Raw genomic sequence first — 144,179 nt, forward strand, 5'->3', positions numbered from 1 at the left:
CCCCTGTGTTGGCAGGTGGATTCTTAACCACTGTGCCACCAGGGAAGCCCTAGTCTAATATTAAAAGGGAACCATTTGGAATTTTTTAAAAAGTAAAGTGAAAAGGAAGAAATAGCCAGTCATAGTACATACTAAAAAAATAAAGAAAATAAAAGAAAAAGAAAAAGCCCACAAGCACACAGCAGAGGAGGCAGGGTGATACAGAAATGCAGCTGCTGTTGCTACAGACAGACAGGCTTCCTTCCTTCTGTCCATGATCAGCCCCATCCATTTGTTTCCAAAGTGTGAGACCAAGCACTAGTCATGGTCTCCTTCTCTGTTTCTGAACGTAATAGAAACAAAGCCTGCAAAACCAGCCCCGGGTGACGGCAGAAGATGCCTGGCTTTCTGAAGCACATTGTAAGTTTAATAGTCCATCATTAGCTAGAGACTCAGCACACATAATACTCTACCCGTTGACTTTTTTTTCCTACTAATTCATTTAAAAGAATAGTGTCAGTAAATCCAAAATCAGGCAAGGCTGCCCAGACAATAGTCATTCATTAGACAGGTGACATGTCTTTAAAATAAACATGGGTGTGTGATGCGGAAGCAGACACACACACACAGATCTATAATAAGACCGTCGCAGGATGAGGGAGATGTTTGGATAAGTGGTGCCAGCAGCGCTATCCACTGAGGGACAGCAAGGGACACACCGCACATGGTGGTGGGCAGGTGCTTGGAGATGGTGGCCGCTTTGGATGGAAAAGATGCCCCTCTCCTGGGGAGCCTGCGGGCACAGGTGAGGGAGAGCCGAAGTTCAGACCCCTCGGGCCCAGGACCACAGCCCCACACAGAGAACACTGCAGCCTCCAATCACTTCCACTCCTCGTCAATATCGAGGCCATTCCCATGGCATCTCCTGGGTGAAAAGCATTTCTTTCATTAACCTCATTTCTACGGTGAAGCCAAGCTCATTGCAAGCTGGCTGGATCTTGTATGGCTTTCTCCAGACCAGATTACTGGAAGTGCCCACTTTTTTTTTTTTCAAATAATTTGCATGGTTTTGGTGTTGCTGCCAAGACAAACCTATAAAAGGGTCATTTTCCAAAAGAAACAGGATGTGAACAATTGTAACAATGACATAGATTTGCTTCCTGGGTCAACGCCCCTGAGAGCAAGCCCCACCTCTTACAGATCAGCCAGAGGGGAGTTCTCCCCTTGAGCCCCACGTGACGGGGCTTCGTCGTGCTGCTCTACACCATCTGAGCGTGTTCTCCTGGGCGCCAGCCAAGGACACACACCACATCCCTGAAAGAATCAGCCCAGCTTCACCCTGAGCCTAGGGCTAGAGAGATTTCCCGCTGCAAACGTGGCACAAAATCATTTGCACGTGGGGAAAAGGACCAAGCAACTTACAAGGACACATGAGGGGCATGCATCATTTTAATGCAAAGCACAGAAGGGCTATAACTAGCTCTTCACCGCCGCCCTTACTTTTTGGTTATTTGAGACTGCATTCAGGTGTCTCACAGGGACACACGCTCTCCGAAGATTCCCAAACATCATCCGAGCTTTTAGTCAACCTCGCTTTCCAGGCTGTGCTGTTTCCAGCTCTGTAGGTGAAGGATGCCCCGGGAGAACATTTATACAAGGAGAGGGACACAAAGGTTAAACAATACAAGTGCATAACGTGTCCGTTTCTGGGTGAGGTGGGCAGACAACGTGGCACCCTCTTTACCCAGTCTTGTTTGCTCGTAAAACCCTAGGGAACTCAGCAGAGCCCACCAGTTCATCCTAGAACCCCAGGGAAAACGGCACACTTGAGGTTTAAAGCAGACACGCGGTAAAGAAGAAAGAGCCAAGCCTGAAGGAGAGAACCTGGGGACCGGTCAGTTCCAGCTCCAGCTCATCCCAAGGGGCTATACCACAGAGCACCCACTGCCGGGCTCCAGGTTTCCAAACTATGAAACAGAGACAAAAATATTGCACTGACATCCCTCCCAAAGGCCCCAACCCTCAGTGTGAGAGCACAGGACAGCACCATCGAGGGTCCGATGCTATTCACGCTGCTTCGGTGTGTCCACAGGAACGCACAAGGGCCATGACATTAGAAGATGGAGAGTTCCGGAAGCCCTCTTATTGGAACGGTTGCCTTAATTAATTCGCGCCCTCTGCGAGCTCCACCTCCCCAGCCCGCTTTAGGAAGCAGCATCGACAGGTACCCGGATCATTTGGCCAATGCAGTGGGTACCTCCTCACCTGGGGGAGGAGCTTTGGTGTGATGAGTAAAAGAGACGAAAGCTTTCTGTCCTTCACGTGCTTTTCTTTCTTTCCTTCTCCACGTTAGAGCAGTGACGTGACGTTTATGGGACGGGGAGGGGCGCTTGCGGGCCGCGAAGATTCTGTGTGGGAGTCTCCCTTGGGATGAGTCAGCAGAGGGCCGGGAGCAAGGTGTTCTGTGCCCGTACTGTGGCCCACGGGGGTCCTGTTCATCCCCTCAGCATTTGTCCTCCTGCGTCCTCTCCGTCTTCGTGAGAGTCGTTCTTATGAATACGGTAGAGCTCGGAGCCCAAGGCAGCCGCACACAGATGACGGCGTCCTCTCAGCTCCACTACGCGTGGCTCCGGCCCGACCCTTGCCCTCCCTCCAGGTACCTGCTCCCCCTTCGCTGACTCCCCCGCTCAGAAAAGGGCCCCATGGGCTTCTCCTCCAGGAAATCTGGGAGCAGCTTCACACGCCCTCATCCGGTCCCCTCCCGTCCAAAGCAGCACGAGATGCTGCCGCTTCTGCCCCCCAGTACATTGGTGTTGGTCTTCCTCACCTCCACCCTGGGTCACAACATCCTCCTCTCCCCGGCCCTTTCAGTCCACTCCTCCCCCAACAGCCATGACGAGCCTTCAGAAATACAGTTCAGATCACGTCATCATCTGCTTTTGAGAGCCATCCGTGTCTCCTGTTTTCACTTAAAATCAGGACCGGAAGTCCTGGCCCGGGCACAGCAATAGGTCCTGCCTTTCTGGCCGCTACACATCCTGACTCTTCCCACATCTGCACCCTTTCGTTTCCCTACTAAGCCATGCTTCCCCCTTTGCAAGCTCTTCCCCCGCCTTCCCTGGTGCCTCCCTGCTCAGCCTTCAGGATTCAGCCTCCACAGCCCTTCAGCTGAGAGTTCCCTGACCCCAAATCCGGATCAGGTCCCGCATTTTAAAAATATCAATTTGGGGGCTTCCCTGGTGGCACAGTGGTTAAGAATCCGCCTGCCAACGCAGGGGACACGGGTTCGAGCCCTGGTCTGGGAAGACCCCACATGCTGCGGAGCAACTAAGCCCTCACGCCACAACTGCTGAGCCCGCACACCACAAATACTGAAGCCCTCGCGCCTAGAGCCTGTGCTCCGCAACAAGAGAAGCCACCGCAATGAGAAGCCCGCACACCGCAATGAAGAGTAGCCCCCAGAGTGGCTGCAACTAGAGAAAGCCCACATGCAGCAACAAAGACCCAATGCGGCCAAAAATAAATAAATAAAATAAATAAATTTAAAATATATCAATTTGTCATTATAAATGTATTTGCATAGGGGTTCATTAAATACCTTTTGAGTGAACAAATAAATAACTCATGAAGAGGTCTTTTCATTTGTACATATGTCCAGGTCATATTTTTCACTTTTCTGCAAGAAGAGCTGGTCAAATCCCTTGCTGCAGTCCAGATATAGGATTTCTCTCTTAATTTGTTCATTTACTAATGTTTTTAAAGCTTTCAAAGGAGGAAATGCGGTTAGACTCAGCGTGATTGTTTCAATCATTTGTATTTATTCAATAGACATTTCCAGAATACAGTGATATGTCAGCCCTGGGCTGGGAGGGGATGATGTGGAGGGACCCGTGACACAGTTCTCAGTGAATTGCTGCCTCTTCCAGGGGCTCTCAGACCATCTCCGTAATGCCATCTTCCAGAAGACTGCTCAAGCAAACCGGTATGGACTGTGTGAATCTACCATCTTATTATTTTTTAAAAAACTAGAGCGACATTTGTCTCTTTCTTGGCACTTCCTCAATTTTCACAGTCCCTCTAAGGTCACCGACAGTGCTCTCATCTGCAACGTCTTTCCACGTCTTCAGATGGAATTGATCCAGCACAGGACATTCAAAGGAATTTCAAATATCTTGGAAACACTTCTTTTTAACCCCACAAATTCTTTTGAACCCCTCTCTTTTCCCTCCCATCTTTCATCAAAGTGCCAGTCACAGTGTAAGGTATTAGACACATAAACATGTCCCTGCCCTTGAGAAATGCTTTACAATGTATCGGCTCATGGTTACATAATCTAGAATTTATCTGAAAATCATAAACAGCTTTATTGATGCCAGACATTTTATATCATAGTCACTTATCTATTTGCCTTGCAAATTATTTTAATGAGAAAGTATTCCAGTGACACTGTAACTTCATCACAGTAATGCCTGCAGTAAGTTCACTCTTTTTCTCCCCTCAAGTCTTACATTGTAACAGATGCTTCCTCGTGGCTTCCTGAAGTGATACTATGATAAAAGAAATGGTCTGAGAATCTCCAATGACCACTTTCTTCCATTGAATAGTTATGTAACTGATTTACATGGCTTCTAAATGTTTTCTATTAATAGTGCAAGTTTAAATTCTAGTTCTCTAAGCAAACATGTCAAAAGAGGCTCCTCGATTTGGTTCATTACAAACCCAGCAGGTGTCCAGCCAAGGGCCAGACTTGTACGTCTTCTGAGGAGCAAAGGCATTTGGGTGGCAGAAGTTCCGCCATGCCTGGCGCCGTGAAAGGTGCGCCCTGCACTCTGAACTCTGTCTCCACACTCCCCAGAAAGCACCCCCTCCCCATCCACAAAGGCGGGCTTCTTCCAAAGAACAGCAGCCTCATCATGATCCGTGTCTGCCTTGATCTCACTCAGGCATGGAATGCTCCCCGTCCCGGCAGCTCTATGTCTGACCCTTAACTGGCTACAGTTCCTCCACCTTCATTCCTCCAGAAGCATCGTCACCTAGCAGTACTTTGTTCTCTTTTTCATTTTTATGTTTTCTTTAAAGAGAACACATATTTTCCCGGTTTTTGCCATGAGCAACTAATTGCATACAAATTTTTATTTTCAATCTTACTCCCTAAATCTTAGGTCTACGTTTCCAGCTATTTTATTTTATTCTGGGACGCTGTTATTTACATATGAGGGTAATGGTGATGGTGAGCATGGTGGTGATCAGAATGGTGATGGTGATGATGACATCATCAGAACCTCACTCTTGCCCTGGACGGAGTCCCTGCCTCTGGAAAAGATGGTCATTCAGCAGATAATTTACAGGGAGAGAAAGAAGAACAACCTAGTCTAATAAATCTGCAGATCCCTGAGAGATCAAGACACTCCAGTGTGTGAGACAAATAAACAACAACAAACATATGTATATACACATACACGACACATAGTGACCAGTACCATGAAGAAAAACAGAGCAGAGAAGTGCATAGAGAATAAGGAGGATGGTTCCATTTAGGTAAGACAGAGCGGGATGGCAGGCTGCTCGGAGAAGGGGTGGGACGAAGTGAGGGAACAAGTCAAGCAAAGATCTAGGGAAAGAGCCTCCAAGAAGCACAAAGGTTTTGTCAAGGACAATATATATCCACCACAACGTGTAGCCCACTCCCTGGGATGCAGATAATGCTGCATATTTGTTCACCAGAATGTGGAAAAGCATAGTGTGTATATTGGGCTTTAGCGATATTTCCAAATGCTGACCAAAAAAATTAGGTATGAGTCTTTCCCCAAACCAGAAGTACTTCCGGCATTAGTGAAACTAACATTATTTATAGGTGGACTCACTGACACGTTCAATCTAGAAAAATGCTTAAATCTGCAAATCTAGAAAGACCTTACAAGTCTACTCACCTACATTTCACTCGCCAAGCACTGTTTTCCAGAATCTTCCCAGTATTTTTAGTAAAGTAGGAAACCCCAGGGTCATTTGGAGTCATTCATGGCAGACGAATGGGCCAGTTCCAAGGAGGGGTCTGTGTCCTGCCTGGGCCCCCAGCTCGTGTCCTGGGATGTGGCCTTGGACCGGGAGCCATGCTTCTCGCTTCATCTTTGCCAAATTCCGGGATTTACGCTCCCCTCGCCAGGTCTGCACACCTGGATCCCGGGGGTCAGCAAGACCCGCCCGTATGGGGCCGGCGGGGGGAGGGGGGAGTTGCTGTGTGACCCACACTGGGCCTGGCCTGGCCTGGCCTCAAAGACCCCCGGGTGCCCGCGCTTCTTCCCCACCCACCTTCTCCACAGTCGGCACCGTCTTCCCACCTTTAAGACAATTCACTCACTCGCGAGCCCCGGAGCCCTGAGACAAGTGCGCCACCGACCCACCAAGGCCACATCGGAGCTCCGCGCAGAGGGCCCAGGTGCCTAACCCCACCCCCAAGCCCTGTGGGCCTTTATTCTCGTCCCCGGGACCCGAAGGCCTGAGGGCAGAGCTCACCGCCTAGACCCGCTTGGTCCAGCCTTTGGCAGAGCGGGTCCTCGGAGGGCTGACCCCAGGCATGATGGGGGCAGCTTTCTCCGTCTCCCCTCGCCTTGTCCCCGGACGCTGTGTCCAAATGGCCATCCCCTTCTCCTCCTGCGTCTCCCCCGCCCGCCCGCCCGCCCTCTCTCCCTGGGCTCCTTTCGGGGAGATGCTCACGGTTACGGACTGCATTGCAGCCCCCAACATCCACTGGTGATGCACACCCCCAGTGTGACTATGTCTGGAGATGGGGCTTTAGGGGCGTGACTGAGGGGGGTCCAACAGGTCTTGTGCCCTTCTAAAAATTAAAGGAGACCCAAGACCTCTCTCTCTCTGCCGTGCGGGGACCCAGCAAGGAGACAGCCGTCCACAAGCCAAGGAGAGAGGCCTCCCGAGAAATCAGTCCTGCAGACGCCCTGCTCTTGGACGTCCAGCCCCCAGACTGTGAGACAATGTATTTCTGTTGTCTAAGCTGCCCAGCCTGTGGTGCTCTGTGACGACAGCCTGAGCGGACAAATGCGTTCAGTATTCCGTTTATATCACAAAAAGGTGGACAATGTTATTCCCCGAATACAAGAGCCTGCGTCCCCTGCAGTCACACCTCCTGCACCCCTTGCCCCGGAAGAACTTGGCAGCCCCAGCCCTCTCCACCCTCCCCGCCCCCGCCAGCCTCGGCCCATCTCCTGTCTCCCCACCCGGCTCCGTCCTGTCCCTCCTTCCGCTCACACGGCCACAGCGCCCGGCCCTTCTCCCCGCGGGGCTGGCGGCCTCTTTCCCCTCATCCCGTGAGAATGTTTGAACCATGGGCCCTTCCCAGTACCCTCCAGGCAGAGCTGCCAGCCTGCTCGCCCTGCCCTCCTCGGCTCTCTCTCTGGAGCGTCCCCCGGGCTCTGGACCGGAGATGCTGTGTAGACGCTGGCTGCCCCCGCTCTACAGCCCAGCGCTCCTCTCCTGCGCCCGGCGCAGACCACGGGGCCAGCTGCCCTGCCCTGTTCCCGAACCTCTAAGGTTGCGAGGTCCCCGCCCCGCCGTTTTGGTAAAGAGCGCCGTGCACATGCCCCGAGACCCAGGCCCCCGTGGAGGCCTCAGGCCCGGCACAGCCCTGGTCGGGGCCCGGGGAAGCAGGACGTCCCGGGAGCCTGGGGATGTGTCCGCCCTACAGCCTGTCTGTCCCTCCTCCACGCTCGGGACCCGGGACCCCGTCCTTGCCCGGTCTGCTCCGAGCCCGAGGACAGGGTCCTTCGTTTCCACGACCCAAACGCTTCCCGCAGGCACGACAATCCACTCCGCCAACAGCAAAGCGAGTGGCCTTCGACAGACAGGAAGGAGGTCACGTCTGCCCACAGCGACCCCGCCCTCTAGGGTCCCGCGGCTCCGCCCCCGGCCGCTCCTCTGGCTCCGCCCCCGCCGGTCTGAGCTCCTGCAGCCCTGCCTCCCCGCAGCTGCGTCGGCCTCGGGGGCCTCCTTGGCTGCGCACACCACGTGGTTTCCCCTCCAGCCCTTTGTCCTTCTCGGCCTCGGCCTGGATGTCACATTTGTCCTTCTGGAGGAGGGTACACGTCCGCAGAGGCCCTGCCGGCCACCGGCAGTCCTCTTCACAACTCCCGGCCTTTCTCTGTTTACCGTGCTCATCTCCTTCCGAAAGCTGTGCATTTGTCCTTTTGACCACTGAGTGTACCCCCAGGAGAACGTAAACGCCCTTGAGAGACGAGCACTTGGCGTCCGCTGCACCCCCCGCATCCCAGGTGCCTGGATCCCAGCGGGAGTCCAGCAGGTGCTCACTGCGGGGACAGCGGAAGGAATGCCATCGCCGCCGACGGCCAAGGCCTGCGCGCCCCCAGCGCCTTCATATGTCTTCATCTTGGCAGTACCCTCACCAGGCAGTAAGCCCACTGTCTGGCATGCAGTAGGTGCTCAATACTTGTTTGCTGACAAAAGTGATGAATAAAATGAGTTTGAAATGGGGGTTCCTTTACATTCTAGTGTGACCGCCATCTGCCATCTAGTGGTGAGAGCGGGCAACTTCAGGACGACAAGCTTGGGAGAAGTAGTGAGGGAGATGAACAGGGATGAAGGCCTATGGGTACCAGGGCGACGTCGGGGTTCCCCTCACCTCCATCCTCCCGTCTGTAGGAAGAGCCCTGAGCATTCCGCTGTGGAGCCAAATCTTGCACGTTACTGCGGAGTAGGGTGGGTAACACGTTGAAACCCCAGCAAAGTAAATGATGCAAAGGAAAAGGAGCCCCAGATAAATGCACATTAAGCTTCCAGTGGTCCCACAGGTAAGACTGTGCGAATATTCGTGGTTGTGTTTGATGCTCCAGCGGGACGATCTGCTTTTCTCCCGACTTTGGGGGGATCAGATCTGTACGGAGTTTTGACTGAAAAGTACAGCAACACTGCGTTCTGAGTTTCCTTGGGGAACCTACAGACAGTGGGGGGACATTCAAGTGAACTGAGAAGAAGGAAGGATGAGAATGAGGGAAACGTGAAGAAAGCACGGATCAGGAATCACAGAGATGCCCGAACGACACACACTCACTACATAAGGTTACAAAAATGCAGTAAGACTGCAAACTCCAGGTACCTGTGGGTGCGAGGGAGTCACGTGACCCCTCTGGACCCCAGCTTCCTTCGTATAAGCAAGAATTTTGGAAGATGTGGTCTCTGGGGGTTTTACAACCTTCAAGTTTCCTAGGCAGATCCCTAACTAAAACCTTAATGTACATTCATGACAGGTGTGAACTTTTCAAATATTTCCTTGAATAGTGGTTTGTTATGTTTCCGTAGGGTTCACCTCAAACTGAAGGGTGCTGATCCCAGATGAAATGTTACAGGATTCATTAATACGTTAGCCTGCGCCTCGGTTATGTGGAATCCTAACAAGGCTTCAAGAAAGCTGAAAAGACATGGGATTGAGGAGACGGGAGTGGGCCTGCCACTCTGTGAGCCGCTGCGTCCCCGGCATGGGGCGAGTCAGGCCACATAGGTGGCCAAACACAGCGTCATAAACAGGCACCGAATCGCTGTCTGTGATGATCCACCAGCAGGCGTTTTAATAAATCCCAGGTATTACTTGACCGCAGGCTACACAGACAACTGTGGGATGGGCGCCGATCTTATTCTTGGGGAAATTAGCCAAGAAGCCCTGGGGGTTCGGAAGTGGCAGCCCCTCCCTTCCCATGCCCACACCCTCCCACACTCTCAGTGCACAGCCTAATCGCTCCCAGGTGTGGTGGTACCTGCGGGGCACCTCAGCCCACCTTCCACGCCGGACGGGCACTCAAACCATCCCAGGGCGTGAGCCAAGGCCCCCCTGCCCCATATCCAGGCCCCGGCCACCGCCCAGCCCCCAAGCAGAGCATGCCCAGAAAACATCCACCACCTCACTCCTGAGAATGAGACTTGGGACCAAGACCCAGACACTGGGTGATGGAAAACCAAGCGAGGAGCGAGGTTTGAGAAGAAATTCCATGGAAGGCTCAAGGAATATAAGGAATGCAACATTCCTGTTATTGTGGTTTTTAAAAATACATCCCTCGGAGATGCACATTGACATATTTACAGTTGAAATGTCATGACATCTGGGAATTACTTAAATGATTGTAAGTCAAAACAACCACGACAACAAAGTAAAAGATACCAACATGGGCTTCCCTGGTGGCGCAGTGGTTGAGAGTCCGCCTGCTGATGCAGGGGACATGGGTTTGTGCCGCGGTCCAGGAAGATCCCACATGCCGCGGAGCGGCTGGGCCCGTGAGCCATGGCCGCCTGAGACTGCGCGTCCGGAGCCTGTGCTCCGCAACAGGAGAGGCCACAACAGTGAGAGGCCCGTGTACCGCAAAAAAAAAAAAAAAAAAAAGATACCAACAAATCTTGGCAAAATGTTGTCATTGTTGGAATCTGGATGATGAATATGAGTGAGAGAGTGTGTGTAATTTTCCATTAAGAAAAAGTTAGAATAAATGTAGAATAGAAGGAAAAATAATCCCAATATACGACTATAAGGGCCTTGATAACTTAGTTTTAGGAAAGCCGATGTCTGGAGCATGAAGGAAAGAACCAAGAGAGGAGGAAAGACCGAGTCTGGGCAAGACTGGCTAATGGTTCACTACAGGACCCACCTGGAAGTCACACTCAGAAATCGCAGTCAGTGTTTTCATCTCTATGTATGTTAGTTCTTAACTTACAGAAGGTCAGCCAAGAGAAACTTTGATAACTCTGAAATATGAACTCAGAAATCCAAAATGTCTTGTTCTGATCCAGTGATGGTCCTCCGCCCATCTCTTGACGGGCCATGGTATGTACACCCCTTACCTGGTGGATGGCTGCAGGGACCCATAGGATGATGGGTGTCAGTGCTTTGGAAAGCGGTAGCACGTCCCGTGAAGATCTTCATCGTTACCAGGCTGCATGCAGGGCATCAAGGCGGAATAGAGCAGGGGGCTCGCAAGCCCAACACAACTGGGCTCTGATGGTGTGGCCGCAAGTTACTGGCTGTGTCACTTTGACTAGGCTGTATCTCCTTCTCTGACCTTCTATTTTTTTCGCTTATAAAATGGAGCTAGCAATGCCTGCTTTGAAGAGTGCTGTGAGGCTTAAATGAGTTAAAATAGATGAAAACTTTCTACCTCAGTCCCCAGCACACAGTCCTTTAAAACATTAGCCCGGTGTCGCTATTGTCCTGAATGTATACCTCAAGACTGAAAGGTGTATCACCTAGACCTAGACTAAGATAATTCACTGTGCAACACGGTCTGACCCATGTCCTTCCTGGCCTTTGTCTTTCTTACCTAAAAGGTCTCACCTTCTCTGTCTCATGTTCAAGCTTCCCCTTGACCCCTGGACTGTCCACTCCTGGCTTGTCTCTAGTCCTTGAACGACGACAGACACACACAGGAACTCAGGATAGATGCACGAAATCTACACAAAGGCAGGCTATTGTGCTGATGCTGGGTTTTGTCACAGCAACTTCCCCACTGATACATGTTGTGGATCTTTGCCTGAAGACTCACTTTGAGTTAATGTCATCAAGGGATAATTGACAATGATCTCCACCCCTTTCCTCTTGTCAGATTTGACAATTCAAAGTATGTTCTAAATGGACCGAGGGGCATTTCGCAGAATACGTTTCCTTAGGCTCTTCCTCGCGGAAACTCATATGTCACTTTTCTCTCTCATATCAAGATCTTCTTACAGATGATCCAAGTCAACTAAGTAAGGTTTGATGCCAGATGCAGATTCTGTTTTAATTCCAAGTCATTACCCCAAGCTTTTTATAAAATTGTTTCCAAAATTTCAGGCGGGTGCCACCCGGTCCTGGGGACGCATGGGCATCTGGTTGATTTTCCAAGCTCCTTGACCTCTCTCCCCAGGTGGACCCCATCCCTCTTCCATCTACGCCCCCAGAGCTTGTAGCCCTCTGGCTCAGAACTCATGTTGACATCTGCCTTCCTCCCCGACTGTGGGAGCGCCAAGAGCATGTGCTATTTTGTTCCTCTTTCTATCCTGGTATCCAGGCCTGCCTGTACTTAGCCACGGCAGGCACCCAGAATGTGTTGAATGAACGTATAATGTCAAAGTTTCTGTACAATTTCAGAGAAGCCTGACGTATTTTGATCAGATGAGACTTGCGTGTTCATCTGGTTCCAACTGCCCTCTCCGCACAGGGGCCCTGATACTGATCCCCTCACGCATGAACATGGAGCTTCTGTTTGACCTCTCCGGGGTCAGGGAGTCTGTTGTCCTACTGCTGAATGGCCTGACCCTCAGGTCATCCTGTCTGTTAAGCCAAAGTCAGCCTGTACCTTCCGCCCACTAGACCCAGGTCTGCAATGCAAAACATCCACAAGTTCTGACTTGCTATTTCTCAGGGCAGACCTCCAATCACCTCGTAACTGCTCACCTGTCTCGTGTGACACCTGTCTTCTCTGAAAGAAACCCCCTCTTCTGATTTCTGTTACTCCGTCCTGGAAATGTTTCTAGTTTGTCTTAACCACTCTCTAGATGTCATGCCCAAAACTGAACAGAACATGACACAAGGAGACTCGTGGAGCACAAAGCCAAGTGGGAATGACCCTTCTTGTGACCTGAATACTGCTCTTCTGTTGACAAATCCCAGGACGATAGAAGACCAGCTTCCTCTTGCCCTTACAAGATTGGAACTGTTGGCAGCAAAGCTAAGGGTTCACTCTGATGCCATACTCTTACCAGATCTGACATCCCGCTAGGAGAGGGGGCTTGGAATGGGTCTCTCCATTATGTCTTCTGTAGTTGAAAAAAGAGAGAGGGAGAATGAAAGAAAGAGGAAGGAAAAAAGGAAGGGAGGAAAGGAGGAAGGGAGGGAGGGAAGAGCGGGGGAAGGAAATAGTCTCAGTGCAATCTTCTTCTTTCACTGCGTCTTTCCTCTTCCCATAAAGGAAACTGACCGGAGAGGGGGGTGTGACCATCACATGCTTCCAGATTCCTGCAGGACTTCCCCGACCTTGAAGCCTGCCAGGGCTGGTGCATCAGTTGGCAGAAAGGAAGTCAGACATTCCAAGAACTGGTCACAGAGGCGAAGACCAGCGCATTTCACATTTTGTTTCAATCATCTTGCTGATCTCTCGAAGAATACCTCGCCTTTTTAAAAGGTAAAACTGAGAACATGAGTAGCACAGATCAGGAATGCACCGCTGTTGTTTTCAAACAGCGAGACAGCGAGGGGGAAAGAGAGGTGCCATCACAAGTGGAGTGATTTGTTTTGTGTGTGCAGCTCGGCCAGATTGCCTCCAGCAGGGCAAGGGGTAGATTACAGCCACAGCGAACGTTCAGGCGCCGTCTGCCACCTGAGTCCCACCGCCAAGGACGACATCTCATGGCCATGTGGCAGGACATCCACACCGCTCTCTGGTGACCAGTGAACGGACAGAGAGAAAGGACAGCCGCTTTCCTGAAGGAGCACGGTCATGGTAGGACACCCCAGAACCGGGGCAAGTGTCTACCTTGGGTTTCACTCCACGAACATCCCACGCCTGTGTTCCCTGGAGGGAATTCCCCACACCTGGTGACACACACACACAGATCTGGGCCTCTTTTGGTCGTGTCGCACACCAAGAGTGCTACCAGGCTGGCACTGCCCCTCCTCATTTACAATCAGCACCCTTCTGCTCAGAACCCGCCGCCCGGGAAGAGAGAGGTTCTAGATAAACTAGGTCATAAACCTCCCCCGCGCCAGGTTGGTTCTGCAGTTTACAAAACTCACAAGGCCTTCCACAAGCTCCTCAAATCGGCATTTTCACCTAAGAATGGAGGGGCATGAAGAGGCCACCAGTGACCCAGGCCTGGATGCTCTATTTTCTGCACCAACACAATGTGAAAGCCACGTTCAGGTCCTCACCCCATCCCTTCCTTTTCCTGCCAATTGGGACACAGATCTTTTAACTTCAAAACACGTGTTATCTTTTTTTTTTTTTTTTTTTTTTTGCGGTACGTGGGCCTCTCTCACTGCTGTGGCCTCTCCTGCTGTGGAGCACAGGCTCCGGACGCGCAGGCTCAGCGGCCATGGCTCACGGGCCCAGCCACTCTGTGGCGTGTGGGATCTTCCCGGACTGGGGCACGAACCCGTGTCCCCTGCATCGGCAGGCAGACTCCCAACCACTGCGCCACCAGGGAAGCCCACGTGTTATCTTTTTACATTAAAATTCTGTTAGTGCATCTGAGGCCCCCAAGTCCTGTTTCTGCCATCTAAGCAGTAAATCTACTGCAAGTCTTAGAACAGTGTGTGTATCTGGCGTCAGGAAATGAGAGGTGCCCGGGGAAAATGAGAGAAATACAGGGTCACCTTTAAAAAAGAAAAAAAGTGTGCGTGTCCTGGAGTCCACAAAAGACTTGAAAAAAATCCTGTGGCCATCTTGGCATCCTTTTAGAGGAACTATCTTGTGAATCATCCAAAATCTCTTCTGCTTATATAAATACAGAACACTAACACTCGGGTTTGTGTTCAGGCAACAAAAATGTTCAAACCACAGATCCAGACGGGCTGTCAGAGGATTGAAGCCACCTCCTGAAATAGGGGAAAAAGGTCTTACAAATCTCAAGAACTCCAAGATGTTTTTATTGATTTCAATTTCCAATAGAATGAATATGTTTTCTCTAAATATTTTTTATCACACAACTGAAACATTGAATTATTTTTTCAGAAATAGAGTTAAATACATCGATCTAGTTACAAATTCTAATATAAAGAGTACAAAATATAATGTTATAAACTGTATTTTAAAAAAGAAATACAAACTCTATGGTCTTTTGCATTTTCCTGCCTCAAAGCATAATTAGCAAAGTTGAAGAATGAACATTTTCCCTCCGTCACTCCACACAGACACACTACGGGGCACCTAAACCATCACTTGAAGTCCTGGCCTGTGATCTTTTTATTCTCTTTCTTTTTGCTCAGTGTATAAAATGTCCTGCGATTAGAATGCACCCAAGTTAAAAGCAGTGAAACAGCATACACTACTTCAGACACGGAGACATTCTGAAAGTGGAAAAGTAAAGTTGTACAAACGCAGTCGTTTTTTTGTGCATCGATCACACCCCCCTGGGGGTGATTTGCCTGTTTTCAAGACGGCACGTTGGTAAAGAGAATCTGGCCGTGAAAACCCAGGAGGTGTGCTGCGTTCCAGGCACAGACTGAGAACTGCCAGTCACCTTCTGTGACCCTGTGGGCTACACTCTATCTCCTGGTGGAAAGAAGGTGCAGCTACCTGAGCCAGGTGCCTGGGAAACAGCAGGGAGGTGTCACCTGCGACCTGCTGGGTCCAATGCCACATCCCAGAGGCGTGCCGAATGATGACCCTGCATGTGCACGTGCCTCCGTGTACTGTTTGCCTGACACTGTACAACCTGTGACAGAGCGGCCAGATCTGAAGATGGTTCTCGACATCCTGGGCAGAACCAATGCTCCGTAAGCTTGCCAAAGTGGCATCTGTCATCCCCGGGGCCATTTCCTGGAGCACCTTCTTTTCAAGAAACTAGTGTCTTTCTTGGTTTACAAAATAAATAAGTAAATATTGGGAGGCCATCTCGTAAAGCACTGAATACTTTTCAAAACCAAAATGGCAAAATCCACTTGGCTTGAAAATCGGTACTGTGCCATAACTGAGGCGAAACGCATCCACCTGAGATGGCCCCAAGGCCTTCCAGGAACCAGGGGAGAAAAGTGACAGAACGGCTGACGAGTGCCCGGAGAAGATGCTCCAACAGCTGACTTTTCAGAGAATTTAAATGTTCATTCTTCAAATTAAGGAATATGAGTGAATAACCTGAAAGAGTCTCTAAGCTCATTATCTGTGTTACAACAAGGAGGAAGGGGGCGAGCAGGGGAGGACGAGGAGTGGCACCAGCAGCAGGAGTGTGCGGGCGGGGGCGGGGAGACACACGGAGAAGCTGCAGTGTAGACAACCAAACCCTTTATTGTCTAAGTTACATTGACGCCAACACTATCAAGTCCTGTTAAGAAACAAGGAAACAGCAGATTGGTAGAGGTAGTAGAAAGTCTGTAACAGTCAGAGGGTGACTTACAAGAGAGACCATGCGGAAATTATCCATCGAAAAAAAGTGAATCAAAACACATTGGCTAAATAAATAAGAAAAACACAAATCTTATTAAATACTAGGGTCAAACGGACATAAACACATGAACAAACCAATACAATACTGATGCTCAGTGGAAGAAAGGAAGCACAGTCGGGCCCCCAGACGGCTTGCCTTGGAGGGTGGTGTTCTTGGACGGCCCCCCGACCCCTGTCTGCTGAATTAAGGGAAAACCTTACTTCTGTGCTCCAGGCGGAAACCAGTATTCCAACTGGCTCAGGCTGCGTGTCCAGCCAACGGGGCTCCAGGACGCGCCCCTCTCCACCCCGCTCCCCGCAAAGGGGTCTCCCGGGTGACACCGGCGGCCCTGAAGGCCGCCTCTGAAACGGGAAGGACGTACACGATCGCGTCACTGTGGGTACGAAGTCCTCTGAGTAACGGAAACAGAGAAGCAGACCGAATCACCAGCCCCTGTGTGTTCCTGGACGGTCACCCGTCACTGTCAGCCAAGAAACTAAAAGCCAGAAAACGCAGAAATCATCACTGTGGGGAGACTATGGGAATGATCAAACACAATCAACAGAAAGGCATGCTGATTTCTAGGGTGAACAGAGGAATGTATCTCTGAAACTTTGCTCAAAATAACTTTAGAGGACAGTCACTGAACCGTATCTGCAAGGACATTCCTAATGACACCAACAGGACAGATCATTCCGGTACACATCCGGTGTAAGAATATCAGGAAAAAATAAGTAAAAGAGTTATATATATAGACACACACATATATGCAGCTATATGTGTGTGTATATACATGTATATATATATTTATAGATATAAGCTAGCCAGTTACATTGCATTGCTTGCAAATGTTGCAAAGTAACCTGAACCGTCAAGTAATTTAAATTCAGTAACAAGTAGAATCCAGAACCAAACATTAACTAAAAACAACAACAACAATAACAATAATAATAATAATAATATAATTCAACAAATCATTAGAACAGGAAAACCACACTTTAGGGTGTGTGTGTGTGTGTGTGTGTGTGGGTGGGTGTGTGTGTGTGTGTCTGTGTGTGTGTGTGTGTCTGTGTGTGTGTGTGTGTGTGTTTAAACAAGTCTTTGTATCAGAAGCCCATTTTCTACAAAAACTGCACTAATCCATTACTGTATTAAGTAAACTGTCGCTCTCACCAGTATTAAAGATTAGGATAATTTCTGTACATGTAAAATTATTGCTTTTTTGAAAAATATATTTAGCATGCTCATTTTAATCCACTTCCTGCCTTTACAAAATTTCACAATTAAAAAAAACCTAGTAAAGCTTTTGCAAAAAATTTCACAGAACATTTTCATTCAAGGCAGCAGTAACTTTTGATAATGCATAAAATCATTATGTGCAAAAATCTGAAACTCTCAGAAACATTACCATCACACATGGTGTCATGGTAATAGGAAAAGAAAATATTTATATCTGTGGAATACAATTTAACTGCGGACACTGCCAAGGTTTAAGACCCTTTGTTACGGCCCTTAACGCCCCACCGCTAAGACTGGCATCTGCGCGACTGAGGAAGAGGTATATAAAGCTGCCCGACCCACGGGCCGGGGGGCCTCCACACTCTGGGAATGAGGGGACTCGTCCCATGGAGGCCCCCCGGCCCAAGAAGAAAAGACGCCTACTTGCTGGGACAGATGGACAGGAAGGCAGGGAGGGAGGGGGGCACAGGAGGCCCCAGAGCACCAGGACCCCGGCGACCTGGGCCCCCCACGGGCTCAGGGATCCTCCCGCTACGACTAAAAGGGTCCAAATCGAGGGGGGTTCAGTGGCTAGATAATTTGTTAAGACAGGCAGTCTTCCGTTGTAAGCAGTTTGCAGAATGTAGCCCTGTTACCAAAAGGTCCTGAGAATAAACAAAGAAGCCTGTTTTTCTTAGTGTTCAACTAGCTCTTTTCCGAAGCACAACAAAAGCCTTCCCGTGGATGTGTTTCCTCTGCCGGATTCACTGAGCACAGACGGGAGAGAGGGACACACCTGGGAAACGCAGGGGGCCCCCAAGGGGATGCGATGGGACCACTGAGGAAGGAGGACCTCGTCACCCACCCGCCCCCCATCGAGCCTGTTTCCACAGCACCTCAACGCCCATCCTTCCTCTTTTACTCACTATTTTAAATACCCACTAAGACAAGGAGAGGCCAGAGCGTCAAAACTCCGTCAACCTGGACCCCTCCGCTGTCCGTTCTGACGCCACCTCCAACAGGCCTCTGAGCATCGGTGGCGGCTTCTGTTACAGTGCCTGGCTGCTTCACTCTGTCCAACACACATGAGCATCTTTCTTCCAGTGTCTCAAACCTGTCTTGAACGATATCGATGCTTTGTGCTCCTACCGTGCCTCCCACCTCCACCGTTTATTATAAGAAAATACGGACTATGGTCGGTGAGCACGTATATGCATACAGAATATCTACATGTAATTCTAAGTCGAGCATCTTCGTTGATGTTTAATGTGTAACAAGGAGAAGCCCTCCCTTCAGCTTCCGCTCCGCCCAGCGGCTGCAGATCTGAGGTGTCCGGTCGGGAGTTCTTCCACGGGGAGGTCAGGGTCACGGTCGGGACATCCACAAGGGAACTGCGGACACCGTCCAGGGGCACCGGGGATGGTGAAAGCGTGTCTCTAGGTTCCCTTTCTGAGAGGCACTGTTTGGACAGTATCTGCATTAGAATGGTCTCTCCCCTGGGGAAAAAAAGAGACAAGAGAAAAGCTCATTTCTGCCTTTGGTTTCCAAGTGCATTTTTCCTATTAATTTTCTTAGCAACGCCCAAAGCACAAATAGCAACCTTCACAGAGCCACTGAGTCAGGTCGGCAGAGACCCCTGGCTTCAGCTTTAACTCACTGCACACGAGCAGGATATGTCTGCACTGTGCCTTCCTGCCTTCCAAGGCAGCTTGAGAAAAATCACCCCCAAGGATCTACAGAGGATCATTAGCCATCTCTGTTCCGCATGCAAGAACAGCAAATCATAGTGCCTGAACCAGCTCCAGAGGAAAGGTTAAAAAGATGGCCAGATGGGACCGGAGGAGGATTCAAAACAACAATGCACCATGAGTAATACAAAGCGGGGTTCACAGGTGAATGACAGTGCCAAAACAGGGTTGAATTTGGGGGTCACACGAACCAAAAGTACAGCACTCCCATAGGTCTCTCAGCACCTGAGAGAGCTTCCACCCATTTCCACAAATAATTACCACGTTGGAAAAATAGAAAGGGTGTTCTAAAGTCAAGGGAACTGCAAGATGAAAATGAGAATGAAGGAGAGGCGAAGCTCTCAGAGAAGGCTCTCACACGACATGTGAAGCATCGCTGTTTGAACAATGGAGTTTACAATCTGAGGACACAACAGGGCGAGATTAATCTTACTTAACTGCATTAACCTTCAGCTGAAGTCTCGAGGAAGTAAAACCAACAGCTTGAAGTTAACATGCACACATAAAATGCAGCACTCGTGTGAAATTCCGACTGGTTTCCAGCTATGCCTGCAGGAACCCTAGAAATAAGTGTGTGTTGGGGGGGGTCTGGTTGACATAATGAATTAAGTGCCTCTCTCTAGTTAATAGTTTCACAAGACTCCTACGTAAAACTAGCTCTGCATTCACCAGTCGACATCTAGCAGAAGTCAGAAAGATACTCAACAAAATTTTATGGGGGGCTGGGGGGAGTGGGAGTGTCCGTACCACTGTACGGACAGTAGTTTATTTGAAATGTAGGAAACAGTAACGGAATGAGAGAGGTGATAAAACTTCCTTAAGTAGATGGTGAATTTCCTGCAGTAAACTGACAAGGATGTTTTGCATTTTTGCACAGCGACATCACGCCATGGGGAGATCCATCATCGACAGGGCTCATTTGGAACTGGTTCCAGATACATTCGAGGACGGAAAATGGCCTTTGTGTTTACGGACAGAAAAACAGGAGTTATTGTTAGCTGTTAGGTGGCTGGCCTTGAACGTTTTGAGGAAGTATGTAGCAAACAGACTTGCTGGGGATTCCATAAATGGGCAAAGAATGTGTATGAACACGTGTGTTGTGTGTGTCTAGATTCTGTATACACAATCCAGGCATCTCCTTGGATTTCCCTTCCTTTGGACCAGAACACACAGACTTGTATTGGAAGAAGGAAAAAGGATGGTTAGAGAAGAAGCATGGAGATGGCCCTCTGTCCGTAAAGGACTTTTACACCGCAGGCTCAGAAAGTTTTAAAGCTACGTTTTTCAGAGGGACTGCAAAATCTGGCTAACCCGAATAACCAGGTTGTTTAATTCAGTCCACAAATCCAGAGGCACAGATGCCAAGTTTGTCTTTATAAATGAGGGGATGTGTTCAAACAGCATCTCACTTTTAAGTGAGCTGTTTTCACTTCGGATTCGTTGGGACCAACACCTTATTCCTCAGTACAGCAGTCCTATATAGGGTTTTCAAGAAATGACTGAAATTCATCTGAGAAATGAGGCCCAGGGGAAAATGCAGCCATGGAAGAAAGGAGTCACAGAAATACTTAAATTAAGTGGACACATGATATCTGAGCACAAACAAGTTGCTTTTATTCTCCCACAAAGAAAGAGTCATCAGAAAATCAGAAGCACGCTTTTAGAAAATTTGGCTTTTCTTTACTGCAGCTGTGTGAATTGTGGACTCTTCAGTAAAACTGAACAATATTTATTCAGAAATAAATATTATCTTTCTTTAAGGCGTTTCAGTGTTCCAGGGATGAATACTGACTTCTGGAACTTGGTGAGGCCTACTTTTTCTTCCCCTTTTGTCTTATAAGGTAAAGGAATGCATGTGTGCTCATGCGTGGGAGTAAGTGACCTACACACACAAAAGCCTATATCCCCTGGGACACACATGAGTCTCTCGGCCTCCGTGGACCAAGGCCTGCATTAGACATGCGTGGTGATACTAAATGCTGAACGGCGTACAGGGAACATCTTACTGACAAGGACCTTTCCCAACAAGCCAACAGTTAGCTGGGACTCGCGTTATCACAGATCATTTTGGATAAATCACTAGTTATATTCACGACTTTTCACGTTATGTTATACTGAGTGAGAAAATGGATGCTGTGTTTCAAGGCATTTGGTTTACATGAGTAAGAAAATTACTGAGACAAACCAGCTGAATTTTGAAATGCGATCTGTGATACTGAGAATCTAAAAGGGATACTGAAAACAGATCATACATAGATTCAAATATACCAGCCTATGGGATTTCTCCATCGTTTGCATTCTAACCTCCGTAGCTAAAAATGAGACAAATTAAGTTGCCATTTTTCTTCTCATTTCCCTTTATTTTGATTAATGGAATTATTTCTCCAGCTTAACTATTTTAAAATAACATTTAGAAAAATAAGTAAACTATTAATCATAGTCTATAAATTTTGGCAAGGAATCCGAACAAATCGTAACACCAGATTTCATATTTCAGCAAAAGACGGTCTGGTCTTTTAAATCCCAAAACCAGGGGAATGGAGAGAGACGGGGTTAATTTTTCTTGGTTTTAGAAAGACCATTATTTAATTTCTAACATTTAATGAACAATACAATTGGAAAAATACAATTTCTCCACAACATTGAAGAAACCCCTTATTTTTTTCTCTAACATCCATAGCGCAGTGATACCAATATTTTAAAAAGCATATTATTTTCAAAAAATGTTCTTTCTAATGATGAATTTTGATGACTACTAGAAATTAAATGTTCAGTTGTGTTAAATCTATAGCAAAGCATCTTGAAAATGATGATATACATGAATTCCTCCTCTTATGTGGAGTTTTGCTTGGAATATTAGCTTCTCTTATGACGAGAATTATCTTCCTAATACAACAAGCACCAGCAGCGGGTGCCTTTATTCCCGAGGGCTGGGAGATTCATCCCCACAGCTAGGGAAGCTCCACTAATGAAGAGGGCTCCTGGCTGCCAGGGCTCAAACCCTTTTACAATAAATGCAAAGGAATGGGATGCCTAGAGAATAGATACTGTGCCCAGGAACAAACTATCCGATACCATACTATTACCTAATCCAGACCTTTAACTTCTAAGGAGTCAGTAATCCTTTCCACCCCACCCATCAGAGGAATGTGCTGATAAAGAAACTGCTCTGGGATCTCCAAGTTCAAGCGTAAGCCTGTAACACAGAAGGGGCTTAGCCAGTGTGCGTGCAGAAAAGAGACCACGACCAAAAACACATCAAAACGAAACTCTTTGGGGGAGGGGTGTGGGAGAGAGATGGGTTGGGAGGTTGGGATTAGCAGATGCCAACTAGCATATATAGGATGGATAAACAACAAGGTCCTAATGTACAGCACAGGGAACTATAGTCAATATCCTGTGATAAACCATAATAGAATAGAAAAAATAAATAAACTACATGTATGACCTTGTAAACACAAAAAGGAAACTTTTATTCCTCAAGTAACTAAATTAACTGAATTTAATCCACTCCAACGTATGTATATTATGACATTAGGATTACCCCACATAGAAAATTCAGATATTAATACAGCAAAGTAAGGGCAGCTGCCGTATGGCTGTGGGTACAGACGTGGCGTCTGCCCACCAGCGTGATGTCATCTGAACACAAGGCAGCAAACTAGGGAACTACATTTATGTTGACAACACTCTTCTCAAGCTAAGAGCTCTCCCATCCTCCCTTTAAGGCACAACTAGCAGCTAGACTATAAAACAAAACAAGACAAAACCAGGGTGTTTACAGGCACACGACCAGGTTCTGACAAAGCAGGGAGATGCGGAGGAGAGTGAGTGGCCGTGACGACTGAGCACAACGGTCCACGATGGGCCCATCCACACAGGCATCAACACGTGCGGCTACATGTTCACACGCATGTGCACCGTACATACACACGGCACCCACGTCTCCCCAGCTGTTCAGGACAACTGTTCACTCCTGGAATAACTGACAACAGCTAACGTGCTGGACGTCTGGTCTCCGCCAGGCTCAGTCCACCGTCCCCGTTCATCTTCTCAGCAAGCACAGGAGTACGTGTTGCCGTTGTCTTCATTTTACAAATGAGGAAACTCAGGTGAAGTTCCCCTGCCTGAGCTGAGGTCTAGGTTAGAGCCTCCTACTCAATAACCCAACATCTTAATGATTCAGGTTATTGGGTCCCTCGGAGTAGAACGGGCTGATCTTGGCTGATCCTCAACGCTGAGAGCTATTAAATATTTACATGTTCTCCACCAGGATCAAACCCACTTCAAACCCACATATTCGCCTGCCAAGAGGCATCACAAACTTGACTTGAAGGTCAGCTGGAACTGGTTTTGTCCAGCTCCTCCTGCCACGTTCCAGGCTCCAGGAGTGGCTCCTGCCAAGAGCTGGAGCCTGAAGCCGGCACCCGGGTCCACTCCACCCCTCCCCCCTCTCCCATCCTGCATCCAACTCCCAAGTTCTCCCCGCCGTCAAACATCCCCACACCCATCTGCTCTCCGCAGCCCCACCCCAGCTCGGGCTGCCTCTGGGTCTCGCTGGGACGACCCCAAGCACCTCCAGAGTGGGGCTCAGCTCACTGTCCGCAACCTCCGCAATCCATCCCCGACCCAGACCAACCTGACTCTCCTACAGACACGACAGTGGTGACGTCACCCCCACTGCCCTCAGGGTGGAATTCCCACAACTCTGCGCTGGTACCCAGCGGCGGTGTGTCTCCCCAGGCTCACGTCCTGAGCGCCTGGCCACCCGCCCAGCTCTCCCCCCATACAATTCCTCCAGCGAGACATCTCTTCCACCTCCGGGGTTGGGGTCGGGGGGTATCGGCGGGGGCATCTGCCGGCTACCCGCACCCTGGCACAGTCTTTTTTTTTTTTCTTTTTTTTTTTGCGGTACGCAGGCCCTCTCACTGCTGTGGCCTCTCCCGTTGCGGAGCACAGGCTCCGGACACGCAGGCCCAGTGGCCATGGCTCACGGGCCCAGCCGCTCCGCGGCATGTGGGATCTTCCCAGACCGGGGCATGAACCCGTGTCCCCTGCACCGGCAGGTAGACTCTCAACCACTGCGCCACCAGGGAAGCCCTAGCACAGGGCTTCTCGACGCCCCAAGCCTGGTTCCAGGACCCTCACCCTATCACAGCGCTGCACCTCTCTGCCCTGTCTTCTTATCTAAACCACCCACTGGACCTCAGGAACCATGAAAGCAGGAAAATTATTTACCTTGTCTCCCAACATCCTCGTTATCTCCACCAATGTGACAGAGCCTGGCACACAGGAGGTGCGCAATAAATACCGTTAATGAGTGAATAAATGATTATTGTAAAACTGAATGCCCAGATTCTGTTTCAGTCAGATAATTTAACATCTATTACGTGTATCTATAAAAGCCTATCAACTGTTAGTGTTACATCAAATAATTTACGCGTGAATACAGTGTTGTGTGATTTTTAAAAACTCCCCTGATCCACAGCTTCTAAAGCCCATTCTTTTCTAAAGGAAAAGAATGATTTAAATATTAATTAGTTAATGTTTGTAAAGCACACTAAGCATGGAAAAGAACATGGCTGGTAAGTATAATGAGTCCCGTTCTCGACATAAATAACCACAGAACTGTCCTATGAATCTATACCATATTCTAAATCTAAGACAGCAGTTGTGATTTCTGTAAACAATGAGAACTCCAGAATAAGAAAGAACAGTAAGATAGAAGCCGATAACTACTACTGCTATGGTTTTCACTTATCCTGGCAGACACATCTCTATGAGAATTCTTAAATTCCAAAGTACGTTAAAGAAAACAGAAGTTGCTTCAAGAACCAAAATGTTCAGTGATTAATCAACAAAAGCTACTTTTAATGTAACAGAGGACCAGAAGTACTTCCAGAGGCCATATCTCGAATATGCCAGCACGAGAGGTGTAGAAATCCAGCTCAGTTTTGGTGTCACGGGCCTGACAACCACAGTTCGGAGACTGAAAAGCAGGCCAGATGACCCACGGAGGCCTTGCAACAGGAGTAAACAGTTCCTAAGACCACAGCATTGAGTCACTGTACACGTGAAACTAAGAGGTTGGCTGGTAGTAAGTACAAAATTGCAGAACTCGGGTTTACAGAGACAAAGACAAAAATATAGATACATCTTTTCTCTTTCATCACCAAGAATGGGTAGCAACTGTGATGAATTCCCAGCATAACTATAAGTAACAAAAAACTAATTTTAAATACAGTCTTAGTGATTTGCTTTCTTGATCTATTTCTCCCTGTACCAGAAGCCTTTTAAAGAGGCTTAGGTAGAATCCATGTGCACCAGATAAACTGATGTGTATTCCTGAAGAATCTCACTATGTTATTCAGAGACCTGCCTGGTGCTTCCCGGCCCCGTCAAACACTCTTCTGGAAAAGCCACATCTTAGGTGGACTGAATGGGTCGCTGTGTCTGCAGGAATGCTCTGGACTGACTTCACTTGTACTGTCAGTATGTAATTCTCCAATTACGGCACGACCTTGCTGCTACTACAACCCACAGACACATCACAGTGTGCCTTGTCGAAAGGGGGTTTTACTTCTGTTTAAAAGGAGAGCGTTGCCTAATTCGAGCTGAGGTCACATGTGTCCAGAAATCTTTTAATTCTGCGTTCAGTGAGATGTTATTTTTTTCATCATCACAGCATCGTGAAATAACAGCCTTCATTCTAAAACTATGGATTTTATTAAGAGAGAAGTCACTTCCTAAAAAAACTGTAACAAAGGGAAAGGCATTCTGTCCATGACATATGAAGAAAAGGCTTTTAACAAAAAACAGGGATTCTGAAAGTTCGATAAAAAACAAAACCAAAGCCTCTGATCAGGCACCGTCCATCCTAAGGCCAGCTCAACCATTAATTAGCAGCAGGCTCAGGGCCGTGTGTTTATCGCTCACTATTCTCTTCTAGAGAAACGGACTGGAATTTCTGGAGGTTCTTCTGACATCTATGTCCCCATCATCATTGTCAAGGACCGTGAATCCCACACGTGTCCAGGCAGGGTGTGCTCACTGGATCTGACCACCTGGACCGGGTCCTGGGTGTTTATTCTGGCAGCAAGGAAACCCCTTTTCATTTACAAGGCGGGGAGGTTGCGGTTACAGAACCTTCTACGGCAACCAACCAGGAAGCAAGAAGGTGACGAGAAAATGCTCGTGGGAGAACGAGGACGGGCGTGACATCCTGTCGCGGGCAGAGAGGAAGCAGAGCTCTGAAACCACGTGCTCTTGGCCCAGGATGACGGGACAGACCACTTAGGATGGCGCGTGTCCCCTCACGTCAGAGCTACAGACTGCATCCCACAGTCACTCGTGCCCAGGAGCTGGCCACCTTTTGTAGACTGAACGCACTAAGGCCACACATCTACGGTGACCCGCATTCTATATACACGCATACGGGTATCTTACGCATTATGGCCGAGCCGGTGGTGTGCATTAGACAGAGAATCAAATCAGGACAAAGATGAAGCCCTGAGACACCAAACTCAGCAGAACGCTTCTTATGGAGTGATTCAAAAATACGGTTCTGAAATAATGCCATGTGCGCGACATGGATGGACCTAGAGAGTGTCATACAGAGTGAAGTAAGTCAGACGGAGAAAGATAAATATTAATCGTATAATATCACTTATATGTGGAATCTAGAAAAATGGTAGAGATGAACTTATTTGCAAAGTGGTAACAGAGTCACAGATGTAGAGAACCAACTTCTGGTTACCAAGGGGAGGGAGGGGGAGGGACAAACTGGGAGACTGGGACTGACATACACACACGACTATACATAAAACAGACAACTAACGAGAACCTACTGCATAGCACAGGGAACTCCACTCAAACCTCTGTGATGGCCTTGATGGGAAAAGAATCTAAACAAAGAGGGGATGTATGTATAACTGATACACTCTGCTGTACACCTGAAACTAACACAACATTGTAAATCAACTCTAATAAAATTTTTTTAAAATACGGTTCAGAAGACAAGAGACAAAGCCTAACTTGTTCTCAAGCTAACCTCCAAGCAAAACATCTTGAGTGGAAAAGTATGACTTTCTGGTGTTTTCCATCACCACCGGTCTCTACCAATTCCATCACCCCCAACAAGACCCAACACAGCTGCATCGACCCCGACCGTGTCGTTCACGGCCTGAGCCACCTCCAGTGATTATCAGGCACCCACAGACTGTCCCGCAGGACTGGGCTCTGGTTCGCAGCAACGAAAAGTAAAACACCACGTGGTACCCTTGCGATGACCATCGTGACACCCGTTTTCCCAGCTATGACGTGAAAACCCACACACCCGTGAGTCGGGAGACCTACTTGTTTGGGGGCATCTGCGGAGGTGGCGTGGGCTTCAGCACCTCGGAGGCCGTTAGACTCAAACAACACTGTGAGGACAAGGACGTGCGTTAGCAGGGGGACACGAGCTTCCCGACACCCCGTGACACGCGTCCCTTACAGATTAAAGCACTTGCGCAAAAAACAACAACAACAAAAAAAAAGACCCAGCGCCCAGCCTGTGGCTGGAAAATACCAGTTTACCATAACACTTACTGTAAGAGACTGAAAACGCTGCCTGGGGCTGGTGCCCTTTTTAATTCAGGCTTCATCGCCAAAGAGACCCGTCAGTGACAACATTAATTAGCCAGGCGCGTGCAGAGGGCCCCTCCTTCTGCGTCACTTACCGTTTGGCCCCTGTCACTTTGCATCAGACCCGACCCGGGTACGGATGCATCCTTCACGCTTGGGATAAAGCACCCCCGGCCCCGCCTCGCCCCGGCTGTGTGGTGTTCGCACCACACACGCACTGCTTCCCCCCGATTCCATCTCAGGCAAGCTCTTGACAAACAGGCCGAGGAATTCTGCCACTCAGCACCCACCGGTCCACAGAGGCCAGCTGGTGCCGAGGAGGAAAGCAGGCAGCCGGGTGTCATGCCGATGGGGGGCTTGGGTTTCAGTGCTTCCTGGTGGCAGCATAACTCATTACCCCATGCACTTCTGAGGAGTCCACTCTAATTAAAGTGGAGCATTTGCAAAACAGGTTTATCTCAGATTAAAGCACACGGCACTTGGATGCAAAGGAAAAATCATTTCAGGTGCAGGTGCCGGATGGGACAGCCTAGAGTGTAATCCCAGGAGAGAAGGCCTGACCCCCTCACCTCACCCGGGCGAAATCTAAACCTGTCACCGACTGTGGAAAACAGAGACTGCCCCCCACCCTGGGCCCCCCGGGCAGGTACCTGTGTGAGCCCGCGTGTGGGCCCGGAGATGGCTAGACTGGTGGAAACACTTCCCACACTCCACGCAGACCAAGTCTCCCTGGTGGGCCGGCGTCCGGAGCGTCCCTGGGCGGCGGTGCAGGGGCGGGGGAGGGAGGAAGGGGGCGAGAGGAAAACATCGTCAGCCCCTCCACTGTGTCCCCACGGCAGGCACCTCCAGGCCCCCGGATGGCCCGCACACACAGGACCGCGAGGGAGCACAGATCCGAGAGGATTAAATTCCACTCCCGTGACGCGCCCTCAGGCGTGTGGGACCCGGGCAGCTGGTGGCCCACATCCGGCCAATGGAGTGATGCGGCCAGACCAAGTGAGGGACCAGGAAGCAAGGCTGGGCCCTGCCCCCAAGGCGATGCTGGACCACACGCCCGGGAGCTGCGCCATCCCCACCTACCCACCCTGCCCCTTACCTGTGTGTCCTGCGCATCCCGGGCAGAGCACAGGCGGGACACCTAGGAAGGAGGCCGGTCTTAGAGCGCCGACCTCCTGTTCCCTCCTGACCCTAAAAGATGTCTGGCTTTTGCTAGAAAAGGGACGCAGAAGAAGCATACTCGTCTGTCTGCCTTTTCTGGATGAGGGCATCTCTCTGAAGAAAAGCCTAATTTTTCATGTAACAGTAGCTCTGAAATGACTTCCCTGAGCTTAATCTTCCCCATCAGGCTCAATGGTAGCTCAACTCAATGGGAAAACAAAAATCAAAAATACTAACTAGGGCCTCCCTGGTGGCGCAAGTGGTTGAGAGTCCGCCTGCCGATGCAGGGGACACGGGTTCGTGCCCCGGTCTGGGAGGATCCCATATGCCGCGGAGCGGCTGGGCCCGTGAGCCATGGCCGCTGGGCCTGCGCGTCCGGAGCCTGTGCTCTGCAACGGGAGGGGCCACAACAGTGAGAGGCCCGCATACCGCAAAAAAAAAAAAAAAAAAAAAAAATACTAACTAGAAAAAGTTATGCCTGTAACTACAAATTTTTTTAAATGATGTTCCCTGAGCTGAGTATTTACACACCTGAAGTCTGACATTTGAATGTAAAAGGTGAGTGAAAGGATGACCAAAGGGTCTTAGCCAAAACAAAAATCATTCTCTTGTCCTAATTCAGAAGCCACAACACATAAAAATAATATAAAATTGTTTCTACATTACAGGTAATGTTTATGGAGATAACAGTCAAAGAAATGCAAGAATTGTAGGGCAGATCTTGGTGGATTTCTCGTTGGACAAGTCATGAATGTGAGTCTCCAAGAAAGAGAAGAATCTGCCCACAAAGTTCTCAGCTTCCTCACCACCTCCTTCAAGGATGCGAGGAGAACGATAAGACACATTTTCACCCCCTCGTGCCCTGTCATTAGTGAAACATCAGGGTGTCGGGTTCCCGGTAAAACACAGAAAGTGTCACCCGGCCACGTGACCCTGGGAGCCGCGGGCTCATGTGCTGAGACCACCCGCCTCCTCTTTCCTGGAGTTCTGACCAGGCCGAGTCGGGGGAAGGAAAAGCTGAGGAGGGCGTCCCTGGATGACTGACCGATGGGCCCAAGAAGGGGACCGGGCCTCCTGCGTGCACCGGACACCCCAGTTCTTCTGATCACAGGCAGCCAGCATGAAGACGGCTTCTATCACCGGCTAACACACTCAGCCGTTCAGGGCGGCCCCTCCCTCCTCTGACTCTGGTCCAGGAACATCTCAACTTTATCCTCGCCTTTTTTGCTCCCCCCTTTTCACTGTGAGCACCATCCAGCTGGGCTCCTAAGGAGACCCTCTCTGCCAGCAGCTGTGGTTGCCTGGATTTTCCCAAGAATAATGGGACTGCATCTAAATGTAGGTCCTAAGGATGCCTCCAGGGCACCCACCGATGATGATGACTCCCCCATGTGGCCTTTGCATCTAATGGTCACAACATGCAAAATGAAGCCATTATCATACTTTTTTTTCTAAGTAATTCCCATCCAAACTAGCAGCAGGAAAAGCACAGCCCTTGTACCCACTCACCCATCCTGATTTCCTCAAATTAAGTATGCATCAGCACACATGCGCGCGCACACACACACACACACACACACACACGCACACGTTTTCCCATGCATTCTATCATACCATTTTCTCCTGACTTTTTAAAGAAAAGACCCTTGCCCTTTACGGTCAATAATATTATGCCCAAGCTACTTCAAAATTCTGAGCTAGTGAGAAAGGTTACAAACTTCATTTGAATTGAAGGCTACCTGGTGAGCAATCAGCTCTGACACTCTGACCTCAGAAGTAAAGTTGTGTATAGCAAGTGGGCTCAGAAAGGAAAGGAAGAGGCCTTGGCGGGTCTTCGGGGGCACCTGCAGACTCTCCTCCAAAGCCCTGCCAACATTCATTCAACTTCATTAGGCTGCAAGAGGTCCTCCCTGCCCCCGCCAGGGGAGGAAGGAAACCGAAGGATCCTGCAAAGGTTCTACCGAGATTCACACAAAGGAAGTACAAAGCTTCTGTCATTATCCTATTAATATGTCTTGGGCATACAAGATTTTTTTTAAGTCCCAACAAAAAACCTTATATGTCATCCTATCCAGAATTATCCTGTTCTTTTATTTTCGATTTTTTTAATTCTAAACTCCGTATCATCCTCTACTACAGGCTGGACACAAATTCTGGAAACACAGATAATTTACTATTTTATGACTATTCTATCAACAAACCACTCACGTTACACTCATACCTGTTCCCAGACTTGGGATCTACACAGCAGAATGATCACAGGAAATGTAGCTTTTTTTTATCCTTAAAGGATTAGGCTTCGAGTCCCTAAGGGAAGTGACGATGATCGTTTCCATGTAACATCTTTTCTCTTTTGGCAGAGTTTCCAGACTATTCATTTCTATACAAACATCATTTGGTCAAAACACAGGTGGGGAAAAGCTCTCTGAGAATTCTCTCTCTTAACCTCGTAAAACCTTGATGTCTCAGAGGCATCGCCCGGGAGCACCGTTCTCCGTCTCAAGACAATACCTCCCTTGAGACTCACAGCATCACACCTCCAGCACCACAAGGATGTCGTGTCCACAACAGGTGAGTGCCTCTCCTTTTGCAAGATTCCCTTCTGCACCTTTCTGCCTTCCTACCGCGATACGTGTCACCCATGGCCCGCGTGGGAAGGCTGCGATCTTCCCTGGCAGATGACACCACTCGGGGAAACACAGCAAGACTGCATCAGAGGACAGCGTGAGCCCCCAAAGTGCTGACAGACTCGTGGAATAGGACAGTCGCAGAGATTATTTGGAATGGAGATGAATTAGCTCAGATTCTAGACTCTAGACTTCTGATGCCAAAGTCAATCACATATGTACTCAAGAAAAAAACGGGTGCTCAGCAAGGGGTAGAAACCAAAACCTTGAGAGTTTAGTTACTGCAAATTCAGTAACATGTCGGGAATGTAATTTTTGGGAGGGGGCTGCACATAGTTCCTAGGCTGCAACAGTAGACGCAGAGTTCCGTAACAGGAAACATCACTTCTCTGTTCACCTCTCAAACAGACCTCACCACACCTGCTGCGTTTCCCTGCAGCTACTACATGTTCAAAGCATCATAAACAAACACTCAAAGGAGAAAGGAACCAGCGAAGGCCCCCCGTAGGCCAAGCAGAGACTGATACCCGTCCACCGCTGGACCAGGAAAGGGATGCAGGAGAGGCAAAGGACAGGGTTTGAAGACGCGATGGGCCGGGGATGAGAAGAGCTCTGGGCTTGCTCTGAACTACCCCCAAGTCCAGACCAGGAGCCAAACCGAGTCCACGAGGGAGAGAAGGGGCCATCGGGGGGGAGCAAGTCCCTCCTGGTGGGGCATTCAAGGTAAACTGAGGCAGGCCAACGAGGATTTACACAGCTGACCTCAGTTCTTCCCTAGACCCAAGAGCTTCGGTTCTCAAACCACACCTACGAACTCACACATCAAGGCCAAAAAAATTTAAGCACTTCCCCTAAGAAACCCAAACCAGGGTGAGGGAAAACACCATAAATCTGCACACTTACACCTGACATGAGAAGAGTAAATCATCCAAGAACAGCACACACGCTTTGAGGACGATTTAGCACTTCTCACGTTTAAAAGATAAATATCTAACCTCTGTTTAAGGGGAGGGGGGAACCTTAGAACCGTTTATTTAAAAAATCTTACGGAAAAGGAAAACATTTTAGGTTACCTGTATTTCAAAGTCTGTCATCTGAAATTCTCTAAACCTTAACTTAAAACTCACTTCTACTTTTTTGGGAAAAAAAGCAACAACAGGGCTTCCCCTGGTGGCGCAGTGGTTGAGAGTCCGCCTGCCGATGCAGGGGACACAGGTTCGTACCCCAGTCCGGGAAGACCCCACATGCCGTGGAGAGGGTGGTCCCATGAGCCATGGCCGCTGGGCCTGCGCATCCAGAGCCTGTGCTCCACAACAGGAGAGGCCACAACAGTGAGAGGCCCGCGTACCTCAAAAAAAAAAAAAAAAAAAAGCAACAAGGCAGGTCCACACGCAGCACAAATAGTCTTTAGGAAGTGGGCATGTGGGCCTCTTACTAGGTGCGAACTGGCAGGTTTAGAGCTGTGATCGGGCAGGCTGTGCGTTGTAACAAATGAAGTTCAAGTCTGCGTGGCTAAGTGGAAGTCATCCAAACACTGGTGCTGACTGCACTCACCCTGCAGCCGGGTATAGACTCCAGGAAGCACTGGACGGAGGGGAGAAGGTGACCAGGAGCACAGCGCCCACGAAACTCACCATCATCTATATCTAAGTCCTCTCTGTTTCAGGGTCCACGATAACCTGTATCTAGAGAACTGAGGTTGGCATGAGATCCCAAAAGGCCAACCAATATATGTTTATTCCATCTCAAATAATCTGCACGACTGGGAAACACTGCTGAGAACATGGAAAGCCCACTAAACTCAACAACATCCAAAAAGGTGGAAACGCTAAGCTACATGGTAGCAGCCTTTCCCCACCTACCAAGGGCCGTGCGCCCAGAGCACCTGAAGCACAGGGGAGGGGATGAGAGTCTTAACCAGGACACGCCCTGTGCTCCTCATCTTAATGAAAGCCTCCACCACCTCCAGGCAGCCAGGCCTCCGCTTCATTCTAGAAATTCTCGAGAAGCTCTGTCTCTGAGCCACAGCCCCAGAACCACCTGGCCTAAGGACCCCACTGGCAAAATCTCTAAGCCTGTGGGACGCCTGAGTTTTCTGCTAGTTGAAAAACACCTTCGTTTTTCTCTACGGGTCAACATGGACCAAAGGCCTCCTCCTCACACCAACGTGGCACCAGTGATGGAGCTGGGCAGGTTCCAAGTCACAGGAGGAAACAGGGAACTGAGAGACGCACATCCGTCTGCCGGGAACGACAGCCACCAGGCATCCCACGCAGCGGATCGGGTGCCTCTGTGCACGTGACTCCCCTGATCTGAACTTTGTCCCCAAAGGTGCTTCTGAGCTCCTGGAATTTGAGGGACTGGATCTCACAATTCATCTGAAATGGTACCCTACTTTAATAAATCACAGATGCTTGATGTACAGTTGTATCCAAAGAAGGGTTAGGACCACCCAGGTAAGGTAACTGACAGCCAGAGCCCCATAGGGGTTTTTGTCTATTTATTTTTTAATGGAAATACTTAGATTTCCCAGTGTTCTGGATGTTAACTGACAGCTACCTTCAATTTACAATCAAGAAGGAGGGCATCGTGTCCCATGCAGGCATTCAGCAGAGCCTGTGGAAATTCGTTGACAATTCCTAATTATTATTCCTATTAAGTATTAATACCGAGGTACTGGGAGGAAAGGAAGATAATGATCTGACGTATAATTTTTTTCCAGAATTTTAAACATGAGTCAATTCCCCAAACCTGGTAAGGGACATTCACAATCTGCAAAGGCTCTGCTAACGAATGCTGTAGTACTGATGTGTGCTTTTAAAATTATATACGTGTAAAGATATAAAACTTAAGTAACCACTTCAAATGCACATCTTGTCTTTGGAGAGGCATGAGACAATGAACACCTACTGATTCTTCCTTAAAATAACAAAATGAAGGGACCTCCCTGGCAGTCCAGTGGTTAGGGCCCGGCGCTTTCACTGCAGAGGGCCTGGGTTTGACCCCTGGTCGGGGAACTAAGATCCCACAAGCTGCGGGTACGGCCACCAAAATACTAAGAATAAAAATAAGATAAAATGACCCAGTGGAGAAGTGCCACGGAGGCAGCCTGCTAGGCGTGGAGGGGGCGGGACTGGGTGTGCCGGGGACGTTACCGGGAGGCTGGGCACAGCAGCCAGGGCGCACTGCGTCGGGGCTCAGACACAGCCAGTGGGCAGCACTGTGCCCTTCTAAGGAGGGGCGCCCCCGTGAGGCCCCAGAGCCCCCAGGGAGGGCGGGAAGAGGGCCCGTAGCCCTTACCTCTGTGCTCGAGCGCAGGGCCGTTGCCGCCCCAGCTCTGGTAGAGAGAAGCCAAGTCCTTTGGAATGTACGTCTTGAAGATATTGAGGATGTCCAGGCGTTTCTCGGGGCCCTCGGACGCAGGTTCCTGCTTGATGATGTGTAGGACGGGCTGGGCCTGCGAGGCCACAGGCCCTCTGGAGCCGACCTTGGCGGGGGGCTCTCGGGGAGGTAGAGGGGGCCCCCCGTCACCTTTCCCGTGCGCTTGACCCTGAGGCTGAGGGCTGAATTTGGCTTTGGGCGGGTCCAGGGCACTGTGCTTATTTGGGGGACCGAGGCCGGCCCCCGCTGGGGGGAGGCCATACTTGTCCCCCTGCCTGCTGTTGGCCGGGGGCTGGGGAGCCGCCCGGGAGATGACGGTGGGCGTCGGTGTGGCACTTCTGCTGAAGCCCCCGCTGCCCGCCGCGGGCCCGGGTCTGGGGCCGGCCTCCTGCTTGGGCTTGGACGGGGGCGGCGGAGCCCCGGGCTGCTCGGGGCCGGGGCCGGGCTTGGTCTGCCGATGCGCATCGGGGCCGGCCGCCCAGAGCGCGCAGGGCCCCCCGGGGTGGCTCTCCTTGCTCCTGGGCAAGCCGGCGGCTTTCGTGGGCACCCCCAGGGGCGAGGGGCTCCCTTTGGGGCCCGGCGCCCCGCCCGGCACCTGAGTGCGGGTGAACCGGGAGATGGGCAGAGGCTGGCACTCTTTGCCCCCAAGGGCAGGCGGGGGGCCCGTGCGTCCGCTCCGGGTGAGGAAAACCAAGTTGTTTCTGATACTTTTGTAACCGTTGGGCTGAATCCACTGGGGGGCCATGGAGTGGCAGCTGACCCTGTGCCAGATGCGCTCGTGCATCCACAGCACCTCGGGGTAGTAGGTCCTATGGTTGCAGTATGGACACGGGTGGACGGCCAGAGCAGCTTGCAGGGAGGAGGCCAGCTCCTTGTGGCTGGGGTCCTCCCGCGTCGACCGCTCACTCAGGTCCAGCGGGATCAGGTCTGGGGCCGGCGCCCGTTTCCCTCCCCCGGAATGCTGCTTATTGTGCAAATTGGACAGCTTCTCTTTCGGGTGGGTGGCTTGGCTCTCAGAGGGGAGCTGCAGATCTGCAGTCTGAGTGGGATGAGAAGGGAAGTCCGCTGCATCCCTGGAGCCAGGGCCTTCTTGCCTGGGGTGAAATGCTGGCATCTTTAAGTCCACAGAAAACCTAGGCTGCTCTGGTCTCTTGGAAGTGTCTCTGCCACTGCTTTCAAGTACGGACACAGAAGCTGTGATCCCCACGCTGGGCTCCCTGGCAGCTCTTCCCGATGGGTTATTTCCAAGTGTGTGACTTTGGTCTCCGTTGGAGAGCGCAGCGGAGGCTACTTCTTCAGGAAAGCAGCAGCGGTGTGGCTTTGTCCCTGGAGGATCAAAATGGAAAACGTGACGTTACCATTTCTCTTCAGAACAGAAGACAGAGAAGCACACCCAAACTGCCACGTGCACGTGTGGAGGGAAGCGTGTGGGTCTCAGGAACAGTGCGATCCAGGACCTGGATCAGCAAGCTCTGTTAAGAGCGGATCAACCTTGAGGGCAAAATGGCGCTATTTGGGGTGGGGCTTCTTTTCCAATTAGATGACTCAGTAGACTACAGGGGAAAATAACATAGCTGCCTATCTAGTGACATATAACTACACTGTGACTAGTTAACAGAAGGGGACTAGTTTTATCAAAAACCAGGAAGAAAGACTTAATTCTTTATAACGGCACAAGGCTTTCCGTGGTTTTCCAAGAACCCCTCAGCCCATGGTCACAGAGGGGCAGGGCTGGAAAACAGTGTGCTCTCCCCCCAGGGATCCTGAAGCTGCCTCAGAACCTACGGGCCGGTTCAGGATGGGCCCCCGTGACTGTCTAGCAAAGCCCGAAACATTCAGCTCCAAAACCTGGACACCAGCAGTTTCCTTCGGAGGCATGAGAGGGAAGAGAGTGAGCCACACTCTTCATCCCCGCGCCTCCCAGGGGGGAACGCCCGGGAGAAACGGTGCTCCCTGGATGGGACGCCCACTGCCGCTCCTGTGGGGTCTGCCTGGAGCCTTCTACAGGAGAGCTGGCCGGGCACGGGTTCCCTGCCACGGGGTGGCCTCGCACCCTCCCGGGTGAGTGCCGGCAACATCACCCCAAGTGCAGCCAGGCTCCCTGAGCTTGGGCACGGAGGCTGCAAAGCTTCTCCCCGACCAGACTGCACTGCAAGTGGATTCGACATGATTTAACAAAAAACCCACTTGAAGTCGCACTGACGACCTTGGGTTTATTTCAATTAGAAGGTGCACAAACGTCTCTGGATGTCTTAAACCTTTCCGAACTACAGAGCGTGGATACTTCCCATCAGTACAAGCTCAGAGGTGTTTTTTCTCATTACAGGTGTCATAGCGGGGATGGACTAAAATCTTAGGTTTTCTTTTATGAGAAAGCCCAATACTGTTCGTTTTTAAATAAGAATTTTTTAGAGACTTTAACAGTCTCATGGAATGTAGGTATCTGTTTACACAGAATGTTCTTTAAAATTTTTCTATACTCAATGTTTTACTATATTTCTAAACTTAGTATTTTACTATACTCAATATTTTGTAATAACCTATAAGGGAAAAGAATCTGAAAATACATATACACACACACACATATAACTGAATTACTGTGCTGTACACCTGAAACTAACACAATATTGTAAATCAACTATACTTCAATAAAAAACAAAAAAATAAAACAAAATTTTTCTAAGTATATTTTTGGAGTTAAAACAGTAATCACATCAGATTGGTAAAAAAAAAAAAAAAAAAAAAAAAGTGTATTCCAAAGGGATCTTCAGGAAAGCAGGAAAGTGTCCTTCACAGAAGGCATTTACCCGAGATCTGAAGGAACACAGTAACAAATATTCATTTTCAATTAGTAGGTAGTTAGATAGCCACTTACAAGCAACTTTAAAGGATTACCTCCACAGAAGAAATGTTACCAGTATGTAGTGATCGGCAGAATTAGTCAGGAAACAAGACAAAAGAGGAATACATTTTCTGATCCTATAGGCTCCGAAAAGCTAACATTTAAATAAAGTTAGATATACCGGCCTGTCATGTGGGTACCTAGCGTTACTTAGAAAGCAAATCGGGCGGCCCTGGAAAGCTCTGATGATAAAAAGGGCATTTAACCTGGAATTAAATGCAGGGGATCGTCTTGGCCTTTGTTTAATTCAGGCTGAGGCTCAGTCTGTCAAATTCACTTTTACATTTTCAAAGAGAGTCAGGACGGCAGCTTGGGGGACCTAGGTTTTCCTGCATTAAAGGCATATGGATTTATGAGAACACACACCGAAGCCTATTAGCTGAAACAACAGGGCCACTGTACCTGACACTACACATCTGCAGGTGTTCAGAGCACATCTGTCAGAGCCCCCAGAGGTTATGGTCCCACAAAGGACTTCAAACGTCATGAGAACCTCCAGTACCTCTGACTAAGACACCAAGTGAAAAATTACAGCAGGCCCTCCATCACAGCACCGGAACTCAGAAAAACGGCTCCGAGGACCCCCACACCCCACAGAGGGCCGGCACACCTGCGTGAGGGTTCTGAAACGCCTTCCCTAGCTTCTCACGTCTGTGCATGGGTCTTAAATTGTATCGAGTAGCAAAGGAAGCAGTTTGTACCTATGTTAACACAGATCAAAACACACTTTTCAACTGACCTGCTGAGAAAGCAGATTAGATCAATTCTGTGAGCCTTGGTATTCCGGTTTATAAAATAGGTACCGTTCCAAAATATTGTATCTCTGGTTTAGGGGGTAAAAAGCAATAGCACCGTAAAAGCCCATGATTCCCTCTTCTGAGAGGCTTACCACACTGGTCACTTAGGGGCCAGAAGGACACATGGACCTGGTGTCCCCTGACGGTCTTGGGCACAAGATGAAAGGCTGTCGCCCTTAAGGGGAAGGAAGTGTCTTGGCTCCCGTCGGTGAGCTGCCGTCCAGCCGGGAGCACCCAGCGCGGGGCTGGGAGGAGGACTCCCTCTTCCCCAGGAGCCAGAAGCCCAGCGGAGCCGTCTACACCCGCTGTCACCTCTCTCAACACACCCAGGAGGTGATGCTGCTCTCTCCCGCATTGCAGGTAAGGAAACTGGGGCAGAGAACAGCTTCCAGAAGGCCTTACTGTGGCTGGTGGAGCCCGATCCCTACCCTAGCCATCCAGCCCTCGTCCACCCGCTGTGTCCAAGGCTGGGGAGGGTCCGCAGGGATGGAGGTGACCCTATCCAGTAACTGCTGGGGGAGAATCAGATGCTATGGGGGAAACCTAACTTGACTTTTCCAAAAACTTACCCAGATTTGGGCTGGGTGCTCGTAAGGTGAAGTACTGAGCCTCACGTGTGCAGCAAGTTTCTAGAACTTTTCATATTGGACCCCAGATGACTTCAGGTCCTGCAATTCTAGAAGACGAACCTTCTCTCCAAAATAGGATGCACAAGCACATGGTAATGCAGGAAAACTCAAAAGGGCGGCCAGATAAAGCAGTTCGCAAAGTACTGATGGACCCTGGTCCCGCTGGAGAGGGCTGCCTGGCCGCCTCCCAGGGCCCAGAGGTTTCAGGGCCACGGCCTCCCCGCCCCTAGCGCCTCATGCCCCACGGCCACAGGACCAGCGTGTGGCCCCAGGAAGTGTGCGAGCTGCAGAGGAAATAGGAAGAGATGCTCTCTCCTGCGGCCCCTCCTCCTGCCCCAGGAGGTGATCCGGGAACAACCTGAGTATGAGACTCCATCAGCAGCCCTATCCCTGAATTAAAACCCAGATGTAACATCTGTAGTGACGACCGGCAGCTGGCGCTCAAGGCTGAGAGCAATCTGCACATTCAGGTCATTGGTTCTCCCAACCCCAGGGGCTGTGACCATGAGACTGTCTTCCCGCCCCTTCCTAGCTGTTCCTCTTCGTTGAAAAGAAAGATCCACCAGACTAATTCCACACACGAGTGTATGAAGGCGGAGTGGGTTAAGGAGATTCTCGAGACAGAAACTAGCCTCAACCCAAGTTACTCTTGTGGTTTGAGCCTTATATGGGACAAACAATCACTCTCTCCCGAAAGACGCAATATCCCAAGTACTGGAAGCCTGAAGAATTCTCACCATTAAGAACTCCCGGATTAAAAGCAATTTTGAGATTTCAGCGGTTATTTTTTAACATTTGTGAGTTCCTAGTAACTTTGATAACAAATATTACCAGTTACCAAAAACTTGTTGTGACAGCAAGAATATCCGTTTTTAAATAATGTTTCTCAGAAGACCCTTCTTTTCTGATTTTTTTTTTACCCTGTCTTAAAAAGGGACAACTGGGGCACTTCCCTGGTGGCGCAGTGGTTAAGAATCCGCCTGCCAATGCAGGGGACACGGGTTCGAGCCCTGGTCCGGGAAGATCGCACATGCTGCGGAGCAACTAAGCCCGTGCACCACAACGACGGAGCCTGCGCTCTAGAGCCCGTGAGCCACAACTACTGAGCCCATGTGCCACAACTACTGAAGCCTGCGCGCCTAGAGCCCGTGCTCCGCAACAAGAGAAGCCACCGCAATGAGAAGCCCGCGCACCACAACAAAGAGTAGCCCCCCGCTCGCCGCAACCAGAGAAAGCCCGCGCGCAGCAACGAAGACTCAATGCAGCCAAAATTAAAAATTTTTTAAATAAAAAAATTAAAGAAAAGGGAAAGCTGCTAACAAAAACAGATACAGGGCAGAATAAAAGGTATGATGTCTTAACAGAAATGAGAGCCATTATGCATCGAGATTTAGCTGAAACCTGAGAGTTAACTGAGACGATTAAAACGCAAGAAATTAACAAAGAGAAAACTGCATAGGTGTCTGGGGGTGGAAAGAGTCCCTGGAAAGATATTTCAGCTAAAAGAATCTCAGAAACACTGAATCTCACTGAAATGTGATGAAGAGGATTATTATTATCATAGGATGTCTTGGATACAACACAGAAATGACTTAAGAAAACGTTTTAGCTGCAATATCCATGGGGCTTTTCAATTAACAAACACGGTTTAATAAGCTTTCTGTGCAAGTGAAGCAAAGGAAACGCTGAAAAACACTGCCCCGGGCTGGTTCAATCTGGAAGTTCTCCTTCTGGAAAAATAAAGGAAAATAACCAAGGGGCAAAGACGCGCTTATTATTGGTCGTATACAGAGGGGCATCCCGAAAAGCACATGACCAAGTGACCTACTTGCGAGGCTGCTTTAAGGAGGGGTTACAGCAAACAAGGAAATCACCAGGGCTTCCAGGCCCAGGAACAACAGCAGCACCAAAGTGAAAGTCCCAGCTCTGGCCCACTTCACCCTTTGTAAAAGGACAGGCTTTGTTTCCACAGAGAATAATACAGAAACTGCTTCTAATGGCCCAGTATCTATCAAGGGCTATTCAGCGCTATGGTCAGAAAAATCTCTTTACAAGAAGTGTTTCAAAGCTCTCTTGCTCATTACACATATAATGTGAACTATAATAATTAATAATAATAACAACAATAGTTTCAGTAAGGAAACCAGACAACTGGAACAATGAGTGACAACTGAATGATCATGTTTTAAATTTTTATAAATGAACCAATATTTTATTCCCTAAATCGTTCCTGCTTGGTTTTCTGTCTGTCTGGATACAGTAGAGGAGTTTTCATTTGAAGTAATTAATCTATTCACATAAATAACTCACAAAACTGTAATTTATTTGCATTAATAGAAAGATATGTAAATATCTTAGCACTTTGGAAGCCGGATTTTGATGGAAGAAAAACAGTTACAGATTAAATACAGGACTTCTGACTAAACAGTGTAACCACCGTTCCACAAGGACACTTAAAGCTTGAAATCTGGGAAATAATGTTTTCAAGAACATTCCTATTCAGAGAGTACAAAACCAACATTTTAAAGGTTAATCAAATACCTCGCGTTTCCATCCAAGCTTCCAGTAACTAGAGGGTAGTCCATCCTGCCATGAAACATAATCCCATTCTAGAAATCTAGAATTTACTAACTGCTTCCTCACTGACGCAACCATAAAAATGTGTCACTCGGGTCATTTGTGTGTGTGTTTTTTTAAAATCGAATCCATGCTGAAGTGAACAGAATTCAAGTCTATTTTCACGGCTACTGTCCATTTTATACACCCTCCTTCACCCCCAAATCCTAACAGAAGTTATAAACTTGTCCCCGTGACAAAATTCAAAAAAATGTAAAAATGAAAAGAAACCATTAAACAAAACTTTACAAACCACGCTCTGAAGAGTAATGAACATTTCCACTTTACTACGGCAAAGAGAAAGTAAATCGAATGTTACAAAGAAGTATGTTGAAGCCGAAGTAATTGTTGAAAGAAGGCATTTATATGGCTTTTAGATTTTAAAATGTCATTAAGAAGGTGCAGCAAGGAACAGCCCAGGGAAGCTTAGCACATGATGCTTCTTTTGCGTCACCCTCCAGCCCTGCTGCTTCCTAACGGGCAGGACAGGTACACCAGCTCCTCAACCGCTACAAAGAACGCACGTCCCTTAAACCACCTTAGTTTTTTCTTCCACAAGCTGCCTTTTAAGAGACCAAGCTCGGAGCAAGACTTCAGCAGAGAAGTCACCCTGTAAATCTCCAACATAAAAACAATTACAACAGACAAAAACTAGCCTTCACGTGGTTGAAAAGTTTGCTGCTTAATTATCCCGAGATACAAAACCCGAGTTCTGTGTATTTACAAACAAATTATAATGACCCTTTTTAAAGAAACTGGGACTCTTTATCAGGACAATCTTTCAGATGTAAAACCAAGCACGTGCTGACCTGCAGAACAAAGGCCACTCTGGGGCACAGTGCTGGCCGGGCTGTCCCCGGAGCCGCGGCTTCCGGCGCCGTGTGCGGACCTCACCACTAGATGGCGCCCGCTCCCAACGCGAGACCCCCGCTGCCGGCGCCCGCGCTCCGCGTGGCGTTCCGGGTTTTAGAAACGGACCCGAGGAGGCATGACTTTTGAACAACAGGTACGTGTCAGCCAAAGAGGTACACCGACAACTTGCTTTAAGTGTGCATCAGTACAGTTGTGCGTATTTCCTCGGAAAGGGCTTCGCAAGTACCGAATGTATGTGAAATGGGTAAGAGTAGTTCATCAAAAGCTCTTGAAGTGTCTTACACACATCTTGATGTGTCTCTGTTCATCAGCATTTTCAGAGGTTAAAATGTGGAGAGCTGTAAACCAGTGATACACTTGGATGATCTGGCTAATTCAGGTGAAATGATCTGTCTATGCCGTTAGACCGTGAGGGTTAGATTACAGGCAGCACCTACAAAGGTCCAAGTTTTGGACAGAAACACACAGAAAACCGGGGTGCTTCAAAGGGGAACCGGCCCAAGACAGGCACGACATGGCCTGATGTCCTTCCACACAGAACTCTGTCTACATGAAACCCAAACTTCTTTTCATTCGTGGGGCACTATCATATGTGCCTTCAGATTGAGGGTGGGCAAAATGTTCTGGAGACACGATTTCTGAGCACTTGGCATCTACATGCCCGCAAAGTTAAACCTTTATTATTTCACGAAGCTGACCGTATACAATAAGCATCCCATCTCGCCTGGTCCAGCATCCCTCCTCCTATGGCACCAGCTGATGCATAACAAGGATGGTCCTGACCTCACACGGAGTTAACTGTGAACTAGGAAGCTGTGAGCCTGGGAAGGAACCACGGTGATTGTTAACTAAGCAGCACCAGCTTGTTTGCCTAGTCATCTCATCCCCACCAGAAGCTGATTCTCTAGCCTTTTATGGTTATAAATGTATAAGTGAGCATAAAATACAGAGATTTTCTGTATCGCTCACATAAAGAGTTCAAACTATTTTATAAATATCAAATCTCAGATGTTTCACTCCCCCAGAGACATTTAGTGGCAAGAATTATTTTATATTTTACTTAATAATTTAAGCAAATATTCCCAAATCACATCACTAAACTGTTTCTGGACTCTTCGGCAGGCTGCCCAGGCCTGCTGTACAAGGGGCTGTAGTTATACTGTTTTCCATTAAAATGCAAAAAAAAAGCATACATACGTTTCTTCTTCATGAACTACTTCACTCTTTGGTTTTCACTTTCTCCCTTTTTTTTTTTTAATAAAGAGGAAATAGCTGTATTCCTTTCTTGCATATCTTTGGTTTTTCTCCTGACTGATAGCTCACCTTCAATTTATCCAGACTTAAAAAAAGTCTAGACAAAGAATTACAACCCCGATGGAGCAATGCTGCACAGAAAAATCGCAGGAAAGCCCCAATTACTAACGTTTATTTTCTCAATCCTTTAGTCATATTTCCATTTTGAGAAGCAGTTGCAATATCGTATTTCTGTGACTGTTTTCCAGGAGCTCGTTGGCTAAGTGGGAGCTGTGAATCTATGAATTAAAAATGTTTAAAGCTAAGTAGAGGGTTTTCTGTCAAATTCTATCAGCTGAACTCAAAAGGGAAGGCCCTCCACCCCGGTCCCTCTGCTTCCACGGGCTTGGCATCCCATCCGAGGCTGTCTAAGGGGAACTGCAGCTGTGGGGTCCCTCCCGCCCAGCCCGAAATAACTCGCCCACCCATGTGGAGAGATCTCTGGGTGGGGGGGAATCAGCAAACACACTGGTCACCACTGTCACTCAGCCCACGACAGGCCCCGCTGCACTCAGGCGCGCTCAGCATCCTCTGTGCACCGGCTGAGTGTGGGCACCTCCTTGACAGTGATGTGTGCACTTGAGTGTGTGCACGTGAGCCTGTGCGTGTGCGCACGCGTGGGAGGGGGCGGTGGCCACCCCAGGGGGTGGGGATGGCTCTCGGAGGACACACTCTGAGGACACAAGTCACGTCTCAGCCCCGTGTCCTCCACTCGCTAAAGGTGCCATCTTGGTCAATACTAACTAACTTGTTCGCTCTTTGTATAAAACCCAGGCATGACTGCGACGCTTCTCGCTGGACTCAGTGGTGAGCTGAGCACGCACGTGGCCCTCACAAGAGCCTCCCCCAGCGACAGGGCTGCTACTAATCAAACCGCCAGCAAACAAGCGGACTCGCGGTGATGAAGGCGGCGGCCCGGCCACGCGCCAGGGTCCAGAAGTTTCCCCCACGTCCTCCGCTCTGCTCGCCCTACCATGCCTGTGACCTGCGTTCTCCCTGTGCACCCACCTCCCAAGGCCCCTTGGGGACAGGGACCCGGATCCTCCCCAGGACACTGAGTTTGGACTGGACAACAGCAAGACGTAAGATGGGAAGCGATCTGAAAAGTCACCACTGGTCTGAATGTCTAGATTCTGTGACCTAAACCCACTTTATAAGAACGGCAGCCACTGATGCTCTCTTTTCTCTCTGACCTAAAAAACACCCTCACCAGGCTGCTGGGGTTCTAGCCCCCTTCATCTATAACCTTCACGTCTCTACAGATGCCGGCAGCTTACAGTTTTATACGGGACTGAAAAGATGTACGGATCCTGGCGGCAGAGCTGAAGCCATAATAAAGCACATTCAAAGATGCAGCGTGTTCATGAGCGTGATTTATCTGCAGAGCTGCTGAGTCATCCCGGGGCTGGGAATCACCAGGCCCAGCCGGCACCCTCCCCTGTCTGTGTCTGTCCGTCCTGAGCCTTCGCTTCTCACAGGCACAAAGGGGACGCACGTGCAGGCAGTCACGTGACCACACACACTCACAGTCACGTGTGCGCAGATGCACGCCCAGCCACAGGCATGTACGCAGTGCACACACAGGCTCACACACACGCGCGGTTTCCCACACGAGAACGGCGTATCTGTGCTGGAGGGCCGCCGGCGGCAGCTACTGTCCAACCAGATAATTGCCCACGTGACCCCGAGTCCTGAGAACTCGCTCCCTTTCCCACAGCCAGACAATTACAAAGTCCAGAATTCAAAACCCAATGAATACACCATTCTTTAAAAGGAGAAAATGTGTGTGTGTGCATTGGGGCTATTTTTAAAAGCTGAGCGCATCAATCCATACCCTGAAAACCGTCAAGTGGCCAACCACCACAAGCCACACAAGCAGGAACCCAGGGTCCCCGCCTCTTTCTTCCACTCAGACTTCGATCAACTTCTCGATTTCTAGAAAACACATTCACCAAACCTAAGACACATAACTGCAAAACACGAAATGGCTATTATCTTTAGAATCTGGGAAAAAATTACACAGCCACTCGCCCTGGTCGCTGTGTCTTCGGAACCACAGCTCCATGGCGACACATCCACACGGGTCACCTCGGGTCTCTGAGCACCAGTCAAGGCTACCGCTCGGCCCGTGTGCCACGAGTTCCCTGGACGCACCCGGGGCACCAGCCCTGGGGCCGAAATCGCCCTGTTTTCGCTCTGCGGGGGGCAGGTGGCCAGGGAGAGGACCTCGACCTTCCACTCCCACCCAGCAGGCACGGACCGACTTCTGGGCCTGAGCTAGACGGCAACACAGCTCAGCAAACGCCGTGAGTGAAGCAGGGACCTCGGAGGCCAACCACTTCTGCCTGCCTGCCCGCTGGGCACGGGGGATGCTCCATGGACGGCCTCAGCGCCGCTCCAGGGGACCCTCGGTCACCGTCCCTACTACCCCCTCAAGCCCCAGTGACCCCGTGATCACCCCCGTGTGCATGTGCACGTGCTTGTGTGTGCCCCTGGGTACATGCATGTGCACTGTGGTCCCCAGGAGACCGCAGAATCTGTTAAGCCACAGGAGACGGTGCATCCACCCTCATGGTCCCCGGCAGCGAACTCTGCGATACACACCTGCCCCTTGCTCCTTGCAAATCTTCCAAAGCCACAGCTCAGGCGGGAACAGGGTCAGCGGATATGAACTTTCCTTGGAAGCGCCTGGTGAAATGGCTTCCCGGTGCCACAGCAATGGCGCAACCCATCAGGGAACAGGGGACACAGTCGCCCCCAAGAGCAGGATCTGCAAAGGCACCACGATCCAAGGCAGCCCCGCGGCCCCTCACGCTGGACCCCTTGGACGCTCACACAACGTCCAACGGATCAGCACCCCAGAGGCTGCAACGCACCCCCAGCACCCAGGACAGCCTGGCCACGAAGTGATGCGCCAGCGTCACACGGGGGGCTGAGGGGCCCCGGCCCCGGCTCAGACTTGACCTCGGCTGCATGTGGAGCCGCTACAGCCCTGTTTGCAGGGCAGGAAACCCAGGAAAGGCTCAGAGGTACGACACGGATGGGTCTGGAGATGAGGAGGGGCGGGACGGCGCCAGAGGGGCAGGAGACGTCCTTGGGGGGTGACGAGGACAGCCTCTCGTCCCCTTTACCTTCCAGACACTCCTGACGGTTAATTTAAAAACCACAATGAAGCGTCCACCCACTACGGACAACCCCAGTCATAAATCCTTCCATATTTTTACATATCGGTCTGTTAGTCTGTGACTCACCCACATGGCACACGAGAAACACGTGTCGCTTTAACTGCAGAGCCTCATTACTGGGTTCACGGAGGAAAAGGCCTGTCGCATCCCTGGGGTCAAAAGACCGTTCCCCGTGGCTTGGAAACCCACCTGCAGTCCCCTGGGGCGGCGGGCACGCATCGAGCCTGGTACCGCACCAGGCCAGGGGTCTGCTGACCGCCAGGGGTCCATCAGGATGACCGGCTTCCACGCCAGCCAGCAGGCATAGGGCCACTCTCTGACATGTCATCCCAATGCCACACCACGCCCTGCCATGAAACGTCCACAGGAGAGGCGTGCTGACATCGGCGGAGCAGGCCACAGAACAGCAGCAACCTCGAGGGCAGCACGGCCTCTGGGACCTCTAAGCCAGCCTCTCCTTCAGGGCCCACATCCCCGGCCGCTACGTCCCGATCTCAGTCATCGTGAGGAAGCATCCCTGCCCATGGACACCGGACTCCTTCACCACTGGGTACGGCCTGCCTGCTTCTGCACCTGAGGCCTTACTGTTAATCTAATTCTTCTTTTTAAAACAAACAGCAGAGCCTGTGAAAGCAGCTTTCACGTCTCACCAAGGCCTTCCCTTTCCAGGCTAACCCTTCACAGCTTTGCTAACCTGTCGGCATGGGTGAGGATTTCTGGGCTTCTGCTGAAACTTCTTTGTCGACCCAAGAGATGTACAAATGCCCAGGTGTCAGGAACACCCTCTTTTTCACCATCAGCGGCGGGTCCCACCCGAATCCACGGGCGATCCTGAAACAGACAGTGTGTCTCTTTCTCAGAGTCAGAGGCGCGGAGCTCTGAGCTCTGAGTGCGCAGGTGAGACCTCAGCCTAGCTGCCTCCCAGCCCCGACCTGGCCCTGCCTGGGCATCCTCGGACACCCAAGCCTGGGAGGGTCCCCCCGGCAGGGAGACCCACCGGTCGGAACCCAGGCTCTCTTGGTTCCGAGCAAGGGTGCGCAGGCGTGAACTCGGAGCTGCGCTCCCCCCTCTATCAAATGGGCTGACACCTCCGTTGTGAGGGGCTGAGCCCCAAATCAGCAGGACACGAGCCCCTGACGGCCGTCCCCTCACAGGGCAGTGGACACCAGCCGAGCCACCTGTCTACCGTGCCATCCCAGGCAACACCTCCAACACTCTTTGAGCCTTTTTATGGTAAAATCAATCAGAGATTCCGAAAATACACAAAACCAGTTCACGGTTCAATAAGTTACTCTAAGGCGATCGCTCTCGTAACCGCACCCAGGTCAAGAAGCAGGCGCTGCCACCCCCCAAAGCCCCGACCGTGCCCCCTGCACACACGCACGGAGCCTCCAGCCCGGGCTCTGCGGCGCTCGCTCCCGCGCCACCACGTGCCTCTGCAGGTCAGGCCCTCTGGCCCCCAGCTGTCCCCACCCCGCCCTCCTCCTACCCCCGTTTCTACCGGGACACCCCTGACCTGCGAGCTCCGTGCGGTCAGCGTGCTCTCCCGTCCTCGGCGTTGGTGCCAAGCTGGCCTGGCCGCCTGTCCCACGAATTCCCGGGGTGATGAGGACGGAGGAGTGTCCCCAGAACTGAGACGAGGCCTCATGTCCCGGAGGGGTGAGGAGCGGTCTGGGTCCCGGGGGACAAAACTGGTAGGAGGGGAAAATGCGCTCCGTTTCACATCACACGTCGTGATGACCTTGCTGTCACCGTCAGGACGTGCGTCCCTAACCACACACTGCTGTCCGAAGCGGACGGCGGCTCCCGGCAGAGCTGTGAGCCGGTGACCGGGAGCCACTCCGACTCCCAGCCGCTTCCCGGGACCCTCAGTCCTGTGCGACCCGCCCCCGGGGAGCTGGGAGGACGCAGGACCGAGGGTGACTCACCTCACCCTGAGATTTAAAGGGGGGCGTCCAAGAACCCGCGAAGTGGAAAACGCCTCACGATGGGAGGTGAGGACGGCTGCCGTCCCCATGAGGAAGCCCACAGGGCACTGGTCACGAGGCTGCGTCAACGTTATCCCCCCAAACCCAGAGGGACCCAGGCAGCCGGGCAGGGGACAAGAGAAGTCCGAGAAGAGGCTTCAAAGCTGACAGCTGTGCGTGTCTCCAGGCTGACTGTCTCTGTTCTCTAATTGCTATGAAACAACCTCTACAGAGCTGTCCTGGGTAGCCCCGTAAGGGGCTACCTCGGCGGACAAATTTTCCTATGAAATATTTAGCATCAGCGTTTAATCATCTATCTCCTTAACACCTGGAAGTAAGGTCACCCTGAACACTGGGACCCAAAGCGTTGAGAGCAGCTCCGCTAAACAAGGCCCAGCCACCCATTCAAACCTTCATGAAATCCCACGAACGAAAATGTTCCAACACAACATTTATGTATGCGAAATTCGTGAACATCTGTTCATTTAAAAGGTTTTGTCAAATGTTTTCTCAAATTTGATACACTATTTAAACACCTTATATAACTACCAAATAGCTTAAGGAATTTTATTTAACTTTTATTTTTAAAAAAATTAAATATTTGAACAAAAAGGCTTTTTGGAGAAACTGATACCACCAAAACCACATTATCCTCTGACCTTATTCTGAACCAATTCACTTTAAAATTGTACTTCTAATAGAATGTGAAAGACTTCCACGTACATATACACACATACATTCCTAAGTACTTAAATAAACTACATCATTTATGACTGCTTGGCTTTTGGCATTACTCATTGCTCACAATCCCGCTGTGGGAAAAAAACCCTATTTCTTCTGAAACGAGGCACTTCCCTTTTTTTTTCATGAATAGCACACTAGCATGTACTTAAGTAAGATTTCATTGAAAAACATAATCTTAGGTAAAGTTGGCATGCCAGCTATGATTTTCTTCATTCAGGGCGTTTTTGAAAAGTCTGCACCCCTCAAGTTTAATGTGAGGTTTTAAGAGTCAGCTGATCAGAGGCAGGTACCCTAACAGGGGATGGCGCAAGGTGGGCACCCAACAGCCTTCCTGGGTCTGGTGACTTTTTTAAAGCTCAGTGTTTGAGCCCCAACCTATATTCCCATCTATTGAGAACTGTCAAAGTTACCTTTTCTTAGGTTTTCTTAGAGTGTCTTCACCAAAAATAAGGTTTACCTACTTCGTTAGCAGCGAAGCTTGTTAAAGCGCTCTGCATCTTGCCAAACTGACTTAGAATCATCTAATTATGTGAAAGGTAAAATAAGTCAGTAAATTCTAGTTTTGTTCCTAAGTAACGGTCTTAATTTTTTTAATGGCGGGTCATGAGAAGGATGATATAAACGTGCATGTGCCATTCCTGTTCCCACTAAACACTGGACACTAAACACACAGTGAGTCCGGCCTTGAATCCTTTTCTCAAAAGAAGCGATACACGTACACACACACAGATGTACATGCACACAAACACTCACACACAGACACAAACCAGTCACACTCACAAATGTACACATTACACACCCCATACACGCACCGCATGAGCGCATCCTGAAGACAGAGCTTGTTTCGGAGCTTCTCACTCCAGTCCCTCAACAAAGCACTGCTGAGAGAGTCAGCATCAGCCTGACTGTAAAAGGTAAGGTCTTCGCAGCCGTTTCGGTTCCAACCAGCAAGGAGCTAGGTTTGCAAAAGAGTCAATGCGCCATTAGCAACCTTCTCCAACACCTGGAAATTCCTTGCTAACTTCCACGAACAGCGTGAGCTGTGCCAGCGATAATCCCTCCATACTAGACATACAGATACTGTGAAGGAAAGACTGACTCCCCGTACCTTGTGCTGAATCACTGCATCTCACCGAGAGGAAGGCCAGGCCCACAGAAAAGACAGACAAAACTTTAAGGATGGAAACCACAGGGCACTAAGACATTTTATGAAAGGGATGAAAGCTTCATAGTTGGAACACACTTCAGTCCCACTGGAGGAGGCCAGCTCCACAGGGAGAGAGGTCCCCTGTGTGTCACACACATCGCAGAAGACACATGGCCTTCTCTCTTTCAAGTGGAGCTGGGAAGCCCCCCGAGCCCAGCTCCATGGGCACCTGGACAGTCAGTCTGGGACGGTGGCACATGCTTCAGACCATGTCAACGGCCCTGAATTTGCCCATTAGTGACCAAAGCCAAGATGTGCAAATTTTCCAAACTTACTGTTTGGGGCTTTTTGATCTTTAGTCAAATATATAATCCTGTTTCAAATCATAAGATGTAACCCAAGCCCAAATATCAGATTGATTAGGAAATTGCGACTTATATTCTCTATAGCCCTTAAGAAACAAAAGGCAACAGTTCCTAGACTACTTACCCTGAGACTTCATCTGAAACATCTTTGAACAGTCCATGTAGAGCCATCTTTGATGGGAAGTAACTACACACGGAACCTCCACAGTAGTGGAGACCAAGGCTTAGAGTCATAGGAAGAAAAACTTGGGGAAAGTCTTCATCTTTGGCAAAAAGTCTTTCTGAAGATACACGCTTCCCTCCGTCTTAAATACTGCCTCCTTCCCAAGTTGAGTCTAGATAAAAAAACATGTCCTCCATTTCTCCACTCTCCCTCCTCCAAATTAATCTCCAGTTCCGGCTGCTGTTAATCAGCAAGCAAAGAGGAAAAGAAGGATGCAGGCAGGGATGTCCACCCAGCCATTCCCATGCTTGGCCAACATAGCCCCAAAGACCTCCATAAGGAACCTGGAGAACACGGGGTCAGGACGGCCTGGGATACCGAGAAATAAACAGATTTTCACAATGCTTCGCAGCTTGCGACCATTTGATGGTTCCTGCAAAGTTTTGAAATGAAACTTGGCAAAGGGTCTCCGCGAGATGCCTTTGAACTCTGAATGCTTCCACTCTGTAACAACTCACCCAGTGGTTCATCTGGTCCCTGATTCCTGACTTCAAAGAACAGGCTCGCACTGTCCCCGGCAAGGGCAGAGATCTGGGAGTGCGGTTTCAGCCTTAAATGTTTTACTTCACGATGCTCTCAGCTCTTTCAGCATTTTATGAACCCATGAAAACGTGGAAACCAAAGCCATGAGGACAACAACTCCAGGAATCCTGAACGTTCAAAATCTGAAAACTTTTCTGCCTTCACCCAATTTGAAAACATTCATGACTTTTTGTCTTTACCGAGGATATCTGCAAGCAGTGCATCAACTTCTCTAACTCACACTTTGTTAAATATTTAAATAAGTGCATAATCCAAGGACAATTTTTTATGGCTTTAACCTATCCCATTAAGTAAACCTCAATAAAAACCTGTTATCTCAGAATTCACATCTGACACCTTTCTGCTATTTAAAGCCAAGAAGTAATAAAACTTGAAGCAGTTTTTAATCCCTTTTTTGATGTAATTAATTATATTAACTTGGTAGCTTTCAATGAGAGAAAATACTGCATAGGAGATTTTATTATTCCTAAAAAAGAAAGAAATGCATAGTTCCTTTTATGGAATTGCTGCTGTCAGTAAGTGTCTGCATACGTTTCAGAAATTCCTAGGTCAATATTTACACCTCTAAAGAGAAATGCTATTTAAACACTCAACGGACAAAACGGTGCTCACCTATTAAATGTGAAATCCTACAATTTTGCTCGTTTTCAAGTTGCAAGTTTCTCCGCTTAGGGGTCAAATACAACTGTGAATTTTTAAAAGTAAATTATAAGCAGTCTGTTGGTATGAATAAAGTAAGTATGTCAGTAAAATACAGTCTTTTAGAATTTCTCTTTCCCAATGCTCTTGGGGTCCCCAATACATGGTTTCACCGCTGAGAAGGACATCCTCCATCAGCAGTAACTCGCTCAGATCCCCACCTGAAATAAACTGGCCTCATATGTGGGGAAAAAAAAAAGGAAAAAGAAGATTGTGTTTCTTGGACTAGCCTTACATGTGAGAGTTAAGGTGAAAACAAAAACGCTTTAGCAAAAATTTCATTCAAAATGTAGTTAATCTCTATTTTCTCTTGAAAACCTGTAATATGGCGCTAAGCAAGAGAAAAAGGAACAATCGCTTTAAAAATATAAAGAATTTAGTTGTGTGTCAAAAGCTGAACAAATGATGACAGACCCAGTTTGCTACTAAGTGAAGATACAAATGTCTTTCTGCTTGAGGCAACTACAGAAATGCCACACAGAAGAAGCAGGGCCTGCGGAGAGGGGATCTGGATGGGACCCAAGGCCTCGTTTCCCAGGTAAGAAAAGACACACAAAAAGTCTGTGGAGAGCCGGTGTCCAGGAGGGGCTGGAACCCCGTTTCGACAGGGCTCCTGTGTATCTCACGCAATCTCACAAATAGAGCCCGTCAGCTGGGAGAAGACCCGTGAAGTCACAGGCTGTCCCCTCTGTCTCTGAAGGCCAGGAATGAGGTACATCTCCAGCTTCCGAGACCCCGTGGGCACCAACTGTCCAGAATTGTACGTTAAACTGTAAACAAAAGCTAATAGTATATCAAGTTTTTTAAAATGGGTAACAGAACCATTATTTGTCAGATGCGTGCAAGTGTATGTCTATACGCACTCACGTAAGATACAAATGTGTTCGTGTATAAAGAGTGTAGCCAGAGGAGATGCACAGGAAGGCACGGCTGGACCAAACACTCAACCACAGTTGCCTCTGAGTAAGGATGCCACTTTGTTTCCTTTTTCCTTATCTGCATTTTCTACAATGATTACACTGTACGTAACCTAACAATCCAGGAATGTTCATCAGAATATGCGTACTAAAAATACGAATCATCTCATAACCATCATCTTTTTACATCTGTTTATGCCCAAATGCCAAGGAACTGGGGCTGTGCAAGGCCCCGTGGACCAAGAGCCCGGTATCCTGGTGCCCAAGCCCGGCAGAGACAACAACCCCGGCCAGGTCGGCAGGATGGCAGCCAGGTACCGCAGTGGCTCTGACATGGCCAACAGCTCCAGGGGCGAGGATGCTTTTTGTTTAATGCTTGTCTAATACCTGCGTTTCTGTAGTTCTTCATTCTTAGGAGTCACTTATTGCTGCTCCCATTTCCTTAAGATCCCTGCTCGGCTTGAGATTTAAGGAAGCTGCGCATCCCATCTCCAACCACAACCGCTCAACTGTCTGAAGCTGTGAAGTCCTTCAAAGCACCTCTTACCCACGTCCCCCCTCCTGTCACCATCCCACCCCCTTATCTCGGTACAGGGCACCTTACCACATACCCAAGTCCCAGAAAAGTAACCTGTCAAACTGCTAGAATCGGTAAAATACTAGATGTGGGAGAAAACCCAACCAGCTGAAGCTATGGTCATGTAGATTTCTCATTTTAAGGGCATATACACTATTTGGGGAACTATTTACATGTGGGGAAGGTGGAGGCAGGGGCAAGGGTTACATTCTTTTATGGAAAACAGCAGATACCTAAAGAAAGTAATTTCTAAATCTGAGAGATGATCAAAAGAACTTGGGCACAAAAGCAATTCTTGTAGCTATAAAAGTTTATGCTTCACATGCCTTTATGCCGTCTTAAAATGCTGGGGGGGTACACCCCCTGAAAGTGTTATATTCTAAAAAACAAAGTACATATAAACCAGTTGTTCAAAAATAAAATCGCATTTTTTTCTCAAAAAGTTTTATGTTGGGCAGTTAAATTCCCAGACTCTCCCCCAAACAAGTACTTGACCCGACAACTGCTGAAGGTTACTCAACTTCCACAGACTACGGCAATCTTTTGAAGACACTAATAACAGACCCAAAAAATGTTGGTGATTCTCTGCACCCCCCCACAAGAAAAAGGAAAAACAGAAGAGAACAAAGAGGCAGAAGACCTCTGAATTCTGAAGGTCAAGTGAAACACTACCAAGGTCACTGAAACACTATTCTCAGGTATATTTCCCACCGTCAAGGGAGACCACTGACTCAGAAATGTTCAAAAGTGGTGCCAGCTTAGGAGTCACCCTGAGTTTAGGCTGGGGCATGTCGGAAAGGGGGACGGAGACGTAGCTTGAGGTGACATTCAGGGTGCCGTAAGCCCTGAGACAAAGGAAGAGCCAAACTCACGAAGAGCACAGCTCTGGCCCGGCTGCTGCTGCTTTCCTGGCCGCCCGGGCAGATGGCCTGGCCCACGTGCCGCTGCACAGGAGTAGAAAGTGGGGTGATGGACACAAACCTGGCAGGTCCCAGGTCAAGGCTTCCTGATTTAAGGGACAGGTCACACGTCTGGGGCACGTCCTGAGCCCTCGGGCTCCACCCTGTCTCAGAGCGGAACAGAATCCAGCCCGAGCCCCTGGTGAGGTCTCTTCTGGCAAAGCTGCCACCTCGTCCCTCCCTCTGCCCTCAAAGAAACCTGCTGGACAGCTCAAGGCAAGGGCTGGCTTGAAGGACACACGGGCCACTGGAGTTCCCTACTCTCCAAACAGCCAGTGTCTCTTCAAAACACCCGAGCAGGACCGGTGGGTGCACATCATCCTAAAGTAAATCCGATGAAACTTTCCCAAGCCCACGATGGAGTTATTATAGAAGAACTGCTCTAAACTACACAGAGGGATGCCTATATTTTGGCAACACTTCACATTTCTTTGGTCTTACTTACAGTAAAACAGTATACACACTGTGCCACAGAGTATGTATTTTCAAGAGAAAAAGGAGTTTTTGAAGACATTTCCATAGATCTTAGTCCCCAGGCAGGTCTGGCACCCAAGCCATCACGGGTCTTTCTGTCTCATGCATGGATCAATCTGTATAACTTTGGCCATTTTAAGGAAGGGTTTTTTTTTTTTTTACTCTTAATTGATTAATGCACCAGAAAAATCAATGATTATTATTGCTTATTGCTATTTTAAGTAAAAGTATGGCTACTTGAGCAATTTAAAGTAAATCCCAACCAGACTGACATATATACGCTGCTATGTATAAAATAGGTAACTAATGAGAACCTGCTGTATAGCACAGGGAACTCCACTCAGTGCCCTGTGGTGACCTAAATAGGAAGGAAATCCAAAAAATAGGGGATTTATGTATACATATCGCTGATTCACTTTGCTGCACAGCAGAAACTAACACAACATTGTAAAGCAACTATACTCCAATAAAAATTAATAAAGAAAACAGAAATGCATGAAGAACATGCTCTTTCAAGAGAAAAAAAAAGCCATCAGCCATAGGGAAGCAAGGATATGCATTTCTTTGGGCATTTGTGACAGGACTGCCAGTATCCTGACCTCCTATGGATTAACCCTATGAAATTGATCATTGAATACCTTTTTTCTTTGTAAGAGAAGAATTCATAAACCACAGAATTTTAAAATTAAAAAAAAATAAAATAAAGTAAATCCCAGCCAAATTCAGCCGAGTTATTATACATGCTACTCATGCCAACCTGGTCTTTGGTGGCGTTGATCAGAACCCAGTGAGTCACTGCTGTTAGCTGCGGGTGTGGAGGATACGGCCTAAGTGAGGCCGAGGCAGACACTTCGTGGAGAGAAGCCAGGGGACAATGCCATCCCGCCCCCCTAGGTGGTGTCTGTCCACCCAAAGGGCTGCGGCTCCAGGTGGCAGGTCTCAGCACCCTCCCCTTCAGGAATCAAGGGTGAAGCACACGCCCTCCCCCTGCTCAGCTCTCAGGGCCCGGCTGTGGACCCAGGCAGACGCTGGGGATCAGACACAGCAGGGCTATCCCTGAGACCGTGAGACTGGGCACTAACTTTCTGGAAACCGAGGAATCAGAAGTGCAGGTCAATGCAACAGTCGAAACAAGTATTGTTTCGAATTGAAAGAACTAAGTACGAGGTAGTTCTAAGCCTATAGAAGAAGTGTCTCCACGTTTATGGCGAGGTGAGGACAGGAGACACCCAGACAGCGACTAAACGGAAAGGAGTCGTGGACCAGACACACCTGCGCACACAGACCACAGCGAGGAGGGTGACCTTAGGAAGAGGAGAGGTGTGTTTCCAATGCTGCCAAGAAAAGAACAAGCTAAAGAGTTTAAATTACAGGCAGTAAAGGCGAGAAGGAAATCTCAGATTATAAAATACGTCAAACTGGAAAAATAAAACCATCTAACATAATTCTCCTCTGCACAGATCTTGAAGATACGCAGAGATAATTCATGTTTGTAATTGGTTAGTTGAGTTTTACCTAATAAAAGAACACAAGCGGTCCTCTCAAAATCGTACGCAGTCCTGCAACCAAATGTTGCATCATCTTGCAGACTGGCGTCGGCATGGAAACCCTGCGCTGAGCGCATCTCAAGGCTTAGACTGGGATACACGCAGAGATGCCAGGAGTCGGCCCAGCAGCAAGCAGCCCTCCCAAAAAGGTCAGCGAACACAGGTCTCCACACCAGGGTTCATGTGCGGTCTTTCCAAGGGAAGAATCCCCAGAAGGCAAACACCCACAAGCCCTTTCATGGGCTGGAAAAGGAGAAGTTACAGGGATCAAACTCTGCAGTTCTGAAGTCCCTCAGGGAGAGAGACGCAGCCCAGGCCTTCCTGCACGTTCCCACAGATGCTCCCCTGATGTGACCTGGAAGGACCTCGCCTCAAACACCAGGTAAGCAACAAGATAGGACGAGACACCTGTTGGCAGATGTCTGAACACTCACCTCTGAACCGCATTCAGGTGGAGTCAGGACCTTCCACTGACTCAGGAAGGCCTCATCTCAAGGTGACATCAGACTCCAGAACCTTCCATTTCAATTACAGACCAACCTTTTAAAATGAACTCGAGAGCTCTCTGTATACTCTGTGACGTCACAGGGTTGGGAGGAGCCCACTGCTTGGGGACATTTCCATGTGCATCGTGGAACCTACAACTGATAAGTCAGTAATTCTTCAACAGTTCAAACCCGGGACAAAGGACTCCCAAGGCAGTGGTGATTTGCCAGATTTTGTTTCACATATTTACGGAATATTTTCTTAACCAAAACTAAATAAGGGTAGATCACACACAGGCAAAATCAATTCAGAATCAGAAGAAATATGTCCAGTAAATAAACCACTTCAGGACTAGAACCGAATTCCTTATGCTGCTCTGGGGGAGGGGTAGTCAGTCGTCGGTCATTATTGACTATTATTTGTGAAAATCACGGGCTACAGATCACGGACCACTGAGATTATAAGACACATCTCTACATCTGGGCAGCCCAGGTCTAGAGCAAGATCTAAAGGAGTCTTGGGTCCCTTTTTATTTTGAATTAAGGAGATAGGCCCGTGGGTGTGAGCTAAGTTTCAGCGGTTAAGGCTAGAGTCTTCTATTTTTATACCTTGACTCTTAGCAGATTCTTTGGGGCATCTGCAAGGGTCCCACAAAGTCAGGGCAAAGCTGTGACCCCAATACTACACCCACCACGGAATAGTGACACCCCACCACGAAACAGCACTGACCCAAGAGACAACAGCAAGCTTCAGCCCAGAAGCTACCAAATTCCAAACAGAATGGAATTTTCCGTTCTGATGCCTGACGTCTGTACCAGAGAAGCAACCCCTGCAGTATTCTTCTTCTCTAGGACGCGTTTCAGTAGCTTTCAGCATCACGGTTCCCTCGTGCTGTGTGGTGCACTCAAATGTGTCACGTCATTCTGGCTCCAGGTGCTTTGTTGAACATTTTCTGTGTTAGAAAACGCTAAGATTTTTTTTCATCACGCAAACAGACTAAAGGCAATTGTTGTTTTCTCTTGAATCTCTTTTTTCACCAGCATTGTTCTGACCCTCAACAGAGCTAATGCACGTGTTTAAAGTATTAACGCATGTAAACAACAGTAAGAGAGGTATCTCTACCAGAAGGCCCTCCCCTTTTCTTCCTCAGCTAATTATCCTCTGAACATTCACAGCCTGAGGTCACAGCATATCCATCTAGTAGTAAACAGAGCCGCTAAACAGGCTTTAGTCGGCCAACCAGCAGGCCAGGAAACAAGACCAGATGTTTCCCGGGTGCCCTGAAATAACCACCTGCCAGAAGATTCACCCAGAGACAGGCACCAGGTAACACACAGGCTAGCCAGGTAATCTGAATTTCACACCGAGGACAAGTAACTTTGAGCATACGTCTCAAACATTACATGGGACGTGCCTATACTAAAAAAAAAAAAAAAAAAAAAAAAGTATTCGATGTTTATCTGAAATTTAATAGGCACCCTGTATTTTTTATTTACTAAACCTCTAACATGTTATCAACTAAACAAATGCATTATTTACATGAATGACTTCAAAGGAAACACTGTGTGAATTAGACGCACGGTCCAAAAACAATGTGTGAACGCTGATGGAAACACCAACGTTATGTATCACAAAGAAAATTACTTCTCATCTAGATGCAGTATCGTTCATTTACTGACAAGAGCTGAATGTATTCATGGAAAACAGAGGCGAAGCCAGTATTACCTTCAAAGGACCCAAACCACAGGGCAGGCACTTAACTAATGACGAGTCTCTCCTGTGATGGGGCCTCTCAGAGCCTCAGTGACTCCAAAGGTCCCTCCCGTGCAAGTGAGGGCCTACCTGCAGCCCCTCATTCCTGCACCTTCTCTGGGCAGGCTGCCAAGACATCCCACCCCCAGTCCCCGGCCCGAGGCCCTGCTGCTGGGCTGGGCTTTGCGGCAGAGCACAGCTGGGAAGGGGAGGATCTGGCCTGTCCAAGAGCCAAGGAAAGAACAGGCACGCCTCCAGCAGGTGCAAGGGAGTCTCCCACCGGCTCCTCCTCGGTCCCTCCTACCTGCCTCTGCCCAGCCAGTGCAAGCAGCGTAACAGAACAAGCTCCTGACGTCTGGAGTCACTTGGCTTCAACGCTTGTAACCGGCACGATCTGGAGAAAGCGTCCTTGATCCTCTACCTGAGATTCCCCACTAGCACCCACTCCCCACTGGGTTAGGATGGTTTACCACGCCTTCAGACGCTGGGTGAAGAGGCTAGCACATGGACATTCGTGTGCAATAAGGATATTTCAAGCCAGTGGAGGGAAGACTGATGATAGAATAAAGTATGTTGGAAAAACTGGAGAACAATATGGAAAAAATGTGAAAACGTCTCACAGAATATGTCACAAGTCCCACGTGATGAGCGCAATGTGTAATAAGGTAAATGTCTTAAGGCAAACTAGCTTTATTCAATGAAAATATTTTAACAGTACGGTAGGGAGTGCCTTGCTAAGTGGTGTGTAAAACTGAAGAACCCTAAAGGAAAAAAACTGCCAATTCTGTCTCTTTAGAACTTCTGCAATAAAAGACTTCATAAAAAAGTCTTTTATTAAACTAGGAGACAGTATTTAAAGCAAACAAAGATTCATATCCACAATATATGAAGCGTTCCTATAACATAATAAGAAAAGGACAAACAACACATTATAAAAACGGGCAAAGTGCATAAACAGGTATATCACACAAGAAATACAAATGACCGACAAACATGAAAACAGGCTTCTTCTCACAGAAACTATGAAAACAGAGATCAAAGCAATAAACGTATAACATTTTTCCTTTGGGGCAGCAAACTGTAGTACCTTTATAACACCCAGAACTGTTGAAGGTCTGGGACAATGGACCCAACTCATCAACTGTTGGTGGATGTGAGGATGTTACAACCTATCTGGCAAAATCTTCTGAAATATGAAATGTGCAAACCCCTCAAACCAGCAATTTCATTAAAGAAATCGATCATGCAATTCTCCTGAGTGTTCTCAGCACAGTTACTGCAGGCTCTACTTGTAATGAAAACTGGGAAAAAACTTCCATGTCCATCCACAGGCAAATAAATTATGACCACGTTCCGTCTGACGCAGGTCAGGAGACACTCCATGGATGTGGCTGATTCCCAAGACATGCTGTTTGCTAGAAAAGCAGATCGCTCAACAAAACAAATAAAATGATCTTATTAAGTATCGAAACGAGAAAAAAATTGGTGCACGTGTATACACTGCGTATGTAAATATTCTTTAAAGAGCTGAGGGTACAAAATAAACATCTCCTGAGTGGCTGAGGTGGGGAAGCACGGCTGCAGAATGTAGATTGTTTGCCACGTATTCACCAAAGACTTGTCCGTTTTGCAAAGAATGAACAGAATTCTAACATCAGTTGCACGTGCCAGCTGGGATCCGGCCCGTGAAATGTTAGCCCTTTTGCTTGTCCACCTCCATCACTGCCCCCGTGACCCACGGGGGCCGGGGACACAGGTTCTGGAGGAAAGAAGCAGAGAAGAGTCAGTCGTCAGCCTGGGCACGGGGCTGGACAAAGGCAGCCTTGGCTGCCCCCCTCCTCACCGGGATGGGGGCAGGAGAGCTGGGGTAGCGGTAGGAGCAGTCCTCAGGCGGGAAGACCAGGTCTGGGGGTACCCTAACCTTGCCCTGGAAGGCCTCCCCCCACCAAGGGCATCCGAGGGAGCTGCGAAGTGACACGCCCCCTGGAGCCAGGGCAGAGGGACAGGGTTGGGGGCAGAGTTGGGGGATGGCAGCAGTGGAGGTTCCCAGAAGGAGGCCTGTGGGAATGACAAGGTCAGGGTCACGGCGATCTGTTCCGGGCACACTGGTCACAGTCTGGGATTCTGTCTCTGGCCTTGGGACACAGCTAAGACAACAAGCACAGGATCCTCTGAGACTGGACAGACTGCCACGTGGGCCCACTGCTGCCCGACATCAAGCCGGGTCGTGCATGCTGAGCACTGGGTGTGAGCTGAGCACTGGGTGTGAGCTGATGTCCCGCTTCCTCCCACCTCCTTACTCCCCTTTGCCCATCTGACTGGAAGAGGAGCGAGGGGTAGGAGCCTGAACAGGATGAAGCTGACCAGTGGCCAGCTGGTGGGCGTGGCTGACGCTGGACCAACAGATGGCGGGAAGGAAAGACCGGCCCCTCACCTGCCCTGTGCGCCTGCTCTGGGAGGCTTCCAGATGCGGCACTGCTCCGAAAACTTCTACGAACTTCTACTACACCCCCCCATACACCAGACCTTTAAACTCAGAGGAAAAGGTCTTCAACACAAGAAGGAAAACCCAAGAAATTCAGACCCAGAACGGAAAAGAAATGTGGACAATTTAAAAGGGATCCAAGAATCACATCTGCCCAGTGCTGTCCGGCTCACCAGGCAGCTCTGTGTAAGCGATTTCATGTCTTCCCACCTAACTTTCAAGCACGAGGCCCTTTTGTAACTGGGGTTTCAAAACAATATCAAGAATTGGTTTCTGACTTGTGAGTAGGCTGTCACCATGGAAACTGCAGAGACTCTTTTCTCTCGTTGGTGTTGACACACAACCTATCCAGAACCTCGTGTTTAGAGTTTCCAAAATTTCCCAAGTCAGGGCTTTGCAATCCCTTTCTTCACACCTGAAATTCAGGAACTCAGTAAGTCACCTCCCAGGCGAGACATTTTAACTGCACTGTGAGGCCAGTAATGACACTCCTCTGTCAGCCAAGGAGCTTTACAAGAAAAACAGCTTTTAAGAGTTTAATGCCTGTTTTCAACCTCATGGCCATGCCCTACCAAATTTCATCATTTCTGAAAAAACAGCCCCAGATCATATTTCTTAAAAATGAAAATGCTCATTCCACCCCATTACTATGCATTTCAAGTCCAATACTGGAATAATCTGGATAAATCATATCTCATGAATTCTGCAGAAATCAATTTTAAAAAACCAAGAACATCACAGACAAGTTTTAAATCAAAGCAATTACAGTACCTAGGAGTCAGACTGGGAAACTGACCATCATTCCAACATCAAAAATGATGCTCTCCAACGGGCCAGTCCACTGATGAACTCTAACTCTTCAATCACTGGGTTATTGTCTGCAGGGACCACCTGACTTCATGATTTTGGAGGAAGCTGCCATCCCCCAGCAGCTTTCAGATATTAGGTTTAGGCCCACACGGCATTTTCTATAGGATGACCAACCCGTCGTCAGAGGGTACCACTGGGTTATCATTTCAAATGATATATTTCAGTAACCAATCAGGTTATTCTTTTACATGAAAAGAGCAGTCAGAGTAAAACTGGAATACAGTTTAGTCACAGCGCTGAAAGGAATTACTCTGGATTTCTCAAAAAGAACATGAGTAATACTCAGATCTGGCACATTGTTAGAGGAACCTATCTGGCAGCCAGCAGTCAGCCCAAATGCCTTACTAATCTGTGAAAAAACTTGTCTCAAATCAGTGGCTGCCTTTGTAAATCAAACAGAAGACAAGGCATCCTCTCAGCGTATACGACTACACTGACCTCACGCACGGATACCAGTAAAACTCCAGTAATGAAGGTGTGACCTTCTGATCTTTAATCCAGAGGAGACTATCCCTAGCTTTCTCAAGTCTAGTAAAATATAGATCTGAAACCACAATCTGTTTTTAATACGCAAAGGCTTAGACAAACTGTGTATGCAAATACTGGATCATATCAGTAGCCTACAAAGGTTTCATGAAAACCCAGCCTCAGATTAGGTCAGGCACACAGGAAATTAAGAACTTAAAAAAAAAAAAAAACTTTAAACTTACAAATGAAAAATTAAGAACTTGTGCCAGAGATATGTACACAACAAAAACACTTACCGAATAAAACCTAAATGCTTGAGAAAAGAGAATCTCAGCTAACTAAATGATTCACTGTACCCACAATGAACATGCAGACCAAGGATGATACAAATCGAACAGCACCCACGGTACAGAACTGGCTGAGCCAGAACATGCCACGGGAAGGACAGTATATCCTGAAAGAAGGGTGAGCTCTGGGTGGGTCTGCTTCCGAGGTCACGGACACTGACTGTGAACTTCAGACTCCCAGTGGGCTGGGCCAAGGCAGGAGCAGGAAAGGGATGCTTTTCTCAGCAGGAAAGACCCCAGGGCCGGGGGCAAGGGCACAGGGTCTCTGCAGCTTCTCAGCATCTGCACACCGAGGACTCCCCTGGAAAGGCACCGAGGATTCCCGCAAGGGCTCCAAGTCCCAGCGCCCCACACAATCCCTAGACAGTCCGCAGTTCCTCACCCTGCCCCAGTCTTGGGCCCTCGAGCGCCAAAGCTGTGTCCGCCACCGACTGCGCACCAGGCCTACCCTCCGGTCACAGCCCCAGCCCAGGTCAGGGATCAGCCCAAGCGCACGTGTGGCACGTGGACCCTGAGCCCCAGGGCGGTCGGGTGGGCAAGGCGTCCAGAGCCCCAGGCCCTGCTCCCGATCCTTCTACGGCCGCCAGGCACGGGGACCCTGGCAGTGAGGTGGGAAACCCTCGGGGACCTGAGTCACCACATCCTGGGAAGCCAGCCATGACCGTGAACGAGGTCGGAGCTGACCGCACGCACACCAGCTGCCGTGCACTCGGCCACCCAGCACTGGAAGCGCTGAGTCCGCTTCTGCTCCTCCGGTGATAAAGGCTCAAAAAGAACCCGGGACGCAGACCCCAGTCACGGCGCCCACAGGAAACACGCAGGATCAGAGGTCGTGAGAAAGGCTCCTTGCAGAATACCAAACTCACCAAAAATCACCCCAAACATAACTAACTCCAGCCCATCCAAAAAGGCCACGATACTATTTCACGTTGAAGCGGCTCTTTCAACTTAAGAACTTTGCAGGATCACAAGAAGTGCACGTTAAACGCTGTTGGTTAATCCATGGCTACTATTACTAGTCGTTGCTACTGTTACGGACACGTGGCGACCAGACACCTGGGTGAGCATCCCCACTGCTCCAGGGCTCCGTCCCTCCCAGGAACACACCGTCCCTCTCCTGGGAGTCCACCGCGGACGGAGGATGGACCGAACCGACCCCTCCCGGCGGGGCTGCCGGCCACTGCGCGGTCAAGATCACCACGGGGCGCCAGGACTTACAACTGGGCCCTGCCCACCGAGAGCGCGGTTCCAGGGAAGGGATGTGCCCACCGTGTGAGGCACGAGGCCGACGCCATGAAACTGCAGAGACGCAGAAATTCCAGGAACACAGTGGGTCAGGGCTGGAAGTGAGAGTCCAGGTGGGAGTCCGGGATCGGCCGAGAGGGCGGGAGGGACTTCCAGCCTCCAACGTGCTGGCCGGGGAAACGGGATGCTCGGGCCCCCAGAGGGTAAGTGGGGAGCTCTGGGCAGGGCATTCGGGGCGCAGAGAAGGCGCAGCGGGGGAGACGGGGAGGCAGGTCAGGGCCACGGCTGTGGTCCCAGGAAGCCAGTGTCACGAGCGGGAACTCCTCGGCTTGCAATGACAGCATCCAAGGGCTGAGCAGATCAGCCACCTGTGCACTTTCACCCAACGGTATGAACAAGGGGGGCTGTCAGGTGCCCCATCACAGGTCCAGACGAACATGATGGTCACGCTTCTGATCACAAACACAGGCAGGGCCGTCAGTGCTGGTTGGAATGACGTGTCTAAAACAGCAGGGACAAGGCACCGTCTCGGGGGTGACACCCCGGCTCACCAGGTGTGAACCTCACTTCCAAAGCCCAGGGTCATTCTCCTGCAGAGCTGACCGGGACACACCCCCACTGACCAGCAACTGATGGTTCAGAAGCAAAATCAGTTCAATCCACCTCTTCACACGGAAGGCCACATCTCAGGGGACTGGGATGAAAGACCCGAATTCAGTTGCTTCTACTCACTACTGATGGGTCACATCCACCAAGAGGGGTCTCGTGCTTCACATGAGAAGTCACAGCTCCTGTGTGAACTGGAGGGGACCACGCTCCTCTTTGTGACGTGTGCACCACAGGGAAAGAGCCGAAAATCAGAGCCAGCGTCACCCATACCGCAGACTGGGGGAAACTAAGTCCAGCAGGGCAACAGGACGGAAATAACAGGACTCAGGGTGCGAAGCAGAGACGGAAAAGACGGAAAAGCAGTCACATCAAGTAAGAGTCTGTAAACACAGTGCAGGCCTTTTTCCTGGAATCCAGGAACATCGTTAATTTTGCCTTCAGACAACGCCCACTCGATATTTACCGCAGGCAGGCAGCCTCCTGGTGACAGCGTGAAGCCAGCACCCCACGCCGCCAAGCACGGGCTTCCACAGAGCTCGGCAGGGCTACCTCCATCTCCGTCGCCTCCAGGGTGGGTGGGAGTGGAGACTGGGGAGCTGGAGCCCTGGACGGGGCCTGAGCCATCCTGGGACCACACGCTCCTGCCCCTCAAGTGACAAGCCAGGACACACACCCTCTCCTGGGCTGGGAGACGGACCCTGTGGACCCTGATTCTGGTTCTAACTCTTGTACCAACAAGAGCCGTGTGGACAGCATGTCCAGGCCATGCCGGGCACCTAACAGGGACACGGTGGCAACAACCCTGCTGGTGGCAATCCCAGCCCCCACAGTGCCACCCAGGAAGCCAGACACCCAGGGGTTGAGGGCTGAAGACACACAGCTACTTCGTGCGAAAGGAGAGCCACAACCTAGGCGACCCCGCTCACGTGCCTTCCACCACCCATGCCGTCCTCAGGCTACAGACACACCTGGAGGCTCCGGGCAAATGACAATGGTCCCCCCTACGCCTTGGTTTCCTCTCTGCTAAAATGGGGGTGCAGACCGACATCCCTCAGTTTCTTCCCAGCTCTAAAATTCTATGATTCTATCTTGTGCGAAAGAGAGAGACAGAGACAGAGAGACGACGAATCAAGTGTTTGAACTTTGCTAACAAACAAAAGGGTCTGCGTGGTGTCTGCTTAACGATGCTGAGGACCGTGCATCCCACGTGTGTGTCTCATTGTCAGGAAGAAAATCCAGAATACAATCTCCAGAGTCTAACGCGTGTCACAGCATAATAAATTCATTCTGGAAGGTCGGGGATGCAGTACTGTGTTCCAGCAAATATGAGCATATGCACGCCGTGCACAGATGACCCACGCTGGAAGAATCAGAATAGAATACGCACACTTCTAAGGCACTATTCTCATCATGATGTAATCTTCCTGTGATAATTCAGAGGCATATCAGGGGACCACAGGGCCAGTGAATAATTACCGTCGTCTCCGTGCGCATGCTGACAGAGATGCTTCCGGTTGCTAAGATGCTGACGAAACCACAGGGCATTCTGCAGTCGGCTGTCAAGTGCATCTGGATATTTTTCGTAAAGAGCTTCACTGCACTTTCCTACTGAATAAGAATTTAATAGGAAGGTTTTCAAGTCTCACTTTATTCCCAACTAAGTACATTCCTCGATGTTCAGGACAGTAGGAAACACTAAGGGTGGTGCCACCCTCACATCTGGCTGAAAGGCATCTGTCTGCAGTTTACGGTCCCTCTTCTGTAATCTGGACTCAACCAGCTCTTCCTTGATCTCAATCTCTGCTGTCCGGATTCTCCTTGTCACCGGTCCCCACCCTGGTGCTGTGCTCCAGCCACTGGCTGGCACATGGCAGAGAGCATGCCAAGCTCTGTGGCCTGGCACCTGCGCCAGCATCACCACGGCCGGGGCACTTCCAGAGCGGCCGACCAGCCTGTGTATGGACATTTATTAGGTATCGCTCAAGATGCCTGTGGGATGTGGAAACTGGGCTCGGCAAGCTGGACTGAACAGTGTCCAAGGAGAGCCGACCGCCTGATTTCACTTGTACCCATTCTGAAGGCTCCTATTCAATGGGGGGCCCCGGTACCACGTAGAACTGACACCGCCCAGGATCACAGGGTTTGTACTTGCACAGGGTTGTTCCCAGACGTGCCTGCTGCTTTCCCCCAATTACACGGATTCTACTTCCCATCCTCTCACTTTATTCACGTTCTCTCCTCCTCGGTCTCCTATCCCTCGTTCTTTGTGGTGTCATTTTTAGCCTCTTGGGCGGGGTGGGGGGAGGCACGGATGAAGCCCTGCGTTAAGACAAAAGTCCTTCCCCATCACTGAGCCTCAGAGATGGGAACCGGGCGGGGCTGCAAACAGGTCCCAGCTTCCCTGCTCAGAACATGCTCGCCCTGCACCAGCAGGACGGTGGGGAGAACCCGTCCCCTTGGAGCGCCTGCTCTACCGCAAAGTAACCGCTAAGAATAAGCAACAATAAAAGCCTCCCGTCCCACCAGGCCCGGCCGCCCCTGCCAACACCCCTCCCAGGCCCACCTCACACTCCACACTCTGATCTCTGTCCCTTGATTCCCCCTCAATCCTGCTGCAATGGGAGGATGTGTAACAACATTTCCTCCCTAAGCTGCTCTGATGACCGTCCATGGTCTATCAAAAAAAAAAAAAGAGGAAGAAGGTTGGCTGGTTAACCTTTGGGAGAGCTGCATGACCACAGCCTGGCCCGTGTGACCCGCGCGCACAAACGCGGACCGTCAGTCAGTCTCACAGCACGTGCTCGACTAACATAATCAAAACATTGTGGCTCTTCTTGCAATGACGACAGAAAGAAGATGAGCTCCAACGTCCGAGACTTTGCCCTGGTGGCAGCAAGCGGAGAGATATGAGAAAGTGGAGGCTTTCTGAAATAAATCCATGTCTTCCTTCTAATCATCTTTTCTTCCCTGGACTGTATTTTTTATTTCTGAAAACTCTCTCCTTACTTCTTCCAACTACATATAACGCTATGGCACTTGCTCTAAGAACTTTTTATTCTATTAGGTTGAGCCATAGGGTTTGTCAGTCAAAAACAATCAAATAGGGCTTCCCTGGTGGCACAGTGGTTGAGAGTCCGCCTGCGGGTGCAGGGAACACAGGTTCGTGCCCCGGTCCGGGAAGATCCCACATGCCGCGGAGCAGCTGGGCCCGTGAGCCATGGCCGCTGAGCCTGTGCGTCCGGAGCCTGTGCTCCGCAACAGGAGAGGCCACAGCAGTGAGAGGCCCGCGTACCGCAAAAAAAAAAAAAAAAAAAAAAAAATCAAATATTGCAATTTTGTATTTGCAATTTCAAAACTTGGGGTTTTAGTATCAATTAAGTTACAATCAGTATCCAAAGATATAGAGAGAGGGTGGGCTCAACAGACGATACGCTTGATGCGACAGAAATTAGAATAACAAAAAAGTCAAAACCGAGGATATACTGTACAACACAGGGAAACAGAGCCATTATTCTGTAACAACTTTAAATGAAGTATAATCTATAAAAACACTGAATCACTATATTGTACACCTAAAACTAATATAATATTGTAAAGCAATTATACTTCAATTAAAAAAATACCTGGGGTAGTCACCTAACTTTTAGCCAAAACAGTATGCAGATAAACAGTAGGAATGGGTTCTGCATCAAGGCAAGGCCCCCAGCACCAGGCCAGGCTTCTTCCAAGGGCACCACGTCTTATAGTACAGGGACTTCATGAAGAGAGTCCTTTGAGACACAGTCAGCAGGCTTCTACCACTCCTAAGTCATCCTAACGCTTTCTAAGCAGAATTCCACTTTGGCCTGTTGACCTGTCCTCAGTCATAAATTCTGAGCACCATAACTCTGCTTTGTGTTTGAAAATGTTAATTTTTCTAAATTTCAACTAAATGCCCTTTCAGAGCTCCTCTTCCCTAATTAAAAGGATTCAGTTCTGTGAACTCCAAAAGGGTACTTTCTATCAGTGCCACATCACTTTCTCAATGAAGATTGAAATCTAGCTCCGTAACACATTTTAAATGATTGAATTTTATTCACAACTTTGCTCTTAGACTATTTTGTCTGTAATGAGGGCTGCTGGGAGCCAGTCTGATGTGGAAATAAAGGTAATGGGACAATCAGAGCTTTCCAAAGGAGGAGACGCAACACTCGACAAAGAATATTTCATGAAAAAAGCAAGTTTCTTTCAATTAATCTGATAATGCAAATTGTCTCTAGATCCAGGGGCAGCATTCAAATCCACCCCTGGATGTCAAAAAATCTGTGGGGAAAATTATGGCACAATGGGATTTACTGGAAGGGGCACAAAGATCTGAACTCTAATGTCAACTTTGCTACTACAAGTAGCCGGATTCATTTTTCTGAGAACTAGCATGACCTTCCGCCCCTCAATTTCTACATGTTTCCTCTAATCATTTTAACCGGTCATCCCATCAAGGTTCTGAGAATTTATTAGAGTCATGTCACTGTTTAAAGATCTAAGTCATCTTTTAGTGACAAGAAAGGTAAGTATTTTCCAAAGCTAAAGGCATTTTTTAAGGAGAAAGGCTCACTGCAGATCAAAATAGAGGATTCAACATACCCATTTGCTCTTCCAAAGTAGCTGCTTCCAAGGCCTTGCCAATCCCTGCTAATGAGACTGCTTTGTGAGTATTAAATCCATATAACACATCTCTCTCCTTAAGGGCCATCCATGAAGCAGCGATTTAATGCCAGCTAGAGCATTAAAGGCCTGCCACGATATCAAGTTTGTGTTTTTAGGAGGAAAGCTACTGTCCTCTGGGGCTACAAAAAGTGACCCGTGCAGACCTACAATGTTATTCAACATCTTATGCCACTGTCATGCCATAAATTTCTTTTTCTAGTCTCTCAATAAGCTGCAATACTCTGTTGTCGACTCGTTACACCCACACCATATATAATCTTGTTATGGAATCACCTGAGATATCACATTTCTCAAAAAGTTGATTAATACAGAGAAAAGAGATATAATCTCATTAAAAACTAAATGATAATCTCTAAAATTTAATGAACCTGAGAAAGAACAAAAAGAGTAAATTCCAACTTACAGTGAATGTAATTTGATCTTTCCCACATATTGACATTAAAAGCACTACTGAATTAGCTTATTACTAATCATTTAACTGCCGTCATAATAAATGCAGGTAAGGACAGCTTTTCCAAATATTAAAAATATTTGTCCTCAAAGTAGGAAAACAATTATTGGCAGCTTTATTATTTCATCCAATGTACTCCAAAAAGTAGCCATAGTACTACTGGAATATGACCAGTAAAATCTATAGTTGTCATCAACGTTTTTTAAAAGGAAAAACAAAAATTAATCTTCAAAAATGCCACCCAGGGGGTCACAATTGGGTTCCCCACATCTTACGTGACAAGCTGCTAGAAGAACCCAAAAAAGCTCACAGAACTAGCACTGCATTTTCAGAGAACAGTATATTATACTGCTCCTTCCCACAGGTTAATGACTAAGAAACAAAATGCAAGATAAGAGCCCCCGCTCTCCGCAACTAGAGAAAGCCCGTGAGCAGCAACGAAGACCCAACGCAGCCAAAAATAAATTAATAAAAAAAGGGGGAGGCTTCCCTGGTGGCGCAGTGGTTAAGAATCCACCTGCCAATGCAGGGGACACAGATTCAAGCCCTGATCCAGGAAGATCCGCATGCCGCAGAGCAACTAAGCCCGTGCGCCACAACTACTGAGCCTGCGCTCTAGAGCCCACGAGCCACAACTAGAGAAAGCCAGCGAACAGCAACAAAGACCCAACACAGCCAAAAATAAATTAAATAGATTATTTTTAAAAACGTGTTATTTTCATTTACCTACGTACATACATGTGCAGATTCAGCATAGATTGATTGCCCTTATAGGAGCAAAGAAACAACTTTTTTCTACACTTTTACTGACTCCACATATACTTGAGTGTATCAGATGCTCACACAATACGTTGTATAGACCTGTAATAATTAAACTCTGCTCAGGAGAATTGGCTAAATCTTTAATAAGGAAAAGATGACATATGTTTGTGGGGTTTTTTAAGACATGCACAGGGGCAGTCTTCCTCACTACAGAATATAAAAAGCCCAGCTGAAGCACTTGGATCTCTATCGCCTCTGACCTTTCAGTACAAGCAACATCCATTAACCAATTTTCAGGGAGAAGAGAAAAACATTCCTGGCTACGCGGAGAAGATTACAAGTTTGTAACTGAAACATCACCTTACACTTAAAAGAATTACCCAAAACAAAAAATTATGAAGAAAATATCGAAACGTTTAAAAATTTAAAAAATAGGAAAATGATGAAAATAAAGTTGGCCAAGCATCTTTAAATATTTACATAGCTGCAGTTTGGAAAGTAATCTGGTTCCAATTAGCCGTCTCTAAACCCACAGGGTTACTTGAATCTAAAGAGATTAATTATAACTGCACACAATCCAAAGTCCCTCTTTCACTCAACTGTCTGGTGCAAGGAGAGGGGTGGAGGAAAGCATGCGTGCCCCAGCTGATGGCGAGAAGAGAAGGGCACAATCTTGGAGGGACTCCATCACCTGTTCTTTGCTCAGAAACGTCTGATGCCCCAGAGAGACCATCACCTACATAGCCAAAGGTGCGAATTTATGCAAACACTATGGGCAGTCAGCAAACAGGAGCCTCAAATGGAACTGACAGGAGCTCCAAGTACACACTGGGCACAGACTACCTGAGTACAAGTCTACCAGAGCCTGGGACGCCTGGGAAAAGGCACCAAGCGCAGGGTTATCTGGCTGTAGGGCCACCAAGTAGGAGGCTACCTGAGCACCAAGACTATGTGGGCCTGGGAAACCAGGGAGCCGGGTCACCTGGGGCACGGCTAATTGAGCCCAGATTCCCTGACCATGAGATCCTGGGCAAGGGTTAGCTGGACCTGGGTCACCCAGGGACAGGGCTACCTGAGCCTCAACTACCTGGACGTGGCTGATGGGCGAACCAGGACTACCTGGCCTGAGCCACTGGTCGGCGGTCTACTGGGCCTGGACTTCCCCGGCTCAGGGCCATCGGGCACAGAGCTCCCTGAGCCTGGACCACCTGAGCGTGAGCCACCCAGGCAAGGGCTTCCTAGACCTGGGACACCTAGTTATGGGGGCGACCCAGACACAGGGCTACCTGAGCCCAAGCCAGCTGGACATGAGATACCTGGACAAAGGCGACCCAGGCAGAGGGCTACCGGGACCGGGACCGCCCAAGTCCACCTTACCCGCGCCTGGACCACCCGGGGCGCACGTGCTCACCTGGTGCAGGGTGGGCCGCGCCCTCCTCTCCGCTCTCGTAGGCGGCCTCGTCGGCCAGGCCGGAGCCCGGGGAGTCGGCGACGGCGCAGGCCGAGCCGGGGCTGCTGGGCTGCGAGGCCGAGTCGCCCTCGCTGAGCGAGCCGCAGCGGGCGCGGGGCGCGCGGTCCCCGGGGCCGTCGCGGTCGCGGCGCGCGCGGCGGTGCACCCGCGAGTGCAGCACCATTTGGTGGTACGTGCGGAAGATCTTGCCGCACTCGAAGCACTCGGACGACTTGCCGTGGCCGGCGGGGGCGGCGGCGCGGCGGCTGGGGCGCGCGGCCGGCCGGGGGTCCGGGGGCCCGGGCGCGGGGTCCCCGGGCGTGCCCGCCCTTTTGCGCGGGGGCCCCTGCGCACCGGGCTCGGGCTCGCGCTTGCGCTTCTCCTGGCTCACGAGGATGAACTCGCGCCGCTCCTTGTCGAAGGCCACGTCCCCAGCCAGCGCCTCGTCCCACGCTGCGTACTTGAGGTACTCGGCCGGCTCGGCCACCCTGCCCCGCGTGGCCAGCTGCCAGGCCTGGTAGCTGTTGACCGGGTCCAGCTCGGCCACGCGCCGCCCGGCCTGCCCGAGGGCGGGCGCGCCGGCCGCGGGGCGCAGGTTCAGGCACTGAAGGAAGAGCTGCTGGGAGTCGGCGGGGCCGGGCGCCGGGCCCTCCCCGACGGGGGCCCGTGGCCTGCCGGCCTCCACCCGGCGGTGGATGGCGTTGTGCGCGTTCAAGCTGTCCAGGTTCGTAAACAGGTTCCCGCACTTGGTGCAGACTTCGTAGAGGCTTAGGCCGGCCACAATCATCTCCTCCTGCACCACGTTGTTGATGGTGGCGATGGGGTCCAGCTCGCTCCGGGGTTTGTTCTTGCTCCCCGCCTTCGGGCCGTGTGCCTTCATGTGGTTTTTCAGGAACCACGGCTCCTTGAATCTCCGGCCGCAGATGTGGCAGCCATGGTCGAAGGAGCCCCTGTGCTTCTTCATGTGCGCCTTCAGGAACCAGGTCTGGCTGAAGGCCTGGCCGCACACCTCGCAGGGGAACTCGCCGGGGGGCAGCTCAGGCTTGCCGTTCTCTGCGAAGGTGTCGCCGCGGGGCCCCTGGGCCGTGATGTGGTCCTTCTCGATGTGGCTGAGCAGGGACTCCTCCCGCAGGGTCACGTAGCTGCACAGCCGGCACTTGAAGGGCTTGTGTGCCTGGTGCACGTGCTGCTCCAGGTCCTTCCTGCGCTCAAACTTGCTCTTGCAGAAGGAGCACTGCCCCGCCGCCGCCGCCGCCGCCGCCTTGGCCTCCTCCGCCGCGCACGCCGCCCCCTCCGCCTCCTTCTTGCTGCTCCTCAGCAGGATCTTGCCACTGTCCACCTGGGTGGCGCCATTCAGGATCTTGTTGCAGGCCGAGGTGCTCTTCGTGGGGCTGGCGCAGCCGTCCAGGCCCTCGGACACGCGCGTCTCGCCCGCCTCGGGCTCGTGGCCCTGGATCAGAGTCCCCGTGCGGTGGCCGCGGATGTGGATCTTCAGGTTGCCCTTCTGGGAAGCCCGGTGGTCGCAGTAGGGACACTTGTAGGGCTTCTCGCCCGTATGCTTGCGCATGTGCTGGGATAAGGAGCTCTGGAAGGGAAAGCTCTTGCCGCAGATGCAGCAGCTGTGGCTCAGCGCCTTGTCCCCGTCCGCCTCGGGGCTCCTGCTGACCCTGGGTGGGCTGGGGCCCCTTCTCAGCTCCATCTCGGCCTCTCGGGGGCGGTCCATCTCGACGACGACGACGATGGCTCGCACGGCCGGGGCGGGGCACGCACGGCGCTCGGTCACGTGGGCCTGCGTCTTATCTCTCCATGTTCAGGCGAAACTCCCGCTTGCCGGCTGCAGAAGTGCGCCTGCACCGCGGAGGGGCATGTCTTACCTGGAGAGCATGGTAGAGGGCAGCAAGCACCTGGAACAGAAAAGACACGCAGATCTTAGGAACCAGGTTTCCCCGCATAAATAGGAGCCCGGTAACGTCCACGGACAGCGATCTGCACGCTCCTCCTTCAGAAAGCCAATCCCGTCCAAATTAAAGAAAGGAAGCACCCACGAAAGTTTAAACAGACGTACGAGCAGCTGCTTCCCTTTAAAAAATCAGTAATTAAACAAATAATGACTGATAAGAATTGTGTGCTAAATCATTAAAATAAATCATTATAAATGCGCACTAGAATAATTTTTTATCAAAGATATCCAATGTTTAAGGAAAGACTGTGGTGAGAGAATTCGTGGGAGTGTGCGGAACACGGGCGACGGGACAGGAGCGCATCTGAGAATGAAGGACAGAGACTCAGGCCAGGCAGAGGATGGCAAAACGCGGGGGCACGTGCAGCACACGTGAGCCGCGAGGAGGGCGTTCACAGCCGGAAAAGGCGCTTCACAAATGTATCTTTGTGTCTCGGTGAAACATAAATGACTTAATTAAAGAGAGGCAAGGAAGGTCAGGAGCAGAACCCTGAGGTCCTTCCACATCTGGGCCTGAATCTGCTGCTCCAGCACCTGGCGACCCACGCCGGCTGCCCCGACGGACACCACTCCCAGGGGTGTGTGACCGCCAGGCCGCTGCCACCGCGACATTCAGTCTTCGCTGCCTCTTAGATAAAGCCCAGCCCCCCCGGCTGGCCTCACAGTGCCCTTCCCGACCTGGTCGTGTCCCTTCTCTCCTGCACTGGCCGCAGGGCCGAGTCCCACCCCAGTGCAGACACCCTCCCGACCCCGGCAGGTCCTCACATGGGAGGCGGGGTCTGAGCCCAGCAGGAGCAGGGGTCACACTGTGGGGTCACTGTCGCTCTCATGCTTGTCCACCCCCTGGAGAATGAGGGGCCGGGGCAGCTCTGCGCTGCTCCTCCAGACGCCTGGGCGTCTCCCTCACCTGTGCACAGGCGAAGGGGAAGTGGACGGGGTGGCCCAGCGCTGTGCCTGGCACGCGTGGGGCAACAATCTGGGCTGCAGGGAAGCCAGCCCAGATGCCTGTAAACTGCCAAACAGGCCCAAGACAGTACACACTGACAAGCAGCTATCTCAGGAATTTCCATCTGACTCAACGATACGGAGAATAAAGAAAACAGCTGACCAGAAGGGATGTGAGAGGTAAAGTGTCTTTCTGGACGGTATTTTGATGGGTATATATATGTATAACTGAGTCACTTTGCTGTACAGCGGTGATGAACACAATACTGTAATTCAACTACACTTCAATGAAAAAAAATTTTTTTAAAAAGCAAGCAGGAGTGGGGCAGTGGGGAGAACACCGCACACACAGGCCCCTGGGGCCCAGTCTGTTTATCCTTCTTATCTCTAAACAGAAGTAACTGAGTTAACGATTCTGAGGGTCTCCCTACTGGGGGCTCCAGACTTGCACAGAGAGGCGCCCCGATGGACAGATTTCCTTTTTTAAAAAAGCTGTAACATGTAGAAAGGAAGCCACATTTTTTCCAAAGTTTCAACGTCAGGCACACTAAGAACTCATGTTTGAAAAGCAACAAAATGTGAAGAAGCTGTGTGTTTCTGATTGTCAAGCAGACAGTGTACAATGCACATCGTTTGGTCAGAGACGAGGCCAGGCAGCAACGCGTTGTTTGCTCTGGGTGGTCCGACCTGCCATGTTTTCCCCGGAGCCGACTCAGAGAAGGATGCTGATGGTGGAAGGCAGGGGGCCGGAGGGTGTCACCCAAACATCCCCAGGGGTTCCAATAGATGACACTCTATTCCTCCACTCACCATGAGGGACAGACGCCTTCTGAAAAAAACAACACAACTCCTGTTCTCCAAATGCCTCCTCCCAGAGACCCACGCCAGAGGCAGAAATCTCATTTAGATGATGTATTCTCAAACTTCTTTCGGGAAAGCCTCATGCTAGCAAGTTTCCCAGGCACCTAAAGAAACCAACTCAGTCTGAGCAACAAACTCTGGAAAGCAGCAGGAAGCACAGCTGCTCAGAGATATTCCTTACTCTTTACACCTACTACGGAGCCACTCCCACACCCCAGGAGAGAGGGAGAGAGAGGTGAGACGGGAAACTCCCAATAAAATAAATAAACAAAATCTCCCCTAAACTTGGATAAACAAATGAGATGAATAAGAACACTTCTTCATGACAATTTAAACTAATTTGTTTTTTCCACGGCTGCACATTATTCATGATTTTATCAGACAAATGATGTGCATGCATCCCCTGCCATCCCAGGGCTTATTTCAGTCCCCCAAATGTTGAATTTGATATAATACATAAAAATATAAATGAAACATACTATTTACATTTAACTTAGTGACCTAATCTGGGTACAAAAATCTTCGGAGTTTAAAGAACCGTCTAGAATACATTTACAGAGGAAAAAACAACTACAACACCAGAAATTGGTGTCTCTGAAGTAATTTGACAGGCTTCACTGGACCACTAAGTTGGGTCATAAAGGATGTTACATGTCAGAACTTCTCCAGTTCACGGGAATTAAACATCTGAAACGGGAGTCCCGTCCCCCGTTTGCCAGCGGGTGAATTTCAGAAGGTGTCCTTCACACCCAGGCGTGCCCTCACCTGTCAGGTGCCGAGAGTCAGGAAAGGACATAAGGAAGCCGTGTGACACCGAAGCCCCTTGCAAGGCACTTTCTCCGAGGGCCACTCAGACCCCCAGTCACAGTGCAGAGCGAACAGTCCACGGACAATAAAACACCTGCCCAACGGGGCCTCGCTTGTACTACCAGGTAGCATCCCGGCTGGACGAGCCCAGAGCAAAGTGCAAAGAGGATCAGATGTGAGCACAGCCCCCCTTCTTCCCATGGGGGACCTCAGTCTCTTCTGCACATTTAAAAAGGCTTAGCGCTGCCATCTTTGCTACCAGAGAAATCCACATTCCATTTCTTCATGACAGCCTTGATGTGTAAAATTTCTGATTCCCCAGCACCCCCAAACCCCCAGCCAAAGCCTACATACTTCCCCTCAAGAAACCCAAACGCTAGAGAATATACTTTTCATTTCTTATTCGGGCTTCCTGCAAAACTTGCTTAAAAACTCGCCAAGGCAGCAGAACCCTGCAATTTACAAGAAAATTCTCAAGCAAGGGCCTTCAGGGCACCCATGAATCGGCACAACCAGCTCTTCTTTCTCTTCTGTTGTCCACTTCTCTGCCCACCCACATCGTCCAACACTGAGCCCTGCTGTCAATCTCTGTGAGAATGACAGGAGATGTCTTTTTAAAGAACGTAAAAATATGTGGAGGGGGAAAATGGAAAAATACCATAAGGGTGATGACCACTTAAGCTCAAAACACCATTATCTTAAGGAAATCATAACATCAACAAAACTGGCTCCACTTGAAAGAGGCCACTAAGTGGCCCCCTTCCTGAAGCCCACAGTCGACTGGCAAAGTTTCTTGCAAACCTTTAGAGAAACAGTCAAAAAGGAATTCCCCACAACTGGCTTTCCTTAGTCAGTGGCCAAATCAACAGATCTTCGTGACCATTCTTTTCAGCTGCAGACAAAAATTCTTCTCCCCAAAAGAACAAGAATAGTGTCCTCAGAACTTCCAATGTGAAAATGCAGCGGGGCAGCCGCCCCAGTTAGAAGACTGAGGGGAACCTTATTAGCCCCATAACCCACAGCACTAACTGACTCTATACTTTAAAAAAAAAAAAAAAAAAGCCCACCAGCCTCTGTGAGCCAGGAGGGTCTCAAACGGTTTGTCAACATTGATTGGGGTCTCTGCTGGTGAGAGGTTCTCATCCAAACACCGCCCCGTGATAAAGTGTCACACTACCTGGTTTCAGCAAATACATTCCGGTGCCGAGCTGTCCCTATTTTATTCTCACAGGCAAACGCACGCCGAATGCGACTTGGTGTTCCAACTTTTCCTGAAACGCGTTAACCTAAAGATAACTAACCTTACAAAACGTGTAAGTAAACGCTAGCTTTTTACTCAGACCAGAGCGATTAAAGAAAGTCTTCTAGCAACACAAATATTAGGAGGTAAAGGGGAGAGAAAATCCACACGTGTGTTTCAGCTGGCATACGACCCATGAACATACACACAGCACAGCCCCATTTGAATCATATTTTGCCCATAATGAACCACAGTTTTGTTGTTATTATATTACAAACTTTTTCCAAGGCTGTAATTGGGAACTTGCCAGACAAGCCTGTAATTTAATTGTTTAGGCATAAAAATGGCTTGCTGATTAGGGTTTTAAAATAGATTTCCAATGCATCTCTCCCTCTGTGTGTGTGTGTGTGTGTGTGTGTGTGTGTGTGTGTCTCATAGGGATGTGACAAACAGTCTGAAGCTACTTTTTTAAAATGCCTTCCATAATTTTGGAAATAAATTTTTTTGAAAAATTTAGGTAATTTCATGTTACATAAATATTTATATATATTGCCGATATAATTTTATGATAACAATTATAACAACAGGAAAAAGTAAAATGCTTATTACAGAAAATATAAATCTGTATTCATAACATAAAATGCATTATCATGGAGATGGGGAAGGGGTTTAAGAGAGGGCAAAATATAAACGTTTTGAAAATAAAATACGTAGCTAAACTTTAAGACGTCATCATGTGAGGGCATAAATAAATAAAGCACCAGGTCTAAATGCATATATGTAAGGGCACTGCCATACCTTAGAGAGATTCTTTCTTTTTGATTCTTTCTTTTCATGCCTGCACAGCACAAATGAAATAAGGTGATTTTCTCAAGACCGCTTACACTCACTGGATTTGGGATACATTTAATCTGTGGGTAAAGGTTTCAAGGAATAAACCACTTCTGTAAGTGAGGACCCTGGGAACTGAGTCTTGGACCTAACAGAAGGCAGAAAAGTCACTTCCTGCAGCATCCCTGGTGACCTTGTGAAACAGCGTCAAGGACCCAGTTATCTTCACCTGCCGACAGTAACTCCCTCCAGAACAAGACCTGCAGGGCTGGGATCCAGGACACACACCAGAAGGAAAAGCCCTGTGACAAAGCTGTCAGATCTGTAAGAATCCACGTGGGACAACAGTCCGTCATTGTCCCGCACGCCCTCCCGTGACAGCTCCCACGGTGGAAGCCCCACGGCACAGTCGCGGGGCGAGTTAACGAGGGTTTCATCACAATCCCTGAGAGCTACTGGGCACCAGGCCACTTATGGGGCCTAAGGGCAAGGATAACTAAGCAACAGGCTTGGCTTCGAGGGACCCAGACGTCAGAAAGAAACACGTAACCACACAGGGAACAGCAGCGGAGCAGGGAGGGAAGTGATGACCTGCCCTAGCCAAGGGTGGCCAGATCTCCCCCAGAGAAACCCAGGTGCGTGTGGGCCCAACTAGCCTTTCAAGCAAGCCCCAGCCCTCTCACCCACACCCAGGGGTAACCCCATCATCCTGCGGGCTGGACCTCCAATCCACACTTGAATCCACACGCTCTCCTTCATCTCAAACCAAGATCATCTTCCCAAATGCAGAGCTGGGCAACCTCTTTGAGGCTTCAACCCTCCGCAGGCTTTGCACACCCTGAAGATGAGGCCCAAACTCCCCCAAGGGGGCTTCTAAGGCCCTGAACCCCCGTACTGCTGGGGTCCCTGGGCCCCCAGCCAATGGCCGTTCACCTGCCCCACACCCCAGCTGGACGTGCGTTCACTCCCACCTCAGAACCCTCAGGTGTGCGGGTCCCACCCGCCGTCCACCTTCTCAGGTGTGGTCTTTCTAAGAGACCCTTCCTGACCCCCTTTGCCCTGTGACCAGGTCAGGCACAGTCCCCACCCCCCAGCCTTGGCCCGATCCCAGCTCGTGCCTGGACGTGCTTCTATTACCGCTTCTTTAACTGGTCACTCGTGTGGGAGGCATCCTACTCTGTGAAGGCAGACCCACCAAGTACCACTGAGTCCTGACACCAGCGCAGGAGCATCACGGCACCACGAGAGGTGGTCCAGACCGTGAGCTCCGAGGTCAGGCTACCCGAGATCTAAACTCAGTTCTGCCACTCCCTGGGATCAGCTGTGTGACTGGGAGCAAGTGTCTCAACCTCTCAGTTCCCCAGTCCATTTCTTCATTTTTAAAATGCAAGTGATGGTAATGAGAACTATATTACAGTATTTTTGTGAGATTTAAAGTAATGCATGCAAGGTGCAATGTTGAGCACACAGCAAATGGCCAATATATGGTAGGTATTATTATAAATTAATAATTGCTAAATAAATGAATGAGATGTCAGTGCAGTACCCAAAGATACCTAGTCACTGGCAGTGACACTGTGTGGTTTAATAAATTCAAAAGGAGGAAATAATAGTTTAGGAAGCTACGTTAGAAATAGCTAAATAGTAACCCACATGTATTCACTGGGCCCTGACAGGTTCACCACAGAAGTTATTTAATACAATTATAAAGTATTCCACGAACAGCTATCATCATCCACAGCACACAAGTGCAAACCTGTCCCAGCTCAAGACTCCATACAAAGTCAACTTTAATATAGACTGGGTATTAGACCATATTTGAGAATTACTATTACTTTCGTTAGGTCTGTAACACAGGAGAACTTTCTTAGTTTTTGGAGATGTGTAATGAAGTATTTTAGAGGTGGTTTACAAAAGAGAGGAGAAGGCAGATATATCACAATGCTAACAACTGCTGGGGCTAGATGGTGGGTGTATAGATATTCATTAGTTACTCCTTCCATTTTTATGGGTTTTGGATGTTTTTCACAAAAGAAGTTAAAAAATAACTCCCACTTGCAACTCCAGTAAGTAGCACAATGGGAAGCAGAGATGCTCTGGGACAGCCCGATGGGCCCTCCCCCATCCCCATCCCTCCCCTGCCCCTCCCCAGGCCCCCAGGAAGCTCAAAAGTCTCTAAGGAATGCACTTTGGGAAAATTACCTTTTGTTAAACTCTAGTATTTGAAAGTCAAAGAAAGAAAAATCATCTGAATAATATGAAACGGTCCACATGAAAGCAGTATTTTAAGAGGTTGTTTGCTGGTGTTCCAGAGGCTTGCCCCGAGACATTCAAGGGATCTCCCCAAAGCTCCATGGGGCCCAGCCTTGGTGCAGACAGTGCAAAGTCAGCCATCGCAGCCAAAATGAAGCAGCCATGAAGACATGGGCACTGGGGAAGATCCTCCCATCGCGTCCCAGGGCAAAAATCCAGTAAGGCTGCCGGGGTTTATCTTCCCCAGTTTAAACAATCATTTTCTGACCAACTAAATGTGGCGTTGTCGGGGGAAAAGGTAGAACATCCTGTATTTTTACACAGTAAGCATCGCTCTGACTCTACAGGAAACCTTGCCATTTTCTGCTCTGTGAAGTAAACCAACACCAAGCAAAAGCCAAACGGTTTTGTACTGATTCCCTCAAAACCATCGAAGTCAGTTCTGTCGAAATCATATCCTGGAAAAGGAATCAGAAGGCTGATTTTTTTTTTTTTTTTTGAAATAACCTCTAATATTTAGAGTCATCTGCATAACAAAACAACTGTGCAAGTTTCTTTAAAGGGAACCCAAATCAGACTGCAGACCTCAGGGGGGCTCGAGGGGCTGCAGGACAGCTGGAAGGGGCGTTTCCCACACCGGGTCTGCGGCCTTTCTGTCGACAGATGCAAAGCCCGATGCGCGTGCTGTTTGTCCAATACGTCTCTTCAATTCCAGTTCATTAATTAACCACGTCATGACACTAAGAGATCGTTTGGCTTCCCCGACGCCCTGTGGTCTCTCTCCTTCTCTCTCCCTTGGTCACCGGGGGAGAGGGGGGCTTCCGGGAGTCAGAGGGATGGGGGCTGAGCTCACGGGGTGGGGGGGCACTGTCCCGGGCGGGGTGGGGGGAAACAGGAGAATTCGGGAAATGTGGGGAATGGGTGCTGTGTGGAAGATGCCCTTACAAAGAAAACAGCTCCGGGCAGACGGAAGCCTCAAGATATTTACAGGATATTCTGGCCCCAGAAGGCAGGTCATAAAATTTGAAAAGTGGCCTCCTGAGGGCGGCCGTGAGGCAGTGAGGCTGCAAGGCCCGTGGGTGCTGCTGTCAGTTTCACAGACTGCTCGTTTGTCCTCCAGCAGACAATGCAACGGGCCTTCCCAGTGACACTGCGGTCCTATGAGCCGTGAATTAGAATACACCATTAACATCCTGCACAAGCTTATCTACTGCGGAGACAAAAAGCCCATTCTGTGAACAAATGGGGAGAAAGTCCACAACAACTAGGAGTTCCTCTCCCCACTCGCCAATCTGCCCCAGATTAACAATCCCAGGCTTATAGTCCCCAGACGGGGTCCGAGCCGCCCCATGAAGTGGTGCATTCACTGCCTGGAGAGCCAGGCCGCTGATGGCAGAGCCAATCAATAATCCATTATAGAGCAGACCCCATTTCCATCTCATAAGGAGAAACGAACGCGAGCGACCAGAATGGCAACGTTCACGGGGGGGGGGTCCACCCCGCCTCCCTCACTTGGGCAGAAGGACACGAACCCGCTGTCCCAGAGTACGGGGGAGGCTCAGGTGGACCCGGCAGACCTGTTTCCAAGCAGCCAGAGAACCCTGTGCTTGGACTTTTCTGCCAGAAGCACTCATTTTAAAGGTAAACCTCAAAAATGCTTTGTTCAGGACACAAGGTGATGTGAACAAAGCACGGACACAGTGGTGACAAAAGTCCATCTTCTGAAACAAAGGTGTCCTTTAAATTATTTAGCACCCCCAAATAAATCAATGCGAGTGCCAGCATGAGTCCCCAAATGTAACTAACTGTCCATAATAAGGGTTTATTGCGCAAACTCCGCGATCATTGAAAAGCAAGACTTGCTTCCATTCTGTACCTCAGACCACAGCTTTGGAATCATTGCTCCATTTACAGCAGAAACGCAGAGAGGACCTAACCGTTATTCCACAAGTAGGTTATCTTCGATGAAGCTGTTTACCACAATTTGTCAAAAACCCAGTAAATTCCTGGTTGAGCAGAGAGAGAGAGGCCATCTTTAGCTCCAGAGAGAAGAACATTTCCTCACGGTAAAGACAGTATACTAAGATACTTGCTAAAGAAAATACAAATTAACATTAATATATAAGCTGCCCACACGTCCTTACTAAAATACAAAAATTTGTGGTCAAATCCGACCTTACAGGGGAACAACCAAAGCAGATGAATACACAAATATAATTCTTGATCACATTCAGAAAAGGCCAAGAATAAATGGGGGAGCGTGCGTTTCCATATCCTGGAAAATCCAAAATGGTTATGGAGACTTAATAAAGAAGCATCCACGTGAAAATAAAGGCAATGGATTTTGTTTAAGTAAAGAAGCATCCCTTTACTTGCGTTTTCTCCTGCTCTCCAAAATGAATACCTTACTGATACTTGTTATTTACTAGTTCCTAAATCTCATATTAAGTAGTGGCCTTATCAATCTATTTGTCCTTACAAAAGGAAACTTCACAAAGCCAGAAAAAAAGAAAAGTCACAGGAGCAGGGGCTTGCTCTGTAATTTTCTGCAGATAGGTGTCCTGCTGGAGCCCCGGGTCCACCACAAAGAGCTGAGATCTGGCAGTAAATCCAGCTTCCTGGAGGGGCCAGCACTGCCGGAGTAGTTAATGATCTTGTCAACATTTCCATTAAGAGCTGCATTTCCAGAAGCTCAGAACCGCATCTCCCCCAAACTGGGCGGCCATGAAATCTGTCGTCACCGAGGGGCTTTACAAAAATAGAAGAAAATCACTTGCTATTCAGTAAGGGAACCACAAAAGCACAAGTTTTTACTTTCACTCTTTTTCCATCCTGCACCAAGATGATGAAAGCCAACGTTTCCACTAATTCAGAAACACTGAAAACTCAGGGAACACCAGAGAAAATGAAGACTCATCAATTTCTTTTTTAAAACAAACATGGAACACCAGAAGGCCTTAGATAAACGGCAGGGAAAAATCCCGTTTAAAAGTGGCTTGTAGGTTTTTACTCAGCCTAACCTCAAACGTGTAGAAACTGCCACCAATTCGGTGTCCAATTTAAATTGTTTTTCTTTTTTGTTGTTGTTTAGAAATTACCAGCAGTGAAAACAAAATAGTCATGGCCAGAAACACTGCATTGCATTTCCTATGGAACACCTCCTTGAAATGTGTATTAGCTGGTTGTAAATATATTTTAACTGAAATCTGTTTCTAGAAATAAGCTGTATTGTATTTCATGTAAATCAACAGCAAAGGGCAATATTCACCTCCAACATGCATACACCGACCTGTTTTCCAGCCTCTTACCTAAAACCAACATTTCTCTCCCAGTATAAAAAAATAGAGCGCAATTAACACCTATTAAATGTATCTCTTTCTTCTGTGCTTTTTGTGAAAGCACCTAGAAGTCCCCACCACAAAGTAGAAGAAAGAATTGTGTCCAAGAATACAGAAGGAGGTAATTATGTGCAGTAAACCATAAACCATTCTGTTAAACATTACCCTCCAAGGTAGTTCTGTTCAGGCGAGAACTCAGCCCCCAAAGATCCCTTCATGAAGAGCACACAGCAGATAAATACTTCAAGAATCAATTTTAATAAATTCTAAGCAACAGCTTACCAAACATTTCCTGTAAGAATACAGGAATTGATTGAACTGAATCCATTTCGGTAGGACAGCAGAAAGGTATATCATGCAAGAAGTTATTTACGACTTTGTTTGCCATTGTACCAACACCAATCAATACTGTAAGAGGATCAAAATTATAAAAGGACAAATTCTTCCCCAAATGCTTTACTAGATAAAGCGCATACACCATAATCAGTTTAAATTTTCCAGATCCCTGACTAGCAATAACTACTGTAACATGACCTGGTTTATCACTAACCCAAGCAGCGCCTTTGAAAGCAGCTGGGTAGCTCAGCCTCTTCAGGAGAGTGATCTATCACAGAATGTTTACCAAGAAGCCCTACCAAGAGCAGTTCTTGACAAGAACATGATATCACATGGCTGTAGGATTTATTCTGCCTTGCTTGTCTAAAAATATATTTTCAAGCACAGTTAATGACACATCACTGCAAGTTCTAAGTTCTGAAGATAAAAGACCATCTATACTTTCCTTGCAAGGAGAAAAGAATAAACAAGCAAAATTCCACTTTCAGTCCCCATAATAACATTATTGTGTGATTCAGCTTCTAAAGTTAAGTAAATTCTGTACCTGAAGTGATCCTAAATGATCTTGCAAGAAAAGAGGACGGGCTTTTTCTAAGCCACAGCATCTTACCCAGCAACAGCTTTTGGAAACAGTAAATATAAAATAAAACCAGGCACATTCTTGAATTCCAAAGCTCCTAGCTCCTGCCCCCTCCGTCCCTGGAGAGAAAAGATGTCGAACTTGAAATCGAATTTCTCCGCCGGCAGCCCAGCCTGGATTATTTGGGAAGTGTCGCGCTTTATGACCACAGGGCGGGCCTGCGGTGAATGGAGAGGGAACAGTGGGCACGTTTTCCAGGAACCCAGAGACCAGGACCCCGCTTCGGCGAGCACAGCTGGATCATCCGTCTGGTTCCGGCCCGGAACCAGGGCCATACTGGAGGGTGCTGGGGGTGCCCCTCCCTCCCTCCACTCCCCCACCTCCTCGGGCTGCTACACATCCAACCCCGGAAGCCCTTCTCGCCCCGTTCCACCAGGTGCTGTGAGCAGCCCTGCAGGCATCGGGGCAACAGACAAGGTGAGGGGCCGCGTGGGCACAGGTGGCGGGGTGAAGGCAGGTGACCCAAAAGCCAGGGCGGCGGCTCTCGTGTTCTCAGGGGCTGTGACATCCAGGTTAGGGACAATTACTCAGGCCCTAGAGTTCACCGACACGAACCCTGCCGACACCTGTTTGGTGAAAGAGACAGTTACCCATAAACTTCGTGTCCTTTACCCAGGACACAGGTCAACACAAGTCTGTCGCACAACAGGGCCACGTGACTACACACAGGTGTCCCGTGAGCACAGACCTGGGGGAGAAAACAGCGGGACATGCACAGCCTGCCCACAGAATTCACATGAAACGAAACAAAATGCAATTGCTCTAAAGCATGCGTTTCCAGCTCAATCGTCTGAATGAGCTTCTATTATGTTACCTGACAAATATACGGCTGATGATCAGAGGCCGCCCTGACCTCCCATCTCCCAACCAGAGACAGGGCACATGGGTCACTGCAGTCCGCTCCTGCCTCACTCGAGGAGGACACAGGTCCCAGCGACCTGAGATGCCGTCACAGGCCCCCGTTCCTGGAGGAAGATGCTCTGGCTCCGCTCCCCTCCGGAGCGGGCTCACAGCCAACAGCACGGTTCCCTTAACTCCGACTCTGAGCCAGCCTCGCCAGCCTCCATCTAGCAAAACCCTTCCGCCCTTCTGGACCCGCGACGAGCAGCTGTACCATTTCAGGGACCGTGCTCCAAAGCCAGGTCCGGACCATCGCGTGGGACTCATAGGCAAGAGGAACAAAAAACATTGGGGGTCTCGTCCAACTACAGCCCCAAAGCTCGAGCCTCTTTCTATCCATAAACAGCCAAGTGTAAGCTGGTCAGCTGCAAAATTGAAGGACAATTAGATGTCCGGTGGTGAGTCACGTAAACTGCCAGGTTCCTCAGCTGCCGCCCCAGGCACCACCGCTGCCCTGAACGAGGGACCAGCCCGGGGCCTCAAGACCCTCAGACACACAGAGGCACATCGTGACGTCAGCCAGGGGTGCCCCGGGATGTGCAAGCATCTTCACTGGGACCCTCAGAACCATGGACCAGTTATACCCTAGTTACACAACCGCATACGGTCACCAATCACTGATTCACTGGGGGGTGGATACGGGCTGTGACTTCTTTTTTGTTTGTTTAATTTTTATTTATTTGTTTTTTTTTGGCTGTGTTGGGTCTTCGTTGCCGCCGCGTGGGCTTTCCTCTAGTTGCAGTGAGCAGGGGCTACTCTTCGTTGCGGTGTGCCGGCTTCTCGCTGCAGTGGCTTCTCTTGTTGCTGAGCACGGGCTCTAGGAGCGAGGGCTCAGTAGTTGTGGCGCACGGGCTTAGCTGCTCCGTGGCATGTGGGGTCTTCCCGGACCAGGGCTCAGACCCGTGTCCCCTGCATCGGCAGGCAGATTCTTAACCACTGCGCCACCAGGGAAGTCGTGGGCTGTGACTTCTGAGTGTACGGTCCTGCTGGCTTCTCCGCTCTACACTTAAAATCATATGAGCAAGTGATTCGTACAGATGCACACCATAAAACTGCTTTCGGTTTGTTTTACGTTTACTCTGAGTTTTGTCTTTTTTTTTTTTCCAAAACGGGTTTGCCGCACTAAGGGTGCCCACTTACAGGGGCTGCAAATGCCACGGGAAGGTGAGCCACCACACTCGGGCCTTAGACTTGTCCTTCCACTGAATTAAGCCGGCAGGGCTCATGGGAAGGTTACCGAGACCTGCCAGTAAGACCCACACACGCAACAAAGATGCTTATTTTTGAGAATTCATAGGTAAGTGCCTATTACACCACGGGAGGGGCGGGGCAGAGAAAACATCTGCATAAGTTCCTTGCATGTTAGAAGCTCCTCCTTGGAAAGTTCTCAGTAAGGGGCTGCAGGATTTGTAAACACTTAAGCTTTTTCTCCTTAAACTGAACCTGCCTGCATTTTAGAGAAGCAAACCCTCACTGCTTTCTCAGTCAATGGGAGTTTTCTCAAACTAGTTCTTAAGTCTCTCAAGGGAAACTATACTAAATAAGCTAAGTAAGTGACAGGAGACCCTTCAAAATTAGAACCGAGTAAGACCATGCTCTCTTTAAGGAGTGATGCGTGCAGAAGGAATAATCAATGTGTTTTGTTTTGTTTTAACACAAGGAGGTTCCTTTCCTAAGAACACGCTCATCCTGTCCTGCAATCAATCAGGATAATTCCTTCCCATGTCACGCTCTGAAGACATGGCTTCACTAGGAAACAAACAGGAAGTCTCACTTTTCTTCTGAGGAGGTAAACCTCTCACTCACCTTCCAGTCCCGACGTGCAGCACAGGTATTTGTTTGAAAGGATACCCACTGCTGTTGGGTCAGTTTCACCCAGCACGTGTGCACACTGCACTTCTCCACGTGTGCAGGACCGTATTCTCCAGATGCTTCATAATCACAGATCATTTAGCGAATTATCCCTTGTAGCTCTGATTCCTGATGTCACAGCACTTACAGAAAAGCCACGCCGAAAGAAACTTTCAAAAAGAGAATCTGCGTCGTGTTGAGTTACGAGGGTCCACGGTTTTCTCAGGAGCTCACGTGCTGTCACCGGCTCCCCGCTCCGGGCCCACACCCCCACCCCAGGCACGCAGACGCCAGAAGGAACCTCTTCCCGCCCCGCCCCCAAGGGCTCCACGTGCAAATCCCACCTCTGCTCCCTCCTTCTCTGACACTGAAAATCCAGTGATTTTCCCTAAATCCAGAAAAAAAACGTGTGAGCTCTCCCTTTCCACCCTATTTTGCATCGTAATATCTTTCATATTAAAATCACGTTTAGTATTTTCCTTCGGGCTTCTAACCTTAGAGCAGCGCCATCCAGGCTTCCCCGGTGAGTCTGCCGTGGCCACAGGGAGTCACAAGACCATGCCTGCCCATCGCCACGCCAGGCACCGCGTGGGATCCTCCTGGGGGAGGAATGTCACCTGAGGTTTCCGTTCTTCAAACCCAGAGACTCCTTCGTACAAATTCAAATCAAACCATTTCATGACTTTAATCAAAGGACAATCCACACACTTACTGGAGAAAGAGGAAAAAGAGTGTCACCACCGTCCATCTCCTTATCAGGAACTGCAGGCTCAACATACTTAAGCGTCTAGAAGGTCTGTTTAGGTGGAAACACCGAAGCCACAAAGGCATGAGTCCACGCATGTCGGGGCACACAGGGTGCAGAGAAAGACCTACAGCCCCTCTCGTTAAAGACCACCCAGAAAAACCAAAGATGGAAACAGGAACATCCCAAAGTTTATAAATGATCGCATTATTGCTTTCTGCACTGAGATGGCTCCTCCCAGCAGGGAAAGGTCAGCTCTCTGCATCTCCGAAGCACTCTGCCCAAAAATACCGTCCCAGGAGCAGCAAGCTATGCAAATGTGGGCACAAAAAAAAAAATCTTACTCATATGCAAACTAATGTCCTTCAGCAAGGCTTTCCCAGATAATAAAAGTGAAAGTCCTCATAGGCTCTGCAGATCTGCTTACACAGCTGCCTCTCAGGGAAAAAGTCTTGAAGAGTTTTGCTCAAATTCACTCTATGATCCTTTGGTCCTAATAAAAAGGAGGTGATAAGAGGGCTTCTCAATGCTCAGTTATTTTTCTGTTTACCATCAAACTCCTTTTAACAGTTTCCAGCTAAGCCGGGCAAAGCGGTCCCACACCAAGGTCAAAGTAACAACTTGGTGCTTAGCCGGCCCTCAATCCCAGGTCTGCGAAACGGAAGTCCGACGGATTAAATAGGAAGGAATTCTAACTGAACCAAATTTGACTTGCCCTGAACGTGTTAAATGAAGTAATAAGCCCCCTCATCTGACGCTGGTGCTCTGGGGAAGAGACAGGACTCTCCCGGCCTCTTAGAGTCTGAAATGATCAAAAGTTGGTATTACAGTATCAATAAATTTTTTAAGAAAAGTTTGCTACTGGTTTTCTTTAAGAAAGAAATAAACTGCTGCAACTGCACAGGGCCTTTCGTTTCATAACCTTGACTGTCCGCCGATGCAGGCTGTCACACATCACCAACAAAGACCCGAGGACGTGCTTTCCTGGGCGACACTGTGCTTCCCTGCAGGTCGAGCCCCACCAGAAACACCGCACCCGGGTGGCTGCTTGTCCTGGACCTCGGATCTCAGGGCATCTCCATACCTCATGCTGCCCTGCTCGTCTGTGTTGACGAGGCCAAGCATTGGATCGGGAGTCTGACTGGGGTGTGCTATTGTCCTCACTGCATTCAAAAGGCCTTGTGCAGTAGAAAACTGACAGCGAGCTTTAAAAACAGCACTTGCAGGCATCTTTTTAAGTCTAAAATGAAGTACTTCTGCTGTATGAGCCCCAAGCAGTGCATGCAAGTCGATCTTCTTAACCCTAAATTAAACATACTATTTTATAAATGAAGCAAGGCAGGCGAGGACCCCTGGACATAAGAGCTCCTGGTAAGTTCCCTTTCTTTACACGATCACGTAACATGTTGGCATCTCCAGGCTCAGGAGCGGGAACTCAGACTACATCCCACGAGCTAGCAGCTGGTGTCCAGGAAGGGCTGCTGGGAGGCACCAGGGTCCCGGGGGTCCAGGAGTGCAGAGCCCACTGCAGGGTAGGTGATGGGGGGCCTGCAAGGCCGCTTCTTCACCCCAAGCCTGGTCATTTCACTCGTGAAGAGGTTGAGACGTTTCCTTTCCTTTCTCCCCTTTTAAAGAAATTACTTACTGGACATATCTTTTAAGACCTGGGATGTATCTTGGGCAGCTCAGGACGATGCAGCAGGGCCAGTGAGAAAGGATGATATCATCTAAGCAGCATCAGCAATGCAGAGAAGCAGCACTGGGTGTGAGAATGACATTCGGTGGTGAATTCACGGCCGCCTCACCATCAGGGGATCTCCCAGAGGCCCTGGCCCCCACCAGGACCAGGAGGCCCCAGGACCAGACTCTCTAGGTGCCCAAAGGCTCTTCATTATCTCACACCAGCTGGATGACTTGTCTTCAACGTTTGAGTTTTTAAAACTAAGCATGAACTTTTTTCTGACAGTTTTTTTCCTTGACTGAATATCTCAGAGTCACGTGTGTTCAGAGATCACTCCTTGTTCCTGGACACAGCAGGTGAACAGGGAGAGGAAACATAGAAGATTTTACTCTCTGGCTGTGATTCATTAGTCAAGGAAACTCAAAGAAGAAAGAGGCCGTTTAAAAACTCTATTTACCGGTTCCCTTGGGCCAAGGGAGCCAGTCCACATCGAGGACAGCTCTGAGACTGTGATGCCCCATGGCACCTGGGAGGAAACTTCCAGATTCGGCTGAACACACGGTCAGAGGGGAGAATCTCGGGGCCAGCGTCTTGACGACAGGCGCTTTGTACCCTTATCTGTAGATTCATTAAGCAATAAAAGACAAAGGAAGCAGAGCTGGAAAGACCGTGAAGCATAAGTCAATTCTTAAAAGACTGACCCCTGGCGTGCTGTGATGTTAAAGCCTCCCCTCCCCATGGCCTTCCTCCCAAAACCCTCAGCCCAGGTCTAACGGGGAGGAGATCAGAGAAACCCAATCGGAGGCACAAACTACGAGACACCAGACTGGTCCTCCTGGAAACTGCCAAGGCCAGGAGAAACGAAGGAGGCCCAAGGAACCATCACAACTGGAGAAAAGTAACCACCAGATGCAGCGGGGAACCCGGCTGGGGCAGGAGGCGGACACTCACGGAACTGTGAATCCCAACAGGGCCCAGAAGTCAGCCCCGAGCGACACACCACTGCGGTTCCTGCAGGCCTGACCAAAGCACTGATGTTGTCTAAGGTGTTGCATCAGGGGAAGCTGGGTGAAGGGGAGACGGGACGCTCTGAGCTACTGTCGCGACTTTCTGCAAATCTAGAATGAGTCCAAACTTTAAAATAAAACTACACTGTCTTGCATGCTGTGCAGAAAACCATTTAATCACCCATTAAAATCAAAACAAAACATTTTATTAGAGAGCATATGCTTTTACAAAGCCTGTCTCATTTAAATGAAATGTTGTCTGTCTGCAAAAAAATAAATAACTGAAACAAAATTACAGAGAGAGTAAAGAGAAGGCCAGCACGTGAGAGGCGGGAAACACAGGTCCCTCCAAACTAAGGAAGATGCGAGCACCCCTGCTGCGGTCCAGCCAACCACACGATGGGCCCGCCTCCACGGAGCAACATGAGAGTCCTCGTGGCTTCTTTCCGAGATCTCCCTGCGGGCACCTGAACACCACCCCACAGAGGCTGCCACTCAGTGGACAGGCAACAACAGCTAACATGTTCTGAGCGCTTGCCAGGTGCCAGGCGTGAGCTCAACATGTATTCCATCTCCCCTGTAATTATGGTCATTCTCTCCACTTTACAAATAAGGCAAGTAGGGCACAGAGAAGGCAAGCACACTGCTAAAGTCACACAGCACGGAGGTGGCCAGGCAAGGTCTGGGCGGGCAGGGAAGCTGGGGGTCTCACTCTGACCGGGGAGAAGCAGAGGGTGGAGCTCCACACTTGGATATTTAAGAGGACACCTTGGAAATAAAGACGGCAGAACACAGAAGATGAAATGGAGAAGACACACGTGGGTGGGAGGGCGAAGGCCCACGGAGGACCAGGCAGGGAGAAGCTTCTACAGCTGGAGACACATGACAAGCCTGAGCAGCGGGGAGGACTGCAGAGACCCGCTTCCGCCCATACTCACCTGTGCTCACTGCACCCTGGATTCAAGCTTTAGAAGCACAGAGGCTTTTTGGATTCAAAACGGACCCAGGCTTCCAACCGCTGCTCCTTGGACTTTCCCTGTCCCCTGTGACTCGTCTAAGCCTTGCTGGAAATTGCCGAGGTCCCTTGGGAGTGAATATTAATTCAAGCTCCTTCCATATTCTTTTTGTTTGTTTATTTGTTTGTTTTTGCGGTACGCAGGCCTCTCACTGTTGTGGCCTCTCCCATTGCGGAGCACAGGCTCCGGACGCGCAGGCTCATAGGCCATGGCTCACGGGCCCAGCCGCTCCGCGGCATGTGGGATCCTCCCAGACCCGGGCATGAACCCATGTCCCTGCATCGGCAGGCGGACTCTCAACCACTGTGCCACCAGGGAAGCCCTCCTTCCTGATTACATTAATTGCTCTTAGGGTCCTGCTGAAAAACGGGCACAGTGCACGTTTGTGTGGCTGCCCCCACCCGCCGGGGCCCTGATGCCTCTCTGCTGATTCAGGGGCGGTGACATCACCCGGGGACACTCCTCCCCTGCGGCTCCAGGGCCTCCTCCACCTCCTGTCACCTCCACGCCCAGCTGGCCCCCGCCCGGCCCAGACCACCCAGTCTCCTGCACGACAGCCACTGTCCACACGCAGACCCTCCTCCTCACACGGGCTTCACCCTACAAGCCCCGGGCAGCGTGAGGAGGACCCGAAAGAGAACCCCACCCGGCGGGTCAAATCGGACCTGCATGCTCAGCCCACGGGGAGGGCGGAGGTGGCGCCGTGCATGCGGTCCGTTCCAGGGAAATCAAGACCAAGGCAGCAGGGATGGAGGAGGGGCTCCCGCAGACGCACAGAAGGAGACGCTGCGGCAGATCCAGAGGGCGCAGGGGACCTTCGGGGTGCGCACCCCGAATCTGGGGAACGGAGTCGGCAAGGTGGCCCTGGCAGGGAAGCAGGCCCCAGGGGAGGGGACCATGGCGGGGAACAGGGGGCAAGTGGACAAAGAAGGCAAAGGTGATGAAGGTCCTCACTGCCAGGAGGACCTGAAGTCAGACTCTCAAGGACACAGGAAGCTACCACGTGCTGTGGCCATGGGTAGAGGACCAGGGAACCTGCAGAGCCCGGCCCGTGGACCCTGCAGCGACACGCGAATGGAGCAGGCGAGGCAGGGGCCGAGGACTAGATTTCCAAGGAGAAACTAAAACAGAGGCCAGTTCAGGGCCTGCCGGAGGCTCAGACGTGAGGCCTTGGGGTCCGGGATGTAGAGTCCATGAGAAGCAACCTTGGGTCTCGGGGAGCATCACCAGGAATCTGCGGCCGGGAGGAATGTAAGGACCGCTGGTCCCGCTTCTCTCGCCTCAGAGAACAGCTTCGGTGAAAGCAAACATCTCCCACCAGTCTCTCTGCCCAGGCCCACCCCTCTGAGCACCGGGGGCAGAAGTGACCCCTCTCCGCCAGGGACTGCAAGTTACAACTGGCTCAGAGAGGGTGCTGGCCAGGGGACGTGAAGCCAGGTCCTGGCCCCGGTGCTGACTGTGATCTTCAGAAAGACACGACACGTCAAATCAATTTAGAGTCTGAGCCTCAAAAATCTTTTGCAATCTGATGGGCAGCCTCGTTTTCAAAGCAGAAGTTTAGTAACTTCCTGCATCTGCAGACATGTTCAAACTGTAAGTACATTCAATTCCTGATTTTTCTGTTACCAGAGAAATGCATTTCCCTGGATAAGGTAACCACATGCATCACAGACCCTCAAGGCAACTACAGAAAAGTAATAGGTGCAGGGCAGTCTGAGCGCCTCTGGCCACTGCCTGGTCATCTCTAGCTCCCTCTGTCCTGTCGGACAGCCTCTCCCCAAGAGGCACCATAGCCTCTTCCAGACCTGAGCTTGAGAACAAGGGGACGCCTTGAGTAACCCTGGACGGCCGTAAACGCAGCCCGGCCCGTGCCCAGCTGCACACAGAAGCCTCAGCGCCACTTCCAGACATGCTGACAGGCACCTGGAGGAGGTCTCCTGGTGAATATGTGACGACACGACACTGAGACTTGCTCTCGTGGACCAGAAAGGTCGAGAAACGGGCCACCGATCTCTGCTTCCCACTTTCGCAGAAACGTGTTCATTTATCTGAAATTAGAGACTGCAAAATGAAGACTGGCAGTGTCCTTCAGCGTTTGTGATTGGGGACAGGCCCACGTCCCCTTAATAAGAAAACCCACCACACTAGGTATTTATGAGACAGAAACTCTCACTCGGGGGGAAGAAATGGAAACTTCGATCCACACTCCCCTGTTACCTACCCTGTTCAGACCTCAACAAAGGGCCTGGGGTGTACAGATTGCATTTAGCAGTGCTTCACAGTTTCTGTGCTCCCCCAACCATGAAAGATCCTGAACCATCAAAGCACAGCACTGCAAAGAAGGAATAAATACGGCACTGAAAGGAAGCTTCCAGGTCCCAAGCCTCCAGCTTCCCATACCGATTTTAGAGGCATTCAAAGTTCATTCCTGAATAGTGTTTCGTAAATGAAGTTACAGTCTTTCCACAGGTTTAGCTCCGTCTACCTGAATATAAATAGCTGATGTAGTCAAGTCAGGCTGTGCTAAAGTTCCCTTGCCCTGGAGAAAGGTTTTACCTTCTCCCTGCAAAATGTAAAATTAGTAAACTGTGCAGCAACAGTGAGGTCACCAGCCCAAAATGACACCCAAACTTAGTATTATCAGGGATTTGCTGTCCTGTTTTTATATTTACTAAGAAAGCTACACTCATTACGTCCTTATATTTAGAGGGCTCTTTAAAAATAAGTTTTAGTACAGATCTATGAATGTATGTATTGTACAGAGCGGACAGTTAAAAGAAAGTACTCATGATTTCAGGTTACATATTTTCCCTTCCACACTGAAATAACCAAAAACCTAGTAATAGTTTCCACTACTGCATTAAGAGTAAAAGTGCTTTCTTTCAATGTAAAAAGAAATTAAATAAAATTACTGAGTTGGGCCAAGGGAGGAGATTCACTTTTCAGATAAAAGGGGTTTTGGTAACTTTAGTCTCCTGACCAGAAACTTTAATATTTTAAAAAATATAATTTTAATGTTGGGACTAAACAGAGACTTCACTTTCTATGTTTATCTTCTTTTATTCTCAAGCCCTGGAATCTGAAAGGTTAAGTCACACTGTACCTAGAAAAATCATGGTGTTGTCTTATGTTCCTTTCAACTAATATTCACTAATTAAAAAACCAGCGTAGGCACTAACTGTACATTTAAAAATCGTTACAATGGCAAATGTTACCTTCTATATATTTTACCACAATAAAAAGCCAAAACAATGTAGATTTTAAATGCTTAAAATCACTTAAAATGCTTGAATACTGTACTACCTTAAAGATCATAAGACAAAAGTGAATAATATTTACAGGCCTCATGAGGTCAATAATCAATTGTTAAAATTACTTAAAATACGTTGCTCTGGAAACAGCATTATCCTCAAATGAGGATTAGACCTCTAGATGTCAGAGGTCATCACTAGAATCCACGAACTGCTTAAAAACTTGTTTTCTAGGTGAGGCAGCCAGTTTTCATGGGCTGCATCTGGAACAGCCTGTTTGTAAACTCCCTGTTACACTTCATGCTCTCTGCTGAGTGTCTGGGCCAAAAACTTACAGAAAAGAGTCCCTTTTTTTCTCCCCCAATTTTAACTTAGCTCTGGAGCAAACCAGAAGTTTTCAGAATACAATTCTAATTCAAATATGGAAGGAAGAGACCCATAAAGGGTATATTTCTATCCAGCACGATATGCTTCCCACAGTGACTCTTTTTTGCACTAATGGCTTGAGAAATTCCAAGTTCAAGTTATTTTAGATGCGGCATTTAACTGACACTGTGCAGTGTTCTGATCCAAGGAGCCCTTTTATAAATCAGCTTTGGAATGTCCCACTTCTTCCTGGGCTGGAAATTCCATACGAATCCTCTTCTGTGCTCTCTGGTTTATTCTGAGAATTTTAATCCACTTCATTTTTTGGTAACAAATATTTTACAACCATCCTCGGCCAAAAGCACTGAAGCTCTGACCTAATTCACATTAAGAACTTCTTCTCTGTGATTTTATGTTAAATCCTACATACTGCAGGGCTTACCCTTCCCTTGACAATGTTTCCATAAAGTTCCATAAACCTGATTTTTAAAATTCCTTCTATATTCCTTTCTCCTTCCCACGTAGTTTTCTTAAAAGTATTCTTGCAAGCTGATTAATTAAAAGACAACTTTCAGATGCCTATTCTACCCGCATCAAAGACATGACCTACGGTCTCCCTCACCAACCTGCTGGCCAAAAGAAATTAGAATCAGATAAAAACACGATTGCTGTTAAGAAGTTTTAAAGAATAATTCTACACGTGTGCACAATGTATCACCAGTTCAGAGGTTATGACAGCCATCAAACCCTCAACCTCCTGAACTCAGAAGGCAGGCATCCTCTGCCACCAGCATGCTGGTGGGACAGGTGAGAAGGCTGGTCTGCATCCCCTCCGACACCTGGCATGAGACAGAAGCAACCCCTTGTGGGGAGCTTTCCTGGGCCTCATCCCCCCCTTCTCTGTACCGGGATGTGTGGCCTCTGCGTTATTTCTCTGGCCCTTACTGTGCCCGTGTGTGGACTGAGTGCTTTGTCACCTGCCCACTTCTGTCGGGGGTGCAGGGAACACAAGTGTTTCTGGGATCCGGGAGGCCCAGGCCACTGCTGTTGAAACATTCCCGCAGGAGCAGTCAGGCCTCTTCCGGAACATTTGATGGCCTCACAGAACTGTATGATGTAACTGGACAGAGATTCTGGCCCAGCGCAGGAGACACTGCCCGTCTTAGGAAGCTGGACCACACCATCTGGGTGAAGCCTCTACCAGGGCCAGACCTGGAAGCCCGGGCCCCGCACTCACCACGTCTACACTGGGCCTCCCTCCATCTCCCACCGGCCCAATCCGTCTCCACGTCTCCAGGACCGCACCCTCCAATGCCCCTCTCGGGTCCCCCTTCTCCAGTCTCATGGCCACGGGTCTGGCCCCGAGCACCACCCTCCCTCCGCACTGCCCTGCACCGCCTTCCCTAAACAGCCCCCTCTTCAGTCCCCCCGCCGGCGAGCCCCCTGCTGAAGACCACTGAGGGGCCACCCAAATCCCATCACCTCACCACTGGTGAGAGCCCTCAGGACGCCCACTACCCTGTGGACAGAGCCCAGCATCCTCAAGATCACTCACAGCCCCTAACAACCTCTCAGACGTCACCTGCCGTGCTCACACACATGCCCACGCGCGCACACACACGCACGAGCACCTCGAGGCTCTCTTGGGCTCTGACCGGTGCCCGCTGCTCGGTCCTTCCCCAGCACCCTCTCCTGCTCAGGAAACTAACTCCAGCAAGGACTCCTGTCCTCCCCAGAACCATCCTTTCCCATCTACTTGGAAAGGGAATCCAGCCAAACCAAAGAAGATTCAAAGAACTCACAGGCAAAAAAATAAAAACGAAAAGTATCTGGTAATGATCACTAAACCCAATAAGCAAAGAAATAAGTGTAAATAGAATCAAGTCTAAGTAACTGTGACATACATATAAACATGTAATTATTACATTCCTTGCAAGACAGCATATACAATGTAAAATAATAAATTAACAATAGTAGACTAAAACAACATCCAAAAAAGGAATTACAACACTGTGTGGGGAGAGGGGAAGAGATAAAGAAAGGGAGGAAGGTAACAGAAGCACTCATTTCTTCACCCTTCCCAAAGAGGAAGTCAAATTATATTGTTACTGAAGTTGATAAATTGAGAAACAGGGGTTTAGGCAAAAGTTATAAATATAACCACTAGTAAAACTGAAAACATTGGACTTTCTATCTACTTTCTGATTTCAAGGATTAAAGGAGAGGAAATATAATTCATACACCTATAAACAGAAAACAAAGAAAAAAGAAGAAAGCATAAAACAAGATAAAAGTTTTTTAAAAAATTAGGAAAGAACACCTAAGAAATCTGTTTCAGCAAAAAATATAAATGGAATCTACTTATTTAAAAGACTCAATGAAAGGGTTAAAAATTAAATCCAACTATATGCCCTGTACAGAAGACACCCAAAATGAAGGAACTCAGAAAATTTGGACACACAGACAAAATATACCAGAAAAATGCAAACAAAAACAACAGTGAAGATAGAAATATCATGAAAAGTTTAATTCATGGTTCAAAAGGCATTCAATTGCACACAAGTCATACTATAATGATTAAGGGTAAAAAAAAAAAAAAGAAATCACAAAGAATAAGATCGTCCTACACCTTTAAACTCAAATAACAGAGAACAAAATATACAAAGCAAACATCCCAGTGAATACATGGAAAGATCAAAAGAGAGAAAATGGATCTGGGAGACTTAACAAATCTCTCTTAAAGCTGGCAGATTAAAGAGGCAAAAACAATAGAAGACTTGAATTAAAAAATAGAGTCCAATCTAGTATGTAAGTATCAAACCCCACACCAGCCACTTTGCTAAAGTGACAATAGGAGATAAGGTGGCTGCATGCTGACCACAAAGATGGGCTCTAACAGTTGCTTAAATCAGAAACAGCACAGATCTCCCAAGCTCCATACATAGTACTGTGATACCAAAAATTAACAAGTGAAAGCAAAAACAACACTAACAAAAGTCCACCCATTTGGAAAATTTTAAACTCTCTGTAACAACTCCTGGTGCAGGAGGAGATCACAGGGCAATTGCAAAACTCTCCTGAAACTCCTCTGTGTCAAAATGTATGGGACACACAGAAAACTCAAAGTATAACCAGCTGCAGGATTTAAAAATAAAGAAAATACGTAAGTGAAATATTCAAATCAAAAAGTAACAAAGAAAAATTAAAATCCTTAAATTTGAATTTTAAAAGGTAACCACAAAGTAGAAAAAAAGAAAAAAACAGCAAAACTGATAAATGAAGTCCATAACTGGCTCTTTGATAAGCCCAATGAAGGAGAAAAATGACAAGCTGGCCTAATCAAAAGAAAAAAAGGCAGGGGCTGGGGAAAATTAGGTCTACTGACCACAAAAGGAAGGAAAATTAAAAGAATACAATGTTCTTCAAAACATTAATAAGTGTGATAATATTGAAAGAAATTACTAATTTTCTAATAAAATATAAATGTCCAAAATCTATCCAGGAATCAAGAGAAAAAGTAACCAGAACAATAATCAGGTAAGAAATCAAAAGAATTGTTACACACTCCTTCACCCACTCAAATGCAAAAAAAAAAAAAAAAAAAAATCAGTTTCAGTCACACACCTTTTGAGAAACAACTCAGATGTAGGCTATTTGAATGTTTGGGGAGCAACAGCAAAGCACAAAGCTACTGTCCTAAATAAACAAAATGTTCTTACAAAGCAACAAATCATGAATAACTCAGTGGAAAAACCGACCAAGTAAGTGAACAGGTGGTTCACAAGAGAAATAATAGTCAACAAACGTTAAGAAACGCTTAAATGTGGCTTTAAATTTTTAAAACACAATGCAGTGTTTTCCCTATCAAGTTGCCCAAGACTTAGACTGATAACACCAAGTGCTGACAAAGAGAAAGCCGCAGGTCCCTGACTGCTGCCGGGGCTGTAAAATGGCATTTTGATATCCTGTTGGGAAATGCGTCCACATCCATCAGTGAAAATGCCTCTTCCTGCCAAAAATTCCGTCTCAGGGAACTAATCCCAAAGAAACATTCTCACACGTGCACAAAATTGTGTATCACAGAGGTATACTGCACACTAGGAAATGGGTAGCGACACAAAGTCCCCCACGGGGACAAACACAGCGCAGCTGCGCCGGGCAACATCCACCTGGCGGGAGCTGGCCCACTCCCACTGGCTGATGCTCACCCCCAATTCCCTTCCGATGCATCAGAATGGACCACACTGGGTACTGGGCATTTGGAAACCACAGATGGGGTGTGCAAACATCTGTACTCCACCCATCCCTTAAAGAGTAAGTTGTGAGGTTATGTTAAAAAAAAGTAAGTTACAGGGACTTCCCTGGCGGTCCAGTGGTTAGGACGCTGTGCTTCCACTGCAGGGGGCACGGGTTCAATCCCTAGTCGGGGCACTAAGATCCCGCATGCCGTGCAGCGTGGGCAAAAATGATAAATAAAGACTACAAAATAAAACACTTTTTTAAAAAGGACTAATTTGGGAAAATAAATCTTTTTTTAAAGTTGCAGGAAAACTCACATAACATGGTCAGATTTTAATTTTTAAGTTAAAGTTTATATATGTATATTAAAAATCTACATATATTCATTAAGCTATTATTGGATTTAAATGCCTAATACAGCGAATGGCATCTAGAAGGCATTCAACAAATCGTAGCCTGCATAAAATAAAATTACATTCATGTTGTGAAATCTCTCACACGTTCTTTTTTCTCAAAATGCAATTTCCTCTTTGGATGGTAAATATCTTGCCGGCAAAGATGATGGAGTCTTTGCAGTCTACGAACTTTGCATTTTGTATACTTATCTGAAAAGGAATAGTTTAATTTAGGCAACTGGAACACTACCCTAAGTATTTGGCTATAACTCAATTACTCAAATATGTGGTTGAAAATCAACTAACGTGTTATCTGCCGTGAATTCCACACCACCCACCCCTAACGGAAAAGTGCTGTGTCTTCGTAGCATTTTGTGAACTTCTACATAATTTATTTCTGAAAATCTCTGTGTCTTCAAAGTGAAGTACTGTGTGTCTTTACCCCCTTATGCAAGAGAAATACAGTGTAAGACCTTGGGTCCCAGCTGTCCACGTTTAATTCTGGTTCAATAATTTAAATGTATAGCTTCATATTAATTCCCTGGAATAATGACATTCAGATCAACTCCCTTCCAGCAAATGAGATGCTACACAAGAAACAAAGTTAAGGGGTAACGGGAAAGGAACCCCACTTGTGCTCAGCTACTACAAGTCCTCTCAGTTAAAAATAGGACAGGGCTTCCCTGGTGGCGCAGTGGTTAAGAATCCTCCTGCCAATGCAGGGGACACGGGTTTGAGCCCTGGTCCAGGAAGATCCCACATGCCACGGAGCAACTAAGCCTGTGCACCGCAACTACTGAACCCGCGAGCCACAACTACTGAGCCCGAGAGCCACATCTTCTGAAGCCCATGTGCCTAGAGCCTGTGCTCCGCAACAAGACAAACCACCGCAATGAGAAGCCTGCGCACCACAACAAAGAGGAGCCCCCGCTCGCCGCAGCTAGAGAAAGCCCACACGCAACAACAAAGACCCAACACAGCCAAAAATAAATAAATAAATTTATTTATTTTAAAACAATAGGACAGAGCTCATATTCGTAGTTCCAACTTCAGACATCTTAAAGTGAATTAAACAAAGTCACTTTCAAGTGAACAGGAAAGAAATTCTGCCCTGAGTGATTCAATGTAAGCCTGCAGTCCTGTGTCTGTTTTCCACTAACCTCCAAACCCAGCCATGGTTTGTCTAAGAAAGGGATGTTTTAATCAGAACACTTGCATTTATTGTCATATTGAAGTCCATCTGACTAGCAGATCCTCAGGCAAATGAATACCCATAAATTTCACGTGACTGGGTAGAAATTGCCTAAGCTCTTGAGTCCCCCAGATGTATGGCCAATTTGGGGTGACTGGCTCTGTGGTCTTCAATCATTCCCTAGATAAGAGACAACTTATGAAATCTAACTCGAGATGCATGTGAATTTAGAAAACTCTGCAAAGAATGTCAGGCCCACACACTAAAAAACAGTGATCCTAAGAAGTTCTCACTTCTTCTTTGAGTGGAAGTATCCCTTTGCCTAAACTTGCACATGTCTCCAAAGCACTGTTCTGTTGGGCCAATGAAACAGAAAAAGAGAAACAGTGCTTTTTATCAGGGCTGAACAATGTGGATCTGGACTTTGTTATCCTACCTGAACGCCAGTCGATCTTATTTTTTTTTAAAGTCCGATAAGTTTCCTGAACACTGATACTACGAGTCCACAAGCAAGAGAGTAAACAGAATTCTAGTCTGTCTCGACACCATTTAACTATCCAAAGAAGCATTTCAGTGATTGATAGGGCAAGATATGGAACGTGACCTTCAGTCTAAATAATAAACTTGCTGACCTGAACCTGGATTTACAGGCAGGAATAGCAGGTAAACCACAGCATCGTGACAAAGAGCAGGACCAGCCCCAGGATGAGGAAGCAATTTCACCAGGTCTCACCTTCAAAAGGTGACAAAACTTAATAACCAAACGGAACAGCAATCTTGAGACACATGGGGATACAGACTAGCTTTGCGCCGTCTTCTAAAACGGCAGGGTTTTGTGCCTACCTGTGGCAGATAATAAATATCCCAACACAACGTGACTCCCTTGCAATTTTATACCTATAAATCCCCTTCCAGCTGGCTGCCAAACCACCCCCAAGCATCTCTGCAACACTCACAAAATGGCCCACTGTAAAGTCCTTCAGGGCAGGACCTGTGTCTCTGGCTGTAATTCCTAACAGCACATGAATAATATACAAATCATAGTCAAAAATACTGCTGACATGAAGGAATAAAAATTCACGACACTGTATTTAACCCTCATCTCCTTGAAAGAAGCTTTTTTTTTTTTTTTTTGCGGTACGCGGGCCTCTCACTGTTGTGGCCTCTTCCATTGCGGAGCACAGGCTCCGGACGCGCAGGCTCAGCGGCCATGGCTCACGGGCCCAGCCGCTCTGCGGCATGTGGGATCTTCCCGGACCAGGGCACGAACCTGTGTCCCCTGCATTGGCAGGTGGACTCCCAACCACTGCGCCACCAGGGAAGCCCAGAAGCATCTTTTAAAGGAGATCATTTGCTTTGAGTTACTTACTTTATTCTTCCCTCTGAGAAACACCTTTTCTGAACATTATTGTTACCTATTTGGGGGGAAAGAATCTTCATTTTTCTTATTATTAATAGTATTACATGGAAATGACCTACTTTAAAAAGACTGATGAAACACACTGGTTCCAGATCCATTCTGAGGAAAAGGAGTTTTGCCTTTCCATCCACACGGCCCTCCTAAGTGCAAACCCCCTACGTCAGCACTTTCACGAGCTTTGATACAGAGCTCAAAGTGTACTGAGCTCTCATCCAACAACCGTATTTCACATCCCCAGGACCTGGGAGCAGAAATGAGATCGGCACGAGTTCATCCGTGAAGAATGCAGGGGGAGGCCCTGCAAAAGCATAATCTCAGAAAAATATTCTGTTCCTCCAACAAAGGGCATTTTGTTGGTGTCCTATCGTCATTACAACAACGATGTACAAAATAATCAATGAACTCTACCCAGGGTTTTCACTCCAGATGCTTTAAGCCCCCAAGCGAAATTAACAGCTTCTATATTTTATAAAGTTTCTTTTTATCTTGTGAGGCTAACAAAGCAAAAAGGTGGCAAATGAGGCTAAAACAGGTTTAAGGCTTAATATGCTCAATATAAAGCGCATCTATCTAATTGAATTAGACCACGATCCTCACCTCCTTTGTAACATAAACAGGTGATTTTTTTAATATGCAAAAAGTAGGAAGAACCAAATGCTTTTTTATGCTAGATGTAAAGTTTATACGTTTACATGTTACCACTAGATGTGACAGAGAATAAACTGGAACCACCCTTCTGTGTTCTGAACTTCTCGGGTAAGTGACCTTCATCAGTAATTTAGTCTGCTTTCCGCTCCCTTTCTTTTGGGTACAAAGCACATCGTTCTTTAACTGGCCCTCGAGGGAGGCCAGCATCTCACCCCATTTCACAGATGAACAAGTAAAGGCATACCGGCTCCAGAACTGGCCAAAAGGTACCACGACTAGATGTTGGATTGGAAGCCAGAGGCTGCCTCTTACTACAATTCCTTCCCACACACCTACAACCCGGGATTAACACTTCTGAGTTTCTGGATGCTACAGCAGAGGCGGGGCTCGGCAGCAGAGAACAGGGAGACAGGAAGGCTCCTGATTCCCAGCGTGCTGGGCCAATTTACTAGGGACTCGCCAAGGGACAGACACAATGCGGCGTCAGGCCCCAGCCTCCCTTCAGCGCCCAGCGCCCCCCGACCCCGGCTCCTGGCTTGAGAGTGGTAAAAAAGAACTTTTTCTCCCTTAATTAAGCTGCTCGGATTCGACTGAGATATTTCCAAAGTATCGTATCTCCCCTGAGAGTCCTTGTCTACAAGCAGCTGAACTGGAGGAGTGGAGGTTCCTCATCGACCTCAGCACCAGGCCCTGGCTGGACGGCAGGGGCACCTGCACGGGCGGCACCTCCAGCCCCGCAGCTGTGCCATCTCCATGGGGGCTAAAGGGGCGAGTCCACATCGGGCTGAGCCCTAAGTGTAAGAGCCACGCCAGATTTCCGAAGCTTAGTGTGAAATAAAGAGCGGAAACTAACTCAGCAGTAACTTTTATGTCATCTACGTGTTCAAGGAACATTTTGGATCTACTGGGTTAAATAAAACACATTATTAATTTTACCCACTTCTTTAACCATTTTCCATGGGGCAACTAGAAAATTGAAACCGACAGCAGCATTCTGTTTACCAGGCAGCACTGTCTTAGTGTGCTGGTCAGCCTACTGCGGCTCCAAGGCCAAAGCCAGCCTGCCCACCACCTGTTTTTGTGTGGCTTGTGAGCTGAGGATGGTTTTTACATTCTTAAGTAGCTGGAAAAAAATCAAAGGGAGAACAGTATTTTGTGACACATGAAATGACATGAAATTCAAGTTTCGGTGTCCACAAATAAAGCTTATTTCCTCACTGATGTGTTGTCTGTGGCTGCTTCTATAGCTGCTACAAGGCAGAGTGAATTAGCTCTAACAAGAAGTTCTGGCCCACAGAGCCCAAAATATTTATTATCTGGCCCTTTACAAAAAAAGGCTGCCAGTGGGGAGGGATAAACTGGGAGATTGGGACTGACATGTACACACTACCATATATAAAATAGATAACTAATAAGAACCTGCTGTACAGCACAGGGAACTCTACTCAATACTCTGTAGTGGCCTATATGGGAAAAGAAGCTAAAAAAAGAAAAAAAGAGTGGATATATATATATATATGTATAACTGATTCACTCTGCTATACACCTGAAACTAACACAACATTGTACGTCAACTATACTCTATTAAAAATTTTTAAAAAGAAAGAAAGGAAGGCAGGGAGGGAGGGAAGGAAGGAGGAAGAAAAAGACTGCCGACGCCTGCCCTAGAGATTTGCAAATACAGACCCCAGTTTCCCAAGCTCAGGCCCCTCTGGGCTTGGTGCAGGCTCGCTAAGCCGACCAGGAGAAGAGGCAGCTGAGGTGGGCCAAGCCCCCCTAGCTGGCCAGACGGCTGGACGCTGATGCAGGAGTTTCCCTGGTTCAAATCCCCAGACCACCCTCTTTCTTGATGGATTATTACTCGAAACCTCCGCTCACCTTCACAGCAGACATGGCCACGTGCTGAGCGGGGGCCCACACGCTCAGGTGGCCAGCCCCAGCTCAGGGCACCCTTGACACTGGCTCCCAGCTCCTCCTGGGGATCCATCAGTAACCCCGGCCACCTAGAAAGGGGGAGGGGCCGGGAGGAGGAACACTGGCCTTCCACGATGTGATCTCCACAGCGACACAATTCCAGATGGCTCAGACCAAGACTCAAAGTCTCTAGGCTTCAAGGAGCATGCGGAAGGTCATACTCAAGGTGACTGCCCAGAAGATGCTCTGCTCAGATAACCCAAGTTCCTTAACCGCGAGTCTCAGTGGTTAAGGAGGTGGGGGGAAGGGGACTAGAATGACTTCCTAACTGTTAGGAATACTCAACAAAATACACACAAGGGCTTCCCTGGTGGCGCAGTGGTTGAGAGTCCGCCTGCCGATGCAGGGGACGTGGGTTCGTGTCCCGGTCCGGGAGGATCCCACATGCCGCGGAGCGGCTGGGCCCGTGAGCCATGGCCGCTGAACCTGCGCGTCCGGAGCCTGTGCTCCGCAACGGAAGAGGCCACAACAGTGAGAGGCCCGCCTACCGCAAAAAAAAAAAAAAAAAAAAAAAAAAATACACATAGAATGTGGGAGCCTTGCTCACAGCGGGTGTGAGATGGATGTTTGTGGAAAGGAAATGAGCCTTGGTAGAGCATTTATGAGCTATTTATTTGGGGGGGCTGGTTTTTCAGGCATTCACCCAATTTGATTCACGTCTATTAAGTCCTTGGTAATAAAAATTCAACTTCTAATATAGCAAGAAACTGTTAATGCTCAATACCTGGGATCATATTGTCATGGTGATTCAAAAAATAGCTCTCAATGCGGGGTACTGTGTTCTGATGCCCTCGGCTCCTCGTACCAGGGAAGCTCCAAGGAACCGCCTTTGGAAAGCCACCGCCGACCCACCCTAAGAGCATCATTGAAGACCGTCTACATGAAAACACGTGGCCTGTGAGAAAGGTCAACATACACATCAACGTGAGGGGTCTCCTTTAGGGTTACAGGCTAGAAAAGGCTTCTCTTTCACAGAACCGGTGAGTTTTGCCTGTATTGTCAATTCGACATATAAATGGCCCTGTTTCACTCTTGTTTTAGTGACCAGAAAGCTCAGATTATAAATTTTGGTCCAAGTATACCCACGGGAGGGAACACGATGATCTGGATATGGAATCCTATTTTCCCCTTGTCAGGACCTATTATTTCATTTCCTTGTTCTTGACTTTTATTTAAGTTTTACTGTATATTTAATGTAGACCTCAAGTGTACCTCATACCCTTTATGGAATGGGGATAAACAAGCAAACTCTTCCTACCAACAGACGAATAACAGGATTTCAATCACAAGATTCTCCAACAAGCCTGCCAAAATCCTCACAGAAGGGAATACAGGATGATGTCCATACACTGATTAAATAAATCTCTACAATCTGAGTTTACAGGGGTCATTACGTATTTTGAGAAATTTCTAGAAAGGTAGCAAACTACCTAGGGCACAGTGTCAGGAAAATAATGAAGAAGCACTCAGCACTATCTTCTAAAGAGAATGGAAAACAAATGCAAAATCTGGGTCTCAGTTTACTGATTTTTCCCCTTAAGCGAAAACCTAGAATGTTGGCTATGTTTGCCCACGTGGAGAACGCGAAGGAGACAGGTTTTCTAAGCGGCTCTTGCACGATGAAGACAAATTCACGGCACCCTGGCCCGGCTCCCAAATTTGCCGGAGCAGGTAGAGGGAACGGATCCCCTATACAGCATCCAGCAGCAGAGCAAGACCCCGCCAGCCCGTCCCATGGGTGCCGCGGTCACCTGTCTGAACTGCCATCGCCAACAGGGAAAAGGGAAGTGTGGTCTCACCGTGGTCGGCTTGCCCCTCTCCCCCACCTGTCTTCCTCTTCCTTGCCACCTTGTCCACCTGCACCAAAGCTGTGCACGAGGGAAGGTGCCCACCTGCTCTGGTCTCCCCTGTGGCTCTCGCCAACCCACCTGGGCAGTCACCCACCCCATCGCGACGAGAGCCCAGCCCTGCACGTGCCCTTCTCTGCACCAGCGTGCACTTCACCTCTGCCGCGGCCTCAGACAGGAGGCCCACTGGAGACTGCGGGTCTATCTCAGCCATCTGGTCCTCGAGGACCCCTTGTCCTGCATGTTTTGCTGGCTATTTTCTTCTAGGACTTTCTATACCCTGCTGGTGACTTGCTTTCTATATTTACTCTCTTATAAAAAGTGATGAGAGTAGGGTGTTACCATTGGGTTTCCCAAGAAAATCTGTGCCCGGGCCCCGTGCTGAGCTGGGAACGGGTGCCCACAGCTGCCAGGTCTTGGGTGACGACGGGGCTTCCCCGTTTCCTCCCAGTCTGAGCTCGGCGATGCTGGGTGGCCTTGAAGTGGGACGGCTTATTCAGTTCTCCCACTAACACGATATCCCCATGGAGAGCTGCAAAAATCTAGTCAACATTTTTTCTTCTCTCTGGAGACAGATTTAAGCATCAGAAAGTGAAAGTGAAGTGGAGCCCTCTCCCTCCTGTCCTAAATAATCCACCACTTTGCTGGGTCTACATTCACAGAGCTCGATCAGCGCTGCACCTTCTCGACAGGCTCATCTTGGACTCAGACCGCGACCTCGCTTTCTTCTGTGTGCTCAGCACGGGGTACCAGGCAGAGGCCAGACTGTGACTCAGGAAACCTGGGTTTGAGCTCGGCTCCATCACTGGGGCCTCAGCCGAATCACTAAGTCCTTCTGCAGTTCAGTACCTGTAAAATGTCCAGATTCACCCCCAAATCATCTCTAAGTCAGCTGCAAAGAACACACATATAACTCTCAGTATGAGCCTTTTTAAACAAGTCCAAATAGAAATACCATAAATGTACAAAGAAAGGTAAATAACCAGGAAAGTAAATTTTTCCCTTCATGGTCATTCTGTAGAATCAATTGAAAACTCCCGATAGACATGAAAACCCTACTCTGGAGCAATGCACTCCCGTAACCTGCTCGGGCCACGAAGGTACGGCTCAGTAAGCGTCTAAATGGTGCCTTTGTGGCCCCAAAGATCTAATGCACTTTCCAAAATAGTCTACTATTTCCATGGACACTGGAAAGACCTAATTTAACCGCTGGCTGAAATGCATACTCTCAACTGCCCTCTGAACGTCTGTAGCTAAATGAACACGGATGGTCAATGGACTCCCACATGCACAAAAAATCCCAAATTCTAACTGTTGTAACCTCTTTTTTTAACCAATCCCGACAGATACTTGAAAATGTGCAGCTATTAGGAAAATTAACCTTCCTTTGTAAAGTTCAAATTTTAAGCAGCCCATAATCTTTCATCAACCTAGAAAATAACTGATAAGCCCATCTTCCTGTAAAACCCTTAACAGATTCTGCTTTTCTGTCACCAGGGTAATTTACTGAGGCCAATTTTAATCCTACCACTAAACCACTAATCCCATGACTCTGCAGAATTGTCCCAAGTTTACGTTGCTATGGCAAGTATTTTTACATTAGGAATTCAGTTATTTACTCATAGTTGTGTTTTTCAAGTTGGTTTTAGAAATGCGATCATCGTCCTTGCCTCTTGTTTTAAAAAGTAAAAAGCCACGTCTGAACTAAGGAAGCCACCTGAGCACCTGGCTGGGTCATCACAACAACACTAATTTAAATTATGCTTGGTGTTACTCAAAGGAACAAATTATTACCGTTATGCTAATGGTCATGCTAAAGACACAAAAAGCTCTGGTATGATGAATCTCCATCTGGTGGGACTATGATTATCAATGTGAATGATCGTATTTTCTCCAACTGGCACAAAAATCTCCCCGGGGCACTGACGGTGTCAATATAAATGATGTGTCACCCAAAGCAGCCTTCAATCACACCACTCAGATTCTCTGAGGTACCTTCCCATCCACATATGCCCACATACGCTTTACAGGCAACACACATGAATGAGTATAAATGTGTTTACTCCTCTCCTTAAAACAGGAAACACAGTATGATTAAAACTAATGAGACAGATTCAGCAGGAGACTATCTGGACACACATGAGCTTTGGTGGGCAACTCCACAGCCATACGGGACCTTAAAAATGGAGGCAGAAATCTTGATTCTCCATGTCCACAGCTTCCTGAGACATGGCATCTAGCAGAGGAGCTACCCTTGTGATTAAATCCACGTCTATCTGAAAATTCAAAATAACACGTGTAAACAAAACAAGGTGAAAACATCTAGATAATCCCAGAACAGCACCACAAAAGTTTAAACTATAGAACAGGATCACCCATCTGTCCACTGGCTCATCCATCCATTTTAAAAAAATAGCTAATTCTTTAAGGGGAAAAAAAAACAACACATTTTTTTTTAGCTCTAGGTCAAAGTCACCAGAATAATCAGGAACGAAACAGTGAAAGTCCTGTCTCACTCGCCCAACTTTCAGCCTGTTTACAACCAGCAGAAGTTTTAACTGCTCACTTTGGGCTGTGTGTCTTCCTGAATCAACACAATCAGCCAACATCTAATGTCAAACTCTTTCCCACAAAAATTATTTCAGGAAAAAAAAGTGACACTTGCTCACAGCCCTCAAATATCAACAGAATGAGAAGCTGCTAGAGACAGGAACAGCCTCTCGGCACATCTCTGGTTGCATCCTTCACTGCCCTAACTTTCGAAGAACATTCTGGAATGCTGAAATGAATCAGTACCTCATGCAGCCCAAGTCAGCCAAAGCAACATAGGTTAAACAGTGCCATATGGCAAACACAGGCGCATGTTGCCCTGTTCTGAGACAAAGGACAAAAATTCCTAAACAAATATCCTTTCTTTCCACATGGGAAGAGGTGAAGAGGGGAGGGTTTTTCAAGTGAGACCAAATAATGCGGAAAAAAGCTTTCTTCTTTCACTCCTACTGCCTAAGAGAAAAACTAGAGTTTTACCAGAGAACCTCAGTTTTTCAGTCTCCCTTCAACTCCACCCTGAAAGCTAACACCACAAGTTAGCCTAGCTCCCCATCCCCTAAATGAGCAAGAAAATAACAAGACAGCTGCATCCGAGGGCTGAGCTGACAACAGCAATTCTCCGGGTGCCAGAAACGGTGAGAGACAAGCCTACCTGCTTCTGAAGGAATAAAACACCAGCTTACTTTAGTCTTGAAAATAAAATACGTTAATATCTCAACCGACTTTCAACACTCCATTGAGGAGGTGTCTGAACCTCACAATCACATAAAATACATGTCTCTTAAAGTCAGTTTTTGGAATGCAATGACTTGATTAAATTCCTGACAGCAAAACATCATCAACAACAACAAAAGAGCAGAAAGAAAAAGAAAGAACATCTACCAAATGAACACATATTTGAAATACACTTGTAAAATATATTTGTAAAACGTATATTTGAAATATATTTGTAAAACATATCTAAACCCAATGGAGCTGCTTTTTAAATTTATTTTTTCGACTCACCGGTGTGGTGTTTTACTCATCATTTTACACATATATTTACATGTTTGGGTTCTAAAAATAGTTGTGTTTCTAATTACTTCTGCTTTGTAATTTTCAGTACCGTTGGCACTGAAGACTAAATGCCAGCTCTTTTTCGGAAAACTACTTTTAAGGGATATTGAAAGCCACAAAATTATACTTCGTTACGATTCCAATGTATGCTACTGGAAAACATTTCATTCTGGGCATAAATATGACAACCAGCTCTAGCTTTGGAAAGAAAAGCTTCAGCTGTTCAAATCTCGTGTAGCCAGATGCAAGGGATAAAGAATACACAAAACAGACAGTTGCAACTGCTAATTTTTACCAGTCCATCTAAAATATACTTGATATACCTTAGCAGATAGTATAAATTTCAAATACAAGCAATGCATTTATAGTGCCTATATATGTATCCTCCCTATGACTATTTAAGTCATAACCCTCAAATAGTCCTCTCTTGAAGAAAATTAATTTTAAAATAAAGATGCTTTTAAAAGAACTGGATGAGACATTTTAAATTTATAGTGAACGTTTTTCTTTATTTTTCCCATGAGGTTTCTTGTATTAAGAAATTCTTCTTAAATAAACATTTGATGTGACTTCTTTCTTAAAATGGGCTCGTGACAATTTGCCGAAATTTCTAAAAACTGTAAGGTATTCATAGCTAGAGTCAGAGGATAAAGAGGATGCCCTCCCATAAATCACTCCCCCTCTGGTGAGAGAGGTAGGGCGGGATCTCAGCTCACTCAGGGCAGAGGTCACCCCTCCATCAAAGAGAAATGTCCCACCTCCCTACCGTCCCCCCCCCACAATTCACTTGTTCCTGGGTCCAGACAGGATGGAGGCAAAGGCATGAATCTAAAAAATGCTGTCACTCCTGTGGTCCCAAGGCACATTCAAACCCTAACAGGCTGCTGCCAACATACTGCTGGTCATCAGACGGAAAAGGCTGGGGGTGACATCCCCAAGGAGAAGACAGGAAGGAGAAGAGAGCCACCGTCACCTGTGTGACTCATGCCACCAGTTAGCACCAAGCCCAGCGCAGAACAAGAGTCGAAAAATTGCTGGTACCCGAACTCCAGAGCAGACAGAACGGCAGCCCAGGGACGCACACCCACACTCCACATTCACATCTGCCTTCTCAAAGCTCCATCCTGCTAGCCTGTCTCTATACCACACATGGAGATGTATTCCAAACACCACCTGATCAGACTTCAGAACAAATCCACCTCCTGACACGGCTCTATTCACTTGAAACATGCAAATCCAAATGAGATGAGACTTCCTACCAAGAGCATAAGGGTCTGGGAGCTAAAGACAGTGATGCAATGAATTCTTCCTGTTTAGACATTAATAATTCTGGAAGAAAAGATCAAAGGTGCCCAGTGCTAAGCAAGCCAAGGCGGGTCCACGTGCTGGGTGCTAGTTCTGTGGTGTAAGGACAGCGAGGGGGACACCGGCAGCGGGGCCAGGGCAATGCAGCACACAGGCCCACTAGGAAGCATCCTCTGGACGGCACTCAGTAAGAAGAGAGTTAATGGAACTTTCCCCACAGCCTCTAGAGCTTTTGAGGGGGAGGAGTCAGGGCAGCAAAGAGATGCATTTTTTGAAAGAAGTGATTGTGTCAGAATAAGTCCATCCAAGTGCTAAAATTTAGGTATAAACATTTACAGCATGTAAGATGTCTGCTTTTGAAGAAGGAACGTTACTTCTACGTTCAAATATTTATAACTGCAGATATCTGATCAAATACATTTCACTTTCTTTTGCTTTCTACCATTAGTTCTATGCCTTCAGCTGAAATCTATGCCTATCACCCAGAAAGGTTAGCTGTCTCCAGCTAAATTTGGCCATGAAACACCAACGAAAAAGTTATTTGTTTCCTGCACAACAGCATTGCTTTATTCAGTTGGAAATCTAGCTACAGTATAAGCAAAATACCACTTTTAATGATATAACTAAAAGCAATGTTGAAAATGGAATAAAAACCAAAAGAGTTCAGCGTCTTGAACACTGAAAACAAATATATTATGAAAGGAAAGTACACACGTCTGGACAAGCTCCTTTCCCCTAAACAGAATCAGCTTCTATTTCAGTTTCCTATTTCTATGCCATTAAGGTATAATGCAGCTGAAACTCTAAACACAATCTCCAGCCAGACTTAGAGCCACTCCCACAAAATTCTTTATAAGAGTCCTTCTGGTAAATTATGAATAAGACCAATACATATCCTGGAAAATGAATAAATAAGAATCCACAGCAACCCAATAAACTGAGCACTGGTTTTTCGAGAACTATCCATGACTAAACTCTACTTAAATTCCTAGGTCACATTATCATTTTTCCCTGTTTAGTAACGCTGAAAACCATCTGTTAGAGTTTACCCCACTTCGAGTTCTTCTTTAAAGAAGTCTCCTTTTCTTTTTCACATAATTGTTGCTAAACTTAATCTCCCCATTAAATGCTCCACCTGTAAGACTCAAGTATCTCCACGTAGGAGCAAGTAAGGTAAATGAAGTTAAAGTTTAATTCCCGGAAGTGGAGACAAGGTGATTTCAGCATCGACCTGTTTTCACAGACATCTCCCATTCTATTCACTCTGCGTTGGTCTCTGAGATGTCTCATAAAGTTAGAAATGTGGGACTTCAGAGCCCCAAGGAAACTTTAATCTCTAAATTAGTCAGTCAACTTTAAAGGTCCTCTACAAATAACAACGGGATTAAGACTAGTGATGAAAACTATTCTCAAGTCATCACTGACTAGTATCAGTTACACATCCAAAAGTTAAAAGTCCTTGATGGAGCAAGTTTCAGTATACTAAGCCATTTGGAAAGATTACGCTGACAAACAAAAGCTTTCGGAAATGAAACGAGGCAAAACTCCTCTCTCTTTTTCCACTGTTGAATCCTGTACCTACGAAATACGCTCCTTGGCTGTTCTGTTTCATTTTACAGACATTCGCATTCTTCTGTTAGCTTTATGGCACATCCCTTGGGCTTGTTATTTTTTTTAGAATGTTAATGTGCTCTAAACGTTTCATTTTATTCAAATTAGCAAATTTAACAAAATAAAGCCTTACTCATGAACTAAGAAAAATACTAGACATAATATATTTGTACCTTAACACATCAAAATTCGAATTCCATTACCACAACACTGGAGTCTCGCTCAGAGCTCAGGGTCTCCCAGGGTCCATTCAAGACAGCATGGGAGCTGCTCTCAGTGAAACTGTCCTTCTCCGGGACCCGAACTCCCAGACCCAGGCACGGCCGCCCAGCTCCGCACCCTCCAATTTCGCACACAGGCGGGGAAACTGCGCGGCAGTGGCACGTGGGATAGTTAATTCTGGCCAGTCTGTGTCAACATAAATAACACAGCTATTTTGACGCCACAATCAAAGAATGCAAGAGAAAATGAAGGAGGAACAAACAAATGATAAAACGAGCTCTCTTTTTTTGCGCGGCAGTAGAAAGATCCTACCAAATTGCATGCATGCCTAGTTCCTTAAAGTAGCACTTACATTCCTAAACCAAAATACTCCGATCATACTAACAGGAAGGCATGAAAAATAATCTGGCGAAGATCCTGTTGGGGGAATAACCACCCTTGCTTCTCCTCCGGTCAGACCTTTAATGGTATTTATCACACCGCCACGGGGGGGGGGGGGGAGCACCTCAATGTTTAAGTCATCTTTAATCAAGACTGGAGACCTACGGGCAGGTTCATGGGGGAAATGCCGGTCTGTTACACGTTTAATGAAGACTTTTGTGACCTGCCGTTAGGTCGGCGCGGTGCGCGGCCCAGGGTCCCGCAGCCCTGCCCTTTGTTACGCGGTGGACCCCGCCGGCAGGCCCGGCCCCCAACCACGGACACCCCGGGGCTTCCAGCCGCAGCCCAGAGTGCACGCGAGGTCCCCACGGCCGACACGCACCAGGTCCCACGCGCAGGACACAGCAACTCCACGCGCGGCCGCCCCGCACGGGGACGCCCGGGCCCGGTGCCCACCAGCCCCTCGCGCACAAATCCGCGCGCTGCCCGCGGCCCGGCACCAGGTCAGGTATGAACACTTATGTAATCGCTCGGGGGCCACGCCTCTCCCACCGCCCCACCTCCGCCAGGACAAAGTGAAGTTTAAAATAGAAACCAATTACCTGGCCTCCGCCGCGCCTCGGCCCCCGGAGCGCGGTCCCCGCCACCGCGCACACCCCCGCCCCAGCCGGGGCCCAGCGCAGCCCGCCCCCCGCCCCAGCCCGGCCCGGCCCGGCCCGCACTCCCCCGCCCCGCGCAGACCCCGCCCCAGACCAGGCCCTCACCCCCCGGCCGGGCCCCCCAGTCTCCCGCCCCAGAGCAGCCCCGGGCCCTGCACTCCCCACCCCCAACCTCATCCCCCGCCCCCTCCCGCCGTCCCGACCCCTCCCCAGTTAGACCCTCTCCGGCCCGCACGGACCCCCGCCTTTGTTACGGTGCGAAGTTGGGCCGTGGGTCCCCGTCTCTTTCACTTCTTGGGTTACAGTGCAGGCGTGTGACGTCCGCTCCACATGACGGGGGCGGGGGGCGGGCGCCGGGGGGAGGGGGCGGGCCGGGCCCTCCCCCACCTCCCCGCCCCGCCCGCCCCGCCCACGGCCCTCCCCCAGTTAGCCGGGCCGCGAGAGGCCGCCGCCCCCGGGGCGGGCAGGTAAATGCCCCCGCCTCCCCAGGCGCCCCAGGCCCAGCGCCGCACCAGCGGGAGCAACAGAAATAGGAATGATTTAATCTAGCGACGCCTCCCCCTTCTGCCCATTCCTCAGTCCGCGAGCTCACAGAGATTGGGGGGCGGGGGGAAGAGAATCGAGTCGTACTCGGATTTAGGGGGCGGAAATGGCCCGGGCGGGAGGCGCGGGGCTCTCGACACCACCTTGTAACCGAGTTAGGATCTTGATGGGAGAGGACGAAGGTCGCCCGGGGACCCTCCGGCAGACCTCCGCGCGGCTCTGCAGCCGGACACACCGTGCGTGGACCAGGCCGGGTCGCAGGATGCCTCCCAGGGGTATCGGAGAAGCAGGGGGCACATGTGGGTCCTTAACCCGTTCCCTGCAGCATCACCATCCATCCCAGAGCGAAGCAGCACAGCCACTCCAACACGGAACAGAGATGCTACATGGCTAGTAGCATGTGTCCACACACAAAACTACCAGTATTCCTAGGGAAGTTGGTGCCGGGTTAAACCCGTAGGAAACGAGTGGCGGCCCGTGACGCGCTCCGCCCGTGAATGTGCCCATTGTGCGCGGGAGCCACGGCCAGCCCTTCGCATTCATAAGTCGGGTAGGCAGCAGAACTCTGACCATGAGCAGGTCACATTCTAGCCTTTGCCATGGACTAAGTATCAACTGCCAGTGAGAAAATAAAATGTGAGGTTGGAAGGTCCATGAGCCCTCCACTTTTACAGTTAACACCAGTTTCAACAATCCTCGACCTGGCTACGCTTAGCGCCCGGCGAGTGGGCTCCATCCCTCCGACCCCAAGAGCGCAGGGCGCGCCTGCCGCGTGGGAACGTGACGGAAGGAACCACACATTTCGATTCCCCAGTCTCTGAGAAGCACAATCGCATCACTCCTTTTCTTCCCCGTCTGCAGGTTTCGACTTGAATCCGAAAGCACTTCTTACGCCCATTCCTTACGGGGGGACACTCGGCGGAGGGAGGGTCTCCATTTGGACTGCCGCGTGCCCACCTAGCTGCAAAGACTCAGATAAAAGCGTGTCCACGTCTACAGCTCACAACTGTGCAAATCAGGAGCCTGAGGACGCGCGGGGCTGGTCGGATTTAACAGTGTGCAGACACATGGGCGCATGCACGCGCGCGCGCGTACACACTCACACCCCAAATTACCTCCGGGATGGAGAAAGCCGCTGCGGATTGGCCGGGAGAGCCGTCACTCACACCCAGGGGGCAGGGAGACTTCGCAAGGCTGTTTCCTTTTTTCCCCTTCCCTACCGTTTCATTTATTGGTAAAACAACAGCAGAGGTCTGAAAGTTAGCCATCTGCGCCGAGAGAGAGTTTGCCTTCGTTAACGAGGGGGGGCGTCAGACAATATCCGTTTAAATATATTTTGTACTTCCTCAATGGATGAAAGGGGAAATTAGCAATCGGGGTGGGGGAGGACAGGGAGAGCGCGGTGAAAAGGAGGGGGTCATCCGGGAGGGGATGGACGCAGGGTGAAGCTGTTCTCAACACCCAAAAGGGACTTTGACCTTTCATTGATCTCGAAATTAAAAAATGTTCTTCACAGGTCAGATTAGAACAAACGCTGGTCCTAATTTATGAACTCATTATTTTAATTTTATTATTTAAGCATGCGCCAGCAATCGTGTTTCCTTAAGAAAGAACTGACCTATTTTTGGCTGGAGATAAACGATCATGTTAACAGATGTTAATCTTGTAATCTGTTTTTCCTGTAAGCACTTTACATACCCGGGTTTCAGACCTTAAAAATAACATCTTTTCCAAAAAGACCTGACGTCACAATTCACTCCCTGAAAAATCACTCCCCCTCTCCAGTTTTTTTCCTCCGCAATGATCTCAAAGACATTAAATCTTTTCCACTTTATAAACGCTGATTTGTTCTGCCTCGACTCCCACAGGCTTTTATTTGCATTTCAAATTCCACAGGTTACACCAGTCGCCTTTTCAAAAAATGTAAAACAACAATGAAGCAGCAAATGGCTTTTTGTGCATCTGGATTAAATAAGGCACAGAATGAATATATTTTAAAAGAGGGCTGAGCAAGTTGATCTTTGCACACCCGGAGACCAAGTAATTCTTTATCAGTAAGCCCAGCGGAATGAGTAAAACACAGACACACAACCCCAGAAGCCCCTGGTCACATCCCGGTCTGCTGCGGGGAGCTTATTAACGCTGATAATAAGCGAGTTTGACTTACAGACCCACATTTTTCGGGTAAAAGGCTCGGTCTCTCGGGTCCCTAATAGCAAAGCTCCACCGGCCCCCCAGCCCACCACGGCTGATTGTCACCGCACACCAACCTTCCTTCATGAACCACTGTTTTAAATACCCAACTAGGCTGTCTTTTAACAAACTTATTCATACAAAGTTTCTTTAAAACTCGACGAGGCGGTTCAATCTAAATACTGATCGTAACTCTTCAGTAGGTTAGCTCCCCCTGGAAATGGCAGACGAGGCGCTTTTCCACCACCACCACCCCCAAACACACACCCCAAGTATTCTTTTCTAGTATATACGCGGGTATACAGCGCGATCAATACCTCCTCCGCCCCCAGCCACGCCAGGCTGGGTGCATCTCCGAGGAGCCCCTGCCACGCAGACCCCGTCTCCCCACCCCGCCTCAGTCACTGCGAGAACCCTCGTCCCCAACCCCACTCCGGCCCTAACTTCCCTTCCGGGCTCTCACTTCTATAATGTTAGGGTCACTTATGCGCGCCCAGCTGATGGGCACGCAGCCAGGGGAGGGGGGAACAACGCCCCTCCCCGCAAGCACGTCCCCGAGGCAGCAGCGCTCGGTCCCCACTGGCATCGACCCCATCAACCAAACCCTTAATAACTGGAGCGGCTCCTCGGGCCCCGAGGCCCCATCACCCACCTTCATTAGCCGGAGCGTTTTACTTTAAAGTAAGGCAATTTGCTCTTTGTCTCCTAATGGATGGAGAGCGCATCCGAGCTCCCCTCCTCCCGCGTCGCCTTTGACGAAGTGTACAAAGCCGGAGCCTCCTCCGCGCTCCCACCCCGCCCCTCCACTGCGGTAAAAGCCACCTCCCGGGCGCTCGCTGGGCCGCCCGAAGTTGCATCTTCCCTCTCCCGGAATTGCGGAGCGGAGCAACTAGCCACCGGGAAAGCGAACCGCCCTCCCCGCGCCCCAGAGTCCCTTCCCGGAGCCCCGACCCCCGCGGCGCACGCCGGGTCCCACACACGTCGAGGCCTGGTCCCAGCGCCCCCCGCCCTCCCGCGGGCCCCGCCGCGCCGCCACCCCGGCCCCTACCTTGGCGGGGAGGCGGGTGGCCCGGGGAGGAGGACGCGCACGCCCCGCGCCTCTGAAGGTGAAGCCGAGCGCCCGAGGCGCGGAGCCGAGCGCTGCACTAGACCGACCGCGCCAGCTGCGCCCGGGCGCGGGGGACGCGCGAGGGCGCGCGGGGCCCACCACGCGCCCGGCCCCCTCCCCGCGCCGTCCGCGCGCGCCCCGGACGCGCCCTCCCCGCGGGGACCCCGGCGCCGGCCGGGCTCCGGGGGTTGCGCGGCGCGGGGAGGGGACCGGGCCCCAGCGGCCCGGCGCAGGCCCGAGGCTTCCCCCAGCCCCGGAATGGTCTGCCCTGTAGGAAACGCACACGCTCCACTATTGTCTCATCAGCACAAAGTTCTGCCACACTGCGGGGAAAGTCTGGAGGCTCGCGATGACTCAAGACACTGATAATTCTTCCCCTAATAGCACTGAATCCCGATCCCAGCGGCTAGTTGTCGCCCCTTATTCCCAAGGACTAGCGCTGCCGCAGATCCAGTTACGGGAAGCTGTTTACGCGCACACACGTATACACACACAGGCACGCATCCATACGTGCAGGCGTGCTGAGAATGCATGTTCAGCCGGCTTGGGCACCTGAGCACTAAGCCTGGAATCCAGATTTATAGGCGGGTATCCTTCCGGTGGTCCCAGCCGCGCGTGGTTTACAAACCGCTTAGGGTGTGCGTTTCACCTGACTTCCTGATAAAGGTGCTGGGGGTATTCAGGCACAGGGTATCTGCAGATGAAGTCCGGAATCAAGATGGGGTCCCACTGGAAAGACTTCAGAACAAGAGTCTGCTGTCTGTCAATTTAAAAATGCCTGTTGTTTTTTATTTTTATCCTTGAAAAGTTCCACTTTAATTTTTGTTTTTCAAACTCCACTTTCTCACCCCAATTACTACTCTCCGTGGGCTGTAGTTACTGTTGCACTAAGTCGAGTCTGAGAACGGAAATCCCAATTTGACTCCAGAAAGCTTTCACGGGGGGTGGGGGGCTGCAGAGGGGAAGGGGCGGGAGGGGGCAGATGGAGGGGAAGGAGGAGAGGTGACGGGGTGGGGGGAGGCTGTGGGAGCGGGAGCCCCCCACCCCCCGCACGCGCGAGCCGGGGGTGACATAGACCCAGGGAGCGGTGGCCTGCGCGGAGTAACGCTGCCCTCTCCCACCAGGCTTCTGGCCGTGTTCTGCTCACCTCGTGACGATCCGCAGTGGATATGGATTCCATCCAAGACACGGCCGTGGCTCTGCTGTGGAGGCCGCGCTACAGTCCAGGCCTTACCTTCCGCGGTGGCATTTCTCTCCGAGCCTAACGTTCGCTAATGTTCACGGCTGCTGCAGCAGCTCGGGGGCCCGCTCCAGCTCAGGGCATTTACAACAGAAACCACTACGGACCAGCGCCCAGGAAGGGAGTTGTGCCTGCAAAGCTGGACTCTCAGCCAGTGGGCCATTCTGCATGTGTGCAACGTGAGTGCAGGGTGTGTGGTGTGTGTGCGTGTGTGTGCATGTGCGTGCGTTTCCACGAAGCAAGGGAGTGGGGGGTAGAGAGACAGGGAGGGAGCAAGACGGCTGAGAACCTTTGCGAGAAGGATCCCTGGTCATAAAATATGATTAATGATCTGCACTAATGCGGAGAGCAGGCATGGTAAAGGTCGTTGACGATTGTTGCTGGTTTCAGCCTGAATGCCTAAGTGCGATGTATTCTTGAACAATCAAATTTAAGCCCGATTCACAGAAAAGTATTGAAGTGCCCACAATTCTTTACAATGCAGAGTAAAAATGCACAAATAAAAGTATTCCCCGTTGCACTGATTACATGGATATAAATGTCATATAGAGACGTACTATCTCGTATATATGTATGCACCCCCAAAGAGATTAAAATTTGCCTATTGAAACTTTAATACTTTGTGTAGTATTTTGGAATGGATTTGAGTCCATGGTAAAAATTCTTAGGTCTATTTAAGACTACAGGATTGCACTAATAACTTCCATGTGTGGAAAATTGACAAGTTAGACCAAAAATCGGTGAGCAAAACTTCCACACTCCTCCACATAAAATTGTGATTTTCATGACTTGCCTTCTTTCTCCAGCCTGCTTATCACCCACATGTGATTTCACTCAGGGCCACGCGGGTTCTACAATAATAGTGTGCTTTTCTTCCCTGTTTCTCTACAATGCATGCAGAATCTGAGAATGTAACTTGAGAGGCCGTAAGAGTTACATCCTGGAAAATGGCAGCTTGAGGACCAGCTCGGTTTTGTTACTGGTGAGAGCACCATTCGTGAGCTGAATGTGTTTACATTACTGTTCATTTGTCAACACACTATTTTAAAAATGGTATCAAAACAAAATATATGAGTTATCATACTACTCCTATAACATATTCAGCATTGTCAAAATTTCAACTGTTTAATATATTCAAACATTTAAAGTCCCCATTAGAGATTAAGGACACTGCTTCTGCACAAAATATACATCCCTGAAATCCCCCAAAAGAAGTTCTCCTATTTTGAAATGTTTCGGTAAATTACAGTATTTGGGTGGAGAGAAGTCAGCAAGCCTGATGGATTAATGGTTGGATATACATTGGTTATTTATAATTTTATAACAGACAAGAATTCTGGTTAATGAAATATTTGGAGAAAAATACTTATTTTCCCTTGTTATGATCTAATGAATTATTTGTTCAGGATTTGGGACTCTGACCCATCAAGCTAAGGAAAATGGCTTTTAATGAAACAGTGTTGAATGGCTTGTCTGCATGAGTCAGGCAATGGTGTGTGATTATTGGGCATTTAGATCAGAAAGGTTCCTAAGAGATTCCATTAAAGAATAGTTAAAAGTGAAAAACAGACAGATACCAAAAAAAAAAAAAGAACCTCCTAAAAGGCCTTGTCCGTCTGAAAGCTGGAAGTGAAACTCTCTAAACTATAGTGTGAAATCTAAGACAAACTAAAAATATTTATTAAATATGCATGCTCAAATTTTTAAATGCACTACTTATTAGTAAATATTTAATGTTAAGTCTTTGTGTGAATTTCCTAGGATTTTCTAAATTATATCTGAGAAAGGAGAATGACATCATATACCTAAGTCCAAGTATAAAATATTTAGCTCTCTGAACTAAGTTAAATTTAGAGATTTCAGAGTGGATTAGGGATAAATTTGATTTAAATTGTCAACAAGTATTCCTAGGTAAAGGCTGTTTTAAGAACAGTACAGCTGCTGCCTGCCTTTATACTGTTTGGAGTAGGTGGCAATTTCACGTATAAATGGAAATTGGCTATTTATTTAGTCACTGATGGTTTCAAAAACATTACCCCAGTCCTAACTTGCTGTTCTATCCTAAAATCTTTCCCTTCCTTAGAACCTGGAGACTCAGAGAATCTGCTGTATTTAGATTACGGAGGAAGGGAAAACAGCCCATCAGCATGAGTGATTCAGTATGGAATTTAACATATGGTGACCCCCTGCCCTGATGAGAGGCAAAGTTGTGATTATATTCTAAATAGTCTTTACAAAATGGTTTCAGGCTGCTTGAATCTGAAGTTAACCAACAGAACATTTTTAATCGTGGTGTAGGAAACTATCTCGGTTGTTTCTTAAATTTTAATTCTTATGGAAGGTGATGAATACTGTAATAGTGAAATAGACACTATACGTTTCTTCTAAACACACACACACACACACACACACACACACACACACACACACCATTACCTCTAATGTGATCCATGCCCATATTCTCCTAGCTTCTCACTGAGCAGCTTTCTCTGGTGCTGTCTTTTGTGTAAATTTGACAATTTGGGTCAGTCTGTCTGGGCTTTAGGCTTAGTCAGTCACGATGGAAACCTGCGTGTTGTTTGAAAGACTTCTGTGACGATTTCTTCACCTCTCCGCGGTGTCCGACTCTGAATACACCTTAAAAGCCATACCTGAATTTTTCAATAGTTTAATAATCAGCAAAGCGTCTCTTCCAGATCTGTGCAAAATAGACCCATATGCGCGACACAGAGAATGGTTTCCTCATTTTTCCCCACGGCAGAAACCCTAACCTTCCCAGGGAATTAGCCGTTTTAACAATCTGTCCTGGTTTTCTGCTCAGAGGAAAATTCCATGGTGGCCCCTACTCCTATTCTTAATGCAGCACGGGTTCTCTTTTACTCTTGTGCACCGATTTTGGCTAATGACAAAGATATCTTTAATAACTTTCAGTCAGAGCGTTCGTGCAGATTCAGAATTGAGTCAAAAGCATCCTAGAAAATATACTAACAGTCCCGGGATTTGCAGGCACGTTTTCTCACCATTTGCAGTTTGGGGTAACTACATCAGGACCTCACAGCAGGTAGAGGGACCTCAAATCTGTTCTTAATGTCAACTTAAGTAAGTCTTGGCAGCAGCTGGCTGCAGAAGAGCTGATACGGAATTCCACAGATGCGGTTCATAACGGCTTGAAGAATAAAAGGAAGTAGGCCACAGAGCAGAATTCATTTAAGGAAAGACAAATTCAGGAAGGATTCTTCTTTGGAAAGATTTCCCATGTTCGGGAAGGGAGGGAGTGTTTTTCTTATCACAGGATCCCACAGTATGTTAATTACTTAGCAGATAGGTTGTTACTAACACCATACTTCTTACTTCTTACAACAGCAAAACCAATGACTTTTTCTGCCCCCAAATCTCATTATGTTTCCCCATGCATAACTGATTACATGTGCATGTTGATGCAAACTTTTCTAAGAGAACTGAAAATAAAATAAGGGAACCAGCAACATCTCTTTCACTGTGGGTAGGCAGATATACTTGTAATGAAACCGAGGAGGGAATAAATGCTCAGAAACCTTCGCGTGAGATCTCATTGGACACATCACAGAAGACAGTTTGAAGGAAAGCAGAATTTGACATTTAGGTGGTTTGATGATATTAGAATCAGAACCATAAGAAAAGAAGTGGTCAGGATACGGGTGAGTCGCTGTCATAATTAAGGAGTCAAGACATTTTGTTGATGAGGAAGGCTGGGTACAATTTTTTTAATTCATTTTTATTGCAGTATAGTTGCTTTACAATGTTGTGTTAGTTTCTACTGTACGGCAAAGTGAATCAGCTCTACGTATACATATATCCCCTCTTTTTTGGATTTCCTTCCCATTTAGATGACCACAGAGCCCTGAGTGGAGTTCCCTGTGCTATACACAGGGAACTGTGTAGGTTCTCATTAGTTGCCTATTTTATGCATAGTAGTGTGTATATGTCAATCCCAGTCTCCCAGTTCATCCCTCTCCCCCCATCCCCCTGGTATCCATATGTCCGTTCTCTACATCTGTGTCTCTATTTCTGCTTTGCAAATAAGTTTATCCATATCATTTTTCTAGATTCCACATGTGAGTGATATGATACGGTATGTGTTTTCCTCTTTCTGACCTATTTCACTCTGTATGACAGTCTCCAGATCCATCCACGTCTCTGCAAATTGCACAATTTCATTCCTTTTTATGGCTGAATAAGATTGGGTACAATTTTTTTTTCTTTTTTCTTTTTTTGCGGTACGCGGGCCTCTCACTGTTGTGGCCTCTCCCGTTGCGGAGCACAGGCTCCGGACACGCAGGCTCAGCGGCCATGGCTCACGGGCCCAGCCGCTCCGCGGCATGTGGGATCTTCTCGGACCGGAGCACAAACCCGTGTCCCCTGCATCGGCAGGCGGACTCTCAACCACTGCGCCACCAGGGAAGCCCTGGGTACAATTTTTTTAGTGACTTTTTATTGCACTAAAAGAGACATAACACAAAAGTTACCATTTTAACTATTTTTAGGTGTACAGTACAATGGCGTTAAGTACATTCACAGTGTTGTACAACCATCGCTACTGTCCATCTGCAGAACTCTCTTCATCTTATAAAAGAGGAACTCTGTCCCCATCAACAACTCCCCATCTCCTCCACCCCGCAGCCCCGGACTACCACCATTCTATTTTCTGTGACTGTGAATTCGACTACTCGAGGGAACCTCATCTAAGTGGGATCTCAGAATATTTGTTTATTTGTGTCAGGCTTATTTCACTGAGCATAATGTCCCAAAGGTCCATCCACGCTGTAGCATGTAACTAGGTACGATTTTGCCTTCTTTATAAAAGATGTAGCAGTTATATATACAGGCTGGCAAGAACTTTGCCAAATAAACTGATTAACAAAGTGACTACAATCTCAATAAAAACAATTCTCAAGAATTTATCTTCTCTTATGATAATCTTATCTGGCTGTCTTTGCTTGTCTTGGCCTCCTTGTAAGTTTCAGGAGAAATATGAGAAACGCCCCATCTTCTTCCCAAATGGAAACCAGTGCAGCTGAAACTACACAGAGCAAACCTAACATCGAATTTGAGTTAACTACTCTCTGGTTAGTAGTTTCATGGCTGATTGATGACTTATAACCAAACTACATCCCCCCAAAGTGGAGGAAGCATATTAAAAATCCGAAAATTAAAAATTAAAATCAATAAAAAGGAACAGTGAAGTTGACCTACCGGCACCTGAGATGTGTTCACGAATGCAGCCAGGCACTAAGACAACCCCAGGCTTCTGGCCCCAAGGAAAGCCTTTGGTTAAAGAGGGTCCGTCTTTCTGGCGATGGAACCAGGGCACGTGTGTGTCTCTGGGGCCTCACTGGCGTACAGTGAGCAGACGTTCCATTCTAGGGCACGTGGAGGTGTTTTGGTGTGCCCCAAATAGATAGTGAACCCATGGCATGCAATTTAACCTGGGGGCCAAAATGGAATTTTTGAAAGAGACAAATGGCTGGATCTCTACAATTGAGTCACTAAATTGTACTAATTGAGTCACCGAAAAGCTTTCGTTCTTCATGTCAGCGTCATGGTGGCCAAGCTGAGCTGGGAATGTGAGGGAGTCACGTTAGATCGCTGAAACATGTAATACAATGAACAATTTAAGAAATACTTCAAGTAAGCAGTCATCGTTTAAAGCACACGATGACGAAAGTTCAAAAAAATTTTAAATCCTAATTTTTCACAACTGTGCATTCCTTCGTTCATTCATTCCACATTTACTACTCCTAAGCCAGGCACTAGATTAAGCGCCCATTTAACAAAGAATATTTATTACATAAGAGCTTACATTTTATGTCATTTAATCCTCCCAATAATCCCACGAGGTAGGTGTCACTATCGTCCCATTTTACAGATGCTCAAGTTCAGTGTTCATGGCCCCGTCCAGCGGGCAGAGCTGGCAAGTGCCAGGGAGGGGGTGGGAAGGCAGCCGCCCTGGAACGCGTCACTAACCCTTACGTCAACCCATCCACCAGCCAGAGAACATGGCCTCGGCTACTTTAAAGATGATTCTAAGGTGGATGAAACCAAATCTGTGTCTCCTCATAATAGCTTTAGGAGCTTGGCATGAGCTCCGGTACCCAGTTCCGGCTCTGTGTATTGGTGTTTGCACGTGCACAAGTTATATCACATCCTCTGCACTCACACTACGTGTGTCACCCCGGTCGGCATTTTTTTTTTTTTTTTTTTTTTTTGCGGTAGGCAGGCCTCTCACTGTTGCGGCCCCTCCCGTTGTGGAGCACAGGCTCCGGACGCGCAGGCTCAGCGGCCATGGCTCACGGGCCCAGCCGCTCCGCGGCATGCGGGATCCTCCCGGACCGGGGCACGAACCCGTGTCCCCTGCATCGGCAGGCGGACTCTCAACCACTGCGCCACCAGGGAAGCCCCCGGTCGGCATTTGTCACTCACATCGAAGCACTGTTGTCTTCTGGACACCTGACGTGTGCTACATATTTGTGCGGGAAAACGTGCTCACTGGTGGATAGAGAACCTCTATGAAAAAAATCTTTAGTTTCTCAAAGGATTTGAATTGGTTTTTATAAGACATATAAAATACAAAAGGAAAGCGTAAGCAGTGGGAGAATTGGGTTAGGAAAAACAAGAGTAGAAAAACAATTAAATCAGGGTCAAGATCAGCTCACCAGGCTTAAGATAAGCACACGTTGATCCCACATGCTGTAAGAGGTAGCAGAATTTTCCTCTGAGCTTCCTAGCATCCAAAACGAAGAGGGAAGTACTATTCTTTACAAGATTTGCACTACCTGAAAAATGAGAAGTCCATTTTTCCACCAAAAAACATTATGTCCTAATACTGGTATCTAAGTGAAATTCCTCCTACAATTTCTCAAAAAGAAGTGATTGTAGTCTGTAACGGACTGCATTTGCAATGATATTTTTACCAAACAAACAAAATCCAGACAGTGTTCCTCACTGTAGTTTGGAGGTGAAACTATCAACCTACAATTTAGTAAGAATTTACATTGAGTACGTTATCTGCAAAATGGGAATTGCACTCCGAGTTATTAGGAACAAGAAAAGTGAAAATGTGTAATCACTTGACATTGTTTTAATAGTGTATTTATGTGGACAAATGTAAGTTCTTTTCTGAATATTCAGGTTCTCCCTTGCCATATAGGGATGCAATCAATATTATAAAATTATATGTTCATTTAATATGTTGTTTTAAAACAACTGAAGGCATCAGAAATGTTATCCCAAATTGTATTAGTACTCTTGAAATGGGGATCATTTCTAGAACCGTTTAATTTTTCCTTATTGATTTTCTTTTTTTTCAATTGTATAAGTCACTTTATTTTTGTTGTTGTTGAAGTATAGTTGATTTACAAAGTTGTGTGAATTTCTGCTGTACAGCCAAGTGACTCAGTTATACATAGACATGTCCTTTTTTTATATCCTTTTCCATTATGGCTTATCCCAGGATATTGGATATAGTTCCCTGTGCTATGCAGTAGGACCTTGTTGTTTATCCATTCTGTATGTATTGATAATGGTTTGCATCTACTAACCCCATCCTCACTGATTTTCAAACTCTTGTTTGTTTTCATAAAATGCCACTGGTATGGTCAAGCCTAAGCGAATCTGGGATTCACACCCCAAACTGCAAATGTTTAAGAACTGTTTCCATTCAATACCTGATCTAGATGTTCTCCAGTATGATGGGAAACGTAGGTTCCTCCCCCACCAGGCACCCTGCCCACCCCCCAGGGCAGAGAAAGATCAGATTCCCTGGGGCCACAGACCCAGAACCTGTCACCTCTTGGCTTCTCCCCAGCAAAAACGAGCTAACCTGCCCTCACCTCCCGCAACAAGCGAGGCCTCCCGACTGCCCTGGGTTTGCCTAAACTTCTGGGGTGTGGACGTCAGGGCATTTGAGTAACATGCAGCATTGGCAGGTCTGGACACACACTTACTTCTTTATTTCCTGCAGCTTAAGCCCTTTGGCTTCTAGAAAGCCTTTATTTAAAATAAATACAGAAAAGATGTGTTACACTGTGAGTTACAATACAATACAATCATCCATTAAGTGCCAAACTCTGTTCAAACAAAGTTCATGGACAGACTGACAAATTTACAAAAGCAAGGAAATTCAAAGAGGAGGGGCTGCCACTCAACCCGGGGTCTCCCCGTCATGTGGGCAAAGTGGGCCAACAGAAGGAGCGGCTGGTGGCTTTTCTCTTTCTCTCTCTAGTTTGCTTCTGAGTTATCATAACTCAGTAAAGTAGGGTATGGGTAAAAATAAAACAATTCTTAAAAATGGAGTGATTTTCTATATGTCTTTTTTCTTTTTTTAGCAAATAAATTACCCCATACTTATTGGCTGGAAAACAATATTCTACTTTCCAACCTCTCCCCAACACCACTTTTTTTTTTTTTTTTTTTTTTTTTTTTTTTGCAGTTGAGGTTATCCAGTTGTTTATATTGGGACTTCCTAGACTGAAGCACAGAAGTAACTTTTAGGCAAACTAATCATAAACTTCCATCCTAGAGCTTGCGTTCTCCAGGACACATTACTAAAACATGATTTTACAAATATTTCTCATGGTAAAGAACATGTCTTTAGAAAATACAAAAAAGCCTAATGGGGAAAAAAAACTGTATTCATGAAGTATTACGTAGATAACTGTTCAACTACGCTTACCCTTCCAAAGCCAGGAAATTTCATCTTTTTTTTAAATCTTATTTTTAAACACGGTGATATGCTCCCATGTACCCCCAATTGAAAATTTGATGAAACTTTCTTTCAATCACCAACAACACAAAAGGATTCCAAAAATGAAACTCTGCTCTAGAAGAAGCTGTAATGATATTATTTCCGTTGATGGACGTCTTTCTATCCCCTATCACACATCATCGTGCAGTCTTACTTCGCCCTCCCTTGCTGTGCAAAATTACAGGGACGATAATGGTGCAAATACCCTACCTACTCATTTCGGTACCATTTTAGTCTTGATTAACCAAACAGGGAATAAATACTGAACACTTATACAAGGGATTGTAAAAAGTTTGGCTGTCTCACGCTCTGAGAAAAAATATAGAAACCAAGTAAAAAAACAAATTTTCTTCCATGAACACTGCACGGAACACGTATTTCCAAAATGTGATGGGAGTTTCGTATGTATTGGTCTTGTACACGTTAGGGTGGAGTCATAAAAGCCACACAACGACTTTTCTCTTTTGTGTGTGGAGATACCTATTTTCTGACTCAAAGTTAACAGCTAGAGAACGCCACAGATATGAAGGCAGGAACTATGAATTATAGATGATTCTTTACAAGTGAAAAAAAAAGAGTGCGTTAATTGTGAACGTCTAATCTTCCAGAGACGGAGGCACTGTTGTTTTTGTGAGTCTCTGTGTCCCTACACCAGCTGTGATCAGAACAGATGACCATTATATTCCTTCTGAAATAGAAGTAAAGGGTTTGTCCTATGGAATCATAATAACTACACATACTACATTTTGTATAGTTTATTTCATTTAGTTTAATTCTGCTCATAACAGCAAAGTGAAATGGCTCAAAATTGTTAACTCCTTTAAAGCTTGAAAACTCAAAGTGGTTGTGTTTCCTTTGTGGCGCAGTCATTTAGAAGCCAAATTGTTTTGAATTCGTATGATGTTTTTAAGAATTATGTGTCTAAGGGTACAGCTCTTAAAATCCATTTGTCCCACGTACTACAGGAGGGACTTTCCTCCTTGTTGTGTGAGTGTGACTCTGCCCTGTTATAATATTTGAAGTTAGAACAATGCCCTTGTTCTATTCTGTATAATTTCCACACTCCCTGGTATACGGATGCTGAGAAATTTTAATAAGAATGGTGATTCTTTCTCTAGCCAAGATTTTCTCGCAAAATGTAGCAGTCAATGAGGTGCCGCAAATTTGGGATAATTCCTGGATAGACTCAACTCTATCTGCCAAGGTCAACTGCACATATGATGATAACCTTAACAGTCTTCAAAAAAAAAATGAATGATGTTAAACAAAATTTAAGAGGCGAAAGGAACACAAGGAACCTCTGACTTTAAATGTACACAGTATCAGTAAAACCACACGCAAGTCATAAAGCCTAAAACGTCCGCTGTGATTTCCGTCACGGCACTTGACATTATCACAATGATAATAACATATTAAACACAGAAGATGAGCAGAGACAGAGGCGTCATTCACTCAACTCATATGTATTGAATTCACGTTCGTGGTGAGGAACTGCGTTCGGCCTTGGGTCTCCAGCTGTGAGGACACTTCTCGGGCTGCACGTTGCTCAGGGGTTTCGACAGAGACGTTGCACCGGGATGGAGCCTGGGAGCCTTGGCTCTCGGGGAGACACCCACGCGCATGTTCCCACGGTGCCCTGTCCTCACCGCCCTCCCACTGGTTCCAATATTTGTTGCAGACTCTGCTGGTTCCCCACCGGCAATCACTCCAGCCCGTTCCTCTACCCTGAGTGCTGTCCAGCCCATGCTCGGGCAATGCTGCCTGGGAAGACGGTTTGGTCTAAGCCGACACAGTGGCCCTACTCCCCCGGCTGGGGTTTGGTTTCCATATGTCCAGGTGATGCCACTGCTGGCCGGGGGCTGTGACGGGGAGTTGCCTGGGGTGGGGGTGGAGGGGCTTCTAGCCAAGGGCCTTCTCGTGGACGAAAGGGATCACAGAGGTGGAGGAGAGTTCTCCTCCTTGCCCCTCAAGGCGGTCACCTGGAGCGGGGGTGCCTTGGGGCCACCTACCACCCTGGAGGAGTGGGCAGCCCCTGATTCCACCAGGCTCGGAGCAGGCACCCTATCCTGGACTTTAACAAATGAGTGTCCCTTTTTGTTTCAGCCTTGAGCCAGGGATTTCTGTTGCTCTTAGTTGAAAGCAGCCTGAATCTGGTTTTGAACTTGCTGTTTGCTTTAAGAGCCCCTCCCTGGTCTGTGAGCCCAGAGTGGTCGAGGACTTACCCGGGCCGAACAAAGGAAGGCGGACTTCACTGAAGGCGCCTGGCGGCCACCAGAGCACTTGAACCAGGAGAAGGACACGATCAGATATGGTTTTTTAAATTAATTTATTTCTTATTTTATTTTTGGCTGCAGACTTTCTCTAGTTGGGGCGAGCAGGGGCTACTCTTGTTTGCAGTGTGCGGGCTTCTCATTGCGGTGGCTTCTCTTGTTGTGGCTCACCGGCTCTAGAGCACAGGCTCAGTAGTTGTGGCACATGGGCTCGGTAGTTGTGGCTCGCAGACTCTGGAGCGCAGGCTCGGTAGTTGTGGTGCACGGGCTTAGCTGCTCCCCGGCATGTGGGATCTTCCTGGACCGGAGCACGAACCCGCGTCCCCTGCATCGGCAGGCGGACTTTCAACCACTGCGCCACCAGGGAAGCCCCCAGATTTGTTTTTAAAGGTGGCTCTGACTGCAATGAGGAGGAAGGTTTGGTGGCTGAGAAATCAATTAAGAGGTAAGGTCTCACTGAACTTGAAGATCAAAATCCCGAGGCCTCTTACACTGGGCAGAAGACGGGGGTCCTGGATGGAGGTGGAGGACAAAGAAAGGCCGGTGGAGTACCCAGCAGGCACCCTTCTTTCCTGGAGGTGGAAGAGGCCATCTGATGGAAGAGAGAAGGGCCAAGGGTGTCAGGCACTACTGTGCCCCCCTTGGATTCGGGAACCTCGCGGATGCTGCCGCCATGGGGAGACATTGGCCATGAGACCAGCTGGCTTCAGCCCCTACTTGGAAGGGTCTTGGGGTCAAGGCAGAAGCCTTTCTATCACTGTGGTTCATCGGACGGCAGGACAGAGGTGAGCGTGTTGGATGGGATGCCAATGTGTCATAAGTGAAGGCACGGATTCTGGAGGCTGAGAAGCACCATGTGGCCCCAGGCATCTGGGACACGACCCTTGGCTCCCGGCCGGTGGGGCCCCTTGACTGGCCACAGCCTATAAACAGGGGCTGCTTGACGTGTGTGTGGGGAGCACCAGCCCAGGTCTATGCGGGCCGGCTGCCCCGCTGGGAGCAAGAACACCTCCTGGGCCTCTTCTTGAAAGGCTTATTCTGAGGCCCTGCATGTCTTGGCTGTCAGGGCACCTACCCCAGAAGCCGCCCTCCTGTCCTTCAGGCCCAAGGCCCGTCTCGATGCTAATTCTAGACATTACGTCTCATTCTGTATCTGCTGACTCCCTTATGAAAATCCCCTCAACATGTAGAATTGGAACTTTATGTTGTTCCCTCACCAAGTTTTGGCCAACCTCAGGGCCTTGATTCTTCTTCTGAACTGCAGACTAAGGGAAATTGGAAATAAAAAATAAATTTAAAAGAAGACAAGAGACAGAAGAAGCAGGGGTAAGTGAAGAAATCAGAAAAAAAGAAAAACAACCATGTTGCTGCATTTAAGTAAGTGTTGATTATAAGAAATATAACAATAACTATCTGGAATAATAATTGCTCCAAACCTCAAGACCACAGGAGATAGAAAAAAAACATGGTGGGATTTCCCTGGAGGTCCAGTGGTTAGGACTCGGTGCTCTCACTGTTGGGGGCCCAGGTTCAATCCCTGGTCCGGGAATTAAGATCCTGCAAGCCACACAGCTCGGCCAAAAAAGAAAAAAGGAAAAAAAAAAAAAAAGGTAAGATTTTTGTTTGTGTTGGGTGGAAAAAAGAAAGGTTCAATATATGTGTTCAAAATTTATGAGTAACAACTAGAAAAGAAATCAGAAGGAGGAAAATTTGTTTAAAACTAACAAACATGGAGAAATCATGGTAAATCGAAAACACACAGTGTAAAATGAGTTAAAATGTATTAGGAATGAAAATAAATGAGAAGTGAGACTCCAAGATTGGTCTTAAAATCTAGTTATATGCTATTCATGAGAGACAACCATAAACAAAACAAGAAGGTTCAGTATAAAAGGACGGACATCAGCAAGTATTAATAAAAATAAATTAAATGTAGTAATAGATGCAACAGATGAAATAGAATTCATGATGAAAAGAAATAAAAGGGATAGCTCAAACTGGTAAAAGTTATAAGAAGATTAAAGTCATGGACATTTAGATACCTAACACAAGAGCTTCATATAAAGCAAGCACTAAAAAATATCAAGAAAATAGATAAATCATCCACTTTATTAAGGGACTCAACACACATCTAACAGACATCACAGGTTAAAGAAACAAAAATAGTTGAGAATAACACAATCAATAAGGCTGAACTAATAAAACATGGAATACTCTAGCTAATGAAGAGAGAATATACCCTCTCTGCAAATAGTTAGGAAATAGTCATTGTAAAAAAAAAAAAAAAGCCACAAGGAACTACGGATAAATTCCAAAGTGCAGAAATCATACAGGCATTCTTCTGAGCCACCATGCAAACAACTTGAAATTAACAATACAGAAATAGCCAACCACCTGCTAGAAAAGAAAAGTAATTAATAATAGAACAAAAATTTTAAATACCATATATAAGTAATATAATAGAAATTTAAGGATTTTAAAGAGAAAAACCAATTGGAAATTACCACTTAGAGGAAAAAAGAAGAGACAGCTCTATGTATCAAAGTCTTAAATAAGCATACATTTATTATAAACAACATGAAGTAAGATTTCAACTCAGAAAGTTGTCCAAAAAAATGAAATAAAATCCACCTAAAAAAAGTAGGAGAGAAAAAAATCGGTAAAAGTCAAACAACTTAATGAAATAGATAAAAATAATAATAATAATTGAGTTGAACAGTAACACTAACAAAAAAAATCAGTAGTCAGATAAACATTGCCAAGTCTAATCAAGAGACAAAAAGAAAATACACATAATCAACCATTAGGAATAAAAGATATGAAAATGTTTTTAATTTTAAAAGAGTAATTATATCAATGTGTGTATATCAATAACTTTAATAATCCAAAAGAAACAAACTTTCTAAAAATTCTTAAGGAATATAAGTTACCAAAATTGACTTAAAGAATAAGTAGCATCCTTAAATAAACAAAATAATTTCAGAAAAATTTGAAAATAAAGTTGGATATTTTGTTTTAAAGGCACCAGAACCGATTAAATGGTTTATGGAGTTGGGTTATTTAAAATTTTTTAATTTTTAACTTACAGAAGTAATACATGCTTATTTTAAATGAAATATTCAAACATACGTAGGTGTATACAGTAAAAAGATTATCTCCCCACCCCCTCCTTTATCCAAACTCCAATGCCTGGGATTAACCCTCTTAACTACAAACAGGAAAATATACATGTATATACATATATATATTTACAAAAAAGAGATCTTGCAGCATACATTGTTCTACACTTACTTTTTAACTTCAACCACATATCATGACATCATTCCATGTGAATAATATGACAGATGCACAGAATTCATTTGTATGGATGTACCACAATATATTGTAGGATACAATCATCCCTGGCTTCAAAGAAATAAACACCCACAGACAACCTTTTAAAAACCTGCAAAAATCCCTTCCACCAGACTACTGGGGAAAAGTCTTCAAATGAAACAAGAGAACAAGTTACTTCTGCTAGCTTCCCACCAGCACTGAGGAAATGATCAGTTCTAGTGTGACAGAATAATAATGAAAACCAAAGTTTGCAGTAAAAACTTTCCAGATTAGCCTGACCATTTAAAAACTATATGCATATCCCCAAAAACCCCACCTGTTTTTCAGTAAAAAGAATTGCTAATCATGTTTCTCCTTCAGGTCAGAAACGACCTGCACTTCCTGTCGGGAGGAATTAAGCAAGTTTTCTCCCTCAAGCATCTACCATGATGCTCCAAGTGCTCATTTAGTCCTTCTGCGTGTTCATTTCCCCCAAGTAATTCACTGAAGTGAAAATACCTACAGGAATTCCCTGGTGGCACGGTGGTTAAGAATCCGCCTACCACTGCAGGGGACACTGGATCGAGCCCTGGTCCAGGAAGATCCCACATGCCGTGAAGCAACTAAGCCCGTGCGCCACAACTACTGAGCCTGAGTGCTGCAACTACTGAAGCCCGTGCGCCTAGAGCCCATGCTCCACAACAAGAAAAGCCACCACAATGAGAAGCCCATGCAGCACAACGACAGCAATGAAGACTGAACACAGCCAAAAATAAATAAATAAAGGAAAAGAAAGAAAGAAAAAGAAAATACCTACAGAGTGTCCATCCAAATCTTGATGAGCCATTATCCCTTTCTGAGGCTGTGGGCTGAGAACTGGAAAGAATGAGACCATTTCCTGGAAGGACACAATGTGGAAAAGAAAGATATCAAAAATGGAAAGTGAGAATAAGTCTAAGGTCATCACCCTACTTAAACTGCCAGGATTCTGTCAGGCTATCTACAGGAGCTCATGAATCACAGTCATAGGCTGCAGAAAAGCTAAGATTAGGACCAATTAAGAGATCAGTTAGTTAGTGTAAAGTTTTTACATTGTTTTTACAATACCCCAGATTTTTTAAAGGGATATAAATAGTGTGTGACAACTGTAGAATTGTTCCTACTTCAGATCTACATTCTCTTCCTTTAACATTTTATTGGAGGGAATTCCCTGGTGGTCCAAAGGTTAAGACTTGGAGCTTTCACTGACTGGGCCGGGTTCAATTCCTGGTCAGGGAACTAAGATCCTGCAAGCCATGAAGCATGGCCAAAACAACAACAACAAAAAAAAAAAACCCACAAAAAACCAAAACTACAAAAACCCCCGCACACACACACACACACAAAAACATTTTATTGAAATCATCTAAAAGTCATGCTTTCCTGCTTCATATTAAAAATTGCAGGGTCTTTTCAACAAATGGTGGTAGGACAATTAGACACACACATTCAAAAGAATGAAAAGGTCTAATTCAAAAGAATTAGACCTCTTCCTCACAGCACACCCAAAAATTAACTCAAAATGGATCATAGACCTAAATGTAAGTGCTAAAACTATAAAATTCTCAGAAGGAAATATATATTAAATCATCATGAACTTGAATACGTGCAAAGTCTTCTTAGATATGACACCACATGCAAAAAAGAAAGCAGATAAATCAGACCCAATCAAACTGATAAAGGACACTATCAAGAAAGTGAAAAGAACTCACAGAATGGGAGAAAATATTTGCAAATCTTATATCCTACTGATAAGGGACCTGTATCTGGTATATATAAAGAATGCTGACACTTCAATAATTCAAAGACCAATAACCCAATTTAAAAATGGGCAAAGTATCTGACTAGATATTTCTCCAAAGAAAATATGCAAATGGCCAATAAACATAAGAAAAGATGCTCAACGTCATTAGACCTTAGGGAAATGCAAACCAAAGCCACAGCAAGATACCACGTCATTCCCACTAGGATGGTGAGAATCAAAAGATAGATGATGACAAGTGTGGGTGAGGATGTGGTGAAATCCGTATACAATGCTGGTGGGAATGTAAACTGAGGCAGTCGCTTTGGAAAACAGTCAGGCAGCCCGTCAAAAGGTTAAGCACAGAGCTACCATGTGACCCAGACATTCCACTCTCAGGTATATGCTCAAGAGGAATGAAAACATACGCCCACACAAAGACTTATACATGGATGTTCATAGAGACATTATTCATAACAGCCAAAAAGTGGAAACAGCCAAATGTGTACCCCCGATGAATGGATAGACAGTATGTGATATATGGGACTTCCCTGGTGGCCCAGTGGTTAGGACTCTGCGCTCCCACTGCAGGGGGCATGAGTTTGATCCCTGGTCGGGGAACTAAGATACCGAATAATGTGCAGTGTGGCCAAAAGAATTAAAAAAAAAAAAAAAACCAGTATGTGGTATAAGCATACAATGAAAAACTATTCAGCCATAAAAAAGGAATGAAGTTGTCATACACGCTACAGCCTGGATGATCCTCTGAGAAGAGTATGCTGAGAGAAGGAATCCAGGCACAAAAGGCCACATATTGTAAGATTCCACTCACATGAGATGTCCAAAGGAGGCAAATCCATAGAGGCAGAAAGTAGATGAGTGGTTTCCAGGGGTGGAGGACTTGGGAGAAAATGGGGAGGGACTGCTGATGGATGTGGGGTGATGGAAGTGTTTGGGTCCTAGATTGAGGTGATGGCTGCACACTGCTGTGTATGTTACAAAAGCCACTGAATGTACAGACAAAATAAGTGAGGTACGTGATATGTGAATTATATCTCAAGAAAGCTGCTATTAAAAAATGGGCCTCCCTGGTGGCGCAAGTGGTTGAGAGTCCGCCTGCCGATGCAGGGGATACGGGTTCGTGCCCCGGTCTGGGAGGATCCCATATGCCGCGGAGCGGCTGGGCCCGTGAGCCATGGCCGCTGAGCCTGCGCGTCCGGAGCCTGCGCGTCCGGAGCCTGTGCTCCGCAACGGGGGAGGCCACAACAGTGAGAGGCCCGCATACTGAAAAAAAAAAAAAAGAAATGGCGGGGTCATTACCAATGGTCTGGGTCTGTCATGCACAAAAAGGGGATTTGATGGCCTGAAAGACAATGCATCTTCCTAGGTATTACATTATATTACAAGTTATTTTTTCTCAAGTATGCCCTGCTTCCCTGGTCCTCTGGTCATTTAGAGAAGGGCCAGTGTGAAGAGTGACAGCTTGGCATCTGAAGGAGAGAGATGGAAGGAATGGCTTCTTGCCCTGACTTTGCCATGATTACCTGTGTGACCTTTGTCAAGTCACTTAACTTCTCTGGGACTTGGTTCATCTGAAAAATGAGAAGTCAGAACTAAATAAATTCTCCCACTTTAGAATTCTGTGATTCAGATTTAAAATGGCATATGTAAATATTAACATAATTATGAAAACATATTGTATTTGTTTATTTTTTTAATAGGTAACAAAATGTGAATCAGTGGTTGTCTTGTATGACGGGTGATTAGTGTTTTACCCTCATATGTTTCTCAATTCTTCCATAACACAAGCATATTTAATTTTATATTTGAAAAAAAATCTCTTAAGTGTTGTATTGCATATGTTAAGATGTGATAACTTCATTGAAATACAAGTCTGTTAAATCTATAAATACAAATGCAAGACATTTGTAATTTTCCAGTGATGAGTGGAGATATTACAACCCCTGGGAGTTTTTAAAGTTGGAATTCTTCTATACAGGATTGTTTTCTTTGTTTAAATGTGTTCTTGGTTTTCAGATTGAATATAGTCTTTGGCATACAGCTTTGATTCTCATAATGTATGTGCTTGTGCTAACTTAATTCACACAGACGCTGAGGGAAAGAGGGGACCCTTAGTGCATCTTTCCCAATAAAAGGGAACACAGGAATCAGCAAGATACTTAATCCTACACTTTCATATGCAAAACTTGATTACATACAATAGATCCGCGCTAATGACAAGATGAAAGCTGTGGTAAAATAATTTATAATATATGTTCAGTAATGTTCCAAAGAAGGAAGTAATAAAACAATGAAGATTCCTTTTAGTTTAGATTTCCAAACCAGGAAACCTTGATCTACACGAGGCAAAGAGCACTTTAATTTAATGGAAAAGGTTTCCTTTAACTGAAGTATTTTTAGTGTGTACATTTGAAATGACATTACATCTCTGTGAGCTTGAAACAAAAGTCATGTATTTTAACCTTAGGTAGAAAAGAGGAAAAAGACATGTGGAAATAACCAATGTTTTCCTAATTAAAGACCAACTGACTTGCAAAAAAAAAAGTCATGTATTTTAAGAAGTGAATGAAAATATGGTTGAAGGTCTAAAATTTGTTAAATACGGCAAGAGTCTTGGTGGATTTGGGAGGGACATGAAACATCTGCCCACATGTGCCTCCATGTGCTTGTTCATTATGATGGGAAAACTGATCTGGAAATCGTAGTGGACCTCAGAAGCACGTGAGCAATGGGGCCACAAGTGGCTTTTCCTCTGGGAGGCAAAGAGCCCCTTGCAACGTAAACAGGCCCAGATAAACACTGGGTCCTTGCCTACTGCTGTGTGCAGTTATAGGCAATCACTAGTCTAAAGATGTCCTTGTGTGTGCTAATTATTTCTGCAACTCAGAACACGTAGAGATGGGATTAGGAAAGGAAGAAATGCACATGTGATGTCAGGGGTGCTGTAGTTTTGCCTGGCTTCTTCATTGTTTTGTTATTTAAATATCCTGTTGTGTAAGTATGTAGACAGGAAGTGAGTTATACAAAACCTTACAAGGACAGCAGTATTGAGTTTCAGATGAGCAGATGTGCCTAGTGTTTGGGAAGTTGATATATATTTCGTTTTTTCGAAAACGCTAAAAAGTACTGCATTTTCTCTGGGAGCATTTTCAATATTTCAAAAGAAGCTTTGATAGTACTGCATAAATATTCTCTGGTTAATAATTGCCGCTTGGGCCTGTAACAGCAGACTTTAATTATTTAGCTTCTGCTTTGTGTTTCTTTGAAAAACACTAAAATCTTGTCTTCAACGGTGAGAGAGAGAAAGAGGTGGAATAAATGAGCGACACGAAATACACTGCGCATTGTTTCTGCCCCGGCTCTGCTGGGTTTTCATGCTGATCAGAATCTCTGGGCGGACGAGGAGGGGAGAGATCCTCTTACTTGTCCACCCACCACTGCTGGCTTTCCTGCCAAAAACGGCCGCTGGTGTGGGAGCGTTTCCTCTGGTGCTCGGAACCCTCAACTTAGAGAGAATTGTTGAGAAAAGCTCCTTCCTCTTTTAGAGCCAGAATCAGAATAGCCCCCATCTGAGTCTTTTTCTGTTTGTTTGTTTTTCCATTTAAATGTCCTTGGTGGCATCTCGAATTTCAGATTTTAGAAATCTATACCTCTTCTTATGTGGAGGAGTGTAAAATAATTTTGGTTGAGAGTACAAGTTAGAAACACCTACAGAATTGAGCTTCTTGACTCTCGTCTTTATAAGATAAACTGGACGAAATATAGTGAAATGGCATTTGGCGGGGTTCGAGATGTGATTGATTTTGTTAACACACAAAATGGAAACGGTGCTCTTAATTTACAAGGTATGAAAGCGGCTCTTCGGCTTGTCCCAGATGAAAACTTGGGCTTGAGAAGAGGATTTAGAAGGAGAGCTTTTAGGCGTTTCCCTTAGTTTCTGAGTGAGCTCTCCCACTCCCAGCCCCTCCTTCCATGGGGTAAGGAGATAGGGTCCATTTTCTGCGGCTAAAATGCTGGAGCCTCATTACACCCTATGCTTCATCTCTGCAGCCAACTCAGTGATGGATAACCGTGTGTCCCTGGCTTTAACACAGCGAATGTAACTTAAGCTTAAACAAATAACCTGTTTCCTTTCAAGTGTCTCTTAGAAAGATCAGAAAATTCTGTTGAGATTTAAAAGAATGTAAAATCCAGTGTTGGCGGTGGAGGGGATTGGCTACATTTTGCTGCCCTGTCAGGCCGACCATTTGCATTCAGCCAATAATCAGTTTGTCAACAAGCTTTATTTAAGACCTACTATCTTTTAAAAGTAATTTTAAGATTTGAGGAACATATTCAAATGTTCTATTTCAAAACAAAATCAGCAGCCTAATTCCTCGTCACTGGTTCCACTGCCCTTTCCCTTTCCTTTTTGTGTTACAGGGTATGAAGACTGTTATTTTGAAAGCCGTGTGCATGTCTATGAACAAATCATTTCAAACAGCCATTTGTATGAAACGTAAACTTAATAAGCTTAAGGAGAGCATTGTCCCGTATTTGGCTTGGGAGCAGCCCACCCCCGCTTCAAGTGGCATTAGTGAAGCCCAGCTTTAAAAGCTTAATGAGCAGGCCCCTAACCCACAGTAGGTAGCCTTGTTAGAAACTACAATTTGGTCCAAAGACAGCTTTTTTATTTATTTGATTTGCTGATTTCTCAGACTTACGTAAGCTGTTGCTGGTCGTATTGATTTCATGTTAGACTCACTTGAAAACATCGTTTGGCTAGCTGTGTTCCAGGCATCTTAGCTGGATCTCTGTTTCTGGGTTTTCTCGAACATTGAAAAAAACAAATCAATGGTCCTTTGGCCACTTGAAATCTTATCTTTATTTCACTTCAATAACACGAAGCTGCAGACAGACCCTGCAACCCTACAGCGTGTGAAGGTGAGTATAGATGTATAGGTATTACGTTTATAACTGGATTTTAATAAACACTGTCTTCCAGTTATGATTCTACTTTGGTTACAATTTGTTCTAGGATTCCTACCCTTAGTCGTAATGTGATAACAAATTTATTCTCCAAGTATTAGTGAATGGTCTTTAGGTTTGATACAGAAACGCTTCTTACATCCATTCATGGGCTTTGCAACAGAACAGTCTAGTTTATCCCTAGAACTGTCAGACGCGTCAGAAAATAATACCTCCTGACGCTGGCAGAGTTAAAATATAGGATTAATCATCAGCTTTGAACATGCAAATTAAGTATTCAGTATAAGAGTATTCGTGGTCCTTTTACCCATCTTATTTAACTCAAATTCTCCATTAAAATTAGAGGCAGGTTGAGTCTTTCCCTTACTCTATGGGAGTCAGGTTAGGACGGTGCTTCTAACTAGACTTTGGGGGTAAAATGGGAAATTACAAGGAAGGCTACTTGGAAAAGTAGCATATTTGTAGTTCCACTGAAATGCCATCAAGACCTCAGAGAAGTTAATGATTAACGTTAAGAACTGCAAGGCCCGAACCTGAATCCTTCCTCGCTGTTGGGCCAGCCTCTACTATGAGAGCAGAGGGGGAAATCTACGGCCTCCACATCCCAGGAAAAAGAGATCGTCTTCCCTTTGTTCTGAGTAAAACTGGAAAAGATGATTTTTCCTGAAAACCTCAGCGTGGTCGCCTGCTTTCTTTAAACGCTTAATAACATTCTTTGTCAGTAGCTCTTCACAATTATATAATAGTTTTCACTCATGGCAACCTATTAAGAAGCTACTTATATACACCAAATTATAGATTTTAAAACGGCCATGTACTTTTGTAACTGGAAAAAGCGTTTTAAACTCTAAGGCTAAAAAGAGCTGTGTGTCTATTGCCTCTGCCACAAGAGGGGACATTTCTTTTGCAACAGGTCTTTGCATTGCAAAAGACAAGTTTCACAGCTGACATTTCTCCTACAAAATAAAGTCCCTTTTTTACTTGAAAAAGATGATTTGCTAGGTTCGAACCACCTCCTTCCTGCCATTTTGGTGGGTTTTAGGCTTCTTTGGCCGATTTCTTTGCTATAATGTACACAGTTGATCCCTAAAGCTTAATTTTTGTTTGTTTGTTATTTTTGTTTTGTTTTGTTTTGCTTTTGCGGTACGCGGGGCTCTCACTGCTGTGGCCTCTCCCGTTGCGGAGCACAGGCTCCGGACGCGCAGGCTCCGCGGCCATGGCTCACGGGCCCAGCCGCTCCGCGGCACGTGGGATCTTCCCGGACCGGGGCACGAACCCGTGTCCCCTGCATCGGCAGGCGGACTCTCAACCACTGCGCCACCAGGGAAGCCCCCTAAAGCTTAATTTTTAATTGCTTATTGTCTCAAATGGTATCATGGGTTTATTGGGCACCTCCGTCCCGGAACAAGAGCACTCGAGGGGGTCCCCTGAACTGCACACCGTGAGGCAGGGTGCACACACCGCTGCCCCTAGCAGGAC

The 144,179-nt window shown here is 47.8% G+C and overlaps 1 protein-coding gene across 4 annotated transcripts; it reads right to left on the reverse strand.

The window, feature by feature from the left end:
• Positions 1-14,672: 14,672 nt before the first annotated feature.
• Positions 14,673-120,387, reverse strand: ZNF516 (zinc finger protein 516). Of its 4 annotated transcripts, none has more exons than XM_060119063.1 (6): positions 120,265-120,387; positions 72,915-74,857; positions 34,784-36,190; positions 28,349-28,453; positions 27,429-27,496; positions 14,673-18,821 (listed from the first exon to the last, which is right to left on the reverse strand). In XM_060119063.1, exons 2-6 carry the CDS (start codon positions 74,674-74,676, stop codon positions 18,762-18,764), a joined length of 3,402 nt encoding a protein of 1,133 aa, XP_059975046.1. In that variant the 5' UTR covers positions 74,677-74,857; positions 120,265-120,387; the 3' UTR covers positions 14,673-18,761. The 4 variants fall into 4 exon arrangements, with proteins under 4 accessions (XP_059975046.1, XP_059975048.1, XP_059975047.1 ...); XM_060119065.1 differs by lacking the exon at positions 120,265-120,387 and adding an exon at positions 119,869-119,955; XM_060119064.1 differs by lacking the exon at positions 120,265-120,387 and adding an exon at positions 116,720-116,785.
• Positions 120,388-144,179: the final 23,792 nt, after the last annotated feature.

Source organism: Mesoplodon densirostris, chromosome 15 (assembly GCF_025265405.1).
Source record: "Mesoplodon densirostris isolate mMesDen1 chromosome 15, mMesDen1 primary haplotype, whole genome shotgun sequence".
Taxonomy (NCBI): Eukaryota; Metazoa; Chordata; class Mammalia; order Artiodactyla; family Ziphiidae; genus Mesoplodon; species Mesoplodon densirostris.

What these genes read in the sequence shown, in the direction of transcription:
- ZNF516 (XM_060119063.1), bottom strand. Translation starts at nt 74,676, where the DNA reads ATGGACCGCCCCCGAGAGGCCGAGATGGAGCTGAGAAGGGGCCCCAGC. An exon ending in CCACACGCGGGCTCACACAG is followed by an intron (nt 27,497 to 28,348) that starts GTACCTGCCCGG and finishes TTGTCCTCACAG; the next exon opens with TGTTGTTTGAGTCTAACGGC. An exon ending in CCGCAGATGCCCCCAAACAA is followed by an intron (nt 18,822 to 27,428) that starts GTAGGTCTCCCG and finishes TTTTTTCCCCAG; the next exon opens with GGGAGAGACCATTCTAATGC.